Source organism: Liolophura sinensis, chromosome 3 (assembly GCF_032854445.1).
Source record: "Liolophura sinensis isolate JHLJ2023 chromosome 3, CUHK_Ljap_v2, whole genome shotgun sequence".
In the NCBI taxonomy this organism is placed as follows: domain Eukaryota; kingdom Metazoa; phylum Mollusca; class Polyplacophora; order Chitonida; family Chitonidae; genus Liolophura; species Liolophura sinensis.
In genome coordinates, this window is record NC_088297.1 from 17112198 (window position 1) to 17241023 (window position 128826).

General features: G+C 40.5%; 1 protein-coding gene across 1 annotated transcript; it reads left to right on the top strand.

The window, feature by feature from the left end:
- The first annotated feature begins 17680 nt into the window (after nucleotides 1-17680).
- Nucleotides 17681-89030, top strand: LOC135463655 (two pore potassium channel protein sup-9-like). The gene is made up of 2 exons (XM_064741020.1): nucleotides 17681-18192; nucleotides 88163-89030. The coding sequence occupies exons 1-2, from the start codon at nucleotides 17910-17912 to the stop codon at nucleotides 88978-88980; spliced, it is 1101 nt and encodes a 366-aa protein (XP_064597090.1). The 5' UTR covers nucleotides 17681-17909; the 3' UTR covers nucleotides 88981-89030.
- Nucleotides 89031-128826: the final 39796 nt, after the last annotated feature.

Sequence of the window (128826 nt, forward strand, 5' to 3'; positions counted from 1 at the left end):
CTTCAGAGGTCACACGTGACCATGTCATACCGGTGGAACGAATCAATGAACATTTTAAAACTGGGACTTTAGCTATCAACAAAGCTATGTAATAAACACGGAGGCTTTTAAAAATATAAAAAGCTCGGAGTCAGCCAAAGTTTACCTAATTTTCTTAGGCTTAGAAGTTTCTCTAGGTTGCAGGATAACATCAAAACAGAACCACAATCTCCAGCGACGAATATATAGATAGACTGCTGTTCTAAGAAAGCACTAATAAAACCAGTGGTTTAAACCAAAATAAGGTCTCTGACGCAAGCTGATTGATGATATAGCTGACGGTGTGCGTCAAAGATATCAGCTTTGCCTTTTATTACCCACCCCTGGGCCGTAGAGAACATTAAATAATCTCTCGAACAGGCCATAAAGAACATAGACTGCCTTTTACAAGAAAGTTAACAAGGACGTGTAAACCTTCGCCGAATCTAACTAAACCGTCTCTCCAGCAGGTAACTCCATTGTATGTTATCTCTATAAACCACTTCCTGTGAACTACAGTTTCTTCATCACATTTCCTGCGGCCTTTCCAAAAAACACTGATTGAGTCAAAGCGTCTCTCCTTTGCTTGTATTGAGAAAAACTCGTTTGCCCAGGAAAGATGTTAAATTTCATTTCAGGTCACGGTAACCTTTTACACAGGTGGGGGGGGGGAGAGAGAAAGATGCACGTGACGAAAACTGAATTGGTGTGAACTGCGAATGAGTAGTTTATACATGCAGTTAGGATTTGTATGAATTCGTGCAGCCCCGACATGATCCTGATCAGCCCGTGGTAGATGACGTCGCAGGATCGAATCCAGGCTTTGCTGGGTCCGAATCGGTTAGAAGTCAGGCGCGTTGTTTAAGGGCAAGGGTTAATTTCGTGCAGCTCGAAACCCTGATATCTATAGCATAGGATATAACTACTTCAATACGGCATTACACACCAACAAAATAAAGCTAAGCAAATCAAATACATGGAGAGGAAGCATAAGTTTACATGTGTTATATGAACCAATTTCCTTTCCAGAATGCAATTGCGGTTATGCTTTTTCAAAACACGAGTCTTCGTTGTCACTTAGATTATCCTTAAGAAATACAGCTATTTTTTTTCCTTTTAATACATTTGAGGTATAGGAAGAGCGATATAATTATGACACGTATAAAGCAGTGTCCATGTGACCAACAGAGAATCTTCTGCTTCTCTAAGATTTGCTTATTTTGGGTTCGTCGTAATACATTCAAGGAAATCAATGTTGATATAAATTGAAGAATTCTGTATATTTTTTGTGTTTTCCATTAGAAGTGATAGGATAATCCTGCGGTGAGAAGTGAAGATGTAAACTTGGAACGGGCTGTCCTGCTTTACGTGTGGTTTACGTTAAGCTATCGGTAACAGTACACAGCACTGAATAAAAGTAAGCTTCATCAGATACAGTCGTGAAAAATTTGTCGAAATGCCTGAACTTTTTTTTTTATTTTGAAACATATTGGAATTGGATTGACTTATTTTATTTATTTGATTCGAGTACTCAGGAATAATTCACTTATACAACGGCGACCATATTTGATTTAGAAGATCATATTGACGATATTACCACAGTTTCTTTTCACTCTTTTCTGTGGCCTTAAATCTCGTATTTACTGTTAGAATAACTCTTTATATCGACTATCGATAGTTTGGTTGGAATTTCATATGATGGGCTTATTTTAGTTTTTATAGAGGGCTTATTTATTTATTTATTTATTTATTTATTTATTTATTTCATTGGTGATTTATGATGTACTTAAGAATATTTCACTTATAGTATGGCGGCCAGGATTATATTGGTAGGAAACCAAGCAGAGAGCAACGAGAAACCCACGACCTTCCGAAGGTTGCTGACAAACCTTCCCACGCACGGCCGGAGAGGAAGTCAGCATGAGCTGAACTTGAACTCTTATTCATTTTATATGAATGAATACGTTTGTTATCCAAAACACTTCTTATTGTTGCGCTAATGGTGTAAAGCAATCTCTCTACAAATATGCGGTATTGAACTGAAGCCAAAATAAAAAAAAAAACACCACTAGCCTAAAAATGAAATGACATACATCTTATTTTCACAGCTTTCTAACTGGACGATACATGAAATAATGGCACAGTAAAACCTTTTTGGTGTTCACGCCTGTTTTTGTGCGGAATTCCAAAAGTGACATTTTGTCACAAGTTATAGGCGCACTTGCTTTAAAATTATTGTATTCCTTTTTTATCTGGGGGTTGCTGGATCGATTGCTGCGAACCTATAGTTGCGCATGCGTCAAAAAGTATAATTAATCTATTCCAAGACGCTGTTTTTTTTTTTCTTTACCCACAGCCGATCTCTGTAATCAGCCGTTATTAAACAGTAATTTGGGGCTAAAGGAGACTGTAATCTGATTTTGGAAGATTCATAGCAATTATACAGCAACACCCGATGAACAATGAATGTCAAGTGCTACTGGAATGAATTACAGTCAGCAGAGCCGTTACTTTTAAATAAATTTGTAGCCACTGAGCACAGCTTCCGGTGTCAGATCGAGTTATTGCGAGAATTGTGTTGTTTTGGTGGGCATCCTCCACCTTCCGTTTTCATATAGACAATAGAACAGGGCCCGGATGTTCAAAACTGTTTTAAGACTAAATACCAGATTTAACTTCAAGCCAAGTCTTTAGTTTTGTACTTATCTCAAAAATAATTGTGTACAATAGTATATTAATACATGAACTAAATCTGCTGCTTTTATACTCCGATTTTAATCAATTTATTTGGTTGCTGAAATGGGCTAATATCTTAAACATAAAATGTGACTTTGTACCAGTATTAGCGAATACACTTTCGACCAAATGGGCACCGGAATCTACGAAAAATCCCTGCCAGTTGCAGAACACATGTCTCCGTTAATCGTGCACAACTTGCATAAAGTGAAACACTTCAACAATTCGGCCACATTTTTATTGTTGTAGGGATATATTAACTAAAGCCAACCTCAGTTCAGACGTATGTGTGATCGTAATTCTGAAGGGGAATAAAATCTATAATCCTTATCATTTATATGTCTTAACGCAATCTTAAATTTACCAAAAAATTTTAAATTTTATATATTTGAACAAAATTTTGCTTCATGGCAGCATATTAACTATACAACGAAACCGGAGTTAGCTTCGACATAGCCCTGATGAAGGTTTGTTGTATCTTTACATTTTAAACAATGTTTAAAAAATAAACAAAAATCACTTTCCAAAGACGTGAAAAAGATTGCACTGAGAGAAAAGAAGGGTCAATTGACTCAAAAATCGGAATAATTCAATTGAGCTAATTCGACTCGGAAATCTGAGTCACATGACCTTGTTAGCTGAGTCACGGACGACTCCAAATGAGTCCAAATATAACCAGATGAGTCTCCTGACTCAGCTGATCAGTGATATGACTTAGCTTTCGCATTAGCTACATTGAATTACTCAGTATATTCATCTTGCAGGCAAGCCATCATGAAACAATTCAAACAAAAGACTTGCTTTGTCACGCTTCACTGGTTATCATAAACTTCATCAAAAACCATCTGATAGTACTTATTTACTTATACCAGCTTTTCTAATAAAACCATTTGTCGAATTTCGCCGTATTGCGTCTCATATGGCGAGCTTTGACGTCATAAGCCTAGCTCAACATCTGTCTATCGCAGAAAACCAATATAGTTTTCAGAAATATTAAAGAGAATTTCCAATGATTTTGGTTTGTGGTAAAGCCTAGAAACATGCCACACGCCTGGACAAGGCACAAATTAAGACGATACTCGTTCTACGGTGGGACAAAATGTAACAAACGTATCAAATCTTGTGTGATCCCGCAGATGTTGTCTCACCTCGAGAAGACTTGAACGAAGATATTGACGTCACCGGGTTGTTATTCGTTGACCACATGCGTTATTAGACGTTCTTACAAGCAAATCCTTTGATGGAAATTCCTGAGGAGATAAAGCATGGGGTTAAATAAAACTGTATCACACCAGTTACATCTGCCCTGGCTCATCACAGGGGCAATCTAAACGCGCCTTTTCTTTGTATTTCAAGATTTAACGGATATAGTGTTTGATGGCACGCATGGCACGCTGCTCTGATATTTCCCATAATGCAATCATTGGGTATTGGTATATATGTAAATAAAATGCATATTGACAATCGTATTTTTTATAAACTGATCAGTCACTTCGGGGGAGTGTGATGTGGGTCGGTACAAAGATGCGCAAACCCAACTGTGTATACAAAGCACACTTGCGGCGGGTTCAATCCCTTGAACAGGGAATTTGTAGATTTATCCTCTCTCGTTGTTCGTTGAGCCTTGGTGACAATAGCCGCCAACGGCGTTCGTTGGTCCGTTTCCGCCATCTTTCCGCTCCTTTTAGGTCTTTTGAGGAACTAGACTTGCACTTTATCAGCTCAAACTGCGTCTCTCTCGTCAGCACAATGCAATAATTAAATTACCTACCTTTATCATCGACTTCGTTTGATCAGTATTAACGAAAGGAAATTCCATGGTGATTCCCTATAGTGGCCATCGTGTGTAGATCTTAGAATTAGATCAAAAATTTAAAAAGCTGTATTTGACCATTTTTCGGCATTCACGTTGATAAAATACTCGTTCTGCTTTAGTTCCAGCAAAAGTAGTGAGCGAGCAGCCGGGAACAGAAGTTAAAGGTGTTAGCCTCTTATTCGCTAGGTCTCTAAAGGTGCAGTTTCAAAACCGGTGTTAGAAAGAGAATTCCCCTGATATCGCTGATAAAGGGGACTAAGTGGCAATAAACTTGTCAGTGACACGCGATTGGCCATTTACCCAGCCTGACGTTTGCCAGCCTAACAATATCGTGTTCACATGTATATCCCTGCTGTTTTCCACAGAGATATAATTAGATCGTATGTTTGTAGTTTTTATGTACTGATACTAGTCAAACGGAAACAGTTTACTGTGACATGATATAAAAAGACTATAGCATAAAAAGCGAAATCAAAACACAGGCGACAGTGTGGTATTTGGCAAATGGTCGCATGTAATCCGTTTATACAATTGCTTTAATAATAATAAATAGTAACAAAGTTGCACGTTTAAGCGAAAAAATGTTATACGCGCTCACCCACAGTACATGTATTATACAATTATTGAGACATGTGCATGTATTATACAATTATTGAGACATGTGCATGTATTATACAATTATTGAGACATGTGCATGTATTATACAATTATTGAGACATGTGCATGCATTATACAATTATTGAGACATGTGCATGCATTATACAATTATTGAGACATGTGCATGCATTATACAATTATTGAGACATGTGCATGCATTATACAATTATTGAGACATGTGCATGCATTATACAATTATTGAGACATGTGCATGCATTATACAATTATTGAGACATGTGCATGCATTATACAATTATTGAGACATGTGCATGCATTATACAATTATTGAGACATGTGCATGCATTATACAATTATTGAGACATGTGCATGCATTCTACAATTATTGAGACATGTGCATGCATTATACAATTATTGAGACATGTGCATGCATTATACAATTATTGAGACATGTGCATGCATTCTACAATTATTGAGACATGTGCATGCATTCTACAATTATTGAGACATGTGCATGCATTCTACAATTATTGAGACATGTGCATGCATTGTACAATTATTGAGACATGTGCATGCATTGTACAATTATTGAGACATGTGCATGCATTGTACAATTATTGAGACATGTGCATGCATTGTACAATTATTGAGACATGTGCATGCATTGTACAATTATTGAGACATGTGCATGCATTGTACAATTATTGAGACATGTACATGTATTGTACAATTATTGAGACATGTACATGTATTATACAATTATTGAGAGAAACATTATTTTTTCAGCTTTGGACAACTGATCTATACCACGAAAACTGCAGCGCAAATTGTATCACAATAGGTACTTGTTGATATAACGAAGATGGCACTGGCCTACCGTGTACTTCGAGTGAGTGAGTGAGTGCTTGGGGTTTAACGTCGTACTCAACAATTTTTCAGTCATATGACGACGAAGGAATCATTAGGGTGCATGTACGTGTAATGTGCCTCCTTGTTGCAGGACGGATTTCCACCGCTCTTTTATTTAGTGCTGCTTCACTGAGACAACTTACCGAAGGCAAGTAAGCCGCCCCGCCCGAGCCATTATACTGATACGGGTCAAACAGTCGTTGCACTATCCCCTTCATGCTGAACGCCAAGCGAGGAAGTTACAACTTCCTCTTTTAAAGTCTTAGGTGTGACCCGATCAAGGATTGATCCTGGATCTACCGGTCCCGAAGCGGACGCTCTACCAACTGTGCTATCCGGGCCGGTCCGTGTACTTCGAAGATAAAAGTGTACTTTGGGGCCAATGGGTCTGTTTTATTCATATATTTATTGATTTATTTGTTTGATTGCTGTTTTACGCCGTACTCAAGAGTATTTCACTTATCCGACGGCGGGCAGCAATATGGTGGGAGGAAACCGGGCAAAGCCCGGGGAAAACCCACAACCATCCGCAGGTTGCTGTCAGACCTTCCCACTTTCGGCCGTTTAGCTCATATAGGGTGTAAAGCTAGGTCAACTGTGACCACCACAGTAAGGTATCTCTACAGTATGGATCGTCATACCATTAACGCACGTTTAATGTGAGCTACTTCCACTTTGTCAATCGGGCCCCAAATATGGCACAGCGTAGGATTCGAGGATAATTTAAAACCTTATGCATTCGAGAAAGCAGTGATCAAATCACTTTAGACCAGAGTCGCCATTACGTAAGATATTCATAGCCAGCCTTTTACATGGCATTCATTCACCTTTATCTTTAAATTTAAACAGAAAGTCTGTTGTCTGAGTGATGCTAGAATGTTATCTGTTATTTGTAACACAATATTCTGTCATATTCAACATTATATGCTGTTAGTCTAACACAATCGTTAATTAATAGAATGGTAGTGTTATTTAACAGAATAATCTGCTGCAATGACGGAATACTTTCTAGCATCGCTCAAACAACAGACTTTCTGTTAAATTTAAGAGATTATTTTTGTTTAGTGTATATTTATACCCATGCATGCATAAATTAATCAGTGAAATTTTTTAAGTAGGCCTTAACACCTGACACTTTCTCATTTCTAAAAAGCAATCAATGGTGCGTGTACTCTTAAGTCCGATCAGAAACAATCCCGAGAGAGCTCCTATAGCACCTGCTTCCACGATGTACAAAACAACTTTGCCCATCACTCTTACTGTTTATTGTCGACGCATGCAGTATTCAGGTGTTCTCAACACAAACAAAACGGTTCGACCCAAAACCTTTTCGCCGGGTTGTTCTTTTCAACGCTGTAAACTCGTTGGTGAAATGTTCGGCGGAGAAGATATCTTTTACATCATTATTATTGCTCAGCAAACACCTGCGAAGCGCAGCTTTCAGCGCCCGCTGATGAGCTTGTTACATCGGGCAGACGAAGCGCGTGACGATTTCAAAGAAGCAGACGATCGTCGGGACAGACTTGGCGGGAATCCACCTGTTTCCCATTTACCCAGGAGAGCCGAGAACATAACAAGCTGCGGGGGATTTCCATTGCACTTCTGCTTTTTATCTGCGCTTTGCCTGCATCCAATCGTCGCCTGGGCTTGTCGTTTTTCCAAACAAACGTAACACGAGCGACTTTCTAAAGAAAACCGGCAAAACAAATGACGGTGAGTGTGTTTTTCTCTCGGATCAGTAAGGAACCAGTCACGTAAGGTGTGATGATATATTGGACGAATGTATGCTCATACACAACTGCTTGCCAGTAAACATACACGTAATATCACCACGCGAGAAATATAACAGATAAAGTTTTCCTGGATCGAAGATTAAGTTTTATAGTATATACTCAATACTAATGAAAGCGGAACGAATTTCGTACCAATATAATCAGAAAGGCTATTTTTAGCGCGAATATAATAAGGTATTTTTCGCCTTGGCTTATGGTAACAATATGATTTCTTTCTTAAACCATACAGACAAAATGCCAGAGTATGTACTCTTTACTAATTCACAATCAACACGTGCAGTATGTATATACACATCGACATGAAAACAGACTAAACTTTGTGCTCCATCATTTACGTTTACTTTTTCTTTGCAAGAAGATTTGCAGTATAAAGTGTTTTTAAAGTGAAAAGCTGTAAATATGAGCCTTTTATACTATAAATGTGTGTGAACTAGTGGCTGCGTGTATCGCCATTATAGAAGTTCAAATCTGCATAATCTCATTCGAGATCAGGACACATGGGCCCATATTTATCAAATGTCTTAAGACTTACAATTCAAACACAGCTAAGATTAAAATGTTTTACTCTCAGAGGTTGAAAATTTGTACAGTAATTTTTTTACTCCTAAACAGTGTACCAATCACAATTTCAGTTCTTTCCCCTTCTGAATTTGACTTGTAAGCACTTGCCATTCATGACTTAAGTCTTACGTTGCTTGATAAATACGAGTAAGGGCTCAAACCCGGATCGAGTCAGATATATCAAAATCTTTAAAATAGTATTTGTTGCTGCGTCGCTTGCCGCTCAGCACTGAGAGGTTAGAGCAAGGAAACAGAACTGGTTGGCCCGGTGTCAACATAATGTGCTTGTGCTGGTGTCATGTCTGGTGTCTTCGGCCTGGCGGAGCATGCATGGATGTAAGACGAGGCTGGCATTTAGCGGGATGTCATAGTTACTGCCAATTTGTGTTTGTTTCAATAAATGTCTAAATCTGGTGTGAGCAAATTTGGAAATGAGTAGCGGACATTCGCTCAACCGTATCCATGGGATGGTCAATTTACAGATTAATGACATATTAATGACTGGAAAAGTACCAGTTGCTTTGCTTTCCCTATTGCTGTTCGCTCCATATATAAAGTCAAAACATTGTTAAATTTGTAATGAAACTTATGTAATATTGTAATTACATGACATTACTATTACTGCTATCTGGGCGCCAGCCGATTATGTGGAGGTTTTTGGATCTGTCGCAGTGAAAATGCTATCTGGGCGCCAGCCGATTATGTGGAGGTTTTTGGATCTGTCGCAGTGAAAAATGGAAACTGTTTGACAGTTTCATTTTACTCTACGAATGTTATATCGAGTATGGCTATTGGCGGCCGTTCCTGAGAAATTTACTACGTAAATAGTGAGGCGACTTTTAGGTGCAGTGTAACCTACAACCAGAAAGGTCACGGTAACCCGTTCAGAAATCACCCCGCAATCATTTGTTGCCAACACTCGACTGGAGTGATTAGAGAAACAGTCCCGAGGTAACTCACTAATTATGATCTCGTGTGTCAGCGCCCCCTGGCAGGGAACTGTCTAGTATGAAGGTGGCGTTTATTTACTGCTGTCAGACACCAATGCAAAGTGTCGGCGAGTTACAAATGGAAGATGACTACAGAAAACAAACCAAGGCTATTCTGTTACAGCAAATTACCGTTAACTTGAGTGCTGGCATCACGGAGTGGTAGGGATGGGCAATAGTTGATAAGTGGAAGTGGCGGGGGTGGGGGGGGAGGGGCTTAAAACCGGAACATTAGCCAGAATACCAGTAGTAGTTTTTCACAATAGCATTAGAACATCAGCTTAAAGATTGATTAATCAAAACTTCTGATTGATATTATTTATTTATTTATTTATTTATTTATTTATTTATAAAATATGCATATGAATTAGACACAATCAGAGTAAGAGTGTAAGAGATTCTAGAGACCCGCTTTCGCACTGAGAATTAGAGAAAATCTGTTTCCTGACAATGAGAGACAATCTTTTTCTAGACAATGGGAGACAATCTGATTTCCAGGCAATATGAGATAGTCTGTTTTCCAGACAACGTGAAACAGTCTGTTTCCAGACAATACCAGACAATCTGTTTCCAGACAATGTAAGACAAACTGTTTTTCGGGTAATGTGAGACAATCTGTTTTTCAGACAATGTGAGACAATCTGTTTTCCAGGCAATGGGGGATATTCTGTTTTCCACGCAATGGGAGATTATCTGCTCTCTCGCACTTTCCTTCCACCACATTGCTGGTCGCTGTCGTATAAGTGAAATACTCTCGAGTACGGCGTAAAACACCAATCAGCTGAATAAATACATTAATGGCAGTTAACTGTACCAGATATACCAGTAGGTGGCCTGCTCACTATTTCAGAGAAAGGGTCAACCAAGATCATTTTAATTTATCCGGTATATTTGAGATATGAAAACGAAATTATGTAATAATATTAAACTTTGAAGTTTTTCTATCTTTCTATCTGCATGTCTTTTTTCTGTGCTTTTTTGTTTGTATCTTTTTGCTGAGGCATAACATACATATATACAGTACCAATTTTTAATCTCAAGCATGAATCGGGTTTGATTTAAATTACTTATATTTTGAAGTAAATATAAACAATGACACGAAAGAACTGTTCTAAAAATTTGTTCATTTTTATTTTAGAAGTTTTGCTGCTAATTATAAAACATTTGAAATAGGATCACCGAATTTGGCCTTTTCGGGCAAGATTTAAGTGATATGATGTCACAAGGCTTTCTCCTTGAGAGTTTTTATGGAAATGAACTATAGCTGTAAAAGCATCCCTGATGAGTAAATACACTTTATGATCGTTCTGTGACGGTGTAATGGTATATGCTGCTCAGAACAGGGTGCAAGTCGTTTAGAAAATATAGTCTTAAAACACCCCACACCCCCACCCAAACCCCACACCTAAAAAATACTTACTTTTACATTTTTTTATTTGATAACAAAACAGTTTTTATAACAGTACTTTGATTATTCCAACCATCTGTAATTTTGGTCTCTGTGAGCTTTCCTAGAAAACCGTGTAAGGTCGGATATCTCGTCCAGTAAACAAACTACTAAATTGCTGTTTGCAGACGTTTCTTTGCTGCTCAGCATTTTTCTTGGCAGAGTTATGCCCCTTACAGAACACACAACGGTATATACGAGACTACTATTCGTCTTTACATCCTATGGTCAGATGAAAATTTTCTCTACATTTTATCGATCATTTTGATCTGGAGATTACTGTTTGCCTCAGCTTAGCATTATCTACTCGCTACAAATAGATTTATGGGCTATTTATAGACCCAGTAACACGCCGTCTGTCATTATTGATATGTTGCAGTAGGTATCCACTGTCAAACTAGTTAGCTTTAAGGCTAGCTCTAAACTCTCACAGTGGAATCTTATTTCAGGTTTGGCTCACCAAGGTTCTGAAACTTTTTCAGATACCTTTTGACATAGAATAAATTCTGTTCAGCCGTTCTTGTTTAAAATTTGATGGTATAAGGAATGAAAGCCGGTTAATGCCATGACCGCACCTTCGTACTATCGTTCCATCATATGGAGCCATATCGCGCCTGCTAAACTCTGTGCCATATTAAACGCGTTGATTCTTTGTCTGCGCCATATTGAACGTTCTGTTTCAAACGCGGCCTGTGTGATATTGTGCCCTATGTTTCTAACGCGACCTATTTAATATAGCTCCCCATGTTTCTAACAAGGGCTGTTTAATATTGCGCTCCATGTTTCTAACACAGCCTGTGTCATAATTCTCTGTTTTTTTTTTCAACACAGCCTTTGTCATATTGCACCCGTAGTAGGCTTCCTCTCCTACAGTACGTGGGAAGGTCTTCCAGCAACCTGCGGATGGTCTTGGGTTTCCCCCGGGATCTGCCCGGTTTCCACCCAACATAATGCTGGCCGCCGTCGTGTAAGTGAAATATTCTTGAGTACGGCGTAAAACACCAATCAAATAAATAAATAAATAAATAAATTTGTAACACATGCCCGTGCCATTTTGCGCCCGTTGTTTTTAAATTTGCCAGGTGGATACTGTGCCTTTTGTTTCTAAAGCACTGTGTCATATAGTGCCCGTTGTTTCTTACTTTGTCCACCCCATGGTGCGCCCATTGTTTCTTACTTTGTCTACCCCATATTTCGCCTGTTGTTTCTTAATTTGTCCACCCCATGGTGCGAGCGTTGTTTCTTAATTTGTTTACTCCATATTTTGCCCGTTGTTTCTTACTTTGTCTACCCAACATTTCGCCCGTTGTTTCTTACTTTGTCTACCCCATATTTTGCCCGTTGTTTCTTACTTTGTTCACCCCATGGTGCGACCGTTGTTTCTTAATTGGTTTACTCCATATTGCGCCCGTTGTTTCTTACTTTGTCCACCCCATATTGCACCCGTTGTTTCTTACTTTGTCTTCCCCAAAATTGCGCCCGTTGTTTCTTACTTTGTCCACCCTATATTGCGCCCATTGTTTCGCTTCGTCTCCGTCATTTCGCACCTGTTTTTCCAAACTTTTGAGAGCAAACTCCACAACGCCATGTCTGACTTACATCTTCAAAACTCTAAACCTCTCTTAAAAATGCTGGTTTTCAAGTCATGTTAAAAAAATCTATCCCAATTTAAACTTTTTATACAACATACAGTTCAGGGTTATGGGTGGGGGAAATCGGGCGTGTGCATAACGGCATATGATGTACTGGTACAAAGTAAGATATACGTACTTTGTTGTGGTTGACTGTCGGCATGAAATATTTATGATTCATTGATTAAGTAAATGATTTCTTTAATTACTGATACATTGATCTATTAACTAAGATGTTCTGTGTCTACTATATATCAATATCCGAATCTTCAAATTCCGGCCCGGAGCAGCCTTGCTGTCAAATGCGTGTTCGAATTGTTCAATTCCGGTACGAAGCTGCTTCACAGTCACATGTGTTTCCGGATCTTCAAATTCCTGTGTGGAGCTACTTTTCCGTTAAATGCGCGTCCGAATTGTCCAATTCCGGTGCGGAGCCGTTGTACCGTCATATACGTGCCCGGCCAGGTGCTGCTTTTCCGTCGCATGCGTGTCCAAGTCGTCAAATTCCTGGGCACATCTGCTTTTCCGTCATATATGTTTCCGGATGACCAAATTGTGAGCTATTTTTCATTTAGTATTTAGGGTTTACTCAAGCTGTCACTTTTACATTAAACACAGCTATAAAGTAATAACCAGATAGTCTAATAAGAAGAAGATGTTTTTAAATTGCTCACCAATTAAACGTTGTCGCCATGGAGAAAGAACAGTTAAGATGTATAGGCCTACATGTAACCAGTTATAGTTCAACATAGCTGTGAGCTGTGTTAGTTTTCTGTTTTCTTTTATTTATTTATTTATTTATTTATTTATTTATTTATTTATTTATTTATTTATTTATTTCTATGTGCTTTGGTGTTTTTCCCATATTTGATCACAACTAAAGGATATAATTAGTATGTCACCAGTTAAACGCCATTGCCTCACAGAGGACAATTAAGGCCATGCACATTGAGCTTCCCTCAACTTCTAATTTTTCCTTTCTATCTTTTTTATTTATTTTCTTATTTATTGCTATTTATTTATCGTATTGTTGATGAAAACAGTTTGTGTCCTGTTTTTTTATATATGTATTTTATTTTACACAAAATTACAATAACAAGATCATACCAAGAAGAGGTAACTAATCCGTCACCAATTAAACGACAACGCCTGAAAAAAGGGCAATTAAGACGATGAATGCCTTCCGTCAACCCGTTAGTTTAACATCGTTGTCAACTTGCAATTTTCCCTGTTCTCTTATTTTCTATTTTTTTTTAATTTTGTATTATTGACGAGAACAATTTGTGATAATTTTTGATATATGTAAAGATGTAATAAAAACACAAGACGACACAGTAGTATATGACTTTTCGGCACCCTTTAGTTGTCAACTTGTAATTTTTTCCTTTTTTCCCCTTTTTCTGTTGTATTATTGATGAAAACAATCTGTAGGCGGTTGTGTTTTCTCACATCTCCTTTGGCTTCCCGACCGGTAAATGTAAAACAAAGTAGTGAGGTTTGGTTGTACCGACAGTTCAGGTCCAGGGTCATTGTGATGGAAGTCCGTAATGGTTGTCATGCGTGCTGGGGACCACGGCTAATTGCAGGTTGTAGCGCAGCCTTGCTCAGTGCCCTTAACGCCGGCTGAATATTTAACACAGCACACTCCCCATCTCATTTTTCCACCTTCGTCATTGGCCGGCTTTCTTTCCCGTTTTCCCGTTCAATACAGGTCGATCTGTTCCTCTATGCTGTATCGTGTACATGCCTCTTGTCGTGCGCAGTGGCGATCGAAATACAGCGATCAGTGCGCAGCCGTTGTAGCCAGCGATTGATGTTAGCCACGCATCGTAGTACGTCAGTTACAAATCGCCTGTTGTTCCAGCGACAGTCTGTGAGAGTGTGCCGCTTCAAAATGGTAGAGACGTAAACGCCGCAGACCCGTATTCTTATATATGATACGGCCCCCAGCAGGCAGGCACGGATTTTACTCCTTTTCACTCTCTAACCTAAGGAGGATTTCTTCGGTGAGATACTGGACCCGAAAGGTTCGTGAAACATCAATTACATTGGACTGACAGCTACTGGAGACGTGCCCACCACCAGAGCATATGTCGTGGATATTGGCCCGTCCTTCCATCCCTGTTGTCCGCCCCGTGTCGTTGTTCTTTGTCCCACGCCGCTGCAGAATATTTTTGTCATCCTCGTCGCCGTGGACACTTCGAGGATTCCAGGTAGCCAGCGATTTCCAGCGACCATCGGCTTTGAGAGTCCGTGTGTAGACTGGAGAACTGGCCAAGTGGCTGACGAACATTTTAGAGATGCTCCTCGCTGCCACGACCTATATATGAGGACCGATTCAGAGACGGCCCCAAACCAACAACGACAGCTGTTACCCAGCGAGGCCTGTGGGACGGAGAGTGTGCAAGCGTGTGGGTCGCGTGCTATGAGGCAGGGCTGAAGCCTTTACACTGCCGCTGTTTTATCTCATGTGTGTTGGACGAGGGCGGAGAATTGCTCAGTGATATAGCCTCAATTCAGCCCATGCTGCTTCTGTGGATACCAGGGTACTTCGTTAGCGCTGATATACATTAATTAGGCTTGCCCAGTAGGCTTCATCCATAAAGTCGCTAGCCTGTGCCTCCGTACAACCCCTTCCATCCTCTCTGTCCCCTGCCCCAGGAGGTTTGAACAGAGATCTCCTCCCACACCCCCACTTCTACCTCACCCACACGACCAACACGACTGGACTAATGATCTAAGCCACCCGACACTTTGCAAACCTGCGGTCGCCCTAGTAATCGAACACCTATAGAAAGCACTCGGCGTTCACCCTATTGTCTGCTCTCCGAGGCAATCGCCTGCTAATTGTGTTTGTAGCAGTGGCCAGGCTGCCTTTCGCTGTGTTGAATAGGGCCAACACCAGCTCTAGTCATCAAGGCGATAGCTCAGAATACCGTTTTCTCTCCATGCCCTGAGATACAAAACAGGTCGGTGGTGCTGTTGTAAACGTTACTGGTCAGTAGAGCAGCGATTTGACGCAATCTTGAAAGTTACGTTAACGCTACGTCTTTTGTCACGTTGCGGGAATTACGCCGATGGAGAGGTGTTAACAATATTGCACATACAAGGATTTACACCTACAGGATTGTTCATATAGGATTTACATCTACAGGATTGTTCAACCAGGATTTACACCTACAGGTTTTACACCTATCGGATTATCGTGGCACCTTAACATTTATATGATACCGATTCATTTGCAGGAGCACACACGTGATCAACCCGTCACGAGGGACCGCCACGAGATTACCTAATTCTGGGGAGTATGCACTATACATTAATGCTTCACGAACAGCTGGCATAAAGGGATTTGGAATAAATACATCAGATATCACACGGTAATTTAAGACGCCTGCAGCAGAAAATTCAAGGAGGAACATCATTTCAGAATATTTCTAAGCCCGGGATTTTTTTTAAAACTCAACCAGGTTATAATACAGGAATTGGCGAAGAATCACGGAAAGGCACACGACTGTCCCCATTAAATGTCACTCCTAATGACGCTTCGAGCTCGCTTCAGACAGTGCAAGATAACACGTGTGCTGGAGAAAAGTGTATTCATGATCCGCAGGATTGTTACAGGTAAACCGATTAGTTGTGTATACAGGATGTGTAGCTAGTAGGATTGAGTGCACACGGCCAACAGTAAAGTTGTTTGTACAATGTCAGCAAAAGGATTATGTACACTCTGTCAACATTAGAGTTTGTTTATACACGGCCAGGAACAGGATTATGTTTGTCAGCAGTAGGATTGTGTGTATATGCCACCAACAGTAGGATTGTGTGTATATGCCGCCAATAGTAGGATTGTGTGTATATGCCGCCAATAGTAGAAGTGTGTGTATATGCCGCCAATAGTAGGATTGTATGTATATACCGCCAATAGTAGAATTGTGTGTAAATGCCACCAACAGAAGGATTGTGTGTATATGTTGTCAACACTAGGATTGTGCGTATATGCCGTAAACAGTAGGACTGTGTGTATATGCCCTCAACAGTACTGCGTGTAGTGTGTATACCGTATATGCGGTTTAATCTCAAAATTAACAAAAGATAATCGAAGGATAGCATCAACTTTAAACCAGAAATAAAATGGCGACGGAATAACGTATATAGAGACAATTACTCAAACTTCATAACAGGTTTGTTAGTGGGGATTTGTTGCCGTAAGTGTTGTTTTGAAGTGTAGCGTTTCAGTGATAACGGCTTAAGCCTGATGAAGATAACAGGGTAGGGTGTTGTAACCCGCCTCGTGGAGACATGTCGTAAGCAGCAGATGTTCAGGTTCAACATTCGCTGTGTGTACTACCGCGGAATAGTCTGTTCGATATCTGCCGCCTTCGGGTTTGCGGGAGCATTGAACAGCGTCTGTCAACCGCTTTTGCCAAGGTGCTGCATCGCTGGAGCTTTTATCAGTTGCTGTTGTTTTCTAAAGCTGCCCTCCAGGCGATAGTTCATAAGTATATTTCATCGGCTATGAAGGCGGCCGAGCTCTGTAGAAGCACATTAAACCTACCCTGTCGAATATTGCGGTCGGAAAATTGAAAGATATATATGTGGAAGATTCCGATTAATTCAGATTAATTCAACACCTGCTCACTGGTGATTTCCGAAGGTGCAAGCACGAGAACAGTGATTTCGACATTGCCTGCGTGTGCCCACATAGGTATATTCAAACAAGTTGGTTTCTGCCCCTAACAGGTGGTTGCATACTGGCAGCCTGAAGGCTAAGCTTCTGTGACCATATATTCCCTGCAAATACAACTCTTGCTGCCAAAACAATAACATCAACAACAACAACAACAGATGGTACTATTGTTTCCTAACCTACCGGTTAATTTATCAGCTGTTCCAGATGTGGAAAATGCTCACATTAAGATTTAATATCGCGTGGTGTGGGAAAAGCTGTGCGGAAAGTGCTCTTGTAGCTATAGGCGTCAGTGCTTGTTAGAGAAGGTTTACGTTCCTTTTTTTGACGTGTGCCGACAGGGTGAGTGAGTGTATGTGCGTATATATATATATATATATATATATATATACACACACATATATATATACATGTATACATTCAAACATATACATGTGGCTAGTTATATCAGAACTCAAGGCGGATAAAAGAACGTGTGTGTGGAATTACACAGGGCAAAATACGAATGTCGAAATCCATAGAATTACGAATACAGGGTAGACAAAAATGACTCAGAGTTTTATTCATTTGCACATGTAGTTACATCGGATTGTGTTTCCTCCGGATTTACGAAACAACGGTTGGGAATATCTGAACGGCGGTGAGGAGGGGATCGAGTTGCGCGCTATGAGGACCCCGTCCCTATATTGGTTTGTTAGATTGAAATGAAGAAACAGAACGTTAGGACTTTGTCTCTGATCGTCTGCACTTTTACGTACCTACTTGTTGGCGCGGCAGTCTTCGATGCACTGGAATCGGAATTCGAAGGAGAACAAAAGCAACGGCTTTTAAAAGAGGAGAAAACCATTGTTAGCAGATATAATATATCTGAAGAGGACTTTGAAATTCTCCGGCGGAACATGATCAAAGCGATGCCGTACAAAGCCGGGACGCAGTGGAAATTTTCTGGGGCGTTTTACTTCGCTACCACGGTGATTACAACGATCGGTAAGTTTACTTTTATTAGTTAAGATAAATACGCTTAATTATTATTATTATTATTATTATTATTATTATTATTATTATTATTATAGCACTATTATTATTATAGCACTATTATTATTATACTATGCTCTGCTCTCGTTTCTTTTGCAGCAATTTTGTAATTATGTGCGGTAAATATCTCGTATATTTGTAAGATCATTACCACATGTTTTGAGTATGTTTAGGTACTTTGTATACAACCATTGTGTAACATGGTGGGAATGCTGAACACACAATACAGATACTGTGTAATACGGTGACACATATACTCTGTACAAACCTTGTGTAAAATGTCCTTAGGTGCGCCGTACAAATCTTGTGTAATATGTCCTTAGGTACGCCATACAAACGTTGTCTAATGTATCCACAGATACGCCATACAAACGTTGTGTAATGTGTCCTCAGATACGCCATGGAAACGTTGTCTAATGTGTCCACAAATACTCTATACAAACGTTGTGTAAAATGTTGACAGGTGCAGTAATCAAACGTTGCCTAATGTGTCAATGGAAGTCGTGCCAACGTCTCATTATTTCAGAACTAACATTGTCTTTTAATGTTTAGATACAGGCTTTGTGAAATATGTCGACAGATACTCTATACAAACGTTGTGTAAATGTGTCCACAGATACGCCATACAAACGTTGTCTAATGTGTCCACAGATGCGCCATACAAACGTTGTCTAATGTGTCCACAGATACGCCATACAAACGTTGTCTAATGTGTCCACAGATGCGCCATACAAACGTTGTGTAAATGTGTCCACAGATACGCCATACAAACGTTGTGTAATGTGTCCACAGATACGCCATACAAACGTTGTGTAATGTGTCCACAGATACGCCATACAAACGTTGTGCAATGAGTCCACAGATACGCCATACAAACGTTGTGTAATGTGTCCACAGATACGCCATACAAACGTTGTGTAAATGTGTCCACAGATACGCCATACAAACGTTGTCTAATGTGTCCACAGATACGCCATACAAACGTTGTCTAATGTGTCCACAGATGTGCCATGCAAACGTTGTCTAATGTGTCCACAGATACGCCATACAAACGTTGTCTAATGTGTCCACAGATACGCCATACAAACGTTGTGCAATGTGTCCACAGATACGCCATACAAACGTTGTGTAATGTGTCCTCAGATACGCCATACAAACGTTGTGTTAATGTGTCCACATACACTCTGTACAAGCGTGGTGTAAAATGTCGACAAGGACAGTACACAAACGTTGTCTAATGTGTCAACAAAAGTGGTGCTAAGGTCTCATCATTTCAGGACTAACATTGTCTTTTAATGTTTAGATACAGTATCTGTCCACAGATACTCCATAAAAACGTTGTGTAAAATGTCGACAGGTAGAGTAAACAACGTTGTCTAATGTGTCAACAAAAGTGATGTGAACATCTAATTATTTCAGGGACAGTATTGCCTGTCAATGTTTAGGTACACCGTACACCGTTGTATAATATGTGGACAGAATACATTGCGTACCTTGTACTTTAAATATATGTGGACAACAGCAATGTCAACACCTCTTGAATTCCAAGACCAGCGTACTGCTTCACGTTTATATATACACTATACAAGCATTGCATAATATGTTGACACCAGATATATTTGTCACATTATGATATACGCATGCGTGGATGTAGCTTAAACAACATACAGTATTCAAATACCCTACCATATTCTCTTTTCTCCGAGTGTCTTCTATAGACAATAGCTAAACTTTATCAGCATTTATCTCACAATGGGATGATCCATTGCTTCACATGTAAGAGAGTACCTGTAGCAAAGGGCAATGCAGTTAAATTATTTCCGAATCATTACATCTTCACCTCTGTTTCAAAGCAATGCACGTTTGTTATACATTCACCAAATGTTTTGCATATATATATATATATATATATATATATATATATATATATATATATATATATATATATATATATATATACTCACACCTAAGACTTTAAAAAAGGAAGTTGTAACTTCCTCGTTTGGCGTTCAGCATGAAGGGGATAGTGCAACGACTGGTTGACCCGTATCAGTATAATGGCTCGGGCGGGGCGGCTTACTTGCCTTCGGTAAGTCGTCTCAGTGAAGCAGCACTAAATAAAAGAGCGATGGAAATCCGTCCTGCTACAAGGAGGCACATTACACGTACATGCACCCTAAGGATTCCTTCGTCGTCATATGACTGAAAAATTGTTGAGTACGACGTTAAACCCCAAGCACTCACTCACTCACTCACTCAATGGTTAGAAAACACTGTTAAATATTAAATATATGAGCATGTAAAAATAAGCAGTATGTAAAGCCGCTATACTGTATAATATTCTTGGTACACCGTAAAACTCCAATCAAATAAGTAAATAAATGAATTATTCGACAGTATTGCTATATGCGCTCTGCCAGAACACGTCTATACTACTACCTGTACGTGTATATACATGAACCTGTATATGCTGGAGTATCTAACCTATATATTTCTTCTCATGTATACGTCCAGGTATGCTCACCTTATTGCGCTAAGCCCGTGTTTATGTTTATTGATCGACTATACATATGCAATATGTGGGACTCAGTATTCACATTTGGTATTTATACGTTTTCACCTACCACGGACAAGCACCAAATGTACATTCGTTCAACAATAGCTCTTGTAGTGAGTAATGCTATGGTTCCAATTGCTATTGTGTAACCTAGCTGCCAACGGAGATTTAGTTGCCTAGAAGAGACTTTAATGCTTATAACTTTCAAAGTCACATCCGGGCCCCATTCTACAATGCCACCTCCAAATCGTATTTGGTAGCTTTATCTTCGATTACATTTGCCATAGCATGAGCATCTGAGGAAAATAAATCAAAAAACTGTATTTGGAGTAGACGTATGATGGATAAATTGAGGAGCCAAATATTTGCGAATTTTAGAAATTCCTGAAGGAAAGAGGCCTCGTTTTGTTCCTTCGGAACATGGATGTTATAGATACAGTCGGCCCATTTGAGTTATTACTGGACAGATAATTGCAAACTAGGGTCAATAATACTAACAAAATTTAGCATAAAAGTTAAGGAAAACTCATAAACTTCTTGGTATGAGTTTTTTCCATCAAGAGACGATGCCATAGATTAGATTGATTGATTGATTGATTGATTGATTGGTGTTTTACGCCGTACTCAAGAATATTTCACTCATACGACGGCGGCCATAGATTAGAAGTAGAGCCCGTACTTTTCTGCTGTATTCGAGAGAACCGATCAACAATGTCTGATGTTAGCAACCAAACCGCATACATGTATTAATTTGTGGTAGATGTCGTAAATGTGTAAATGAGAAAATGTGTGTGTTTGAAGGGGGTGGTGAAGGGTTGAGGGGAGGGGAGGGGGATTTAAAGTGCGCGTGTGTATGCGGGTGTGAGCAGGGGGTCATGGGGATGGGGTTTGGGGGAGGGTTCGCTATTGAGTCCTCAACGGAAAGGTGTTTTCCTTACCGACTGACAGCCCACTCCTGTACACATGCATGCATTGTGTTATACTTGAAAACACTCCATCGATTTTATGCATTATATTTACATTGTCCCATATGTCCCATACGTGTTCCGATGTTCCTAAGCTGCGTGCACCAGCAAATAAATAAGTGGATGCGACATGTGAATACTATCAGCATAAACACAGTATATATATATATATATATATATATATATATATATATATATATATATATATATATATATATATATATATTGTTTTTTTTTGGGGGGGGGGTTTGCTTTTTTTGGCATATTTCGTAATTACCATTGTTCTTTGCTCATCTCTTGCAGATCACGTACAGCCACATGTTAAGGTCTTTACACTACTTTACACTTTTAATATAGATGTCTGCCCATTGATGTATTCCATTTCCGTCGACAGGCAGACTTGCGTTTGTGCTCATGATGATGTGTACATTTGCCCGTGTTATATGTGTATGTGTAGATGCAGTTAACAAGCCTTAACCGGGGAGTGCGCAAAGGCGTTATACAGATAAACATAGTGGTGTTTGCTGACAAAAAAAAGCCCATAAAGACGAGTCTGTTTTAGCACTTCACACTACGTGTTCATCCGAATACCCGGTCACCGCTGAAACAACTACATATACAGATTTAGGATTGCAATTCAGGAAGTACATGCTATCTTAAATTGAACTCCGTGATGTGTGAAGCTGTCCAAGACATTTTGTGCGTTAAGCCATGTACACGTAGATCTACACCACGGCGTGCATACCGCTTCATTAACTTCATCGTGGCGCTGGCGAAAGTGCATGGGTTGCCAGACCTCCCTTACCTCATCACCTTGCATATAGAGCAATGTAAAACAAAATGTTAGGGACGGTGTCTTAAAAAGTACTGCATATACTGAGCTCAGGTTCTGCACACATGTATAGCACAATAACATTAAGGGGATGAACGATTGTTGATTTACTGTGTGCAAATTAAATATCGTAAATTTCAAAACACATGACTAAGGAATAGCATCATAAAACGCATCGCATGTATTGAGATGATGCTCAATACAAACTACGAAATTCACGACTTCAGTATTTTCTGTACTGAGCTGAAGTTTTGCATTCATTTGTGTCATACTCTTTGAGCTCTTTGTTAGCCTTGCTACCCACGTAAGTTTGAAGATAATTTACGGTGAGAAGCGGGATTTCGTAATACGCGAGCTCTGCAACATGGTTAGACTGTATTCCGTGTATTAACGAATACCATGGGCAATGTTTACTACATTCTTGACGCACAGACAGATTAGTGTACTACACGTCACTTTACAAGATTATGTGCACCGAAACTCAACCCTAACTAACCTCAGTCCCCACCCCCTCCCCTCTCCCAGACGGTCGTAAATCATCCGGAGATCGATACGTCGATCGTTTACCCAGCTGCAGGGAACTGATTGATTGATACCCCAGTGAAGCCTATATGTTCAGTCGATAAGGAGACATCACGTATCGATTTACGGGCCGCCATTAACCCTCTGTACAGTGCCACGAATATATAATCTTTACTACAGCTTCGATTCTTGAACGATCCGAATTTATTTATCATTCTACCCAATTTCCTTATCTTCGACCCAAACATATTCCGCCATTTTTAACAGGGGTTTTACCTAGTACAAAATGTTACCGTATGTATGTAAAACAAGCAACATGCGGATGATCGCGGGCTTTCATGGGATTCGTCCGGTTTCCTGCCCCCATATAATGCTTGCCGCTGTGGTATAAGTGAAATGTTCTTGAGTATACGGTGTAAAACACCAATCAAATAAATAAATAAATCGCCATCAGTGTATCAGCATTAATGTTTGCTGTGTTTGGAATTATGACTCGGAATATGATATAATAATGGGAGTGATACTATGATTAAAGTAAGATCATGAGATAATCTGGGCTAAAGTATCAACCATGTTTGGTAGTCATTATCATATTATCAATTGTATATAGGATACTTTTCCCCAAATTATTACGGAGCAAGATAATTTTGGTTAAATTACCAATCGTGCTTGGTTGTCTTGATAATATTCATATTTTGCATTCAATAATTCGATTACATAGACGAATTGTAAAAAGTAATTTGAATCAAATGCATCCGACATAAGACACATCTCGCAAGAAACTTAAGAATCCTCCGAAATAGAATCATAGAAGCAGGAATTTGTGGCGATAGACTGAGTTTATTTCTTCCAATGAAACGGCGACGTGCAAACAAACCCGGAAGTAAACCACTGGGCCTGCATGGATTTGTGGGAGTAAGGTGACATGATATATGCCCATGTAAACGTTTGGTATAGCAATATGCTTCACCTCGTTGTGATCGGGGTAATCTGGTGTAAGACATTAGCCTTGCCAGAGCGATTCCAAGAGCTTCGTTATTAAGCTGAAATTTAGGACTTTTCTACCGAGAAAATACTGTCTATTATTTTGTTTATTGGTTGCCCGAGACTGATTGTTGTCGAGTTACTGGGATTTTCCTCAGTGCTGTTGATTGTAACTGACATGTTTTTAAAGAAGCAGAGAAAACTTTTTGTGAAGTGTTGTACTTATTGCTTTTTGTTTATTGGTTTTCTAACACTGATTGTTAGTCTCCCGATTTTTCCATAATGTAGAAGAATGGAGGTACATGTCGTCGTCATATGACTGAAAAATTGATAAGCACGACGTTAATACATACATATATTTGGAATGTAGCTTCAGATATCTGTCATACACCATCATCAGTACAACCCTTTCCGTGAGACCCTAAGAACATCTTAAGAGCTAAATTTACCGATACCTGGCTTATACTCTATAAATGTGGATATACATTGCCACTGCAATCTCCCTCTGTATCTATCATTAGTTCTTAGAATCACGTAGTACATTGTTTCCCACGTATCATTATGTTCCCACTCATCAAACGTTCCGCTGAATAACGTAGGTCAGAGAAGTCATGAATCCCGGTCCCGGAATCTTCCCTGCCCCAATAGATTTGACTCCATACTAACCCATAATGAATGATCTTGTATCCGCTTTCACAATGTTGTCCTAACCGAAAGCTGTATGGTGCGTTTCTGACAAATAGAGAGTGCCATGCTTTAGCCGCCATATTTAGATATATTATTAAAGGGCTCAGAGCTTGTTTATTCTTGGTACAAAGGCACACTAGTGTTTGCTGGTCTGCTCGTATACACCATTTGGATCGTAGAGCAAGAAAACAAGGCTTTATCGTGGGGTTTGTCCTTCCGGATACCCCGATGCTCGGGTTTATTAGAGATATATAGCAGCATGCATAAATTTGCGTTGCCATGACAACTTGTTATAGATTGTACACGCCGCATGTTTTAAGCAATGAGCAGACGTTTGTCTGGGACAGAAATATAGCATTCCTTCAATCCCACCCTACACAGAGAAACCAACCCCCACCCCTATCCCATCCAACACCCAGACACGACCTTTCCCCCAGACCCCACGTACATCACACCCACCCCACCGTGTCCACTGTTGTAGCGGAGGGTTTTAGTCCTGATACCGCCGCTAGAAATAGCTAGGCTCTCTGTTTACAATACATGACTATAATTTCTCCTAAGCGATATATATTTACACACTAAGAATACTTCGCTTTTTTAATGTTTGAACGCTGTTGCTGGGACGAGTGCAGATTTTGTATACACGACCTAGCGCTGGAATGTATCCATAGCGAGGGCTGCGGACTGGAGATGATTTACATTAACGTCTAAGGCTTCTGGTTCTCGCCAGATGAAAAACGATGACCACGTGGCAGACGTCTAAAAATAGCCACGACAGCATCTTGCTGACAAGCCGTTAGCCCCCTATATCGTAAACGGCTGCCACTATTTTTACGTCGCCACCTATTTTTAGTTTTAATAATACGAGAACTTACTCGCTGGCTGTAGTTAGGTCAGCGGGCCGCCAGTGTGTATTTGTTTGATCGCCGTGCGCCTGCGTACACATCTGTCAGGCTTGTTCACGCGCGGTTAACAATATGGCGGTGATTTTGTGGCATTTGTAGAAGCACACCATCTGTTCATGGTGAACACCCGGAGTGCATGCTGCACGGTGGAACTATCCGCCCGCATTTTGCCCCCCTCCTCCCCACAGACTTCCACTGATATTATCTTACTCCCGTTACCCGTTGTCATATCTGGTGCAACCTCGACCTTGTTGACCTGGAATGTTTTTATTTGATTGGCTTTAATGCTGTACAAGAATATTAATTTATTTCTAAAAAAAATAAACGCATGACAGGCCCGGCTACACATGTTAAATATAAAAGAGTACAGAGATTAAAACTAGAACAGCGACTACAGTGTGGTAGTTGGACTAATGGTCTCACATAACGGGTGAAATTCGGGTTCAGATTGTCAGTTTTTCTCAGTTAGGGATTTATTCCATCTGCTTAAACAGTAATACCACTGCTTAAGCAGAATTACTTAGAAAGAAATGCGGTGATGCTAGTTGTAGTGTATTAGACGTTACTGGTCTGGAAATGCTGTAAAATACTGTGTTGTCATCACATTTAATAAGCATTTAATTTCATCCTCTCTTTTCGGAGTCCACAAAGACCAGCTGATAGGATACGTTAACCAGCTTGTAATGATGTTTTTAGCAATTTAATCTTACACACACATTGATAAGTGTTTGCGACTGATATATAAGAAGGCGCACTTAGCTAAACATGTACAATCATGTATGCATGTATATATGTATGTATGTGTGTATGTGTGTATGTATGTATGTATGTATGTATGTATGTATGTATGTATGTATGTATGTATGTATTATTTATTTGTTTGTTTGTTTGTTTGTTTTTTTTTTTTATTTGATTGGTGTTTTACGCCGTATTCATGAATATTTCACTTATATGAAGGCGGCCAGCATTATGGTGGGAGGAAACCGGACAGAGCCCGGGGGAAACCCACGACCATCCACAGATCATGTATGTAAGTGCAATGGCCGTTTGGTCCGTATACGTATATACAAATGCAGTAAATGATAGACGCTTCGGTGAATGAGCTGGAGTGGAATATCGATTTAATGATGTAACAGTGATGTATTGTGAATTGCCCCTTGTACCTCTATAAGTCAGCTTGGGGGCAATAAATCCAGTTTGGAGTTTGGAGAAAGAAAAACATCCGGCGCACGAATAACTATATATATATGTATATAATTGTTTATACGAATAGATTCGTGTACAAACACAGAACCTTGTCGGCATGGCCGAGAGGTTAAATTTGCTCACCTAGAGTCCACTGACGGTCACCTTGAACAGCGGTGCCAGTCGATCAGTTTCAATTTGCGAAATTTCGTTGGCATGTTTACAAAGCTACACTGTGGCAGTATATGATTTGTCTGGTACGATAATTATTCCAAGACAAATACTCTATTTTCGCTGTTCATTTAACAGCCCTGTGTTTAATGTACTGTTGAAGTAAGCTTTAAAAACGAAATAAAATTACCAGCAAAATAGCTGAGAGAGCTGGAATCGAGCATATGTTCCCAGTCGAGATAAAATCGAGATAAAAGCGAGGCAGCATTATGCTGAGGCGGGTTTGTTTTGTTTTGTTTTTATGTGAAATGTCTTCAGATATATGCATATAGTAGGTTTCTTGTTTATTGAATTTTAGCCAGGTTTTTAATAGATGTTTTACGCCATACTCAAAAATATATCACTTATACGATGACGGCCAGCATTATAGTGGGAGGAAAGCGGACAGGGAAACCCATAATCACACGACGACGGCCGACATTATGGTGGGAGGAAACCGGACAGGGAAACCCACGATCATCCGCAGGCTGCTAACCACTGGTACGAGGAGGGTCTTTTTTGCATGTAAAATCTAAATGAATATACATCTAGCCCCACATAGCTTTCTTGTTTGTTGAATATTTAACCCCAAGCTCCGTGAAATTCATGTTTCCTTTCCATCACAGCTGAGATGAAATTGATACTGTTTAGCGCCTGTAGTAGCGCATATCGCAAACAGAGCCATGTGTTATCTTGCTTTCTCCTGTACAATGAAGCTTGTTCGTGTCAATTAACGCGTGACTTAGGACTTGGAATATTGACAAGCCATTGTCAAATTTATGATTCATATCCCAAAATCCGCAGTTTGATTGATTTTGCCGTTGCGGTTATCGATCACTGACTGAAATCAATAGAACCGTCAGCCTAACAGCAGTGGCGAACAATTTGTATCTGGCAGATGATATGAAGTTGAACATGTTCATTAGACGAAGGTTTAGGACAGAAGACAAAAAATTCAGTATGAATTGTGAAAGTCATTCTGTTATAGATCGTTTCAATTATTCACTTTACCTATGCACCAATCATGTGAATACGATGTGATGCTTTGCCGATTATCATTTGTTTGTCTTTATGTGGGTGTGTGTCCCCTCGATGACTGGCGTAGATAAAGCCTTGTTCTGACTGCTGTCGATCTGCTCCTGGCCAGTGAGGTCCCAGGTTCGATTCCACCTGCCCGTAGTTTGGTTCCATGCAGCGTAAAGTTAAGATGTTTGCCAGATTCTCTGGCGAAGGACCATGGTGTATTCCAAGAACTCTGGTCTTACCTTACTGCTGTCGCGAGAATATGGCGTTAAACCACCGCCAAAGAAGTATATAAAATTTTAAGTCGAGGTGATTTGTGTCCATTCACCTCAGAATTAAATGAGATAATTTCACATTTTTATTTCAGCACCATAAGTTCAGTTGCTGATCGATAAAGAAAACATCATGGCATTATTTGGTAGTGCCAGTTACTTGTTCTAGACATAGCGTGGTATCTCAGTTGCACCCATGACCTTGGTGTCATGGCGCGGTTAATCGCGCTTAATTTTATGGTCTTACCTGAAGCTCACTAGAGACTGGCTGCTTCCATGTACCTTCTGATAACATAACGTATGTCACGTGTAAGATGTTTATTTATTTATTTATTTGATTGGTGGTTTACGCCGTACTCAAGAATGTTTCACTTATACTACAGAGGCTAACATTATGGTGGGCGGAAACCGGGCAGAGCTAACCCGAGGGAAATCCACGACCGCTGAAATATTTATCGTATGACCTATTGCCACAAATTAAAATTTCATATTTGTAGAGATTACATATTTCATACGAATAGAGAATGTTACTTACGTTCTCACATATTTTTCTAGATCAACATATTGATAGCTCTCGGGTATTTTTAGGTATATCGTATTACACTAAATGCTTTTACTCTTCCCGCCTACCTTATTTTAAAATCAGATCTCTCCTTCTGTGTGTGCGTTGGGGGTGAGAGTGGGGGGTTGTCACATGGTAGACTTTTACGAACGGCGTGTGTACTACCTGTCTTTTTTAAGGAAAACAAACAATGTTGCCATTTTATCTACTAAGTTAACAGTATATGGAAATTGTGCTGAAATTTTAGTTTTAATATGATAAAAATATTCAGCTACGTTCACCACTTAATAGGTATAAATGTAGAATTACCGTCGGGTATGTCGCCGTAACAAAAGACTTCCACTGGAAGGGATTGGTCAGTTCCAGAAGATCCCGAGCGTCTAATTTAATGCATAAATTCTCGTACTGGTGTTCTCATCCAGCTTCCGACGGACAGTTTGTGCCATGATAATAAATCCTGAAAGCAAGTCCCGTGTGACCACGTGGCAGAATGCGAAGCATTTGTAGAGAGACACGAAACGTGGCACCTTGCTATGGCTGAAGAAAGACAGAGAGATATATATAGAGAGAGATCATTGATTGGTATAATTTGGTGATACATTTCCCCCTTCATTTCACATAGGGGCCCAAGTCTCGGGCCTCTGAAAGAGAGACGAGATATTACGAAAAGTGACACGTTAACAAGACGAGATCATACGCTTGGACTGATGTACTGTCGCTCAGAAATACGTCGCTAGTTAGCGCTAACAAGCTAAAATGACAGTCACGAAGGCCTCTTCAAATAAAATCTATATATTAGTGCCTTGAAGAAGAAGAAGAAGAAGGAAAAGAAAGAGGACGAACTGTTTGTACTCTGAGGACCCTCAATGGCTCAATTTTCGCTGCCCCAAAAGCCGAGGGATTTATCCTGTGAACGTATCAAAATAGCTTTTAAGTCCTTATGGCTATAGAAATGAATGTCCATCAAAATCAGGTTTAAGCCTTACACGTTAGATATTTGACCTGACCATCCGTCAGGTGGGGTTTTATAAATACTAATCCATGTTGGTCCTCAAGGCTGTCATACACCTCTATAGCACGCCTGGAAGACTGCCGGGTAGTGTACGAGGCAAACACGAGAGAAACAAAACAAAGCATATAGGTTTACCGGAACCCTTTTGTATAGCCTCGATTAAGATACAAGTGCGTGTATGCGGGAAGCACAATAGTAGGTTATGTTTCCGGCATACACTTTTTTATTTGAATTTCCTCAAAAGTGAATTGGGGCGGGTGGGGGTGGGGGGATAAACGATTCGGCCTAAATTTTGTACAAAACTGAACAACTAAATCTTGTGCGTGTTGTGAACAAACATTTTAAGACGGCTACTCGATATGAATTCCTGTTGAAATTAGAGCTGCGTAACTCCATGGCCCACTTTCACCCGCGGAAGGCTGTTAAACCAGTTAGTACGTCTGACTACGTAATCGAGGCAACGTCAATCTCACAACCGCGCTATTTACTGGCGATGTCGTCTGCTCTTCGATTAATGGTATCTAGAAATAACATGACTAACGTTTCCAGACTAGAAACTGTCCAAGTGTACATCACGCCACCCGCTCAAACTCCTTTTGGACCTCCTTATTTAACCAAGACAAATAATGCATGATGGTATCTGCCATGTGTCTTTTTTTGCGCATTTTTCATACATATTCAAACTGTTCCATATACCTTTTAGGGTGACCTTCGAGTCTACATAGTGGATTATGCCTCAGAACATCATCTATTATTTCTTATGTCATCCCGAATTCTTAACAAAATGAATGAAATGACAAATTTGACCATGAACATTTGTTTTTTCACTCTGACTTTAAGATTACCGTTGAATTGGATATCCAGGTCAGTATACAAGTCAATCATTGCAAAGCCGGCAGCAAATCGCCAACTTTTTCCTGGCCGCCATGTTGTCCCATAAACCGTCGGACATGCGTTTGGGAGCTCAATCAATGTGGGTAGGGGCCTTTTATAGGACAGGGATTAAGGGACTAAGCCCAACTCTACCTGTTCTGGAAGCATGTGTTTTGATATCAAGTGTATCTTTGACTGTGAAATATGTGTTACTTTTTGGGTTTCAAAATTCAGATACCGAGGCTGCTTTTAAATATGGACATGGAGTTTACATGAGCCCATGAATTTAGACATAAGGGTTACTTTCGAGTTTGGACATTACGTTTAACTTTGCTTTTAGAGACACCCAAGCTACTGTTTTTGAAAATTATAGGGTTGGCTTTGAGCTTGGAAATTAGAATTTTTACTGTCAAATTCGACATTAAATTTACATTTAAATTTACATAGGAGTTACATAGGAGTTTATTTATTTATTTATTTATTTATTTGATTGGTGTTTTACGCCGTACTCAAGAATATTTTACCTTTACAACGGCGGCCAGCATTATGGTGGGTGGAAACCGGGCAGAGCCCGGGGGAAACCCATGACCATCCGTAGGTTGCTGGCAGACCTTCCCACGTACGGCCGGAGAGGAAGCCAGCATGAGCTGGACTTGAACTCACAGCGACCGCATTGATGAGAAGCTCCTGGGTCATTACGCTGCGCTAGCGCGCTAAACAACTGAGCCACGGAGGCCCCCATAGGAGTTAGTTACGTTTGGATTTAGGCGCTAAGGTTGGTATTGCATTTCAATGTTTAAGTTATACATTTTAATATAATGGAGAAACTTTCTGAAAGTTATTCAGGCTCAGGTGTTTGTAGTCCGTTGTTGTTGTTTACTGTCTTTGTGATGACTTTTTAGTGGGCAAACTGGTAACATAGCACTCATGTGAACCATGGTGAATTTGCGCCCTCGATTCGCCAATGTGTGGGAAGACGTACCCCAATTGTACATTCCCATGTATAGTGTAAACTTCTGAAATACCACCTCTGTACACGGACTGGTCATCCAAGCACTTCCGCCTTAAACTCTACTTCATTATTGAAAAAACTCCGTCGAAAAGATTGATCTTCCTACGAATGGCACGTCCACGAATCCAGTCTGCGGCGGCCACATTGTGCGAGAGTGACCAACTTGACCTTCTGACAAAGGAAAAAGTGCTCTCTAATGTTTGGCCTGAAGTCCTGCCATTTGGGATCAGTCGTGTCCACAGACTCGTCTGAGCATACCGAAGGGATGTGGTACTTTGTTGATGGAGGCAAATCTCTTGGATTGATCTTGATTTGTCCGTTCTCCCAACCCCCCCCCCCCCCCCCCCCACCAACTTCATCTCCTCTCCCTCCGTATTATTGTCCCCTTTACCTAGTGCGTCTGAACTCTTGCCGGGATTCCTAAGCGCTCTATCTTGCCTGTGTACGCTTTGCTCCTGGCCATTGAACAGAACAGTACAGATTGGTGATCGGTAAGCTTGCGTTACATTTTCTGGTTTAAACTGTCTGAAACTTTCATTAAAAACAAGCAGATGCTTATATCAGGCACAAACACGTGTTGTTCTCATGGCATCACACATCATGTTCCCTCTTCTAGTCTATGGAATCCTCACGTAACATTGTTTTTTGTTTTTTTTACTCGTGTTCCATCACCTGTGAATTTTACCATAAGTCGTTGTCCACGTGCGAATTTGTGTGTACTCAATCCGATCTTGTGTCTTTATTTGTTTATTGCCCGGTAACACTAATGCTCTACGTGGTTAACATTCAGGTAAAATGATAAAATTACAGGTTTTTACATAGTTACTAGTTACATAGTTACATAGTGGTTACAAGACAAATTGTGACGGTTTCGTTCAACCAGGAACCTCACCACTGTCATGTAGGTGACGTCAGTCATTTTAAACCAGTGGTATTTGCGATTTATATGGATGGCGCCTCTCATTTGGTAATTTTACTCTACAGTCAGCTACATATATACAATTGTATTGAAGGTTGTAGTATAAAGATGTGTAGTACTTATTTTATGTACGGTTGTATTGAAGGTGGTAGTATAAAGATGTGTAGTACTGATTTTATGTACGGTTGTATTGAAGGTGGTAGTATAAAGATGTGTAGTATTGATCTTGTGTACAGTTGTATTGAGGGTTGTGGTATAAATATGTGTAGTATTGATTTTGTGTACAGTTGTATTGAAGGTTGTAGTATAAAGATGTGTAGTATTGATCTTGTGTACAGTTGTATTAAAGGTTGTAGTATAAAGATGTGTAGTATTGATCTTGTGTACAGTTGTATTAAAGGTTGTAGTATAAAGACGTGTAGTATTGATCTTGTGTACAGTCGTATTGAAGGTTGTAGTATAAAGATGTGTAGTACTGATCTTGTGTACAGTTGTATTGAAGTTCAGCTTAAAACTGTGTAATGGATAAGATGAATGGAACATGTATACACTTGTACCGAAGTTAAACCGAAGGGTGTTTGGTGAATGAGCTACACTGATCATATATACATTTGTAATAAAGTAAAGTCGTAATTTGTTATTTGAAAGTTGCCTTGAACAGAGGACAAAAATTGGTCAGAGGCCGGAAGAAAAGTGCGAGCGGAGGAGAAAGAGGAAAGAAAGTTCCATACAATTAAAGGAGACAGCTATTGCCGTCCACAACAAAACAGATAAATAATTTATCTTAATGGTGCGTTTACCCGTTGAAATTCCTGGATATCGCGTGTTTATTCAAGATTAATAATGGACAACATAGCCAATTTTTTTGCACGGCTTACTTTAAATGACAAGCATAATTACTTCCCTTAGGTTTCTGTTGGATTTTCTTATATGTAACAAAGACAAATTCTCTGCGCTTGTTGAGCAAAAAACGAGGCTTAATCTGTTCAGTTCATAAACCTGCCAGTTAAAATATCGCGACGTTAAAAGCATATGAGTCAATTTCCCAAAGAGCAAACTAATTAGTTTGGAAATATTTAAGTTTTGACATTTAAACGGGAAATGTCAATCGGATGGTAAGAGAAAGGATTCCTAAAAAAAACAAAAACTTGAATTACATCATTGCGTCTATGTTGTAACTTGACGAGCATTTTGCTGAACAAAGTGGCTGGCTCAGATGGTCCAAAGGAGAGCTAAGTTAGAATTTGCTTCATTACCCGGCTCAGCATATCATACACATGGGGCTAGCTGACAGAAGCAGTCATCTGGCCGGCAATGTGAGATGTCTGTCTCGTGTCGCTACTGTGACGTTCCTGTGCGGTGACATTCTAAATACGTCTGTATTTTGGCTTCACGCCACGTCGGCAATATTTCAGCAAAATTGTGACGAGAACGTATGTGAACCGGGAAACAGTTATAGCTTTCGGTTTTAATTTACTGGGGCTTACAATTAAGAAAACGTAAATTTGATAAAATATAAATAAGGATCAAGGATTTAGCAGACAGACAATCAGATGATTGCTTAAAGATTAAGTTAAGCCAAAACCATTTTCTGAAGGACCTGTTTTAAAACTGTTCATATAGGAATTCGTGTTTCCATACTTAATCTACTCGACAGAAACCGTAAATGTGTCATCGGGCTCCAGCGATCCCAATAGTTTCTAGTGACATGCTATTATCTCACGACTGACGACTGGCACACACACAGTGAGCTTCTAGTATTCCAGTACGATTCACCTGCTGAGGGCGTGCGGAGCGTCATCATCGCTGTGGTTGGGTGGGTGTATCGAGCGCCTTGGTAAAACCGCTACCATATTCATTTAGTATTCCATTATGCTCAACGTCAGGCGGTAATATTTCGTTCATAATATAGCGACTTTCCCATTATGATTTCATAAACACATGCTACATACAAACATCTAGCAACATAGCTGCTTGCTACTGACGTTTGCCCTCTAGTCGTCGCGCATTCTGCTGACAGCTGGAGGCGACATTTGTCACTCCGCAGTGTCGTCTATGCCGACTTAGCTCTTTTGCTAAGATCCGTGACCTCCCCCCTGAGACTAGGTAAAACCGGACGACAAGAAAAACGTTCCAATGGCTGTTTTATGGGACGCTGCCAGCCGAAGACCATCCTGTGATACAATCAAAGGGCTCGCTGAGAGCTTCCTTCAACCGCTGTAGAGCTTGGGCGCTGTTGGCCTATAAAAGGCCTGCAGTGGAACACGGACATGGCTACTGATGGCCTTTCCTTCTAATAGCTCGGTGACATTGCGAATTCCAAAGATGTATAACCGGGATCACTGGATGGAACCGTTAAATTTAGAACCTTCTGTCGCGGAACCGATGCATAAATTAATGATCGGAGTTGAGTGTCATTGGGAGTTAATAGCGGACCCAAGAGAACTAGGGCTTATTGTATATTGTCAGGCGATCGTCATGTAGCCTGTCCCCCATGGGCATGTCACTTAATACTTGTGGATCCCGTCATAATCCAATGTTTAATGTTGAACACCTTCCCTAGGTATTTGTTTCATTCTGTTAGGAATTGTCATGATTTTTCGTACGACTGGGCATTTTCTTAATACCTCTATTTCTTAACACGATGCTCATCTTAAAATTCTTCAGTTGTAAGGTATTCTCAAATGCATCAGAGCCTGAGCCTAGACTAGTAGGTTAAGGATTTGCAGTATCTTTTTTTTTATCCCATTTAGTGTTTCAACACTCGTCTAGCCGACATGCTTAGTTATACCGTATAGCTGAATTTGTAACGATTGGTTATGTCTGGTAGGGAAGTAAAGTGGTTTCGAGATGAAGACGATTTGTTTTAAGTGCTCTTCGTCTGTCTGGGGCGGAGCAAATGAAAACACGTAAACAGGTCACTCTGTGATACGCCAGACATCTTGCCCCTAGGAAATTACGCTTAGATCCCAGTGATCTTGAAAACGGTGTCTTAAACGTTACAGTTCAATAACGGTGAAGGAGACTTGAAATATTGAACGGAACTAAGAGCGCCAATAAAACGTCCCAGACTGACCCATCCAAAAAGATTTTCGGTGCAGGTTTTGTCGTTTAATTAGACGAAGTTTTATGTTTATTAAAATGAAATGTACTTACGCAAATTTAGGGTTGTAACATTGGATGAGCGATAGACCATGGCTAAACGTTTTGAAATTCAGCGTGTGAACGTTGCCAGATGTGCCTGCACATACCTTTGAGAGACGCTGAATCAGCGTTTTACGTAAAGTACATGGAGTTTCCTCTATCCGTGTGGTAAAGATCTCCTGGTGTTCACTTTCTACTACGTCTGAGACTCAAACATAAAAAATACCCTTTAATTATTTTCGACATGTTTAACGGTTTCTTGCCGGGTTTGAGCATTTCTTCAGTAGCATTCCACTCTTTCGTGAACAAATAAAAACCACTGCGTGTATATTACATACAGTTTTTTTTCTCTTTTTGCGGGGTGAGGGGGGGGGGGGAGGAGGCTTGATCTCCTCGAAAGTTGTAGTAGTTATTTAGTCTACTCGCTTTGAAGTAATGACGTCACAGTACAGTAGATAGGAGTCGGGGCATAGATTGGGTAAGTAAAGTGACACTAACGGTTATAGTAGACTTAAACTCCCCAGCCTTTGACTTTGATTGGTGTTTTACGCCGTACTCAAGAATATTTCACTTATACCACGACGGCCAGTATTATGGTGGGTGGAAACCGGTCAGAGACTGGATGAAACCACGACCATCCACAGGCTGCTGACAGACCTTCCAACGTACGGCCAGAGAGGAAGCCAGCATGAGCTGGACATGAACTCACAGCGACCGCATTGGTGAGAGACTCCTGGAGTCACGGAGGCCCCAACTAAGCGAGTGTGAGCAAGTGACGTGTAATAAATTGCAACTAAGATCACAGCATTTGTTTTGTGGGTTGTTGCTAACTATCACATTGTTGTACTTGTTCTGGTTTTGTTGTCTATATTGTACACTGTAAAAATTGAATGCAACTTTACGGCCTGGAACACTGTATATTGTTAAGTTAAATCACGTTGTAAATATTTTACACCATTTTCAGCTCAGTTCTGCACTTATGTTGTGTAATTTTACTCAAGTCCATGTGTATTTACAGCATTGTGTGTAAAACTGTAGTGGTCTGACCATTTGCAGTGTACTTTGCTGTAAATGTACACTGTTTTCCTGGTAGATGTGTAGATTTTGTTAATTTACAATGGAGTTAACTGATTATTTACAATGGTATATGTGGAAATATACTACTGTTTACAAAATATTACTAGTTTGGGTGTAAATATTAAACAGGACATCTTGTAAATCTACAGTGAAGAGAACTGGTCACAAAATTGCCAGCACTTTTCACTGTAAAATTACAGTGACATTTGTTACAGGGTAGTCTTTTTTTACATTACTAATGTGATAACGTATGTCTTGAAATGCATTTGACGTTTCCTCATTAGGTAAGGTTCGCTGATTAGCATTGATTTAATGGTTGCTCCTAGATTAATGATTTTGTTCAGCTCACAGACGCTTTGGTCGAGGTTTTATGAATTTAATGTCCAGAATTTCCTGGAATTCCTTACAGTGGTGAGCTTTTAGATTTCCACAACTCGTTGTTACATGTTGCAAATGCGCGATTTCTCTGAGCGATAAGCCATTTAATCGCGCTACGAACCCATTTACTGTGTGCCATCTTTTACCATCTTAATGTTTGTGGGGGGGCTTTGGGGACAATAAACGTTTGACAGCGTTCGTGTTACCGTTTGCGCAATATAACCGTCGTCGAAAACTCTTGCATTTGCACCAGCATGGTAAATAAGGGTGTAACTCGTCACAGTTCTCCAGTGACGTGTTCAAGATAGATAGTTTACAATAGGCACTCCGGTTTCCTGCACCCATAAAACTTACCACAAGTAAAAAAGCTCTTTACTATTTGGCCAAAAACGACAACCAAGTAAATATATAAACCGATATAAAAATATACACAAAAATTTGCGCTGTACAACGCTGCTCTGCGTAATGGATAAAGCTTCAATATTGGACTAAGCATTCACTTCATGCGGATTAAAGACTTTCCTGACGTGACGCTAAATGAGGCAGATATTTCCTCCAAGTGTAAATTTGATCGCCATCGAGAAAGTGAAAACTTCGTACTCAATCTGATTTAAACAAAAATCAATCAATCATTCAATGAATTAAATATCTCAGCCTGTTTCTAGCATGCGTATACCGCAGTAAATATATGCATTGTAAACGCTGTAATACTGAACAGTTTGTAAACGACCGTGTTAATACAGTCCGTTAACGTGTTGGTTACATCCCTGGATTTGACAAATGGCATTTGATGTCGCTAACAGCGATTCCCATGACCTTTAAAATCGATGTAACGGCTTTCTCCCATTACTGGGCTGACCCAAGAGTAACGCGCTGTCCAATAGATTTATTGTTTTAATTAGGCCACTTCCAAATCTCACTGGATTTTTATGGTAGAGTCTCTGGATAGAACTAATGATAAATCGAGAATTATGATGTGCTTTGGTTTGATTGCTGCAGTAAAGAGCTGCCTGGATGTACAGTTTGAATACTAGTATGTAGAGCTATACAACTGCAATACATCTACAAGTCGTATGTAGGTATCGCGGCTGAATGTAGAATATACATGTCTAGGGACGTGTTATTTCTGTCTGTGTGACATAATGCTTTGTAGATGAAAGTGGATTGTGGGAAACAGTTCACGTGGTACTATTTGTGGGAATAAAAATAGAACACAGGTGTGTGTGTGTGTGTGTGTGTGTGTTAAACTGACCTTTTCAAAATATGTGTGGAATTGACTTGGCGGAGTAGTAGCGCTCCGGAGTCCTAATGGTTAGCGCGCCCGCTTCGAAGTCGGGAGACCAGGGATCAAACCCGGATCGGGTCATACTTCAGTGGCGGCAGCACTCTGGCAGCATGGGCTCGCCCTGTCCCAAGAACACATAATACATGTATACACAACTAATGACTCCCCGTCGTCATAAAAAAAAATTGTGAAAAATTGTTAAATAAGACGTAAAGTCCCTAACATACATACATACATACATACTGTATGTATCTAGAATAGATCTGCCAGAGTACATCTAGAATTGATCTCTCTAAGTACATTTAGAATTGACCTGTTGGAGTGTATCTGGAATTGACCTGGTGATGTATATCTGGAATTGACCTGGCAGAGTTGATGTAGAATTGAAACATCTAAACATGATTTATATATATATATATATATATATTTATATATATATATTTATATATATATATATTTATATATATATATCTTTGTATTTATATTTATATATATTTATTTATTTATATTTATATATATAATTATGTATAATATATATAGGTCAAATACACCTCAAAAGCAGAACTTAAACAATAAACCTCAAAAGCAGAACTTAAACAAGGTACGGAGACGGCATTTTAAACTGAATCATCACTTTCAGTGCAATGACCGAGTGGAGACCCGAGTTGCGGCCAGGTTTTGAGAGCTTCAATTAGCGTGATAGTTACCAGACGCCTATCTGAGAGGCTTGTTGCTTTCAAGATACCGGCAGCGAGAAGAGAGAGCTGTCACGTGACCAGACCACTGTCCGTGCCACCTTGTAATCCAGGTTCAGAAAATTGCTCGACCAGGTCGGCTGTGCTGATTATGTGTATGTGACTCAGTACAAAGCCGTCAATACAAAAAATATATCAGCTACACAAGATAAAAATACGTAGTTAAACTATAACCTGTGAGAAAGTCTTTTTAAGAAGAGTCTTGTACAACATCGCATTTGGTTTCATCCGATCAACTGTCGCAATCATTACAGCTTTAATTTTCTCTTAGCCATCGAAATCCAGAAACCTTGTCCAGAATGTCTCAATACTTAGACTGATTTTCTGATGGATCATACTTTTCCAAAACCGATCATTTCGTTGTTCTTCGAATGAAATGTTCCATTTTGCATCTGTCGAGTGTATGATAAGTGCAAAGAAATTCTGAGAAATGAAACTAATCGGTTGATGAAGAGATATCACTTGATATTGCCCTATCTATAATCCCCCTACAAAATATCACCAGCTGTTTGCGTTAGATTTTTTTATATCTTATTTTTTTCTCTTTGTGAAAGAGAGATGAGGTGTTGTTAGATTTTTTTACACAAGCTTTGAAATCTGTAATTAGTTGGAGAACGATTAATAAAATGTGATCATCAGGCAAATAAATGCTCCTTTTGGGTTACCGTAGTTCGCGCAAAGATTTGTGAGTTTAATCGGACACGCAGTTATAGAACTTCACTTCACTTCTTGGAGAGTCCACTCAAGATAACCTTTATTATCCGACGATAATGAAGACGAATGGTGTTTCTCTGTATTCACTCGGATCTTTCTTGGGTTTTCATTATCCAGTCAGCCGAGTATCACAGACAATTTCTCCTTGCTTGTTTAGACGTTTAACAGAACAACCTTCAAGAGGAAGTTAAAAGAGTATATTGAGTCCTGTACTTTCCCCAGCCGAACACGTTTGCCTTGTATTACCAGTTCATTCCTTCGATTATCTACACCTCATTCGATCAGTTGAAGAGCTACTCCAATTCCAAGGGCTTTGTGTCTGAAAATAAAAGGCTAACTGATGAGGATCGCATTGCCTTCTTAAATTAGGATCAATTGACCGAATACCAGGGCATATTTTGGAAGTAGAATAAAAGTCAGTCGTTTTCAGAGGTGTGCCCTCATGTTACGATGTCGGACAGAGGAACACATGACGTCACCCAGCAATGACGTAGAACCGCGCTGTTCACGATTCTTTCCTCCTGACGTCAGATAGCTCTAATAGCTTCAAATCCATGGTGCCCAGAATACCTCAGCGACCTAGACTGTGTCCAATATATGCCTGGTTGAACGTCGCGTCCGGATCTCTTCACGTCACATAAGGCACACAAAACTGCCATGGCAACTATCCATCACTGTAGGGATTTTGTCGTCGTCACAGTTACGTGCTCGTAAACTTAACATAGTTCAAGTCCAGCTCGCACTGGCTTCCTCTCCTGTTGTAAGTGGGAAGGTCTACTAGCAACTTGCTGATGATCGTGGGTTTCCCCGGACTCTGCTGGGTTTCCCCGGACTCTGCAGGGTTTCCTCCCACCATGATGGTGACCGCCGTCGTATAAGTGAAATATTCTTGAGTACGGCGTAAAACACCTATGAAATAAATAAATAAACAGATAAACTTAATACGACTGCGTGATAGTGGACCCTGATTTACTCATTTACTTTTAAACCATGGTGTCAGATCTCTGTTCTCATGTAATTTTGAAACTTTGGTCGAGTTTTTCCCGGAAGTGGAGTAGGTCTCTATTGTAACATCATTGGTCGAAAGCTGTCCAATAGAAAGGCTTGCATCTACTGTCCAAGAAAGGCTTGAAATACGGTTGCATCTTCTAAGATCAATGTTTGTATGTTAATAATGATGACACGATGTGGCTAATTTTTTATGTGGGCATCGAAACCATGAAGTATTCCACCATACCGCCGCTTAATTGGTATATACGAGACAAACGCCACTATTCATTCCTCGACATTTCTGTTTAAACAGAAGACCAGAAAGGCATTCTTGCTTTCTCCTTTTTATCTCAGCGCTCCACCATTATAAAAAAAATATGAAGAAAAACAAAATGGCAAAATGGTGCAAGAGAACAATCACTATTTACTCTATTTTATTGTTTTAGAAAGCCTAGAGGCGACCTGAAGGCAACTCTTTTTGTCTGTTTTGCACTTTTATAACAGCTTTTGCTCTTTAGGCATGCTCTACAATATGTAGAGAAAAGCAGAATCGAACGGGAAAATGTTATAATGTGATAGGAGCCTGCCTTCCTCAGTCAGAATGTCATTTCTACCTGCTGAGCCAGGGCGGCTATAGACGCCTGGTTACAAATGAAATTGGACCAGCCTAACAGGGGATATCAATAATTTACCATGGAGCTGTCACTTTTGCCGCATCGCCAGCGGCTGATTAATATGACGGATTCCTTCAAGCCTTCCCTGATCCGAGATGTCGTGGGTATTTACTCACTTTTATGCAGATTAAGGATGTTCTTTGATTCTGGAGAAGGCTTCAGACAACATTGATGTGATTTTTAACTCTGCAGAGAAAGATTTGATATTCATATGTTGCTTGTCTTGTCCGGTTGTGTCCGTTGTCACAACATCCATATTCAGGGCTGTCAGTGAACAGGTTAACACGTGTAGAAAAAACAGAACATGCAGCAAGTAAGACAGCTATTTTTGTTTGTCTCTTCAAGTAATCGCGCCGATAGTCTTAATGCGTGCGTTTTATTGTGATTTATACCTTGTAATGATGCAGCCATGGGAACGCATCAGTTATTTTTGTACCTTGTGGAGGTTCAACCATGAGAACACATCAGTTATTTTTGTACCTTGTGGAGGTTCAACCATGAGAACACATCAGTTATTTTTGTACCTTGTGGAGGTTCAACCATGAGAACACGTCAGTTATTTTTGGGCCTTGTGGAGGTACAACTATAGGAACGCATTAGTTATTTTTGTACCTTGTTGCCTTTTCCTTTACATGGACAGTGACCAGTTGTTTTAAGTTCTCTTAAATGTATATAACACAAAGTTGGATGTCTCCGCGAGCGTGATGGTGTTACTTTTCAGTGAAACCACGAATTTACAGATACTAATACGTGGCGGCTCATAAATGTTGTCTCTCCTGCATGACAACTGCAGGGCCACCTGCGTGCAGCTGTGCAGACATGCTGTGCACAACACGAAATGTGAAAACAGGCTTCAAAGGACCGCTTGTCCGCTCCTCGGCATGGCACAATAAAATGACGTCTTTACAGTCTGGTAACAGCAGCTGTCGGAATTTATAGAACAATGCGACCTATGAAATATATGAATGGCATGCGTGTTGTAGTCGGTGATCAGAGATTGCATATACTTATAGCCTTTGGTATTTGCAGTGAGAGTGGGCGTTTTTCACTCAGTACGTAAATTGCCGTAGTTTTTCTTTTGTCCCGAAGGATTTGCTAGATAATATTGTGGCGTGCTAATTAGAAATAGTTCTAAATGTACTCGATGCCTGCATTTTTATATTGCACTGTACCCGGTCATCAACAACATTAGTCGGACAGTACGCGCGCCCATCTCGCGGGAAGCCAAAACCAGACATCTGTGTGACGTCAGAGCAAGAGCCAGGAACGAGCCATGACACCCCACACAGAGCAATTTGTCGTATTGACTCGACAAATTCTTTTATGAGTAGCAAGATTTGCTTTCCTTTGTCCTGGCGTGAGCACGTTTCCACTAATCAAAATTTCGGAAACTCAAACGTTATATCTTCGTTATGACATTGCTTTGTACCCAGTGACTTGACCCTATTGGTCTCTCTCCGTTTCACCCTTGTCCACAGGTGGTAGGATGACTCACCTATCCGAAAATCATCACGTAATATTCCGGAGTTTTGGATGATTTTATCTGTGTGGTTGTCTGAGGCAGAGCTGGAATAGACGGAAATCGTTTGACAAGTTATGTATAGGAAGGATTTAGTCCGCGCTGTACACAACCCCTAACTTGACGTGAAGAGGAAATTGTGGGTGGTTTGTCTGTCCTGTATCTTTGTTCATCTAAAAGACGCTTTATTTCAACAAGCAGCCGTCTGTTTATATTCTGTGAACCTCTGGCCCCATCCAAGTCTCTGGGAAGAAAGCTGCTTTGCAGGTTAAGATTTTGATACCACCCTTGTTATCACGTTATTCACATGCGAGCTAAGCGAGTCATCGGGCGCCAGTTCACTCTAAACTTCACCCGAACGTTCCATTGGGCGATGTTTACAAGCTTCTATGATGCCTCACCAGTGTCAGTACTGATGAAGAAAGTTACATAATTTTGTCCAAATCACATCTGACATGTACAGGGTTGTCGAATCAAATGTTTAGGCTACTTCTGATTTCTAAACAGATAGTCTCAGCCCAACATCTAAAAAGGTAAAGCAAAATCGAGCGATTATTCAATCGACCTTCCCTTAGAAACTTTTTACAGCTACATTTAAATCTTATATTACTTCGGTCTCAAACAAAAAACCAAAAGCCTGGATCCCATTTCATTCTTAAACGTACATTTTATCGATTTTCATGTTTCCACGAAATAAGGGGCTCCAAACCCATCAGTCTTGTCATAGATTCGGTCCGACCTTGAAATAAGAATGCTTGTTTTGCACTTTTTTTCCTATTTTGCCTATTTCCTCCATGTTAATTTCATCCGAATAGCTTGTGGCAAAGACACTGTCCCATCCCTCCACCCTCTCCCGGTTAAGTATATATGTGTTGTTCGATGGAATTTAGGCTCGTTTCCTTCTTACATTGTGTGTGAGAGAAAGCCTTACAAACTCGTATTAACTCGTGTATTGATTTTTTTCACCTGTGTGAAAATTTCATACGTCAATAGAAGTATTTTGAAAGAAGGAATACAATTAATTATGTTCCCTAAATTTTAAACACTTAGGGAATACTTCGTAAACCTTTCACAAATTCATTTTTTTTCGAAAATCAAGGTTACTGAATTTACCATAGAGATAACAACATATGGCTTCTAAGTGCCTATGAATATGCGAATCGTGCATCTATCCTGTCACTTATATAAACATATGTTGTCATACACTGATAATTGGTAGGAGACCTGTTTGCATGGGAAAGAGCATAGCTTGGTTCACCAGTCAACTGGAGCACCGGTTTCTCTTCAATTTCCGGAACACTCTCTTCGCAATGCTTAAACCTAATCGCGCCATGAGTTCAAAGGGCGCGCGCACAGCCTGACTAATGCAGCCCTTAGGTGTACTGAGTTTTTCTGTGGCCTTGACGCACAACTACCTTCTCTTTGTTGTGTGGTTTCATCTTTAAGCTGATATCTTTTTTACTTTCCCCACTTAAGTAGTCTGTCTTTCATCTAATTACCTCGACAAAGCCCGGGCACTCGGGTGCTGAGAAAATCCCAAAGGGATTCGAAGCGAGTAGTCTAATGCTGATCAAACTGAATTACAGTTCACTTGTTGCGCAAGGTTACACCTTTCCATTGTCAAGTGGCGGACTCATGCTCGATACTTTATCTGGATTATGCTTAAGAGAACAAAGTTACACCGTCTGTCTTAAGTGACAGACGATAGCTTTAAAGTTATACATGGTTTCACACTTTACCGCCAGGAAGTTAAGTTTGGAAGACACAGCCGCTGTGCTGTTGTTGATAATGTTATCACTAAACGAGATTAGAGGACATGCTTCGGTTGTATGATAATACGACGTGTTTTTTTTTTTTCTTTTCCCTTTTGCTTTTTTACTTTTTTGTCTCTGAAGCAATCTGGTGTACGTCAATCTGTGTTTTGGGTTTCAGAAATCTCTAAGGATGGGTTTAGTGAGTTTCGCCCCCCACTCCAAATTCTGAAGCTAAAGCAAAAACATATCGCGTTGCGAGAGAGTAATTAAATAGCTGGAGGGATGTTCAGAAGATATTCAAAGGTGGAGACTAATTTTGCTCCCCTGTAGTCAACTTCAAAGAACATGATAAAGGGTCCTTATTGTAATCCGTCCCCCAAAAATACCCTTATGGAAATGACGAGGCACGGGATTATAAAGAATACTTCTAGTCTCGTTGGTTAAACGAAAGAGGAAATAAAACTAAACCGGAAAACGTTTGTGGAATCTTGGAACTGTTTTCTACAGAAAAGAACTCTTTGCAGTCCAGTTTAAAATGGTCACTGACATTATTATTCCCAGCTGCACTTTAGTTTTGGCCGGAGCTGATAACTGTTTCTGAGGAAGGCGGACGTGATACGACCTTCCTCGGACGCGAAGACAACTTGCCCAGAGCTTTATTGGAATAATGAGTTTCATCCTTGCTCATCACATACAGAAATTGTATTAAGCATAGCACAAACAGTATGTTTCCATTGTCTTTTCCTGCCAGCGCCTATCTTCTTTAAGCGGCCCGGATAGCACAGTTGGTAGAGCTTCCGCTTCGGGAGTGGTAGATCCAGGATCAATCCTGGGTCAAGTCACACCTAAGACTTTAAAAGAGGAAGTTGTAACTTACTCGCTTGGCGTCCATCATGGAGGGGATAGTACAACATCATTACCCGCATCAGTATAATGGCTCTCGCCGTGCGGCTTACTTGCCTTCGGTAAGTCGTCTCAGTGAATCAGCACTAGATAAAAGAGCCGTGGAAATCCGTCCTGCATCAAGGAGGTACATTACATACACCCTAAGGTTTCCTTCGTCGTCATTCATATAACTGAAAAGTTGTTGAGCACGACGTTAAACCCCAATCACTCACTCAGTCCTATCTTTATACCTTTATAAAAGACCACAACACACACAGAGTAAAACCACAGTAGTGACGACAGTGACGACAGTGTGATAGTTACCAAATAGTCAGATATAACCGGAATTTAGTTAAAAAGGTACAGTGATGTTAAGACGGCTTTCATTGGGGATATGGTCTGGTTTCTGTCTTCGGAGCTTATTATTATTATTATTGGTTATATTCTCTTCTTATTATCAGCATCATTATAATTATACTGTTCATTATTATTTTCATTATAATTATTATTATTATTATTATTGTAAGGATGCTCGCCGAACCATTCCTTGTCTCACAGATTCACACCGGAACTGCTGTTTATCAACAGATTCATACGAATTGCAACGGCACGCATTGATGCGGCGCGTAATAACCAATAAGTACTGGCCACAAAGCAGAAATGGAAAATGGTTTTGTGAAAGATTTACCTAGTATTCCACCAAGAACATGAAATTTGTCACATGTCAGCGGGATGTGGAGGAGAATGATAGGGTGGTCTAGTCTTTAGGGAGCTCCGGGTAGCCGCTATAAAACAACGCCGTTAGATGAACCTATACCAACTGGGATGCCGTACTCATAACATTTGAGGTAAACTCGGCTGATACGAATTGCATGGCTTCTCGTTTTTACATCGTTAGATATTTTTGGTCCGTTGGTCGTTTTAGATGCGTTGTTCTAAAGTTCTTTCTTATATTCATTTAGTGGCTGTCCTTCAATACTTGTCTTTATCACGATGTAGACTCGATCTAACATCTGATATAAAGAGTTCGAAATCATTGTGTGGACAAGGTGAACTCGTTCATCAGGAAGAAACGTTGGGTACATGATTAGCCGTTTTTAGTATTTTAATAAACGGTCACTCAAAGTCTTTAATAGTCAAATAGTGAACTGAATTTCTTTATTATCAAAATTATGACAGAAAATATCCTATTCATTACCATGAGATAAAATATCATCTCTTTGTTTTCTTGAAAAAAACATCATCCATTTTATTGAGTTAAAATATCATTTATTCGTTGAGAAAATATATCATCTCAGTATCATTTATCTTAAGATAAAATGCCATATTTCGGATATTGTGTTTTTATCACTGGATATATCAGGGCTATCCCTCGAAGTTGTTCAAGGATATCCCTCGAGGTTGTTCAAACTTGCATATTTCGGTTATTGTGTTTAATCACTGCATTTATCAAGGATATCCCTCAAGATTGTTCAAACTTGCAAGAAAAGTTACTGTTTTAAAATCACCATTAAGTTATGTCGCTCGTTTGCTTAAAGGAGAAAAAAAACATAAAAATGATGCCAAAATCAGATGAAAGAGGATCAAAACTTATTTGCAAATATGATCTTTAATATTTTTTTCGGTGGAGGGGGGGAGGGGGCGGGTTAAGGGAAAAGAGTACTTGAAAACATTTTTGTATAGTTGGTATTTGGGACCAACTTTTAGTATTGATCGTTGTTGCATAATAATGTACTAAATAAGGATGTGATACTTGTCTAATAAATCTGTTGTTATCGAAACATATGCATTTAACTTCGACAATATAAATATGATTCGAATTGAGGTTCAATACATTTGTTAGCTCAAAAGAACAAATTCTAGTGCAAAAATATTTATTAAACCTGTGTTACATCCTCATTTATGACATTATTAAACAAAGACTATAAATACCAAAAGGTGGTCCCAAATACCCACCATACGAAAATTATTTCCAAGTGTCTTTTTCCTCCTTAAGGAAAAATCGGAAAAAATGTGGAAGACCACATTTAGGAATAACTTTTCGCACTGTTTCATCTGAACTTTATGTCATTTTATGTTTTCTCCACCTTTAAGTTTATTTAACTCATGTTATTGGACATGCAGTATTAGTGTGATGCGCGAGCTTCGGCGTCAAGCGCAGTTTAAAACTGTACCCTGTACACTCCAATAAACACGCGCAAAAGCGAAGTGATGGTGGCAACCTGACACGCAGAACTGTCTGGATTCAGTTAGGAAGAAATCTTTGAGAATGTCCGTGTAAAAAAAAATGTACGTGAAAAATAGCCCACGTTGAGCGCTCCATTTGCAGGAAGACAAATGAGACCTGCCCTGTGTTTTGACATGACTAGAAGCAGGTAATGACTTCACCGCAGGGGGTTACCCTCCGTGGGGGTATCGCTTGGAAAAGGTCGCTGGGTGCACTTCACCGTGTTCCGAAAACAAATGCGGGTTCCCGGGTCAAGAAGATGTAGTCCACAACCACCCAGGCTGTGTTACTCAATACCGTTTACATGGTTTCCTGTTCACTGCCGGTCTTCCGGAAGCTTCTCCGTATTTTCACACCGGAAGTCACGTGACGTTAATTTGAGTGGGAGCTTAATCGGGGACAGCAACGATGTCCCGGAAGTGGCATTATGTGGATGTGTTGATGGGAGTAAAGTGACCCTGTTTGTAATCTGTGAAGCAGATAGTGAAGTGTTTTTTCAGGGATAGTTAACTCATCGACACCTGTTATGCCTTTACCGAAACGCCGACCCTTTCAATCAAGAAGAGTTGTCATCATTTCTTTTCTTTTTTTTTTTTTTTTTTCATTTTTCCTCTTGTTTGTTTTGACCGGAAAGGAGAGAAAGGTGTTAATGTACATGTGCGTATTCCAACATGTGTTAACGTGCGACATCTTTCCTGATTGTCACGATGAGCAAAGGTTATCCGCTATATTGGCTAGCCTACGCTAAAGAATGCAGGCGTCACATTGGAGGACAGGGGTGAATTGGATCTTGATATTGCCAGTATCTTTGTTAATATCCCACTTTGACTTTAGGTCCACGCCATATACTAAACATTTTCTGTTTGTTTCCACTTTTTCCTGACTGTGTACTATAATGATGCTGATCAAGAACACGCCCAATTGCTTTGGGATGAAGCCTAGCCGCGGGCGAGGCTATACCATCTGCCGATGTCATTCTAGTGAAAGTGTTATAATTTACATATTAGCATGAATAGACAAGTCACCTAATGCAAATTCTACAGAAAATACCGAAAACCTGTTTTTAGGAAACTTCTCTTATGTTCATTAAATTGTACTATAATCAGGGTGGTTCTTTTTTAACTACTGTGTCAGTTCTATTCTGTAAGGCATCCGTGTCTATATAGTTTCTCTGGAAATCGGAGAAGCTTTAGTGAAAGAAGCTTTTGGTGTCTTCGACAAACATTGTTCAAAGCAAAAATAAATAACTGAACAGTTATTGCACACCGTCGTTTTTCAAAGCCCTTTTACCAGAAGAAATACTCTTTAAACGGAGTGCTTCATACATTCTCAAGCAGCAGAGATTATCACTTTAAACGAATTGTTAACATGGCTGTCACTTAAAAGAAAAATAAAAACACGAAAACAACAAAACTCCATGAAGTCCACAAGGTATGCATAAAACCTCGTGTTTATTCTGAATAACAAAACTTCGGCGGAGGTTTGCAGAAAATATTGCGAAAATCTTGCGCTGCACTGGATTTTTAATAGACGTGGTCTTCAGGGGAGTTTGTGATTAGAAAATCGAATCATGTGCGGAGACGTAAAGGACGTAGCTTCGCCCCTGGCTACAAGATGTGCTTATTACATGATTGGAATGAACGTGATCCGTCATCCAGACGAACGAAAGGAAAAATATTTGCATTGGAAAAAAAACCGCGCAGATTATTTTAGCCTCTAGCGTTTGAGTGCCTTAAAAACAAGTGTAGCTTTTTTAATCTGCTCCGACACGGGCGACGTAATTTTATCAGAGCTATAAGTTTGTTATGGGCGTTGAGTTCGTATTTTTTGGTGTGTTGTATTGAAGACGGATTCATTATAAGATATTAAAAGCTTCCCACACGTTGTAATATTGAAGATTGCCAGCTGTGGATAATGCATGGGGATTTCTTGATGTCCATGAAAGCTCAGCCAGTTTTGTGGCGCTTGATGTACTAAATCAAACATCTAAAGACTTGATCATTTTGCTTGGTGTTTTATTCTTACTATTCATGTAAAAGCTTAAATACTAGCAACTTACACACCCCTTGACACGATGGCTGAAGCAGAATTAGATTTTAAAAAATGACGGCATTTATTAGACGTCATTGGTCTGGAATTACTATGGTGCCGCCTTTAGTTTTATATCTGTGATGTTTTTGTTTTTTCGTCCTCTTTGCTACTGCTCTCTTTCTGTGCTGTTTGGCCTGAAAATAGAATTTATGGCCGATATCCAGTTAGGTACAAGTGAAACGAAACTTTTAAACTCATCACACTGAGATCGACCCCCATCTTATTTTAGCCTATCAAAGAACTGTTTATGTGTCTGTCTGAACTTTTCCGCAGCGTTAGGGTTTTTGCTAACGTCTACATTTTCCTTATTTTCCTTTCTTTTTTATCAAACAAGCCCCAATTAGATGTACCGCTATCTTCAGCGAGTCGATTAAGTAAGCCACTGTGCAGCCCCCGTAAATTTTTAGTCCAGTGACATGAACTTCCGGTCTTGCTCAGACACTACTTCCGTGTACTGCCTCCCGGAAATTAATGGTGTCAGGTCCGTGTGCGTCATGCGATGCACGGTTGCATTTAACTCCAATCCCTTCTGTAGATTTATTTCCGAAGTCTAAGCGAAGCGCAGTCTGGTGGAAGTGTCCTCATAACTACGCCTTTCAGGATTTACCCTTTTGCAAACGTTCTTAAAAATGGCAAGAGTCACGGCTAGTTTAAGCTATATACCTGTGAAAAAAAGAAGGAAAGAAGAATTGTTGCTTTATGTTTGTCCATAGTAAATAATACCTTTCTCCTCTAAACCAAAAAATAATCACTTGTTAAACTTTAGGTTATTTGTTGGGGTGCGGCATTGATTCCAGACAGGGCATTTTAACAGAGAATATGTCTGATCAGGGCTTAAAGTTGTTGGTCCGGAATACCGGTATGGACAAATGGCTGTACCGCTGGTGTGTTCGACGCACGTCTGATTTCTGTCTGAACTCCGGCTGGTCCTCGCCAGGTGGGGTAAGCATTCCCAAATTTCAGTCTCTTTTCACTTTTTTCATGTTATTGTTTATAAAACATTACGACAATCGGGCACTGTGAGTAATTCCAGACTTGTGACGTGTAACAGCAATGCATTTGTGTGTATAATTCTACTTGAGCTATGGTGCCAAGGCGAATCTGTGTTGGTATCATTTAAACATTGACATGAAATCCTTACTGAGGTAGATTGACAAGAGTCCGAATTTCACCGGTGACGTGTGACCACTTGGCAACTGTTGAATCCGATGACTGACTCTCAGTCATCACGGGCATTGTCAGAGAACGAGTTCTGTGGATGCTTGTATTACCGTGCCATAGGGCATTTCCCCTTTACGAGCTGATCCGAATTGTTAATCGTGGGCGAAAGGTCGGCTGTTGTCAGATTCCCCCACGACATATCACCTTCAGACACCTGCCCTTTATGATGTGGGCCGCCGGCAGTTCCCATTCTTTCCGCATTTGGCTTTTTGTTGACGGCTTCAGAGTTGGTGGAAGTCAGCTTCTCAGCACTGTCACATCCCACGCTGTGTTACCAACCTGTACGTTGGTGTTTCCTCAAAGCTACATGGGGAGTGTATTGTTTCTCAGGGAGGAAGGTGTGAAACTCCAAAGCAAGAGGCTCGCGAGGCGTGAGTTCAATACCGGCTTCGGACAGGGAATTGTAGGGTGCACTGTACTCACTGTTCGAGTTGTCTTGTACGGTGATTGTAAGAGATGGACAGCGAACTCTAATTGCTGTTTAGAGCGTGGCAGTCTTACAATTATTGCGTCGAAGAGTCTGTTTACCGCTGGTAAGGAGATCACGTTTTCAAACATACTTCTTATGGGCACTCTTTGTAAATGAATTATTCATTATGACGGCGACTGTAAGCTGCCATTCAAACACGTAGTCGACAAGCTGAAAACGAGCAGCTGCAAAATACTGGCCAGGGCGTATGACTTATTTATGAATGATAACAGCCAAATCTCTGGCACGTACTCTTTACTGCCTAACCCCGGGGGCCAGAGCTTGTATTAAAGATGTCACGAATAGCTGGTAAAGACACTTCACGATGCCCAGAGCGCATATGATTTTCTCAATACCCTTTACGGCCATACCCCCAGAAAGCACACCATTGTACAGTGGACCTCTTGCAAAAATCGACTAGAGCACTGTATGCTTATATACGACACCTTCCCGTCTTTTACCCTCGTCGGAATTGAACAATAGTAACTAGAGGCCGTTTAGCACCGGGCAATATGTAGTTGCGTATAATGAATTATGGATAAACCCATTTCCTCCCCTAATATTCCGCTAGAGAGCCGGGGAATGCCTGAAGATACAGACGAGAAAGCAGAGCACGGCAAAGGTGCTGAATATCGTGTTTTACCGTCATCTCATGCACGCATGCGCTGCCCGTTTTCCAGGTCCTTTGTCCATTTATATCCGTGCTCCTTTATTCAGCCAGTGTAACTGAGCAAAGATTTAATTTACCATTTTTATGTCTTACCAAGGCCATCATCGTTTTATAAAGGTGTACTAGAGACACATGTTTAAAGGCTTCTGTGTTGTGCAAATTTAGGACGGTGTACGCCTTAACGAAGTAATAAAATCTTTGTCGATGAAACCCATCCAAGATTTTGTTTAGCCCTATTTTAGCTTATAACAGCTGCGTTTGACAGTTTGTGACATAAATCTTTATTCTGACATGACGTAACCATGCAGAGAAACCTCAATTTTCGCCAAAACTCAACGCGAGACAGATTCACCTGGTGTATTCAATTAGAATAGTCCTTCCGAACTGTCAATCAAGGATACACATTTGACCAATCATAATCATTATTGTTGTAAGTAGGTTTGTGGTGGATTCATCCATTGCTTTAGCACATACATCTTGTGAAAGGCAGCAGCAGAAGGCTTTAATACTACATAAAATTAAATATGATGTATTTTTGGCAGTATGTATCGATCGTGCACAAACATATAAAGGACTACTATTTTTACCGTAAATTCATGATTCAGACGGGAAAAGAGAAACCCTAGTGACGTCATAAAACTATCAATATAGGCTGCAAGTCCCACCATAGATCTTAAAATGTTTGATGTGTTTTTAACTCTGTTCAGTGTTTCATGCATTAAATCTGTTGCAGTGAATGAGTGAGTGAGTGCTTGGGGTTTAACGTCGTACTCAGCAATTTTTCAGTCATATGACGAAGAAGAACTTAGGGTGTGTTTATTGTGCCTCGTTGTTGCAGGACGGATTTCCGACGCTTTTTGATCTAGTGCTGCTTCACTGAGACGACTTACCGAAGGCAAGTAAGCCGCCCCGCCCGAGCCATTATACTGACACGGGTCAACCAGTCGTTGCACTATCCCCTTCATGCTGAACGACAAGCGAGGAAGTTACAACTTCCTCTTTTAAAGTCTTAGGTGTGACTCCAACCAGGATTGATCCTGGATCTACCGCTCCAGACGCTCTACCAACTATGCTATCCGGGCCAGTTTTAATCTGTTGGAGAAAAGGGAAAGAAAAGCTGATGGTATTATAGGAACAGTTGTCCATGGTGTTTGGCTTTGACTTCACATTCCATGAAGACACGAACAAAATCATGAAATATGAATGATTACGGCTTAACATTATTGCTGTGATATCAATACTTTGAAATGGAAAATACGTTATTGTCACCAAGACTTGCAGTATCTAGAGCAATAATATATTAGCTGAAAATTCACTCAAAAAAAGAAAATCGTCTTCTCCACCGAGCTGATAATACTATCAGATACTCAACACCTGTTTACAGTGTATTGAAACATACTGATTCCTTGTAGTGGACAGATCTATTGCCATTCCGAGCAAGGCCCTTCTCCGCGGGCACCGGAAGTGGTATAGCGACCATTACTGATTGAGTCGAATGCGCCGTTAGATTATTCTCCTCTTTCTGAGACTGGGGCTCGTCTTAATAGGTCGAAGCGACCTGATCTTGGCTGGACCATCCCTGGAAGATGCCAGAGATCAGTGAGACGGTTACATGTGGACGTAGTACTTGCACACGTATTAATGGTTTTGTATCTCAAATCACAAAGGAATGGGTTTAATACTGCTACATTGAAATAAGTTTACCCAATCCCTATGAATAATATTTATCGGTTTGCCTACTGAACTCAGGTAGAAATGACAAATGGTCATATACCTGATGAGATGTTGATTAGAAAGTTCTGATAGAGAAACTCTAAATCCCTGTAGCGTGTAGACATATTGACATTGACGTGCGGAACTTCTTATTTGTAAATACACGTTGTCTATGACTAAACCCTACAAGATGGCATCAGGGACAGAATGAATGAATGATAAGGTCTTCACGTCATACTCGCTATGATGTTGGTCTTCACCAGGATATGAGCACATGAGATTTTCTTCCAATGTTAGTGATGTATAGAATGCTGAAAAAAGGTTTTTTATTCATTTATCCCTTTGCATGTTGTAACAAAGGGTTTTGTGCATTTGTAGCGTACATGTCAAAAGAAATTGAGTACGACGTTAAACCCCAAGCACTCACTCTCTCACTCACTCAAAAGAAATTAATAAATGCATAGGTACATGAGCTTGAAATCTTCTTGCGCCAAAAACGTGTGCGAAATCTGGCCAAGATTGTCACCAAAACATCACAAGCCTAGCGATGCCTCGATCTGACCCGGACACTTGACACAGTGGTCACAAATGCTATCACACAACACCACATTCTTCTGTAAAATGTAGAGTGAGCACAAAACTCCACCAGTCTACCACCATCTACTATGCATAAGCGTGTCATATTTGTCGGTTTCCTGCCCTAAACATCCGTTTGTACGTCCTTAAAACAACACTACACACCCTGGCGACGCACACGCCGTCTTCCGAACAATCAAGTCTCCTCAGTAGCGGATTCTATGTCCTTCCGGAGCGCATCTGTGACCAACGTTCGTTATTAGAAAAGAAATGCTCTGAAGCGTCTCTTGCAGTCATGCTGTGCGCAATTGGAGTAAACGGTTGATGTTTGAAGAGGAAACGGAAAGCAGCATCAATCGATGTGTTTATCACTGCCTTCTAGTGTGACCTTGGCCCTGTTCTAGAAAGATGTCAAAATGTCTACTTAAAAGTAAAAATTAAAAGTAGGCACCGATGTGTAGAAAGTAAACCAGTGTACGCACACACGAAGGCGTATAATCTTAATTGTCAGAATCTTAAAGTCAAAAAACTATCCTAAACCATTTGTACCTTTCTTATACTATCGCTTATTTGGCGTTGATACTCTTTCCTCATAGACTAACAGATCGTAATGAGGTTCTGACAATTTGTGTTTTTGGTGTCTGGTGGTACATAGACACACTTTTACCGAAACATCGGGTGCGTCGTATTTCCCTGGCTGAAGAAAAAATCTCTCGCGAACGACACCAGTAATCGTGGTCCGGCACGTCTGGTATAGGTTAGCCTTGTTCCTCCAGAGTTACCCGTCTCATACCCAATTGCTGAACCTGTAGTCGTTTTTTTTTTCTTTCATAAATCATGCATATTACTCAACGTTATCAACTCAGAACGGGACCATCAGCAGGAGTTCACGTATTTCCTGCCATTCCTGTATGGAATATTTGGGCATGTTTGATGTTTGGAGGGCGAATGAGTGATTTTGTTTTTTTTTCACTCTGAAGTGTCTTTCTCACCGTCTTATCATGGTACCAGCTGTGGTAGAGGCACATTCAAGCCACTAGACACGTAGGTTTCCCTTTTTTCGTATAGGACACATTCAATAGATCTTTGTGTTATTAATGCGCCATTACAGAAATTTATTTATTTATTGATGTGTTTATTTATTTGATTGGTGTTTTACGCCGTACTCAAGAATATTTCACTTATACGACAGCAACCAGCATTGTGGTGGGTGGAAACCAGGCAGAGCCCGGGGGAAACCCACGACCATCCGCAGGTTGCTGGCAGACCTTCCCACAAACGGCCGGAGAGGAAGCCAGCATGAGCTGGACTTGAACTCACAACGACCGCATTGATGAGATACTCCTGGATCATTACGCCGCCCTAGCGCGCTAACCAACTTCATTACAGAAATAGTGACATAGTGTAAGAGTATTTGTTTTATTCAAACGACCAGATTGTGCATACGTCTAGCTCCAATCAATCAAATTCAAAATTGTGCAATTCAAATTTGAAATTATTTGGACTGTAGGAACCAGCTTATGAGACAGAAAGTTCCACAGATGCTTTTTTACCTCATCTTCCTCACTCCCATACCTAAAATGGAATCCTGTCGTGAAGCGCTACAACTAGCCAGCCTCGTCGTGTTCATACCCTTACCTGTGAGGTTAACTTAAAGAAAGGAAATGGGTCTCGCCACTATCGACCTACAGCGCCCATTCATGGTCCACGATGGGTATACGAATGTCGGACCTCGCCCTTATGTACCGACCTCGTCTTTTCCACTCCTTTGCCAGTCCTGCTAGATGCTTAGGGTTATCTTAATTTATTTCATTAAATAATTAATGCTCCTTTTCGAATAGAGCTTTACTGAAAATGAATATACAGTGGATCAGATAAGTAATTACTTTAGCTTCGTTTGTGGATTAGTGGATGGGTATAAGAAACACTATTATTGTCCTTTGGGATTTACTTACTTTGTCTGTCTGATCTCTTCAGCCATGGGATCTTTGTGATATCCGATCATGAGAGATCAGTGCATGTAAGATCCAAACGTCTACCAGTCAACTACCTCCTGTTTTGTGGGAGACCTGTTGGCCGAGTGATATGGACGGTTCACATGCATTGTTGGGCATCAGACGCCTGACTATCAGGTCACTGGTTCGAAAACCGGAGTGGTTTTCAGCCAATTTACATCGCGATTATATCTGTGCAATAATTCAACTTGTAAATCCCAAATAGCGATAGTACTGTTAACATACCTGTAATGTAGCAAAGCTTTGAGCATATTAGAGGTTACTTTAAGTTCATGAATTAATCTTGAAACACTCTGTAAGAGCTCTGCGTAAGTTGAATAAATGGTGCTCCAAGCTTCAAGCTATTGTAAGTCCGCTCTTGAACGCTGAGAACTGCGAACAGTTTCTATAAATCTGGTGATATCAGATATTCAATGGTGATTGAACAGTGAACACGGCTAGTGAATCAAGTGTTTTAACACAAAATGAATAAATGGTGAATCACGTTCCATATGTTCATTTTGTAAGAACGAGAACTGTGGACTCTACCTGTGTAATTTGTAATACGAGACATTCACAAGGTATTAAACGCTGAACACTCCTTACAGTAGAAATTGCCTTACACACAATGAATAATAGTGATCACGTTTACCTGTTATTTGTCGAAGCCAGCAGTCAGCGTAACAGCTGGAGGTGTGAACGCTTGCTGGATACATGGTGTTCAAGGGGAATAAATTCTAATCACAGTATGAGAGAGAAAAAACAAGCTGCCTACTAAATGAATAAACGGTGGATCACCAAGGTAATTGCTAGCTATATGTAAGCATGCCCTTAATTGCAACATCTCTGTAAAATTTATCGTTTTCATCGGACCCTTTTTTTTGTTACGATCGATTCCGTCACCCCTTGTGTGGGTACGGGGGAAAATAGGCATATTTACAACGCTGACACTGTCGTCAATAAATCAAGCCTTCCTGCAGCCTTTTTTTCCTTCGTTAATTTGAATGGAATTCTGCAAGTCGGGTTAAGTATGAAGATCCCTCAGAGTGAAACCAATTTAGATTCAAGGAGGTAATTTAAGACGTGTTTCGATGCAATTTTGTTTCTGTTTAAATATTCTGAAATAAAACCAATACATCTGTGGACGATGAGAGAAGAGGATGGTGTGCTGAACTTTTCATCTGGATCTAACTAGAATCCTCAGTCTGAAGTTACGTTATAGGCTCGCATGTTCTCTTTGGTGACCATCTTGGAAACTTCCTGCTTGTTTTCGGTTGGTGCGTTTCCATTTATTCCTTTAGGACAGAGATTCAAAACAGCTTTGTGTTATTCATGCACCATTACAGAACCAGTGCCGTAGTCTAACAGTCTTTGTTTCATTCCAACGATCAGATTTTCCTTACGTCTAGTTCCGACCAATCAAATGCAAGACTGTGCAATTCAAATTTGAAATTATTAAGGTAGCTGGCACAAGGTTATTTTTAAAGAAAGTTTCAAAGTACTCCACGAAAGAGAAACTGAATCACGCCAGCCACCTAAACTAACGTAGCACCAAATGTCATCTTACATCCTGTGGACTTTAATACTGTGCATGCAGTTCTCTCACTTTCATATCCCATTCTTACGATAAACACGCCGTTGGTTCTCCCTTACGGTTTTTGTTTCACACTCAAAAAAATTAACCTGTTAATTTTAACATAAAGCCTGTTGTCTGGGTGATGCTAGAATGTATTCTGTTATTACGACATGGTATTCTCTCATACTCACCATTATATCTCGTTAGTGTGATAAACTCTCCATGCTGAATTAATAGAATATGTATGTTATATTTAGCAGAATAATCTGTTGCAATAACAGAATACATTACAGCATCACTCAGACAACAGGCATACCTCTTTTTTTAATTAACAGATTAATTTATGGAGTGTAACAGTTTTGCTTGTAACTTTCACATATTTTATGGTCGTCCTATTATTATATATAAGAAAGCACTTTCTTGTTCGGTATATATTATAGTACTATTTCACTGGAACACCATCTCAACTCGGAATTAAACGCGGTATCTCCTGCTTTCGAGACGTACACTATTATCACTCAGCCATCTCACTGCGACAGGAACTACTTCGTTTTCAGTTCCAAAAAGCGATTCCAAGCTTAAGATGGCCCTATTAAAGTTTAAGAGCTAATCTGTTACACACAAAATGTGAGAATGGGTTGTTAACATTTAATAGAAGTTGCCTTCTTCTTCACCCCATTGAATTGGATCCTGGGTCTTCAATCTTGATCTCCATGTCAGTGGGGGATTTCTCTGAATGACCTTTCAGAGTCCCACCTCTCCTGAACCTCTGTTTTGGAACATAAACACTCATAAACGGAAGACATAACTTACTTATTTATCTGAATAGAAGAATACTATCCGACAATGGAGTGAACGCTTGTGATCGATGGTATTAAAGGAAAAAACCTCTGGAAATGGAAGTAGGCGTCACTAAATAGACCACTTAAAACTGTGCATAAATATACTTTCATTTATTTTTTACTTGTGTTAAAGGAGCTCAAACATTTAAATTCTAAGATGGGCATTATGGAACATACTATCAGAGGTTAAATTTCGGTGCATACAGTGGTCAGTGCTTACAGGTTACAGATTTAGTCTTGGTTGATGAGGTTGATGAACAATGAAAAGTGTTAATCAAGCATGGAACAGACAAAGTTCATCGGAATGCAACAAATCTCGTGTTCAGATAGTGAACAAAGCTTGCTTTTGTAGAGAATTGACGGTCTGTTTGAAGCCTATAGACGCAAAAGGGTCGCTAGATTGAAAGAAATGTGTCGCTTATACAATGTGCGGAAGCCTTTCTTTGTCTAGATAATTTGGAATCTGAGGAAATCTCCCTGCAAATTCCGCTAACATCATGTAATAATATCGACCCTGCTGTCTATTCATAACGTTCCACATGCTCATTGTGTGCTCTCGTAATTATAAGGCATTCAAACGTGAATTTGAATGGCACGACCCTGCATCTGATTGGCCATGTTCGATAAAAAGGACAGTTTATCCAATCAAATAGAAGCTTTGATTATATTTTGCCTCTCTTATCTTTTGTTTTTCTCGTCCTACACCATGCTCAGACACAAATTTTTGTGTATTGCAAAGCAAAAGCTATCTTCCTGTACAGGTGTATAGGCTTGAAAGTTCCAACCCACAAAAAAGCGTGGAAAATTTCCCCAAGGTGGCTGCCATACCAACAAAATTGGATGGCGCAATGACGAGGAAAGAATTCCTTAAGCTAATGGGCTACATTTTACCCTCCATACATATTTCTATTTTCTGCATACTTTTTAATAACAAGGGGTGGTAGTGTGTACATTTCATCTTACGTCAGAGACCTGACCGGTAATTGACGATTTTTTGTTCACTTGAATACGGCTTAAATACTGTTAATGTGACGGTAAACGTCAGTGGTTCATTCGTTCAGTAAACTTGTCATGAAATTGTGGAATATTTCACAGAATGCTTGATGTCAGTTTTGCACCATCTCTCCCCATGCCACCGCCGGCATGTCTTATTACCCACTGTTTTGGGCATGATTTCCTATAAGATCCTAATTGATTTGGAGAATCCGAGGAAGTGCGAGTTTATTACTGTCAGAACAAACGGTCTTCTCCACACAAGTTTGTGGTCGACCAATATTTGCTCTTATGACCACTGAATTATTAATAAATGTTTGCAAATAAATGGCTAAATGTGATTATTTTTCCGTCGAGCTTCGACAAGCACCACTATAATCCGCTTCTTATAACGTTTATAGCTCAATTTCCGCTCAGATCTAACGATCATGATGTTCTGAATGCGGTCGGCGAAAGGAAATTAATGTTCGCACGTGCAACGTTGGACATCCAAGACGTCGACACTTCTTCGGCACTGTTCGGCATTTGGGTTCGTCGACCGTTTCCGTTAATAGTCAGTTAATTTGGGACAGATAAAATATCCATCTATAGTAGAAATACATCGACACAGACTGGAGTGCTCGGAACCTAATAACTGACGTCAGCAGGATATTGACGTCATTTTATTGACGTCAGATGTTCCTTCCCCAGTTCATCATGATGTCACATTAAAGACAGTACGACGTTACAGTTTACACTAACACATCATAGCAGTTTACGCGTTGGGGTACAATCCATTTTTTGACATAACACCACCCCACAGGATAAATATATATCGCCTCCCTATTGCAGAAATTCTCGTGAAACACTCACAAGCGCCTAAAGAGGTTCTTTTGTTTAGACTTGTACTTCACTCTTGCTTTGATACATACCACGTGTTTGGTGTTGCTCAAACGAGGCTCTTCGTGGCATTATTGTCATTCTTCTTCTTATAACATGGGGTTTTGAAGTATTAAAAATGCTTAATATACTTACACGAAGACGATGGGGATAAATATGACTGATGAGCGGTTAGGGGGCTGCGTAGAATTCCATGTACAGGGGTAAATTTTCCGATGAGCTCTTTCATGATACAACTAATGGACGACTCGAATTTCTGGCGCAATGCCATCTTTTAAATGGTCTTTCGGGAAAACACGGATAAAAATCTATATAATGCGCAGTTAAGCAGACATTCCTTGTACGAAATGGGCCCTTTTCCACTCCCTGATGAACAAAGGGTTTGACGCGAGATTTCTGAAATGCTTATAGTTGGGCATAGCGTTCAAGAAAAGGTCCGCCTCAAACCCTAGCGGAACACTTTCTATAGGCGGATACTTGTCATTTATATTATCTAACTGTCTTGTCCTAATGCCTCCTCTTTTTATCAGCAGATTTATTAGAATGAGATCCGATTTATGTACAGTGTTGTCCAAGTTGATTTTGGTCAACTGCTCAGACCACGTATTTTGTATCATGCAGTTTGTGATATTGTGATTTTTCGTATGTTTACAGGATTTTTAACCACACATATTCTGAAGGCATTTTTCTTTTATTGTAAAATTCTACTTTCCTGAAAGCCCTGAAATTGGCCAACCCAACCAATGTAGATGAAGCTCCAAAAACAAATCCCACTGGAAGTTGCTCTTCCCATAAGCGAAAGGATTGAGATATCAGGGTATATATCGGGTGGGCATAAAAAAATGGGCCGGACTTTGACTCTCAATATCTCCCAAACCCTCTTACGTCAGCTTCTAAAAATGTACACGCCCAAAAGCCATTATGTGTTAAGTATGCAGACCAAATTTCATCCTTTAAGATTTCTGTTCATGGGACCAAAATCAAAATAGAGTTAAAAACTCATGTTCCGGACATTTCAAAATGATGTTCTACCTTGTTTTATTTGAAAAGGTGATCAATTCCTTGTCCACCGCAGAGAAAATCATCTTGATTCAGCAAAACTTGTGCCTATCTGCAGAAGAGTTTTTGACACTAGAGCCAGACAATTTTTTTCAGACGACATTTGATTGACGCGTGTCACACAGGTGCAGCGCGAGCTCTACTCGTGACATCTGACAGGTGATGCAATGTGGGCCAACGGAACGTTTTTGAGGCTAAGTTTTCATTTTAACCCTGTGTGCAGACTACTTAAGCTATGACCTTGAAAATTGGTCAGTATATTAATAAAATCATGCCATTTAAATGTCCAAAGTTTGAGAGGGTTTGGACAAAGGATAATGGAGGCTTTGGAAAACACAGTACGGCCTATTTTTTATGCCCATCCGATATATTACATTTATTAAAGTTGTGAACCCTGTTAATAAGGTTGCCTGTGTATTTTTATATGAAGTCCATTGTGGGTCACGTGCTATCGCCAAGATGACATGAACACTGACCTCGCTCGGCGAGCAAAACTTTATGCGTCACATGTTCGAAATGTCGTCAGTTACTTGTCAAAGACTGGTGGTTTTCTCCAAGCACTCTGGCTTCCATCTACCATCTACAAGTGAAATATTCCCGAGGCTTTAAGTCAATGACCCATTAAGAAATAATATCAACCCAAATCATTCTATACCTTATCATATACATGTCTTACGCTTTCTATGCATCGTGGCATTGATATTTACATTTTGTATGGACGCTTTGGGGCATCGGATGTAAAGGGTGTGTACCATTGAGACATAAAAGCATTTTACGTCAGTCATTATAAAACTGCATTTATCTATTCACTGACCATAGAATTAAAACAGATGGTACGCCTTACCAACATACATTGTTCTCATGCTAGTTGTCAAGTAAACAGATCCTTGAAATGTGTTAACAATCGAATGTCGTATTATATATAAATCTAGGTAGTTATACATCTCACGTTTAACTTCTCATTCAGCAAAACAGGGTTATATTATTAGATTTTGTCAATGTTTGAGTTGCTCATGGAATATGGTTCTAGGAATTCAATTGATCTTAAAAGGATGTTGTTAAGTTTGCTGGGAAGGCATAGGGTGATATTCTACTGGCAAAGTTACAGCACCAAGAGTAATGACTTAAGACCTTTATTTGCTTCCTAAATGGACTTTTTGGGCGAATAATTTCGGCAAATATGCAGCACGTTTTAAAAGCATAATAACGGTCAAACAGCATTACCGCTTTAGTTACTACTGTTAAAGTCACAATTGTACTGGGTTTACCGTTACATGAACGTTCGCTTCCTCATCCATCTTTTCATTTATAAGCAACGATGATCACTTAATATTCTGTCTTCTCGCTTCCTCAAGCACAAACGAACGCATCAGATTATTTTCGTTAGTACGAGATTACGGCTTGGAACAAATCAGGCCGACAGTGTAAGAAGGAATATCCACCGATCGGCTTCCCGTGGAGCCTGACGTACCTGCCTTGGACGTATAGCTTTTCCTTGAGACTTGCGTCAGAGACTATAGAGCTTTATGAAAATCAATCCATTCGCTGATTTAAACACCGATTTATCTCAAATGACGCTCATGTTATTCTCCCATCACAATGGCCAATCGTTTGTCCAGACTGCCCACCCAGGTATTCTTCACCATACCAGGCATCGAATAAAAAATCTCCGACGCTGACGATTAAAAGTGCAGTTCTGAATACTGAGAACGGTTGCCAAAAAGATATTCGGTTTCTCTCAGCACTTAGTAAAATTCCATCGTGTAAAAAAGAGCTTATACCTCATAGAATGCTTTTTATTGTTATTACTTTTAAGAATATTGTTTTGACTTGATAGATTATTTTAGTTTGTACGTGGGCAGGTCTTGCAGCAACGCGCGGATGGTCGACTGTTCCCCCGTGCTTGAACATTCTTGAGTGCGGCATAAAACACCAATGAAATAAATAAATATATTACATCACTTGTACTGGCGAGACACTGTCTACTGTTATATGTCTTAAATGCCAAATTTATTTATTTATTTATTTATTTATTTATTTATTTATTTATTTATTTATTTATTTATTTATTTATTTGATTGGTGTTTCACGCCGTACTTAAGAATATTTCATTTATACGACGGCGGCCAGCATTATGGTATGAGGAAATCGGACAGAGCCAGGGGCCATCTCTGTTTATTCTAAAGTAGGTCTAATTGCTAGGATGCCTAAATAATATGTGTAGTGGAAAGGGTACTGTCCATTACTACACACAAATTATAAAAAAAAATAAATATTCACACTACCTTGTAATATGCACAAATGTAAAATGTATCCCCTGAAGATCGCATTATTTAATGGGCAAAGTTTTTTTAAACTACAGGACTGCCGCGGAAGATTGCTTATGATTTTCGTTCTGTTGTGCGTTGAACTACTAAAACTTTAATACTTTGGTTCAACGGGTTAAGCGTTTTTTAACATATAGATGGTATAGTCAAACAGGAAATTTCACAGTATCTTTACTAAATGACCCTGTGGAGACGTCTTATTTTAGATGCACAAAGCAATGTGTTTTTTAATTGGATGTTGACCGTTTTACGGTATTTTTGTCCTATACCGTCAGTAACTTAATCCGTGTGTAATCCAAGCCACAATATCATATATGTAGGTGTAAAGAATCCTTCACATCTTCTGCACTTAAACGATACTATATGGAGACTTTTTTATACTGGATTCGTTAATTTTGGATACATTCTTAGAAAGGATTCTGGAAGTGCGTCTGGAAGGTAGGATATCTGGGGGGAAATGCACATATCCACCATATAGATGTAAAGAGAACTTCTTCTCTTCTTTAAAAGATCTATGCAGACATTTTTAAATATTGGAATCGTGAATTTTCTGACATTTCTTGTGATATACAGTCATTTGTTAGAATGTGATTCTTAGGGGTACATCTCACAGCTCTGTAGACAATCACCCGCGTATATAATCCCAACGAAATCCGGTCGCGTCTCCAGCTGTGGTTCGGGATCATCTTCAGCGGAATTCCCGTTAATGTTTAATTGCTCCCATTGTGTTGCACCTTCCATTCTCCGCCAGTACCAGGAACTAACCAAAGAAAGGCTTCGCGTTGTGAAAGGAAGCGAGCTTCCATCGGGCATAGGGAGTAAATAAATTTTCCAAAGCCTACGTTTCAGGACAATACCTTCCTCGAACAAAGCACCTAAATCCCTGAGCTGCGATGGGAAATTTACTTGTTACTGCCGACACCAGTCCGTGGATTCAAAGCAGGCCTATTGCCAAGTGTCACCTCAGAACGCCTGCGCGTTTACGCTGTTCTGAATCCCAGAAGACCACTATTATCTTTTGTTTCCTCTTCCGCTCTCCCCAGGGGGACGTAACTGTCTTTTATCCCGAAGACCCTGTTACATTTCGGGATCGAGATTTTCTCGGATTAGAGGCTATTCTCTGTTCTCTGGCTGACACAAGGTTACGAAAAGGCTCTTATTCCCCGTTCGACTTCGTTAAGTGCTCTTCATCCTCCTTTCTCTACTTTGATATCTCCCAGCGAGTTCTCTGTGCCTTTTACTAGTCTGTGAGGTGAACGTAGAGCTCTGCTGACAAGAGTAAAGGTGTTGTGTGGCCTGCAGCCCAGAAGGGTCACCGTATTGAATCACGCGGTCGCCATATTGCGCGGAGTGCCCGTAGTGCCATAGATAAGTCACCGTGTTGCACGGCGTGGTGACCGTAGTGCCATAGATAGGTCACCATTTTACGTGGCGTGGTTACCGTAACGCCATAGATAGGTCACCATGTTGCGCAGTGTGGTTACTGTAATGTCATAGATAGGTCACCATGTTGCGCCGTGTGGTTACCATAGTGTCATAGATAGGTCACTATGTTGCACCGTGTGGTTACCGTAGTGTCATAGATAGGTCACCATGACATCATGTATGACATGTTCTTTTGTCTACTAAGTCAGCATATCCTGCAAAGTATTATTCTCATTTTCAATTCCCGAATTACGTAGGTAACCTGACTGGAATGACGTCAACTGTGTTTTGAACTGTGACTTAATTGAACTGTTGAATTATTGATGCTGTTAAAAGCCACGCACATTGTTACAGAAATAGCACTTGTATTTGATTAACATTAGAGATAAGCTTATTAAACATTGATTTGATGTCAGTGGTTTCTGTAGAGAAATAACATCACAAATCATCCATTTTGTAATCTCGTCGACCCTCTTGTATTCTTCTCTTAATCTAACCTTATATATTCCCTTCAGCTGTTCATGAATGGAAACAATACAGATATTGTATTTTTCGTGGCCTAAAATAGTAGATTGAACAGACTGAAGGATTCGTTCAAAATTGCATTTTATATTTTCTACTGGCTCTAACCAAAGCTTCAATTTTGAGAAGGATTCGTTCCAAATTGCATTTTATATTTTCTACTGGCTCCAACCAAAGCTTCAAGTTTGAGAAGGATTCGTTCCAAATTGCATTTTATATTTTCTACTGGCTCCAACCAAAGCTTCAAGTTTGAGAAGGATTCGTTCCATATTGCATCTTATATTTTCTACTGGCTCCAACCAAAGCTTCAAGTTTGAACAAACCTTCACGTGTCCATAAAGTAAAAAATAATGTCTGCCTCAGGTAAAAGGGCTTAAAATTTGCATTGGCCTTAATGTGTACATTAAGAAAATGTAGAAATTCTTCAAAATGTTTTTCTTTTTTTCCCTCAAGCCCAGGAATCCCACAAAAGCAATTGTTTTATATTGTTTGTTTTTGAATGGCGCCGTTAAAACCATGCAATTTATCAAACGGACCGACGTAATTTTACCAAGCAATAACATGTAGACAGTCTTTGATGAAAAAAAACTTTGTCCTATTTTTCATTTGGCAATATAATGGTCAAATGTCGATGAGTCAACAGAAGGCATCGCACCGTTTGAATAGAAGTTTAACAATTTTACCTGGTCGTTAATTGAGAATTATGAGTGCTATCATTGGTGTACTAATGTCTGGTAGTGAACCGGAAAATTGTGTCGATATATAGATATCAGGATGCACGCGCTAGTGGGTTTTAATGTTTTCCCAGTGTGAATACGGAGAGATATGATAATCCCCCATCCTACAGCCTTTGATGTTCTGCCGATATAGTATTTTTTGCCCAGGCTGAACTGAAATCAAACGCCCAGCTGCCACGCATGGTAAAACCCCATTAAATTCACCCGTTCTCAACGCCCAATGCATTGCCCTCTTTCAGGCCAGGAGGCTTAATGTCAAATTCGGATTTCTTGGAATGCCCGAGTTTTTACAAGGAGCAGCTGATTTAATTTACATCTTCAGCTGTAACAAAACGCATCTGAGATACATATTTGGATTATCTAAAACTTGTAAATCAGCACAGTATACGATCTGGATACTGATTTCATTCATTCGCCCAGAACATTTCTTGCAGCTTCGCATGCAGCATCACTGAAAACTGTTGGTTGCTTCTCTTTGTATGAATCCGTCTTAATTTCGTATTTCATACACTGTCTTAGTTCTATGGTGGTTTGTGTTGAAAGTTGTTATGGGAATTGGCCTTACGATTATTGACTTGGAACGTCCATTTAGGTTGACGGCTGGCATACCAGTGTGTGTTTTCAGGCCTAGATCTATTCCGTTGATGTTTAGCACCGTATACTCCAAAATATTTCATTTCTTTCACGACTGTCAAGACTGTATTGTGTGGGAAACTGCCTAATCCACCACCTTCCCTATTTCCCTGACAACACTCTTCGCTCCAAGTCAAAGTCGAACCAGCAAGTGCTTGATTCGAGCCTGGTACCTCATTGGTCGGAAGCAAATGAAGATAACGCTTTAGGATGTTGAGCTATTGACGAAACTATCAGCGGATTTATTTAAATGGAAACGGAGCTTGGATATACTCAGTTTTCTAATTCAGTTCGTTGTTTTGTTTTGTTTTTTATATTTCAGTGATTGTGTTTCACAATAGCAAACACGATGATATTTCGTTTGATGTCTTCCTTTGAAATGGTTTACTGATTGTTTGTGTTTGTGTTTGTGTTTTAGACAGTACTCACAACACTCACGACACAAACAGATAACACTCTACATCAATGAAAAAGCATTCGTGACTGTTATCATTTACTGCTCCAGACGAGCTGCAGTGCCTGTAGGATAGGATATATGATGGAGAAACGCCATATTATCACTGATAGCCCATTTCCAGAATGTTGCATATATGTTGTTTCATTAAAAAAAAAAGAGAAAAATTAGAAACCATTCGGAAAACGATTTTTTTTTCGTATAGATGTTTTTGTTTTATTAAAATTTTGGTTGGAGACACAGTCTTTGGTTGGGAGAACAAGATCAAACTTATTGAATATTTCCATACATTCTGCCTTTTAAACTGTCTTCATTCGTCAGCGTTAAAGTGTTAAAACAAGGTTGTCGTTACCATGTTACTTTATCTCAGCTGAGCGGTTCAAGGCTCGTCGATGACACGAGCCGTGGTTCTAGTCCCTTAACCCCTCCTCCTCTTTCACATCCCAATCCTTACCCCCCCCCCCCCCTTCTCCTCATGCCCCAGGATCGATGAGCAGTAAATGCTACCCCACTTGTGATATGCGATATCGTCTTGGCCACGACATCTAGCCGATCCTTGACGGCAAGAGGGGGATTAATCGTACGTAGCTGTCACTGTTCGTGGTATGATGCCTGAAACTCGACCGTGCCGAATCAGGAATATTTAATTTGACTTCACGTTCAAACTGCATCATCCGTGATAAAAGCTATCATTGCTGTCCATATTCAGATGCGTTAATGTTATTTTAAGAATACTGTCCTTAGTTGTTCGTTAGCCTGCCTTTGTTGAAGGTTGGCTTTTTATAACACCATTTTGACCATATCATGACATTGTCTCCCTGTAGCAGTCTGATTTCCTCGTTGCGGTTCTCATAGTGCTGCCTCACTGAAATACAATGCGGCAGACCCAACGCTCCAACTTGTCGCAGTACATCTTCCCTAACCTTGTTTCCTTCAGCTGATCTCAAAGGGAGGACCTGACGATTTGTGATCCCTGTGCCCAACTTTTTGTCAGATCCAGGTTTCACTATGTTATCCTCGATGACGTGTGTTTTATATTCTTGTGAAGCCATTTATGTTGTCAGTTCTTTGCTGACTCTTGAAAATACACTTAATTTATAATTCGAGGTGTACTTCAATTACGCTTTTAAGGTATCCTGTACTTACGCTATCACAGTTCACCGACAGAACTGCCTTATCTCCAATCAGTAGATTGAACTATATATGCCATGTGTTTCGTAAACGATGTTTCTGAAGGCAGATTTGTCCTTCACTTCGAGTGTCCTTACTCGGCTGCCTGCCTTTGGCGGAACACTAATATGCTTTTGCTGGCCCAAGAGCGAATGTCTCTCACCGATCTTTTGCAGCGTTAAGCTGAGACTCTCAGTGGAAAGTGGCCCATTGACTCAGTGGGCATAAAACATCCCACTGAGAATTCAGTGTCATCCTGTCTTCCCTGAACGCAGCAGTGCTGTAGGGGATACTCAGCCTAATGCATATCCACTCTACCTTGATAGTTTGGTTTTCGTTTTTTAAAAGAAACGGTGTGAGGGAATTGTGGCGATAATGGTTTGGTGAAGAGCACTCTTTCAAATACCGGTATATGAAATTCAAATGCATACATTACGGTTCTGGGAAACGAGATTAGTGTCACTGAAATGCTGAACAAAAGAAACTAAAAAGGGAAATTGTTTTCTGTTGTTGCGTTCATTTTGTGTTTGTGCGTGTGTTCTGTACCTGAATATGGATTCTACATACGCCATTGTTAGTAATGCACAAATTTATATTCAGTGCATTGTTCCGGAATGATATAAGCGGCAAAAGGCTCTTCGCCAACTATAGAAGTCGATACCGTCGTTATATGCACAGGATACAGGTATATTCCATGCAGTTTTACTTCAGCCATGCCAAGAATTGATCAAACTGTAAGCAATATTCATTTATTGACTGAGGTACGCTCTTACATTTCATCCTACGATAATGTACTCACCCGGAAGAGCGATGTTTAGCTAACCGCAAAATGGTATTTATTGATGGCTTTTGGCATGCATCAGGTGCGCTAGCGGCGCATTAATGTAACTGAGATTATAGATTTCATCTCGACTTCCCCTGTATGGGGAGATTTGGGAATAAGGTGCGCAGCAAAGTGGCTTTAAACTATGCACGTTTTTGTTCTCTTCCGTAGTAGATCACACATGTCGGTGTATCTGCACCAATAAAACACAGGTATTATACACACGCTGCAACGCCATAACATAACACGCTGTGATCTACTGCTATTTGGAACATTTTGTGTATCTCCATCACGGTCATCCATGCTGTTGTTTTGATCTAAAAACTATGGTACGACGTTAAGCTCCAAGCATTCATTCATTTGAAAACTATGCCCTGTTTCATGGTATTGTTTCTTATGCATGCTGACAACTCAGTGTCTTGTGTAAATTCTAAGCAAGGCACATCTAATAATCTGTAGGTAGCATCACTAAATTTGTTGCGTAAGTCTTTTTTTTTTGGTTATGGTGGAACGAGGCGTATAATTTGCCACCATTTACATGTAAGTATTTAGAGTAAAAGCCTTATGTAGCAAATTGACAAGAGGCCAGGTTTCACTGGTTACGTGTGAGATTTGGCCGTCGCAGATCTGGTTTTTAATACTCTATGTGCTTTGAGGCATTTGTATTACATGCAAACTTCCGGTCGCCAAAGTGGTTTAGGTTGTGTAATTGGAGCTGTGCTCACATATTCCATGATCCTCCACATACACATGTATTTGACTACGATGTGGCTGGAATATTGCCATTCATTCTACGTACACATAGAATAGTATCATTCGTACAATTGTCAGTTGCCAACAGTTGCTGTTGCAGGCGTTTGCCGTCAGAGGGGTGTTTTCAGCATCCCCGCATCTCAATACAGCTTTGTGTCGTTTCATTGCTTACACTACTGAATACCAGGCACAAAGATCCCTACTGCCTCACCAGCATGGAATAACGGAGCTGTTTTAAAGAAAGTCATTACCATATGGTCACAAGAAGCACTGTAACTTTCTGACAAAAGCTGGGCGAATGTAGGGCGAAGGTTACGAGTAACAAGACCCCTGGACAATAAAACAATGTGAATGATAGTCTCTCTACAGAACACACTTTAAAAATACGGTAGTGTCAGGTACCCCTTACATGGTTAGCCGTGTTATTGAATTCCGGAACCTCTTTCGGGTTTTTTTTTTCAGATAGGTAGCCGTCTGACGAGGGTGTTTAAAAGGGAAAATTTATTTCTCTTTGTTTTGCAAAGAGTTGATGAAGCATCTGTATGACTGACAGTTGTGTTTTAGAAAATAAATAAGTAGCTAAATTTCTTTCTTTCTTTCTTGAGGTGAGTGTATTGAAATGCTTCCTGCTCTTGTCATATATGGACAGATTTGCAATACACCAGATGATAAAACGCCCATGGAGTCTGATTTTCCTGTGTATAATGGCGACTTGGGTCCAAGCTGTATGGACCAATGTTCAGTATTGATGGCTGAGTAAATCGGTGTCGATTTGCTCGCCAAATTTCATCGCAAAGAACAGGAATGAAGACAGACTACATAATTTAAACCTGAATTACTATAGATGAGCAGGGGTCTCCATTCAGTTGGGTGGTGGGTGAAAGAGATTTGCCTCACAGTTGCTTTGAATTACGGTGATTTATATTATTGCGATCCTACTTTGAATATACAACTGCTTGCTAATTGCAGAGACATTCCATTTGATAGTTGACCTTTGACATCACAATCGAAGAGTATTTCGATCTGTGATATTGTCTCACTGACACTGCATTCTGTGTGCATCTTGAGTTCAATCGATATACAACTGGCACATTAATTTTAAAGCTTCACACGACTCTTTAGAATCTGCTTCTTCTGGCAGGTGGACATGACATCCCATGACATTCGATATTTAAAGATAGCCCCACCCACCCATCCTGAATTAAGCCCTCAGCCATGCCACTTTCTGAGCAGGTTGTTAATAATGCACTGTTAGTAAAAGGAGCTCCCATTCAGTAGCTGCATTATATACAGTATCCACTGGAAATTTGACATAGAACACTGTACTGTTGCTGTGTCTCAGTGGAAAAATTTGCTCAAAATCATCTGTACAAAATCTGTTTCCATTTTATGACCTTCCGCAGTTTGCATAGAATGCTACGTTACCAAAAGGTAGGGAAATCCCGATTGTACAGAAGAAAAGGGTCAATCTATTCTGTCAAAGGACAGTGATCCTGATGCTCATTTTTTTCTCTTTCTCTCTCTTCCCAAAAAATTATGTCAGATGTTCCATATCTTTCCTCCTCTCCCTCCATCCCACCTTATCCCACCTGTTTTCATCTCTACAGAACTGGATTTTAAGTGTTGGCTTACACATGCAGAGCCTCGCGGCAAACTTTATAAACATCGGAAGCCCATCTTTACAGCTGTTGAGAAATACGACGAGAAGGATTTCTGTTGACCATTCAGTTTACGTCACAAACTGAGCTCACAAGGCGGTGCACTGGCGGTCAGCGAGAGTAGCAGTGGTCTCGCATTAACTCTCAGACCCGCGCAGTAATCTGTGGCCCAGCTTGCAGGAGGCAGGGGAGGTGTCAATTTCGTTCCTATCGACAGGCGGCTACAGTCTCCACGGCTCGTTAAGTTCACTTCAATTTGTCTTTCTGTCACCGTAAGTGGCGGTTCGAGCGGGAAGAGATGTTGCCAATAATTTGTGCACCACCCCTCCCCACCCTTCATCTCTTTCGCGCTTTACCGTCTGTCGTGATATCCTCGCCAATGCTCGTCGATGTTGGTTATGTGCCAGGAGAAAGCGTTTAATTAATGGAATGCATTTCTTCTTCCTCATACCCCCTGCTCAACTTCTCCTTACCCACTGTCTTCCAACCGCCTTACTTTTGTCTGAAAACATTCACAAAGCTACTCCTATCACCGTCTTAGGTTGTGTTGCAAAAAAGCTCTATAATGTTATGTGATTTTGGAATTGCTTTCCTTTATTGTCATTGATCCTTGTCCAAGTATACACAAAAAAATAATAAACCCAAGATTAATGGAGCAGTCGATTATGGAACTTGTTTCCTTTATTGCATCTATCCTCTTCTCAAACAGCACACAACGCTTCAGTTTGCATTTTGATTACTATCGTGAACAAAATATCTCGACACGCACGAATACGTTTGTAGGTCTGTATGTCTGTGTCATTAGGTAATTAATAAAGGAAACCCTCTAACGCGTTGGGAAGTAGTCTAGAGATGTGCTGTGGTGCGTTATATTTGTATATAGCTCCGAAGATGTGTTTAGGCCTTGCATGATGTTCCATCACTTCTTAAGGAATCACTGCCATAGTATCTTCCTGTTACATCTGTTTTGTGCTTTGAATCAAACCACTTTTTTTAATCAAACAAATTCGTAGTACCAGAACGCTCAGTCATTAACCGTTTATAGAATTCTGCTTTGTTTGAACCAATTCTTTCACACACCACTGTCATATGTAACCTATACAAATATCTTGATAAAATCGAATATGTTAGACCTAGCGATTTTATTAGTAACCAGATGCTCGATTTTCTTCTCGATGTTTTAATTACGACGAGCGACTTTACATGTAAGGCGTTGTTATTTTTGTTGTAGTCATTCTTGTTGTTGTTGTCTTTTTTTTTTTTGGCAGTCAGGTGCATTTATGGAAATGCGCGTGCGTCACAGAGTCTTTTTTTAATGAACAGATTGCATAAATCTTTGTATATCTCTGTTTTCGGAATCCATGCTGTCCCTCTATCCCAGTCTGTTGCAACCGACAGAGAACGGAGTAAATAGAAAAATATCTTTACTTATTCTTGTTGAAATAAGCTTTTGTCTCAGTTCAATACTTACTAATCGCCTATACCTCTCCACAAAAACTGGAGTCTGATGATAGCTTGTCGCTGGCCAACGGGGAAAACATTCAAGCGGGGAATGTAAGGATTCCAAGTTTTTCCTTGATCATACGCTTTCCTTAGTTTTTGCTCTTGAAAGGTTTCAATTTGTGGCTCCGTGCTCTTCTGGTTTGTCAGAGGGAAGGCAATGTATTCGAAGCCAAGGGCAGCCAATCGTGTTGTCGAAGCTTCATGAATATGTCAGAGCAAAAAGAAAAAGAAAAACTTCTCCAATCTTAGCTTTTGTTTTTGTTCTTGGTGGATTTAATTACAAACGATTTGGGTGTATTTTTGGCGAATTAACGTAAAATCGCTTTCACTTCTTTCTTGGCGGTCATGGTGTGCACGGTGATATTGGTAAATCAAATGATGTTGGGCAGAGCGAAAAGCTAATAGAACAGATGGTGACAGCATGAAATGTATCGTGAATGAAAGTAAACAAGATTACAGTATGACGCAGTATGTTACCTGAAAATAATTGTCCACAGTTAACTTTTAACGAGCACCAATCATAAATCCCATCGTCCGCCGCGTTAGCTGGCATCCTGGGAAAATGTCCATCGGTGGATCCGTGCGGAAGTTTTTAAATTTTCCTGATTTTGTACTTCCTGTATGGGTGCTGAGGAAAACTGGAATGCGGAAGTACTTACTTATTTATTCATTTATTTAATTGTTGTTCAACGGCATGCCCAACGGCATGAATTTTGATGGGTAGGAGTAACCGCAATGTCTATTATAACCATCTCTCTGTATGAATGTATGTATTCTTGGGTTTTTACGTTGTACATAGCAATGTTTCAGTCATATGACGACGAGGAGTCGTATCGGTGCGAGAACATACTGTGTCTTCTGGTGGCAGAGCGAGTCCATGCTGCCAAAGTGTTGGCTCCACTAAAGTATCGTGCCAAAGACACCAAACATGACGCCCCACTAAATCACATTTCACTGACACCTCGCCAGCCAGTCATGTTTCCCTGCTCTAACCTCTCAGTGCTGAGCCACAAGCGACTACCATTTCAATGTCTTTGGTATGACTTGACCGGGGTATGATTCCAAGTCTCCCGACGTCCTATTAGGATATGGAAGAAGTGTATTGGTGGGCTCGGTGTCATTATAGTATGAGGCATCACGTCTGGTCTCTTCAGTGTGAGTTTCAGTGTATAAGGCAGCACTGTTAGTATGTCTGCGCCATACGACCGATGATCTATAAGTCAGAGAAATTGCGGCGTTGGATGACCAACGGCCAAGTTTAACCCGCAACAAATGGCCTGTTTTGTGAAGCTAGACATTCCACTTCCCTCGAGTGTCAAGGATATAGTTTTCGCAAATAATACTCCCTACCGCGTTGCCATGACAATGAACCGTTGAAGTCACAGCTTTTGCACTCAGGGCTGTAGTCGGAATCAGCATAGTACGTTCACCTCTTATGTCCCGCCTCGTTTCAGACGGCAGACGTCTCGGTATCGATGCGGAACCTCTTCTAATCGTCTAGTGAGAAAGGAAAATATCACAACCGTCTCTTGTGAACCTCCACGGAGACTAATTGTCGTAGATCCTATATCACTCCACAGGCCAAAGTCACCAAAAATAACAAACACAAAGAAAAGCTGACTGACCAGAAATGGAGTCAGTGAGAAGCCAGCAGCTTTCGAGATAGTTTCTTTGATCGTATTTTATCGTGTGATATGTACACGTGTACGTGATTTCTCTTTTCCTAAGAAAAACAAGGCCTGTTTTATCATCTTAATGACAGTCACTTGATCTATCTTTTTGGGCTGTGCACTATCCAACTAACAAGGCCTAAATGGCCGACAGCCACGGGAATGGACAGGGACGGATTTTGGATAGTAAACCGGAGACATGCTGTCAGTCAAACGATGATATTTTTGCCCGGCAATTTGGCCTCCATGGACTGAACGCCTGTCGTCAGCTTCCAAGACTCGTCAAGAAGCAAAATCGATTTCGTGAAAGCAATTTTTTCTCGTCTATCGTTTTTCGTTGTAAGGCCTTGATTACAATGAAACGTCCCAGACGTCAACAGAGTCCAAAAATTTGATTATTTTTATTATCAAGTTTCAGCCCATGACAGTAAGATGTTGTCTTACATTGGCTGGTATCGCACTACATTAATCAAATGCTTGCTATCTGGAGAGTGCCCGGCTTGGTCACCAAGCAACACGGGCAGTAATCCTGACGTGGGTCGCGCGTAATTCCCTAATATTGGTAAATACTGAGGCCAATTTCACAAAGCCTTTTCTGATTTAAGTCAGAGTTTAAAACCTCCTCACGACGCCTTATACACATTTGTCCTCCGATCACATTTATCAGGTCATCAAAATTTTAATCTGTATAGCCGCAAAATAAGCTCTAAAATCACATTTCAAAATTTTGACCCAAGCTAGAAATGACCATTGGAATCGACCTCTGGTACCTCCAATGCTTTGCCCTCAGCGTTGGGGAATGCACCGGGCACCTGTCAGTCCGAAGACTAGTGTTAGTTGGTGGAGCGTTGTCCCTGGGGCCATATTTATCAACGTCAAAAATTTAAAAACAGCCGCAGTGGGAAGGAGGCGTATTTTTAAAATCCCTTTAAATGGAGCAAGTGTGAAGCAGGGCCTCGATGTCAAAACATTATTGTTTCGGAGCGTCTACAATGTATGTTCTGTCTTTATTGTGACGTCATGATGATGAGCCGAAGAACGAACGTTTGATAAAATACCGTCATGGTCCTACTGCCGGGCATTTCACAGATTCTCATTAAAAGGTTTTGCTCTAGGAAGTTTAAAATTTGTATACAGATTCTTTACTGTAGAACAATGTACCAATAACAGTTTGAGTTCCTTCCGGTTCTGAGTGTGGCTTTTTGAGTGCTTGCAATTTATAATTTAAGTCTTAAGTTGCTTGATAAATACGTGTCAAGTGAGGCAGCAGTATAAATATGTAAGCAGTGGAATCAATCTGATACAACGAGACACTCTGACAATATCACCGAAATACAACTGGAAGCGATGTAAGGTTACAAGGAAACAAGCAAATCGTGAGCGGTTTACGTGACTGGCGCATATGGATTAAGAGTGTGCAAAAACATTGATCTAGATAAAAGGATTTTAATTTGCATATGCATGTCATTTTATAATATAGTTTCCTTTAATTATTAAATGCGAACGAAACACTCGAACTTAGGACAGGTTGCTACTACCTGTACTGTTTTGGCCTTGTAGTGGCGCACACTATTCGTAGGAATGGAGTCGTCAACACAAACCAATATATTTCTATGTATGCATGAGTGCAAAAACAGAACACTTATCACATTAGTACCTAAGTCGCCTGTTTACGTGATTTGACACTTTTGTCTTCTTGCGTGGCGCATCTTTTTAATTCTTTATAGATCTGCATTGAGCTATTACGCAAAATCGGACAATTAATCAGAGGTTTTTTGTGCTTGGAACTAACTCATTTATTACTGTAAAGTAATTTACATAAAAATACATTAAATACATTATGGCTCTGTGTTGCTAGTTTGTTAAGCGGCAAGTGCAGCGAGAGCGAAACCATTTGTCAGTGATCACACTGTTGTCGCTGTTTTACTCTCTGTGCAGTAAGTCTCTTGTTGTATTTTATGGGGCGGGTAGTATTGGGCTGCTACAAGCTTAATGTGGTTTTCACCATTACTTGTTCATATAATGGTGTCTCTCCATACCAGGTGAATTCTTAATGGAGACGTATTTATAGTGCTGTCTCATTGGAAGACCTTAAGGAAAACACCATGTTAGAATAACGGTCTGTCCTGTCAAAGAATGCTGACACCGGGCAAACTAGCACTTGGATTTTTTCCTTACACTGAAGATCAAGCGACGTATATGTAACCAGGTCACTATTGTCCCGCAAAACCTCGTACTATATATCTACTCGCCTACTATATCGAGTAATGTGTCGTTCAGCGGACAGTCATGTAACTGAGCAAATAAACACTTCCAAATAATATTAATACAACAGTCACATTCTAATTACGCCACTAAACTGATTGGCTCTATGCGACTTGACTTGCGCATAGACATCTCTTTCTGTTTCGACTAAGAAAACAATAAAACATGCAGAGAATGGGTGGTATAGAAGAATAGCTTTGTGCGCACTAGGGTCATGTGTATGTTGTTGTCGTTGTATTCGGAAGTTTTGAACAGAACTGTTACTATTCCAGTGCATGCCATTCCGGTATCACGAAAAAAGACAGTGATTCTGACTCGGTTGATGATTGAACTTGCGCTAATAGCTGGTGGCTACGCTCTTGAACGCTGACATTATCCATTATTTCCAATTAGGAAAAGCGTCTTGGAAACGGCCAGTCGATCGCTAAGTAGGTACGTGTGTGTATATTCCGGAATTTAACACGCTGTCGGAAATCCAGTTATTTTGCACCTCAGCTCATTACTGGGCAATGTGCAACTGTAGATGCGGATCAATACATCTCTCCTACATAGCTTCCTCGGTGTTCTCGCAGGTCCGTGCTGGGAGGCGGGAGGAGAGGGGATATTGTCATTATTATCAGGCTAAGATATCCATAATTATTAATATCGTCTCATTTACCTTTGTTTATTCGACCGATAAACGCTCGTCAAGCTAGCCGGCTTCAAAGATCGAGACGGTCACTGGTAACGGCTGATTATTTCTAAGCTATCAATGCGGTATACGGAATCCTATCCGTTATCTGCACCTCACGCCACGCCGCGCCACAGCGTTATCAATATGTACTTAATTGCCAGTGTCAGATATCGTACCCTACTGTTACGAAGAAAGAGGACTAAGCTAGCCAGGAGCGTGCGTTACCATCACGTACTTGTCTTCTCAGCTTCGCGCAGATATCTGATTATGCATACGCTGATAAACGAATCACAAGTTCGTTACTTTTGTTAACGTATAGGTGTATCCACACACGTATATACATGCACTCGCACATTTTATTAACCACAGTGCGAATCAAATATTTATTCCCTGCGGAAAATGTTTAGAGTTTTGAGATGCTATATGCCCCAAATTGGTTTGCACAGTGTTTGTTAGTCACTGTTTAGGTCGCATTGTGTCCATTTTTCGATTAAAATGAAATCAGTCTTGTCAAATTGTATAGTAGAATAAAGATTTTAGTTTCTTCAAGGGGCATGAAACCTTGTCTAGTTGTTTCTATTAAAGTGTTTAGTTGCTTTCAGTCGGTGGCATTAAATTGATTAGCATAAGCTTTGGTCAGTTGTTGTCATTGAAGTGATCAGTTTGATCTCTGTTCAGTATGCGACATTGAAGTGCAGTTCGACGTTTGGTTAGTTGGTGATATTGAAGCCATTAGTAAACACCAGTGAAATAAATAAGTAAATAACTGAGCGTAAGCTTCCACTTTGATTAATAATGAAGGGTTTAATATCCGTTACATTTTTGTCGTTATCGTCCACGTCCCCACGGCTCGCTGAAACGACGACCAAAAGGCAATTAACCTATTAATTATTTAAAAGTCAATGAGACACCTATACTGAGCGTTGCTTGTGGGTAGAATTTGACCTTACCACCTGGTGTGATACCCTGGAGAGAGTATAACGCATTTGTCAGGGGTTTTGTTGTTTTATTTCCACCCAATCTGTGACCACACCAGGGAACATGTGGAGTAGAAAGCTGAGTACAGCGAGATGGCTTACAGCCTTAACGATCTCCTGTTTTACTACGATGTTCGCATTGTGCTTATTTTGGTAGAAAAAAAACAGCATACTAGTATAGACTCCATATTAACTTCCACGGTACTGAAAAGTATTTTGCTTCTCACGACGACCCTCTAAATAATGGTTGAATAAAACCCATAAGCTATCGCAACTCTACCGCCCCTGGTATGTGGGGGGAAACTGTCTGACCCAAAGCCGTGGCCTAACAACAGAGGGAAATCTATTCGAATCTCACCTTGCCAAAGGTCGATGGTTTTATCCCGGCCACCGGGTTTCTTTTACCATAATACTGACCTACATTGTATATAAGAGAACTATTCTTCAATGAGTATGGCATTAAACAAGAAAAAAATACGAAAAACTCTTTTGGAAACAGACACCTTATTGGTTGAAGACTTGCCACCTAAGGAACCAATCATTTTCTTCCAGACGCTTTGTAACTGACCATTCATGGAATAGCTATATTCATGTCGGCTTGACTTTGTAGTCAGACACATCCGGGATAAGCGACTTCCGGGATGAGTTCGATGAAGAGAGGTCAACATGATCCCATTCCTCATTCAAAAATCTTCAACATAAAACCGCCCATGTAAAAGGCCGTGAAATAGACTGCTATGGACACTATACACATCGAGTAAAATGAAGACGCGTCGCGTGACGAAACCTTAAAAATAATGCCAATTACAATATTTTGAGAAACCAGACACCGGTATCTCTTTTTCACATGTTTCCTAAAGACATTAGAATTGTATAGCAAGCATCTTTGTTGGAAGACATGTCCCACACAACCAGATTGCGCCGCGTAGTATCTTCCGTTATCCGTGAGTAATTTGTCCTATTGCTCATGAACAACTGTATGTTTACTCTGGAGTCTGGAGTTTTGAAGTCGGATGTCTTTTAAGTACACCTCACCCTGAATTCATCACGTAGGCGGGTAGAGAGAGCTGGGAGAGGGGAGTGGTAACAAACTCCAGATGCCCTGAAATATCGCATTCGGTGACCTCTAGGAGTGACCTCTAAGTCGTCTCAAGGTCAAATGCTTTTTTCGGTTATTGTTCAAACTCCAGTGTCATTCAGTGCTAAACGTAAACCATTTCCGGGTACGAAGTTTGCCTATCGCATGATATGTTTATGCAAACATTGTCCAGTGTTATGAGGGACGGAGACATTTATATTATTTAATATATTTTTTTCTCTCATACATAAACTGATCATCATCAGCCTGTAAACGATAAAACCAGAATTTGTGAATGTATTCGAGAATTCATGTGTTATATGGTTGTTCTGTGTTAAAAAAATATGCATTTTGCCCATGTGACATTATTTGTTTTCATTTCGCAATTCCATCTTGAGATATTTCAGCATGCCAAATTTCAAATTTAAATATAAGCTCCGTAATTTCCCATGTATGCACATGCGTATTGGTGGCAAAGAAAACCACGTTCTATGGCCTGCATTAAGATATACATACATGTACAACATGCACACCTTTTCTAAGCCGTGAAATATGGAAGAATATTTCAAATACTGTGCCGTCTGACCTAAGCCAATTGCAAACAACCTGGGTACATAACGTCACAAAGAAATGTGAGGCGTGCATTGGGAGGGTGGTTGTAAAGCAATGATGGATAAAAACCAATGGCCTTTCAGGCGCCTTATTTATAGCATCTAGTTTCTCTTGGGCTATAAGTTGCATCGTCGAATCGGATGAGCTAGATAGGATCTAAGAGAGGGTAATAAAGGAGTAGCTCAGGAATCAACGTTTAACATCAATCCAGCGATTCATCTATCTGCTATCTCGATTAAATTAATCTTCATTCCCGTCAGTATGAGTTTAGCGGTGCTGTTTCCAGCACTGACTCTGGTGTCTTGGGCTCCATCAAGACTTGCCCCCCATAAATTGAACCAGTCACCGCTCTAATCGATCCTCTATATATATACGAGCATGAAACAGCCTGGACGCATCTTTGAACCGTTACAGCTATAGCGTCTCTAGTTTAATATGGCGGTGACAGCCCCGTGTTACTGGTGTACAGGAGTAGTGCGCGTCGATCAATATGACAACTGCGAAACTAGATATCATAAATATTCGTTTTTTCGTCTTCTTCTTAATTTCTTCTTTCGTCTGATTTTTTCCCAAGGCACGGAAAGAACACATGGCAGCAGTGTACTATTGGGCACGTAATAACCAGCGATTTCTGAATATCTGTTAGGTATGGAGGTTGCCTTTTATAATACCAGATAACGGTTTTTTTATCCATTTGCGACATAATATCGTCTAAGGAACATGTGTTGTTTTGGGCCAGCATCTAAGCGGAGGTATTGGGGCAGTCTCTGTTATACGCTAGATGTATCAGCTTTACACAAACCTAATAATTCAAATGTGTCTGTGCACATTTAAGCATGTGTGTGTACTTTTATATATGCCTATACTCATTAGAATATGTTATTTATTTATTTATTTATTTGATTGGTGTTTTACACCGTACTCAAGAATATTTCACTTATACGACGGCGGCCAGCATTATGGTGGGCGGAAACCGGGCAGTGCCCGGGGGAAACCCACGACCATCCGCAGGTTGCTGGTAGACCATCAGAATATGTCTATGCACATTTAAGTATGTGTATGCATATTGAAGTACTGCTATGCATATTTAAATATGTCTAATATTTATCTAAATATATTGTCATGTTGATTTGAGAATCGTTTTCACGTGGCGATCGGACAGTGAATGATTTGAAGAATGAAAAACTTCGTAAGCATTCTTAACTCTGCTGCAACTTTTCTAAAGAAAATTCAAAAGAAGTATATGACAGAAAATAAATATTAATGGTAAAAGATGAAAAGCAAACATAATTATATATGGAAACATTATTAAATGAGTTCGGTGATGTCGTACCAGATAATAGGCCGATTTACAATAACATCCTTAAAATTCTTGATGGGGCCTCCGTGGCTCAGTCGGTTAAAGCGCTAGCGCAGCGTAATGGCCCAAGAGTCTCTCACCAATGCGGTCGCTGTGAGTTCAACTCCAGCTCATGCTGGCTTCCTCTCCGGCCGTACGTGAGAAGGTCTTCCAGCAACCTGCGGATGGTCGTGGGTTTCCCCCGGGCTCTGCCCGGTTTCCACCCACCATAGTGCTGACCGCCTTCGGATAAGTGAAATATTCTTGAGTACGGCGTAAAACACCAATCAAAACAAACAAAAAAAAAATTCTTGATTGGCCGTGCAGCAAACGTCTGAACCCATTACAAAAAAATAAGTGGTAACACTTTAGACTTTTCCTTTACGAAAAAAGGCAAAATAAAGTGGCAGTCTATAACAGTTTTTGGCGTTTTTCGTCCTCTCCCAATAGTGGTGAACCGGAAGTTGTTGTTAGTAACGCTCCACATTTTAATATTATTGATTACACCGTTCAAAACTCGGCTTCCCTGACAAATTTCTGCTGTCCTGACTATGAATCACATGCAAAAAGCATTAACTGAGTCCTGTGCACTCTGATGCTAAATTCAAATGTCTTGATTGCACGCGGGCCTGAGAGAAGACAGTGGCATTGTGCAGATTGTTGCGCGCAGTTCAGATATTAGTGCCCACATCAAAACTCTTGCGTATAACATGAGGTTTAGACAAAGTAAATATCTATTTCAGGAATAAATATGAATTACTATCGAAACGCAGAACTATGAAGCAAATAACATTTATTCCGAAATCACAGAAGAGAAAATTGCCGCATACTTAGAAGTTGAGGTGGATAATAGTAAGGGGTTATATGGAAAACAACATTCGTAAGCGTTGTTTTCAGGGTCGCCACGATGTGGCTTAAATATTGCTGAAGTGGCGTTAAGTCATAATCGTTCCTTCATTCTTTTGAGGTACTAATTCTGTTACCAAACATATACTTCATTTTAAGTTAAAGTATTATGGTTGACAAGAAGACTGCCTATCCATAGGCGTAGGCCAGTTCTTTGTAAAAATTTGAAGAATGTGTTAAGGGTGAGATACAAGCTGTTAGTCCGATAAAAAGATTGACCAGATCAGAACCGTTATTAAAGAAAATACAACAAATCCCTCAAACCATGCTGAATGTCAAAACCATCGGGGCTTTTAAGGTTTCTTGTCGGTAATATTCGTGATTTTAACGATTTTAGTGGGTGAGTAAATAGGCGCTAAACAGGATCAAAATGTAATCTAGATTTAACGAACTTCGCCGCGTTTGGCTGCGTGAAACACACAAACTATAGATATGTTGTTAGGTCCTAAGCTCTTCAGTGCTTGAAGGTATTATTGTGTACCCCTTAATAGATACCCGTAATTACTTACATTCATTAGGTTTATATGTCCGCTAGAAGGCGCTGTCTAACTTTATTGCTCAACCAAATCAGCAAGGCTTGAGTTCTCATTGGCTAATGGACCACAGATCTAATTATAGGGGCCTCGGTGGTTCATTTGGTTAGCGCGCTAGCGCAGCGTAATGACCCAGGAGCCTCTCACCAATGCGTTCGCTGTGAGCTCAAGTCCAGCTCATGCTGGCTTCCTCTCCGTATGTAAGTGAGAAGGTCTGCCAGCAACCTGCGGATGGTCGTGGGTTTCCCCCGGGCTCTGTCCAGTTTCCGCCCACCATATTGTTGGCCGCCGTCATATAAGTGAAATATTCTTGAGTACGGCGTAAAACACCAATCAAAGAAATAAAAAAATCTAATTATAGATTCACGACATGGCGAAGAGAGGTAAAGCTTTTGCTTTTACCTTGTAGTTTGCAAAACATGGCAAATAATGAAAACTTGTTGATGGAGAGACTATACACAATGAACTTTCATTTCTTTCATTTAGCTGTTTCTGTTCTTTTAAAAACATAGGAAAGCATAGGACCAAAGAGGTGAGGACTGGTATTGCTCCACCTCTTTCGCAAAAGTTTGAAGCAGAGATAAAACATTATTTTACGGGACAAAATATAAATTTTCTTCACTGTCGACAGCACCACACATCGAAAGTGTGTGTTGGCAACGTGTATTATATTGACCATACTGTTTGCACCACACATACTTTATTGTTACTTTTCACTTCTGGTTGTTTGGTTGAACTAGATAGTTCGGCTAGATAGATATGCTCCTGAGTATATTCGTGCCGTTTTCAAATATGAAATTACCTTACTCGCCTTTGTATTGCATATTTGTCACACGTCTGCTTCTTCTCTGGATTGGTCGATTATTAATTTAGCTGACAAAAACAAACAAGATGTGAAGAATGTATATCTCAGTGTTTCCAAGGCGTAGTTTATACTAGCTGGGTGACGTTTGTTTATGTGTTTGTGTAACACACCTAGCACATTGTCAAAGATCTGTAAAGTTATCGGCCGAAACCCAAGCAGGCTCTGTCGCTAAGACAACAGAGTGGGGCACAAGAGATCAATCAGCACGCCGCCGAATGACGTCACTTCCAGGCTTGGCTCAATGCACCGTGGGCATTTCTCTTTGCATGGCCTTGTCAGAGCGGTGCATTTGAACAAGAGGCGTCCTTGACATTTTACAAGCGCGGTTATCTCGTTTCCTGGAAGACGGGCCATGAAGGCTCTTCAATCCACCCCTGAGGCCTTCATTAAAGTAGGCTTTAGATTAGCGTGACACATTGCCGGCTTTGCTTTCTTAGAGGGTTTACTCAGCCTCTGTTATTGCACCTTTAAGATGCAAACCGTCATCATTATTTTGACGACACTGTAAAGGGTCCACCAGATGACAGAGTGTCTTTTTTGTGACAACAAATAATTGAGGAGATCTTGTTCCCGTTCCAGAACCAACTGCTGCATAATAGTAAACAATGATATATAATGGAAAAAATCGGTACACAAAAACCAAACACAACCTGTGAAACACGTCCAGCTTGACAGTCTTACCGTAGGCGAAGTATTAATATAATTGTTAATGACATTGCTTCAGTATTGTCCACGTCGCTTTACCCTCTCTCTCCCTACCCCAAGGTAGCATCCCTACTGGGCACAGGGACATAACGATGGATCATTGCTTGGTGTTGCCAGTGATTGTACACTCTAAACCTTGATTGGTGTTAACTCCAGGTGAATTGCCAGGTACCAGACGGGGTGCGATGATATCCGTTTGTCTGAAAAAGAAAAAGTTGGTTATGGAGAAACGGAGAATAAATTCATAAAAAAACCGCATGCTTATGTTAAATGGGTTCATAAATTGATAAGATTGTATACATTTATTTTGAAATGCAAGGGCATGCATGTCTTTATCAGTAAATACATCCGGGGAGTTGAGATTTGCTCTCCCTGGAATGTGTTCAGTTTGTGTACATGTGCGACACATGTACGCTACCATCACAACTCCACCCCCCCACAAATCTCTCTCTACACACACACACACACGCCAACCCAGCTTATGCTGATGGAACGTCATAGAAGTACGATATTCTTGAATAAGATGTACAACACCAATAAGATAAATAAATAAATCCTTACACGTCCGATGTGGTTTGTGGATATAGCCTCCTACTTATACTTAAGGTTCGTGCTAACGTGGCTGAAACCGAAGATCACCACGACCATGCTGCCTCAGTCTAGGGTTTGCTTGGCAACTGGTGTGGAGCGAAGAAGTTACTGTGACCAAAAGAAACGCCTTTTTGCACTTACCATGACTCCGTGTTACCATCCTGTCTGAATGCCGACACATGCCTACAGAGCTGGTTCCCTGGAAGGCCATGTTGAAGAATCCAGGCTTGACGCCCCGCCCAATCACAAAACACTGGCATCCGGCCCAGCAGTACTTTATACTGAGCTCCAAGCAAAGATGTACCAAGATCACTAATCTCTGAAGTAAGAAATGATGATACTCACACATACAAGACTAGTACGTGTGCACTAAGGGCAGCTCGCTGAACTCTTTGCAGATTCGCTAAATTAAGAAACGGTCTGCCTTGTTTGTAATGCGTTTTATCGCCTGGAAAGTGAAAGAACGAAGATAACCAGGCCCGTTGTGGAAAGTATTCATTTGCCGAGATCAAAGTGAAAGAATATCCGTCAACCTGATGTTATTATCTGTACCATTACCTTCCACCGCAACCTACCCCCCTCCCCCCTTCCATACACACACAACCCCCCCCCCCACCACCACCACCACGACCACTCCCAGCTTGAAGTTGTATATTTGGAGCAGGTCCAAATCATGTGTTCTTGGGTTGTTTCCAATAGAGTACTTTTCTCACCTTAAGTAATTCTGACCTAAACTGAGTATTCGTTTTGTGTTTTCCTGCCTTTTTTGACGTTTTATGTATGGATTCAGTCCTGATCACATGGTGCAATTTGTCGCATTGACTCGTCGAATAAATCACTTTCGCATTTCAGATGGCCGCCATTTGTTTAATAGGGCTGGATGCTAATTTTCAGTCGACAGCCTACGCTTTAACCTAGCGGCAGCATGCTCACCATATTAAATATCTGTTTCATTGAAAGTCTGCATTGGGAATCGTGCCCCAGTTGACAGTAACTGATAATACAAAAAACTGAGAAACTGAAAATGCGAAAGTAGAAAGTGTTACTTTGAAATGTTACCGTTTTATTGGCCTTGAAAAGTAGCTCCAAGTTGCTGGCCTATTTGAACAAAGAACATTGCACAAAGCACGCGTTCACATAAACTGTTTACAAATTGTCTTAAATAAGGTTTTTTTTATTCTTAACCAGTCGAATGCGATGAGTCGATGTCACAAATAGCAATGTGTAAACATTGATTTATGTAACACTCATACATTTCAAACGGAACAGCTTAGATCCGAGTTCCCATTACACGGGGCTGCAGCACAGACCTGAAGTGCGAAAAAGCTCTTCTTCGTTTCAAACACTATGGATTTCTTTGACTGATTATGTCTATCCGTGTAGTTGGGAACAGCGTCGTTAATATGTGGGTATAGGAGTCCTAACTGATAACTTAAGGAGAAATATAACCGCACATTTCTCAGTTTGTACAGTATATCGACTTCACAGCAGTATCAGGTTATTGCTATTGATGACGACCCACATGTTCTGTCGTCGTGCCAATGTTCCTCGACAAGGGAACGTATTATGTTTCTTCTGCATGGTCATTCGTGGCAAACATAGTGTGCATCGATTTAGCACGTATTTTATGGTATCAGTCCAGGTTGATTGTTCAGCTGTCATTAATTCTTTTCTGTTTTTCTTTTTTTCTGTTCACAGGTTACGGTCACAGCACCCCGCAGACGATCGGAGGGAAGGTCTTCTGTATGTTTTACGCGCTTGCTGGAATTCCACTGGGTATCGTGATGTTCCAAAGCGTTGGTGAAAGGCTTAACACTTTCGTGACGTTTTTCTTAAAACAGGTTAAAAAATGTTTTAAAATGAGAAACAGCGAGGTATCCCAGAGCAACTTGATTTTGATTGCCATGAACCTTTCTACGCTTGTGCTAACAGCAGGAGCAGCGGCATTTTCACATTATGAAGGGTGGTCGTATACGGACTCCCTATATTACTGCTTTATAACACTGACTACAATTGGGTTTGGTGACTTTGTGGCCCTCCAAAGAAATAATGCATTGCAGGAAAAGCCCGAGTATGTGGCGTTTAGTTTGATATTTATCCTGTTCGGCTTGACTGTGATATCTGCCGCCATGAACCTGCTCGTCCTGCGCTTTTTGACAATGAACACAGAGGATGAAAGACGAGACGAAATCGAGGCTACTGCGGCTGCGCAGGGAGCCGTGCGTCTCGAGGGTGACGTCATCACGGCCAATGGTAGCATCGCAGTTGTGTCCGGAGCGCAGGAAAATCCGGAATTCAGCGACTTGACATCCGTTTGTTCTTGTTCCTGTTACAATTTGCGGTCTTCCAAAGAGCGAAAAAGATACAAGGTGACTAGATCGCCGGGAAAAATATCTCATTTGTTGCCCATGAATAGCATAACGTCCGCGGGGAAAGAAGAGATGTACAGCAACACCGAAGACACGAACTCTTATATACAGTATCAAATATTGAGTAAAAAAAGAGCATCTATATAAATTAATTTAAATCCTTATAATCATGTTTCCGAGTGTGGTAAGAGGACAGGAAACCCTGCCTACCTCTTGATGGCAGCGGTGGCTGTCCAATATTGCCGACCTAGCGCGCATGCGCCGCGTGATAGCGCCCGCAGGTGATGGATTCGACTGTACATGAAGAAATTTTTATTCATGGAAATACCAGCTGGTGCTGATTTTGAAGTCCTTGATGTGTGTTGGCGTAAAATGTTAAAGGAAACTATGTAGAAGAAATGCATATCTTTGTATTGGGAGTTTGAAAGCTCTGTAAAGGTCATTATAATAATTTGTTTCCTTCCAGTGCCGATCCATCAGAAGTATTTATTTGTACGAGAGTTTGGTTCCATTCCAGGAAAACTCTCTGAAAAATTAACCGGAAATGTGCCTCTTCATTTCCAACTTTGTGGCACTAGATTATGATCTACAAAGGAACTGATGCTTACACGATCACAGACTCCACACAAGACGGTGTGGTAAAAACAATACAATGTTCAGAAGCTCAGATTTGACGAACTGGAAAGTGGGTGCTCTGTGGTATAGTTGGCATGCTCAGTGGCCAGGAATACGATTCTCCGGATAACCTCCCTTTCTTAGGAAGCCGATTCTCCGGATAACCTCCCTTTCTTAGGAAGCAGATTCTCTGGATAACCTCCCTTTATGATGAGTCAGGTTCCCTGGATAGCCTCCCTTTGTGAGGACAGAGGAGGAATTTAACGCACTACATGTAAATCTGTGCTTTAAGAGGACTAGTATTCAGGTCTAGTCTTGTATCAGCTACTGTCGGCGTGTACTGTCCCAAGACGGGGTTTGCTTTAACGCTTGTGATTTTGGATCCATTTGTTGTTGAAGGCCAGGAATGGTGAAATTTGAGAATCAAGTGGCAGCAAAAGTGAGATTTGAAAGGAATAGGGTACTGTAGCCAGTCAGGCACCCGATAGCCAAGTATCCCTAAAATGACACGAACTCGTTCAATCATGGGTACTGGCATGGGTACTTAATGTAACAAGGGAGCTAATGCTGTTTGAGCCTTATAACAGGTGATGTTCTCCTCTTGTTGAGGCACAGTTAGTGGACTCTCTGAATGTAAAATCGCCTCTTAATCAATCTTTTTATCAGAAATAGGCTACGCATTTTTATCTCTACTAGATAAAAGAATAACCGTGAAGGACAGATGTTTTGAAGATGCATTTTTGTATGAGTAAATGCGTTCAGGAAGAGGGTATTAAAGACATCTAATAAAAAATCGTGAGAAAATCAATGCTTCTGATTACAGTAGGACGAGCTAAATAGTTTGTTACGGATTTTCAAGCTCAATACCCTTTACGAATGAAATTAAAAATAAATGTGTTACACGTGTCCGTGAAGTCCATTGTTTAAAATAAAAAAAAACGATAGATGAATTTAAAGTACTAAAATATTTCAGTGTTAAATTCAACATAAGCTCATTAGCTCATAAGCTCACAGATGAAAAGATTTAACTTCAATATTCGCCATTTAACAAGTTTAAATTAAAAGAACTAAATTAACATTAACGCTGAAGAGAAAGAACGCAAAGTGCCAGAAAAGACAGCTGAAAATTTCTTTTCAAAACTACATTGATTTATTTTACTTATTTTTTTTTGTAACCGGATGGATTGCATATATTTATTTATTTTTATTTTCTAGTATGGGTTTCAAAGTCATTTCTTAGATCCCCTGACGTCAAACTTTTCCCCTAAAGCACCGTATTAATGTTGCAATTGTTCGTTGACGTGCATAGGTGGATATTTCTATGGTACATTTTTGCAAGTACATTTTTTTAAAGTGGAAAAACACATCACTAGCTTCCAACATTATTCATTTGGTCCAAAACCAGCATTGGACTGCATTAATTGAACCAAAAGGAATCTAGAAACAAAATCTGAACTAGTTTTTAGTGGTCTTTCCGCTAATTGTATTTTCAAAAGGAAGGTGGGCGATTTTACATTTATGAGATTCCGGAGTGCGATTATGGATTCAGCAGAGGCTTGGAGAAAAGGAAATGCCAAGTAGATCAGCGTTCGGGATCTTGAAACCCACAAGAGAAAAAGTGTAGTGTGAAGCTATCTGATAAAGCGTCAGCTAAAGTAAATCGCTAATCACACAGTGAAGAGCCAAGCAGAAGGTTTATTTGGCGATGCGATCACGTGCAGAAAAAAAGGCGCTTGCCACTTGTCAGTTCGACATCCTAAACAGTCACCATCTTTGTACTGTTTAATGTGCGGACAAATCATTTGCGGAACCAGCCCTTATTTGGTGCCCTGGTTGATTGTAGTAGCATCAGGGAAAGTGACCACTGTCCTGGAATGCGTGAATTCTGATGGAACAAAAACTTGACCCGTTATTTTCCAGGTTGAGTGAGCTCTTCTACATGTGCTGGCAGGGAATGAATCGTGTAATATTGGTGTGCTGGCATTATGTAATATTGGTGTGCTGGCATTATGTAATATTGGTGTGCTGGCATTATGTAATATCGGTACATATGCTGAAATAGTGATAAAGTTGAGGGGAAAAGGTTGTGACACTTTGGAATTTTGAGTGATACATGTTTGTTCCATGAACTATTATATGTGATCAAGTTTAAAGGAAGAAAATATGAAACAGATTTTGGAACAACCGAACCAAACAACCCTCTGAAGTGGAACACGGGATTTCCTACCAAAAAGATTTGGAGGAGCCAGGTTTGTGATCCGCCATGATACTAAGTCTAGTTCTAACCCCGAGGTGTGCCTCACTTGGTATTTCTTTCATTTCACCTGCCATTTGGTTGTTATTAGTAGAAGATACCCACCTTCTAGCGCACTTTCGAAGTAGTGGGTTGATTATCTCCCTTTCTACTCCCCACAGTTGGCCATACGCGCGCCAGACTTCATACTCTCTCGCGCTGACTGGCGTTCAGCTGACAGTCTTGTGACGAAACGTCAAAAAATTTTCCGACGTCAGGGATCTGTGATTGGTTCATCACGATATGACCTGCGCGCAGACTTCTTCCTGCCATGTTGTCTAAATGAACTCACATGCGGAAACCAATCACCCAGTCAGGATTCTCCTAACAGATAGTCCGCTCTTGGCCAGGTATCGCGAGATAGCCGAGATTCTACGAACCTGACCTCTTGCTGAAACCACTTAGTGCAACTATTCCGTAGTGTTTGTGGTATCCACTCTTCCCAACAGATTTTAATGGGTGACATTATTTGTTTATTTATTTCATTTTTCTTACTACTTGTGTCGCATCATGGAATCTGTTTTTCTCATAACTCTGTGGTCTTTTAGTAAATATTTCCATGTTTTTCTTACGTGGCCACGATTATAAGCTGGATGCTAGGCGTCCGTCCATTTTTGAAAAAAAAGAAAAAAAAACAACATTTGAACAAGTTGTGATTATTCGCTACTTATTTGTTTCACGAATGTAAAGAAAAAACATACGGCGTGATTTTAACACAATACGAAGCACATTTCATTGGTGTTTTTTATCCATTTCCATTGCTTAATGCTTCTTTCTTTTTTCCCAAAATACTAGTATAACGTGGCTATATATGTGGTCGTTTTATAATTCCTGTCATTGGGTACTTTTCAACCGTTTTTTCTGAGATATTGTATCAATATCTTTTTCAAAACATTTTAAGGTATGCTCTTTTAACTTTCTACGTGTTTGTGTTTGGGAAAGAGCACGTTCAATGTAAGGATGTGGGATTTGTGTGAATTCAGAAATTTTAATAATTTTTTATTACTACAATATGATCGTATATAACGCAAAGAAGTCCGTAACTTTTTAAACTTTTAAACCATTATACGTCCATTTAAACCACATGTGTTAAGCCCTGTATGCCGTTACAGAGTAGCAGCCGGTGCAGTCGAATCTGCCCACATATAACTGTTAACACAGAAATATTTTGTTATATGCTGCTAATCATAACTATTATATATCATATACAATGTCATGTCTTTTTTGAGAAAACAAAAAAAAACAGACGTCAGTATTTTTGGTACTTCGTATGATCGGTATCAGCTGATGCAAACGTTGAAACCAGGCATTCCTTTCCACTTCTTGTTGTGTGCATTTGTCTTCCTGAATAGCTGTGATGTCACTGGTTGAAAGTGAGGAATCACTACACAGGGAGAGGAGAAAGAACCAGTCAGGTTACGTCAGTCACACATGTTGTTGTTGTTGGTGTAATGGTGTGTCGTTTATCATTCTGTGTCTTTAGACATTTTTTGGCTCTCCTGACGTAATACAATAATGAATCGACCAGGGTTTTACACTAATTGCAGCTTTAAGTCATTATTTTTAATCAAGGTAAAATACCTGTGCATTTTTTTTTTGTAATTTTCTTTTGAATCGAATGATATATGAATTCAATGACGATAGAGATTCCAAAACGTTTTACAAGGGTTGGCGAACTGCTGCTTTATTCAGTTGACCTAAATTCCACTAAAGTTACTTCCTGCAAATTAAGAAATTAACATATCAAAGATGGATCAATGCCTTATAGGTTTCTGTTGAATACACACAGTCATGTCTGCGTAAATTGCAGGGACGTGGTGTGCATTCTCTAACACTTTATCTGCGTTTGTCTCTTCTGACACACAATTTGGGTTTCATTCGGTTTGTGTGACAATGTTTGAAGAAAATACTCCATAACAGTGTAATCATTGAAAACGTTAGGTCAAGTCACCAAGAGGCTATAGTACTGGGTACGTTGATAGGAAGTCGCAGTCAAGTTTAACAAAAGTTGTTTTTTATTACAAAGCTTAATTTGTGAACGTGATTACCCTGGCAACCTGTACCGTACTGTAAAGTCGCTGTGTTAGCTGCGAAAACTTTGAACATAAGTCACCGTGCCTCCTGAACCTTTATCCGATAGCCAATATAGACATTTTCCTGTACATGAGATACTACGTATTGGTGGGAGTTGCAAAGTTTGTGATGCTGTTTGCCGTTGTCGTTGACGCACTTATTTAGCTGTTAAGTAAGGAAACGGACGCCATATCCTCCTCTACCACATGGCCAAAAAGCATCACAAGCTGTACAAATCCCCATATTAACCTGCTCTTTTTGTACCGAATTCTCCCAAGAGCTTCTCTGAAAGCAACCATGTTATGTTAGGCAACTCTCTTGTAGTTTCCGAGTTGTGTCTACACGTTGTGGGATATGTTAAATCCAGCACAATCTGTCCCGTTTATAAAACCAAGAAAACTACAAACTTTTAACCAGACAGCGAAAAACCTTACGCATATTACCTCAAGTCTATGTTAAGAAAAAATGATATGAAAAAAAAAGACCTATTCAGACTGTTCTGTGCGTTTGTCATAAAGATATAATCATAAACCATTTCTGTAAATAAACCATGTTTTTTTTTCAAGTAATAAAATGTGATTGACATGTCAACACGTTGTTAATTTTCTGTATTTCCCCCAGATTTAAACCTTCGTTAATCTTACTGTCGTGTTACAGATGTCGAAATCCCAATCTTTTGTTCCCCGGGGACTTAGGAGTGCCTCCATGGCAACTTGACCCAGGAGCCACTCACCAATGCGGCCGCTGTGAATTCATGTCCAGCTCATGCTGGCTTCACTTCCGGCCGTACGTGGGAAGGTCTCTCAGTAACCTGCGGATGGTCGTGGTTTTCCCCTACGCCCTGCCCGGTTCCCTCCCACCATAATGCTGGCTGCTGTCGCACAAGTGAAATATTCTTGAGTACGGCGTAAAACGCTAATGAAACAAATAAATACATAAAATCCGGGGATTTGGAGACAACAAGAGGATGACAATACTACGTGGCATGCCGGTTCATAAATATCCTTACATGGTCTTACACGAAGTTCTTTCACCAAGTTTACAAAACGCCCTGAGCTGAATAGGTCCGTTGATGACAATCTATGCGTCATATGTTAGAAAATGTATCTGTTACCTACCAAATTTAAGTGGTTTAGTTCTGGCACTTCGCTTTCCTCCACCCATGTAACGGACTTCTGTTTATTGTATAAGTCAAATATTTTCCAGTGAAAATGTACATTAAACATTAATCAGTCAGTCATTGTAAAGTTTGGCCTAAGTATACACACTGTGCTCTTCGTTGAAAATGTGTGTCACATGTAGAAGAGTTCGTCAGTTACTTGCCAAAGACTGGGGGTTTACTTCGATCCCATAGTTTCCTCCAACCAATACGTCAATCCAACGGGGAATGTAAAATGTGTGTCACATGTAGAAGTGTTCGTCAGTTACTTGCCAAAGACTGGGGGTTTACTTCGATCCCATAGTTTCCTCCAACCAATACGTCAATCCAACGGGGAAAGTAAAGTAAATTCCTGTGACACACACTTGTGGAAAAAAATGACCAAGCCAGCTTGGACCCGAGTAGCCACAGCACGGGAATAGTACCTTCATGTGGACCGGCCCCGATGGCTCAGTTTGTAGACCATCCGTTCGGGAGTGGTAGATCCAGGGTCGATCCTGGGTCGTGTCACACCCAAGACCTTAAAAGAGTAAGTTGTGGCTTCTTCGCTTGGCGTTCAGCATTAAGAGGATAGTGCAACGACTGGTTGACCCGTATCAGTATAATGTCTCAGGTGGAACGGCTTACTTGCCTTCGGTAAGTCATCTCATTTAACCAGCACTAGATAAAAGGGAATCATATGACGAAAAAATTGTTCAGTACGATGTTAAACCCCAAGCACTCACACACTCTTTTAGATGTTTTTTTTTTTTTCATTTGGGCGGATTAACGTCGTTATCGCAATTATTTTGGGCCATGTAACGCGTTTTTTTGTACCGGAGCCCAGTTATGTATAGCAGCCTCACTGAAAGTTTATACCGAAGACAACTGCAGACATGACATCCCACCTAGTCACAATGTTTCTATATCGAGCTAACCAGTATGGATCTGGTTGAACATTCAAGCAGGTACAACAATGTAAGCTTGTTTCTGTTCGTAAGTGGCTGGTTTCTGTGCCATATTTAACTATGCGCCGAATCAGACATTCGTATATAAGCTGTCAACCAAAATGGACGTTCGTGGTCAATAATTCCCAAAATGACGTTTAACAAAAACCACCAAAGAGCTAAGGAAGTGTATAAAGTGCAACATTAGGACGGAATCGTGTAAACAGATGTAGTCAATAGTTTTCAGTGATGTTGGAAAGACGCAAAGAATGTACTACATGTAGGGGAATGAATGAAATCAGTATCTAAATAGTGTACCAAGCTAGTATGTAAGTTGTCCATAATCAAAGCATGTATCTCAGTTGTGCTTTGATTGCAACTGTTCATATACCTTTCCCCGGTTTTAGCGAAATTAGATAAAAGTATGTAGCAGAGTGCCAGAGAGTCATATTTACATACAAGAGAATTATACTCGTTGTTAAACTTAAGAAACTTGGAGTGAAGGCGTTTGATGGAATAACTTTGACACGCAGAAATAACGTTGATTGAAATTGTCACATAACACACAGGACCTGACAAATGTTGCAAGGGAAGATATGTACACGCCATATTCAGTATCTGGGGTAATTTAAAAATTGAAACTACCCCGCTTGTCGTAAAATCTGCCAGACAGGGAACCGTTTTGGTCTTGGTAAGACCGTCACACATCAAAATGTTCCTAATGTCCTTTAAAGGATAAATCTAGCATCATTTTGGGTAGACACACTATAGCTTTCACGCGCCAGACAGTTATAATCCATAACCAGGCTTCTCTTACATCATTGCTTAGAACAGTTGAATTTTGCTGATGAATCGTTCCATTACCAGACTGTTGGCTGGATGCCGGAAAACGCAAAGCAGACGGGATGAGACAAGATGTCCAAGAACCTTGTCTAATTCAGCCAGGCTTTTACAGATTTGAATGCATCAACACCCGAATGAGCCATGGGTATAGAGTTTTTAGGGTTTTACGAGAGGTTCCCGAATATTGAAGACGAGGCGTAATATAGGTAATCATGAATGTTCAACTACCAATTATGGTATATATCTTTAACTTCGAAATAGACATTCGTGTACCAGCCGTCAAACAACAAGGAAGTTGCAGGTCAATAAGCGTAAGGCCAATTCCTAAATCGATGTATAACACAAACCATCAAAGAACAAAGAAAGTATATAAAGTACAAAAATAGGATGGAATCATGCAAAGAGAAGTAGTCAATAGTTTTCAGTGATGTTAGAAAAGGTATGTTCTAGCTGACTGAGTGAATTCAAATCGTGTATCCTGCTAGAATATAAATTGTCGATATAAAATCAAACTTAAACCCTGAACGCGAAACCAACGTTATATGGCCGTTCTATCTATCGCGAGACGCTAACTGCACGCACCACCAACAACCAAAGTCTTAGGTGATTTGTACGTTTGTATGTATGCTTGAGTTTTATTACGACAAGGATTATTTACGTGTGTGTACATATACTATCTCCTCTTGTCCATGCCGCGAATGTGCTATCGCCACTTAAGGATCATGCAGAAGACGCCAGACATAACACCCCACTCACTCATATTATACTGACACCGAGCGAAGCAGTCCTGTTTTCTTCCTCTAACCTCTCAGCGCTGAGCGTCAATCGAGGTAGCTGCAAGTCCCAGGCATGACAGCCCATCCAGCCACATTATAATGACACCGGGCTGACCAGCCCTGTTTCCTTGCTCTTATGCCTCAGTGCTGAGCGCCAATCGAGGAAGCAGCCAGCCCCAGGCATGACAGCCCACCAGCCACATTATAATGACACTGGGCCAACTAACCCTGTTTCCTTGCTCTAACCTTAAGCGGGGCAACAACAAGTACCATTTTTAAAGTATCTGGTATGACCCGATTCGAGTTCGATGTGGATGCTCAAACCGTTAGGCAACCGCAGCTGTCTCTGTGGTGATTGTGTGTATATAATCTAGACGTCTAAACAGGCATTGGTACATAGGCTGTCAACCATGTGGACATTCTGATTGAATAATCGCTAGATCAATTTCCAAAACAACGTTCAGCACAAACCACCAAATAACTAAGAAAGTATATAGGTAAGAAATCAGGGTGGATTAATGAATAGAGAAGAAGTCAGCAGTTTTCTGTGATGAAGGAAAGATTCAAAGAATGTACTATATAGGAGCTGCAACCATAGATCCGATTTTATTGATATTGTTCAATGGTTGACCTAGAACGCGTAATCTAGGCCCTTCGACCTACGTCTTTAAGGACCTCATCAGTAGACTGAATTCGACATAAATCTCAACGTTGTTCAACAACCATTATTCTCAGCATCATTTGTCTATTACCGGTACCCGGAGGGTCTATAGGTTTTTGCCCCGTCTGTCAGTTCATCAGCCCTTCACACTTGTTTTCCTGACTTTTTTCCTGAAGAGAGGTTTATCGTCTTGAATTGAAATTTACATAATAAGTCACAGATCAAGTCTGAGTTTCGAAACCTTGTTTCCAATTTGTACAAAATCATGGCCGTTTTTGTTCAAATTTGGACTGTTTCCAGATTTCCTTTGATTACATTCGAGTTTCATCCATGTTTTAATATTTGTGTTTTTGTGTGTGTGTGTGTGTGTTTTTGTTTTTGTCCTGTTTATGGTTTTCCCGATTTTTTGTTAAAAATGAAACTAATTTTTGCTCTTTTGTACATTTTGGAATGCTGTAGATATTATTAGTAGGGCCCTTACGATTGAAGGCACTATTTCGGTTATAATACGCTGCTTATTGGTGAACGTTCATCAGGTACATGTGGCAGGGCGCAGTGCTTTCTTAAGCCGGTTTCCTCCATCCAGTTCTTAAATTTCGCACGGCGTTAAACATCAGTCCAATAAATAAATAAAGTCTAGTTCCGCCTCACATTTAATTATCAGGCATGGCGTTCAGTAAAGTGACACATGGCGGATGCAGCACTTTATCTTCAACGCGTTCCTCTTATTTTCGGGATGAGCTGGCTTCAAAAAGGTTGGGCTGACAGCACTTAGCCGATTGATTTATAAAGAAGGGTGGGCAAATTGTGGCGAATGAAAAAAAAAGAAAAAGAATATAAAATCAGCATCATCTTATATTAAGTGTTAGGGAAAGGCAGACGAAGCTAGAGGCTATTATTTAAACGCCGATGCTGTGGGCATTTTTAGAGCCCTGGTTAAAAGTCGTGTGTCTTCAGCCGTTACCGGGATAGGTTCTGAAGCTCTGTAGACTGCCAGGAGATAAGTCTGGGGCTAATGTAGATGGGTTCCCCATTACGTTGATGAGGCCGCGCTGACTTTCTGCATCCGAGCAATTGGCAGGGACAGCCCAAAGTCTTAGTGTTAAGCTCCCTCACGTAATACACAGAATTAAGACGGACTTCTTTCGTGCCTGGAGACTACAGCTGCTTATTTCGCCGCAGATCGTGAAGCATTTTTTTTTCTCTTGTGTGAGTGAGGCTTTTTACTCGCAAAATCATTAGAGAAATGAGCATTGTCATTTCGCCTGAACTCAACTATAAGCCCTCCATCGCCTTTCATCCACTCACCATATTCCTCACTCCCCTCCTTTCCCCGTCAAGCCACCCTAAGGTACGGCATTGTCTAGTCGACGCAAATGTCCATGGCCCCCTAGATCACGAACGACCTACCGTATCTCCAGGTCAAAAACGATTTCACGTTTTAAGATATGCCGTCGATTGCGAGAGTGTAATGGCACGTTCTCGACCAAGAAAATACCGCATTGTCGCGTGGTACCTAGCTTCCGGCGGACATTCGGGTTTTCGTGACGCTGATGTACGAGAGCTTTGAATACTACACTAACAAAGAAAGAATCACGATATTCACAGTGTTAGATTTTGATAGACTTACAGTTAAATATGTCCCTAAACATTGCTTTCTTGTTTTATAAGAGTACTAAGTTACCAGTTTGGTTACATGTACAATGGGTGGATCCAACACACCCTATGTCTCATCCTATATCCCCTTCTCGTAACAACGTTACTTTTCATTTAAGCGTCGAATCAAGATGGACGTTCCGGGTCAATAATCGCAAAGTCAAACCCCAAATCGACTTTTGACACAAACTACCAAAAAAGTATATAAAGTAGCCTACTAAAATAGGACGGAATCATACAAAGATCAGCAGTGAACAGTTTTCAAATGACATAGGGAAGACGCAAGGTATGCTCTAGTCGACTGAGTGAAATCAGTATTCAAAACGTGTACTGTGCTAGAACAAAAGTAGTCGGTAATATTTTGATTTATTTATGTGACTGGTGTTTTACGCCGTACTCAAGAATATTTCACTTATACTACTGCGCCCAGCTTTAAGGTGTGAGGAAACCGGACAGAGTCTAGTAGAAACTCACGACCATCACGCAGCAAACCCTTCCCACGTACGGCCGGAGAGGAAACCAGCATGATCTGGACTTGAACTCACAGCGGCTGCATTGGTCAGAGGCTCCTGGGCGATTACGCCGCGCCGGCGTGCTAATCCCCTCGGCCACGAAGGCCTCTAGACGATTATAAAATATTTATGTCAGTTGCGTTTTTATTGCAACTGTTCACATACCCAAAGTGGCGATCTAATTCGGCATGACGAATATATAGCCCCCTCAGCGGCGGGTTAGGTGAAAGCAGTTTTGATGTCATGGCGTCACAGAAAGAGTGAATATTTGTAACCAGTGTGTGGGACATCCAGCTGACCTGTTTGCAACAATACTGCTTGTGACTGGACAATTGCGTGTTCTTGATTGACACTTCGGTAAAGTCTATCCTCATGGTACTGATCGAAATGAACAACTGACTACACAGCTCAGGTCTGAATTACTTTTGGCGGTAAATATTCCCCATCAGGACTCACCTGGGTCATCATTTTTTTTATTATACGTGTTATTCTATATTCTAAAGCCTTCATTGGAGTTTAGGTTCAAAAGCAACCCTGGGCAAGATGCTCTCACTGATTGTGGGACCTTAGAGAAAATAAGAGGACGACGAAGCTGGTGTATCCGTTCGCCAGGCCAAACATTTGTTGAAGATCACATGTCTTCGACCACTATGGTGTACATATCTATATGTCACATGTGGGAGAGTTTGTCAGCAGCTTGCCAAGGGTCAGTGGTTCACCCGGGGCGCTACGGTTTCTTCCAGCAACCGTATGTCAAAATTTCTAAACGACACTCAAATAAAAATAAATAAATAAATAGTTATTTAAAGCTTTCAGCGATTCTGTCACGAGACTGTGTGGATATATTGAGCTCCTGTAAAGAAATAATCGAAATTTCATGAGACTATATGTTCTAACAATGTCACAGGCAAATGTTTTACTCCAAATGTTTCGTGTAGGAACCTCTGATTGGCCACATCTCGATATGACGTAACAGACACATGTGCAATACAGCAGGTTTTAAGGAGTCAGATATTACTGCCGCGGCCTGACCGGAGAAACTGGATGTTAAGGGGTAGTAAATACGTCCCTCCGACAACAAGTTTTTGGCAGACAATTATAGGCGGTTCAAAGGTCGCTTGAATAAACTAATCAAACGATTTTTGTGTCAGGTAATTGACCGTTGGATATGTTGATTTGTGGGTGGACTGCTCTGCGCAGTCGACGGGTGCCAGCCCAAGGTGATCAGCGGAGACATCACAGAGCCTTAATTGACAAATACTAGAAGGGTCGGGTATACTTATTTATTTATGTATTTATTTATTTGATTGGGATTCAAAGTCGCACTCAAGAATTTTTCCTCACATACGAAGCTGTCAGTTATCTTGTTGACATCACTTCCTATCTCATCGGTGTGACCGTATAGAGCTTTGCATACAAAATTTGCTAGTGGTGGCAGTGATAAAAAGCTATCCTAGAGGGCGGCGCACGTCCTGTGAGGCGTATAGTCAGTCTTATGGGTGCCAGAAGCAGGTATACTTGGATTATACGACCGCCCTCTGCCAGGTACCTGACATTCCTCCAGATCTGAAGACGCACCCGAAGCAGTGAGACCTGTATTCCAACCGGAATGCTCGGACTAATCCACCACCATTCGACAGCAACCTTATAAACCCCCTGACTTAAAGCAACAGTCGAGGCAACGAAAGCTGTATTCCATCCGGCGAAATCTTGGTTTGGGAGCTCGAAGTGTTATTCTCATAATTATATGTAAATGGTTATACCAGGAATCATGGTTCAATTAAGCCAAAGCCTTAAAGCTCTATTTTGGCATATAAAGGCTGTCCTTTCGCCATTCATTTCCTTGAAAAAATATAGTTCACATGAAATGGTGCAATGCATAGTGTTCCACGTATTCAGATTGACGTGTAGAGAGCGGGTCTTAGCTGAGACTTTAGTAAGCTTCTCTTCAAACACAATATTTAAGCTTCTCCCACCTCCACCCCCTCCTCTCCGGTACGACTTGACAGCCACAAGCAATAGGCACATTTCGCATGGCCACTGAGAGTGTTAGTCACTTACAGATCAATTACCTTCGGCCAATACGTTGCCACATTGCAAGTCAGACGGAGATCCCTTGCCTTTCACCAACATGGAGCACTATTTCAAGTCATTTGAAGATCCCTTGCCTTCCACCAATACGGTCAATTATTTCAAGTCACTTGAAGATCTCTTGCTTTCCACCAATACGATCAACTGTTTCAAGTCACTTGAAGATCCCTTGGCGTTCATCAATACGGTCAATTATTCCAAATAAGTTGATAACTTGTCTTGCACCAACACGGTGCCTTATCTCAAGTCACCTGGAGATTCCTTGGCTTCCACACACATGTCGCCATATTTCAAGTTACTTGGAGATCTCTTCTTTCCACCAACACAACGCATTATTTCAAGTGAGTTGATCACTTATCTTCCACCAGCATGGCATCTTATTTTAATGACTTGGAGATGACTTTAACAAATATTTATTTATTACGTTGGTGTCTGCGCCATATATTGCATGTGTTATAAAATAGCGGGTAGTTTGTGGATGGAGCGAAATCAAACCAGCTTTCGGGACAACTCCCCGCACCTTGTGTACCTGCCATCTGAATTAAAGCCGCGATACGATACCCATGCAAACTTCACTGACTAATTCAGTCGGATGGTGAACGCCATAAATCTGGTCGGTTTGTCTACCCTTGGTACTAACCATCGCACGAGTGAAAACAAGCCAATAAATCAAACAAAAAATAAATCGTCTGCTCTGCCAGCGAAAGTCCCAAATGGCGTGAAAAAGATATGCATTCTAACCAAAACAGCATAACGAGCTGTGGTGAATATCCCCTCTTGAGTATATACTGTGTTCTGGCTCTTACCATTCCCTGTCAGGCATGGCATGGTCAGACAATGGATTCGTTAACACATAGCAAACCTGATTCAATTTATTCATATTTATGTTTCTCATGAGGTTTAACGTCGCTTTTATACACAGATCTGTTTCACGGGAATATCATTTCCAAAGACACATAGCATGACGGCCCACATATCAACGGTCTATAGACACCGTTTCAATACCTAATTTTTCGGTATATCCATGTAAGAACGCCAAGCCTCAAGCGATTACTGACGAATGTGTAACACAGCCTGAGATGGAACTGATTTCATTTATTATTTACTTAGTTGTTGTTTAGTGTTATTCTCGTAAGTTTTTCACTTATACGATGATGGTCCTTTTCACGGGTGGAGAAAACTGGAGTGCCCGGGGGGAAAGTACTGATACTTGGCAAGTGACTGACGAGCTTTCCCACCTGTGACTATATGAATACTATACTGGTAGAGGACAAGCAGTGATCAATGAACGCCTTACGGCCACAAAAACGACGTCGACAGCTTACTGTCACTATGGCCCCGCAAAGAGTTAGATATATAAAATATATGTTAAAACCAGGATTTTATTTATTTATTTATTTATTTGAAGAGTATTTCATCTAGGCAACAGTGGCCAAGATTTTGGTGGGAAGAAATCGGCCAGAGCCCAAGGGAAACCCACGACCTTCCGCACGTGGCTCACAGACCTTCACACGTACAGACAGGGAAGGGCCAGCATGAGGTGGGCTTGAACTCCCACCCATTGATGAGAGGTTCCTGTGTCATTGCGCTGCGCTAAATGATTTTTAAAATGTTGCAGTTTACCAATATTTTATGTCAGATTAGTTCCTTTAGACAACATAATAAAGATTAAAAATGTTTGAATCTAGCAGTATGCTACGAATTGTAAGTAGTGATTACGTATTTGCCTTATGATATGAATTGTTAGCAGTTATTACGTAATTGCATTATAATACGAATTGTTGCCACTTATTACGTAATTGCATTATGATACGAATTGTTAGCAGTTATTACGTAATCGCATTATGATACAAATTGTTGCCACTTATTACGTAATTGCATTATAATACGAATTGTTAGCAGTTTTTACATAATCGCATTATGATACGAATTGTTGCCACTTATTACGTAATTGCATTATGATACGAAGTGTTAGCAGTTATTACGTAATATCATTATGACAGGAATTGTTAGCACTTATTACGTAAATTCGTTATGGTACGAATTGTTAGCAGTTATTACGTCATTGCATAACAATAAAACGCTGGCAGTCGTATATTAGGAGCATTGTACGTATTGTGTCATACAAACTGTTTACCATTTGTGCTCTAGGAGTGACACTTGCTGAGATTAATCAAGTGAGTATGCTTTATAGATATAGCCTATGCAACCATTAGTTCCGTGTTGGGGTTGCACAGCCAAGTAGTTGAAGGGAGACAACTTTGTAAAGTACACATGTGACAACAGCACGAATTACTCAACACATTGATTTATGCATGTGTGTATGTATGCTTGGGGCTTAACGTCGTACTTAACAATTTTTCAGTCATATGACGACATGCAGTCATTAGGTGTGTATACATACATGTGTCTTTTTGTAGCAGGGCGAGCCCATTCCACCAAAGTGCTGCCACCACTGAAGTATCATGCCGAAGACACCAGACATGACATTCCACCCAGTCACATTGCACAGACACCGAGTCAAATGGTAATGTTTCCTTGCATTAACCTCTCAGTGCTGAGCGTCACTAGGCAGCAGCAAGTACCATTTTTAAAGTCTTTGGTAGGAACTGACCCGGTTTTGAGCCCGGGGTCTACCAACTTCTAGATCTAACCATTAGGCCATCAAAGCGGTCATATACATACATGGTCGTGGTTTCCCCTGGGCTGGGTCTGGTTTCCTCCCACCATAATGCTGGCCTCTGTCGTATAAGTGAAATATTCTTGAATACTGTGAAAACGCTAATCCGTTCAACAAATAATAATAAATAAAGTCACATAAGTCAGTAGTCAATACAGCTTAGACCTTAGCCGTCGCTGCGCGAGAAAAATTAGTGTCACATTACCATACCGCCAGTTAACGTTACACAAAACGCGACAAAGACACCTAGCATGACGGCCCACATATTAACGGTCTATAGACACCGTTTCAATACTTAATTTTTCGGTTTGTCCATGTAAGAACACCGAGCCTCAAGCGATTATTGACCAATGTGTAACACAGTTTGATATGGAACTTCTTAATGAATGAATTCAAAATGAATAAATCGATCAATCACACCTACATGGCTGTAAAACGCTCAGTCGGAGCATGCCACCAGATTATACTATATTCATGTCAACACCTGAGTTTATTGTTACACAGGTTGGCATATAACAATCTACACATATGCACGTGTTTTAGTGTTATTTCAGTGACAAGAGAAACCAGGCGGAAATGTTATACTGAAATGAAGGATATCCTATAGAATATAGCTAGCACCTCGGTTCACAAAGATGTACGATGATTAACACTGTTTAACCCCAATATGTGAAGACTGTGGCTTTCGATCAGGTCTGTCTCATTCTACGTCATCTTGTACATTGGGAGGCCTCGTACTGGTTCCACTGTGGCTTTACCTCAGATGGTCTGTCAACTCTGCGTCATCTTGTACATTGGGAGGCCTCGTACTGGTTCCACTGTGGCTTTGCCTCAGATGGTCTGCCAACTCTGCGTCATCTTGTACATTGGGGACCGTTCTGGTTTCACTGTGGCTTTAGCTCAGGTCTGTCTCATTCTGTTTAATCTTCGACGCTTGGAAGCCTCATTCTGATTTGACTGTAAGTATACCTCAGAATATCTACCTAATTCTACGTAATCGTGTTCTCTCTGCTTTCACTGTGGCTTTAGATCGCGAGGGCTGTCTCGTTCTGCGTAATCTTGTTCACTGTGGCTATCTTCCAGATGATCTGTTTTATTCTGTATTATCTTGTTCATTGGGAGCCACGTTCTGTCTTGTAATGTCCTCGGGAGAGAAAACTCTTTGGTCTCTTTAGGAATATAAGTCCACATAGGATGTACCATCTGGAGAATCTGCGGTTTCCTTTAAACCCAGCGAATGTAGATATACATTTCTCGCAACCCTTCCTGTATATGAATTGTTTAAATCTAGCATATCATCAATATACGTTTAGTGACTGAGAAAGACCGTACCTGGTGAGGATTACTCCTTAATAGTTTTTACATATAATCATAGGTTTATGTATAGGGTAGGCAAAAGGGTGCACAATTTGCACAAATCGGAATACCTATACATTGTTAATATATGGATTCCCCGAGTTTCACATGCATGTGAAAAATTCAAGCACCTCAGTGAACATGGAAACATCCCATGAGTGGCATGTCTTCTGTTACACTACATCCCTTGTATGCAGTGTAAGAGAAGAAGTCTTTGTTGCTTTTGACTTCAACGTATCTGTGATCACTGACACAATTAGTGATGGAACTCTATCAACTAATACTCTAAGAATACACCCACAAATCCATCAATACTCTAAGAATACACCCACAAATCCATCAATACTCTAAGAATACACCCACAAATCCATCAATACTCTAAGAATACACCCACAAATCCACCAATACTCTAAGTAATGCACCCACAAGTGCATCCATACTGTAAGAAATACGCCCACAAATACATCAGAACTCTAAGGCAGGCTGGCAGCACAAAAAGACTTTACACCCGAAAATACACAGAATTACATCATGGAAGTTGTAATGGGGGTCTGTGTCCTATTGTGTACCTTGACCTATGTAAAGCTTTCCACAGCGTCTCTCATGATATGCTGATACATAAACTGAAGCATTATGGCTACCAAGGCCCACTGCTCAAATGGCTGCGCTCCTATCCCGAAGGCCATTCGCAACGAGTTGTCCTACAGGGCGCAGAATCTTCTTGGAAGCCGGTATCATCCGGGGTACCGCAAAGGTCTTTGATTGGTCCGCTACTGTTAATTTTATATGTAAACGACATGTCTTCTTGTGGTCGGCGCTCTAAATTGTCACTATATGCAGATGACAGTAAACAAGTGCGTTCCGCGCAAGAATGTGGGCTATTACAGGAAGACCTTGCACGTTTAACAAACTGGTGTTCAGTTAAGTTAAACGTGGACAATTGTTGTGTCATATCATTCACGAATAAGACCCAAAAAATTATATCCAATTACAGCTTAGACGGACATGCACTTGAAAGAGTTGAGACTGTGAAAGATCTTGGGATAACATTAGAGTAACCAAGTGACCAAGTCACTTATATCCCTGTACAGATCTTTAGTTCGCTCCAGTTTGTAGCATGGGTCAATTATATTGTCTCCCACCCAAAAATATCTCTCAGACAAGTTAGAGTCAGTTCAAAAATAGTTCATCAAATATATGTTTTAAAACTAATGACGCTTATTCCTCTGAAAAATACAGTGGTATGTGTAAACATTTTCAGCTGCCCACACTATCTGATCGCCGCAGAGCTGCCGATTTAAAGTTCTTCCTTTTTTAAATGAAATTTCAACAAGAATAGTTGTTATAGTAAACAAGAATATTTTCACCTGTGTTTAAACGTAGGCTTACAACATTTCTGTACCAAGAGTTACATCATATGTTTACCTGTGTTTACACTATCTTTGTACAAAAATTGTATTTTTTTTACCTAGATCTACATGTGTGTATTATACGCTTCTGTTACTCTGTAGGTATCCATGTTATCAGACCTGTAAGTGGGATCAAGGCCTGTTGGCTCTGAAAATAAACCATAAACTATTAACCAAAACTTTACCCGCCCGTGACCCACTTCTGGGCCATATTGTATGTGTGTGCCTCCCATTGAAATAACACTGGAGCTTCGTGCTGGACTGCATGAAACCCGTTCACTGTAGAATGCTGACTACAGGGCGTGTATTCTAATTCTGTCTGGCGATATGAGCAGCAGATGAAAAGAACAATCTCTCTATACTTGTGGAACGGCACTGCTATTTGATGGCAATTGTTTTTCTTTTCTTTTACTGTTCTTCACCATAGCTCCAGTGGACATCGACCCTAGCAATCACCGGTTCAAGTCCAGTTAATATAAAAAGATGATAGGAAGCCATGATAAAAAGCATTTAGATGTAATTTGCTCAAGAAGCTTTCATGCCAATGAGCTAAATGTTAATTTAGATAACATACGTTGGGAGGAAATGAAGCATACAAAAAATCATTTTTATATCTTAAAAACTGTGGAAATGCACTGATTACCGAATATGTCACGTGACCAAAATTCTCTGAATATAAATATTTTAACTACGCTGCGTGACGTTTTTTGCTGTTCTGATCACGAATCTTGTCTTTTTTCTTATCTGTGAAGCATAGTTTTGTCGCAAATTACGATCATATTGTGAAAAGGTGTTATTTACTTTTACATTTGGAGGTCACGTGACAGAATACCGTTCTCGCTGTAAAGATGAAAATGGCCGAGTGTAAAGGGCTATATATGTGCTGTACCTGTGCTGACAATCGCCAATGTGTCTAAATAAATGCAGGACTTGCACTGCTTGAAAAATTATCCAAAGGCCGATTTACAATATTTAGCACTTTTTAATCCACGTGTTTTATTTGTTTTATTATGTATCTTAAATGTGTTTATGTCTAGCGCTAATGGACATTGCCCCTAGCAGTCACCGGTTCAAATACAGTTCATTCCTGCCAATCTTTGTTCTCTTTTTTTTTCAGTTACCATGAAATTATTAGGCACCAGACTACCAGTCCTCCAGGCTGTAGATCAAATTCAGTCTACCCCTTACCATTCTTACCAAATTCGTTTCAGATATAAGTATGGATATTTTGGCTCTTTTGTGGGAGATCGTGATGCCGGGTATTGCTGAAATAGTTTTGTTTTTGTTGAAAATACGAGATGTGTTTTCCACAAGGTACATGCGGTTCATTCATTCAGAGAGTTTAATGTTTAATATGGATTACGTCAATTTTTTGCTCGTATTAGACAAACTTGGGTTCCTTTTCAGAAGAGCATAGAACTAACAGATTTCATCGTCTGTGTTGGAGAAAGTAGAAAATTTTAGAAACTGGAAGCTAAAAGCTGTGTGTACATCCCGCTTGGAAACCGTGTAACTCTATGCAGTTCTAGTTTATTTGTTTAGTGTTTTACGTCGTACTCAAGAATATTTCACTTGTAAGATTTCGACCAGCATTGTGATGGGAAGACACCGGGCAGAGTCAACGAGAAACCGACGACTATCCGCAGGTTGCCGCACATCTTCCAACGCACGGCCGGAGAGGAAGCCAGCATGAGCTGGAGTTGAACTCACAGCGACCGTATTAATAAGAGGCTCCTGAGGCATTGCGTCTCATTAGCACGCTAACCACGGAATCCACGGAGGCTCATAGTCAGAGAATAATGCACCATTCATGCGAAGGCTAGTTTATGGCGCACTGTCAGCGGTGAGCGTCTTTGTTAAAAGGGTTAATCTTATTCAACGCTACATGTGCTAAATCGACACATTCCCTGTTATCTGTTACATTAGCAGTAAAACATATGGCTAAAAAAAACCCCAGGTAAATAAGGGTTTATTCGCAACTCGCCTACTTTTTGAACTTGCCTATTCGCATTTCGCCTAACCGGGGGATTGGGAACAGATTTACCCCCACGCTGCGCCGTTAGCAGCATGAGTGAGACAGACAGTTTTAAAGATGTTCACGTCTTAGATTGAGTGACACATTTAACGATGTTCAGTGGATTACAGTAACACTTGGTGTATCTAATCACTCACAGAACATAACTATGCTTTCCATGGTTGGGAAAATTCATTTCATTCACGATGGCACAGGCAGCTACAGAGATCAGTTTTAAACCTTCCCAACGAGGTAGACGTCTTCTTGTCCAGAATGGCTGTACCTACAGAGTTAACCGTAGAAAAGATGACTGGATATGATGGAAATGTACGGTAAACGGTTGTCCAGGCACACTCTGCACTAGAAACGACCTCATCTGCAAAGTCGGTCGAGATTATATCCATGTACCAAACAGTTTTACTGTTGGTGTGAGTAAGATCGTGCAGAATAGTTGGAAAAGAGCCTTTGAAAAGATAGCACCTATACCAACCACATATAGGGAAGAGCTAGTGAATCTCCGAACACATGAAGTTGTAGACCAGTCTGAAATAGCCAGAAACCTCTCAACTGTTTAGCAAATCAAATACTCACTTTACAGACAACGAAAACAGAATATGCCTCCCATCCCGTCGACCAGGAAAGATATCATCCTGTAGGGACAGTGGAGGAAGACTTTAACCGGAGAAGACTTCCTACTGGCCAGTGATGATAAACTTATCTCCTAGAAAGCAGCTCTGACCAGTGGATTGAAAACGCCCATTTAGTTTGCAGATGCAGCGTCATTCTTAATTAAAGCCTTCTAATATGTGACTGGTGAATAAACTTGTAAAAAAATAAAATGTAACGTACGTTTCATAATCGTGTTCTGCTAGTGGCATATATTTAATCCTTGTGTTAATCCGACTGATACCTGGTGAGGGCCTCTAATCCATCTGCACAGCTATAAATTAATTCGTCTTCATTTTGTCTAAGTAGGCATAAACGATAAGCTTGTATTGTGACCCGTGTCATTATACTGTATTAAATCGTGCCATGCTGTATCAGAGGTGCCAGCTTACTTTGTAAGCTGTGTTAAAAGCAACTCATATATATTTTTAAATGATGCCAGGTACGGTAAAACACAAATATTTGCCCCGTTTGCAAATCTCCATCGCTCGGACAGTTATAGACGCATACAGTAGATTTTACTAGCTGTCAAAATAAAAGAATAATAAAAAAAAAATTCTGGATTGTTTGAAAGAATAATAGTAAAGTTGTATGACATCTGATCCCGCCTGACATGGCGGCCTAATATTGTCTTTATCTTTTATCTTGCAATACATATGATTCAACGCAAAATATCAATCTATAATAAGTTTTTTTTCTAAATCTGTCACAGGATTAGTACAAATACAAATAAGCATAGTAAATACATCAAAGGAAATTTAAGGAGATCTTCTTTGACGACAGAGTCATGTAATAACCAAAGATAAAGATAGACGCAAATCACGGATGTCAGTTAATTCGGATGGTTCAGCCTGTCCCCCAGTTAACCGTACTTTTTCCACGGGTCAAATGACAGGGACAACGAACTGGTCAATTACAGTACGGTAGCAACTCTCCGAATTTTCGATGACGAAAGAGTTGAGCCCCAATGCGGAAATGTTCACTGGCCAAGGGGAAAGCATTCTTCTTTAACGACCTCGAGTCGCCGTCATTGCCAAACCGTTGCCCTCAAAGCTCACAAGTATATAAAGCAGTGGGAGCTTTACGGAAGTGGGCTCATTTCAAGTTCACTTGCACTAAAAGTCGCCAGTCAACCTCCCATGATGACACTCCTTAAGACATATACATTTCCATGGTGATAAATGCTGGTGATTGTACAAGCAGTCTGAGCTTCACGGAAGTGGATTCGGATCTTCACAGTGTTGTCCTTGGCGCATGCTCGAGGGCAGTCATGTTCTTAACCGAAACGAAATAGAACAATGTCCACAAAACCTCAATACATTCATCTTACACAGCTCACGAAAAACTTGGAAAGAAGATTATTTCTCAACGACAAATGGTCTTTCTATATGCATTCATGGTTGACTTCAGTGGAGGTACAATTTTGGAGAATTTGTGAAGATGTCTTATACAGAGCGTCGTATAACCAAGTACTCTAAGTCTTTCGCCGAAAGGACAATATCTCACTCGTCGGAGAAGGGACAACCTCGCACTCGTCTGATCTATTACTTGCTCCATTCCGACTTGTCGCTATTCAAATTTGACGTTAGACCTAATCCAAGCCTGTTCGAATACCACTCTTTTCGGGACATTTCATTATAGGGACCAAAAAATAACCGCTCACTCATCTAACCAGCAACAAATTACTATAGCTTGCACTTATTAGATCTCAGTTTAGTGATTAGATTGGTCGAAAAGAGTGCTATGTATTTCACAAAAATAAACAGTGTTTTGGCAAACGTTTATAATTTGATATTGTGTTAAAGTTTTATCTTTTTTGTCACATTGTGGAAAATAATCACCAGTGCACATAAGACAGAAGATTGCAGTGTTCACATATTTTCAGTGTTCTTGTTTTTCAGAAAGACTGGTGTTTTTGGAATGGTGTTTATGGAATATAAATAAACACCAAAGTCTGAAGTGAGTATTTGTGTCATACATAATGTCACCATGACCATGTCCTCAAGTAACCAACACTTAGCAAGATCTGAAATGATTATTTTTTGACAATGTGGTTGACATCATTGTCTGCGTTCTTTAAAATTTGCCACCATCGACGATTGTAAGGTGAAAACAGACATTTTCGCTGTTGGCTTATTTTGTTCAGATATTTGTATATGTCCCAAATAAATGGCCAGGTCCCTGACAGAATTATACTCGGAATCGCAAATAACAAAGTAAGGAAAAGCGATCGTTGGAAAACGAAGCACATGAGGAGCCAAACGCTATACACAGTGTTGGTAACCAAACCTGTCATCAGACAAATATGGCGGATCCGTTCGGGCTTGACGGGGTCGCTGTGACCCAGCACCGCCACCTGGCGGCCGTATTTGGAAACCTGAGCGAGCAGTCGAGGCCCCAGAATAACGGCAAAAACTATGTTGAGAAAGGGCACCACGGAAGACAGAACAATGAAGTAGCAGAACTTTGTGATGGCCCTTTTCAAGAAGTGTTCTTTTATCGGCAAGGCTATCTCCAACGTCTGGCTCACTTCGACGGGGTCTAATTTGTTTCCATTCTTCCGAACGTAATTGTAAACGCCGTCGAAATCCTCGGTTTTATGCATACGAACAATCATTTCCTCTGTAACAGCCATCTTTCACCTGTACAATGAAAAATGAAAAGCGGGGTAAAAATATTGGATGATTTTATGCTTTTTATACTTCATGCAGTGGTAGATGGGGTCATGGTTGCTACATGTATTGTACGCCTAATGTTACTGAACTGCTCAAGAACAATTCACTTATACGACCGCGGACAGTATTATGGTTGGGGAAAACCTAGCAGAGCGCGGGGAAACTCACGATCATACGCAGATTGCTGGCGCACGAAATTAGTCAAACTTATATACAGATGTGACAATGATATAAAGAGAGTGCAGTCCTATGAATGCCGTATACAGCGCCAATGTGACGATACTGTGATACTGATCGAACAAGATTTTAGCATACGAGAATATGTATATCCCTGCATGCTGATAGTTCACAATATAAAAAAAATGTAATCAGGTGTTTAAACATAACCGGAAGGAATGAGAAACAAAACACAAAATGCAACGAACCTGTCAGCGACTTAGGTCGTGAAGATGGCAATTTCGGAGATATCGAATGTTTTCCAAACGTGCAACTTGGTGATGAAATTTTCACTTCAGAAATGATGTCATCTGCCCCCTATATAGGATGACCCGATTCAGATCTATGTAGAAATGATTGTTTTCACCAGCCGCTAGCTATGCCTACCCTAATAAACACGAAGTATACCGCACATGACAAAGAGATGCGCCATCTGGTGACAGCTGTCGATCATAGGTATATATACTGATACAATATGCGCATCCAATACAGTTTCATCCAGGGGCTGATATAAAGGCCCGACCCAGCTCTCTCTACCTGCGCCACAGCCATGTCACTTATACATCGACACGTGTACATGTCTGTATTCACTATGTCAACCTGTCCTCTGTCAAAAACTGTTCACGATTGATCCGAAAAAGTGACGTGGTGTTACAGGACTTCACTTCAATTATCATCAGCGGATTCAAAATGGGAATTTTTACAACGATAACATTTACATGACACCTCTTTACATTCGACAATTACCTTCTTAATCTGGTCCACCTCTCCATGCAACAAAATACAAATGTACCACCAACCGAAAGTGTAATATGATTCTAGAAATGAAACAACAAATAAAGAATATCACTTAGGTATTATTTAAGACAAGGATACATGAAAAGGTACGATAAAACGAAAAGTATGGTTTTAAGGGAAATGAAGTAATATATGCCAACAAAAAGGACAAAAGAAAGAAAAAGAGACCAAAAAAATCATTTTTAGACGCACATTCCATATTTTTTAATAACATCTATATTTTATGTCTACTTTCAGTGGTCGGAAATATTTGGAAATGGCGTCATCTATGAACATACTAGGAATGTGAGACCAGCTTAGTGCCCTACTTTGGGCTTCACCCCCCCCCCCCCCCCCCCACCACCACCAACAACAAAGCAAGCCGCTTAATTTCCGGTCTAACCGCTGGGACCATAGGAAAACTGTGGTTCAGAGTAATTTTACACCCTTTTTGTACCTTTATACGTTAGGTTATATCCTAAACTCTATGTTCAGAAATATAAACCGAGGCATTTCACGCGTCATTTAAGAACATGAAGAACACGGGTAATAACAACAACAACAACGTCCGTAGAACCTCTTTAGAACTCCTCGTCACCGCTAACTACTACTACTACCAAGCATATGAAGCATAACAATCACTTTAAAATAATAACAATAATGTGAAAAAGAGAACGACATGAAGATGGCAATGTCATAGCTGATGATATATTACTGACTAATCAGATTGCTCCAGTTTTAAATCTTTCGGACAGTAGCTCAAATCCAAAGTTTGCATACATTCGAGGGTTCAGGCCAGTCGCATAGAAAAGCCTCTTGTCCTACGAAATACCCTTATAATTATTCATGAAAAACAAGGAATCTTTTGTTTGAGGTTGCAAACGCCAAGCCAGGAGGTGCACTCTTCATAGTATCAAGGATAGATGATCTATTTGTCATTTACGTGGTACACTACCAATGGTACACATTTGGTACACTCAAAAAGTTAATCTGTTGATTTTTACAGAGCATCTGTTGTCTTAGTGATGCTAGAATGTGTTCAGTTATTCCAGCAGATTGTTCTGTTAAATATAACACACATATTCAATTAATTTCAACATAAAGATTCTAGTAGACTACTGATATTATATGTTGAATATGACGGATTATTATGCTATAATAACAGAATACATTCTAGCATCACTCAGACACAGACTTTTTGTTCTAATTAATAAATAATTTTTTGAGTGTAATTTATTGAAGTTTACCAAGGCTGGGGAATTTAAGACAGGAAATCCCGTCTCCATTCGTATCAGTCAATCAGCGACCATCTTGTATCCCGTTAACGCATGTTCTACAAGGTGGTGGTGGTCATAACGCAAACATCCTGTAATTTGATTTCTTTGTTCATCGATTTGGCTGGCGCTTAATAAGAAAACGATACCGGAGACTAAAAGCACAAAATCGATAGCATTTCCGCTGATCGATTTTTTACCATTATTTTAGAAAACAACAAATAATTACCTTTCACAAAATATCAGCCTCGTTTTGCACGTGTTACCGTTCAAAAAATGTGTAAAAAGCTCATAACCTTATTTTACAATGCAATAAAACTTTTTTCAAACTTTAGAATCATTTTAACAGTGTAAACAGTACCGGTGCGAGTCCGATATTTAGTGAATGGCAATAAGTTTGAGCAGTTTTCGTAAATAAAAATAATGATTAGCGCATACGGATTGTTTCGCCAAAAATCTCCGGTATATAGCCTCTTTATCGTCGTATACCCAAGAATTATTCAGAACAAGCCTAAATTTCATAAATAGCCTATACTCCTATTTGGTGGAAATGGAATTATTCCTTCCGAATAATAAAAAAAAATTGGTTCAAATGCAGCATTATGTCGAGGTGTTTATCAGGTATATGGCAAAAGGCGGTGGATTTTCCTGGGCTCTGTCCGAATTCCACTGTCCATAAACCTCACCGTCGTTATATAAGTAAAGTATTCTTGTGTACGCAGCAGTCAGACAGTGAAAGCCGGTTGGTTCGCAGCCTTGTCAAGACCTACAACAATGAGGTCGCAGGTTCGAATCCAGCTTTGGTTGCTTTCGCCGCGCTTCATGTCAGGAGGTCTATCAGTTAAGTGGCGAAAGTTGGTGTTTTTCCCCCAAGCACGCCGCCTTCCTCCACCTATAAATCTTACTGCCAACAAATGCTTAAGTATAGCGTATTAAATTAAATTTAATTTACTTCATTAAAGCGTGGCCATGTGTACTGGGTTCAACCCAGGGACTCGTATCTCCATTGTGAGCCAGTTATAATCGATTCTGTGTCACGTTAAATGATAATTAAATAAAGCCACAAGTAAATAAAGCTCAAGTTAGCAAGAAAGTCGGAAAGGGTTGTTCTGTTTGTTTGTTTGTTTGTTTGTTTGTTTACCTGAATCCGGATTACCTGGTTATAACAGGCGGGTGTTTTGGATATAGGAGAGTACAGCATAGAAAGTAAAACTAGAGCAGAGACGACAATGTAATGATTTACTTCAGTTAGGGTTTTATTCGGTTCATGTTAATGCTTAAATAGTAGCACCTTACATCTCACCTATAGAACCATGGATTTAAAAATTAATTGCAATTCCTTAGAATGAATGAATACTTATGGCTTGACGCCACACCGGCAATATTTCGTCCATATCTTTGTGACAATTTCTTGGATGCCACTGGTCTACAGTTACTCAAAACGACCAGGAGCCAGTTCCACAAAGATGTCGTACATGTACAATAAGGTCGAAAACTAATATAGATAATATCAGCAGTGCTTTGATTGCAAATGTACATAAGTGAATCATGTTGACGTAATAAACATGAGTGCTTATCGGTATTCCTTGTAGCTGAGTTACATTCATCGTTATTGTATGGCACACTTCAGATAAAGATCCTTCAAACACTGGCCCTTGGACAGAGCATTTTTATATTCCCCGCTCTCACAATTCATGTGGTTTCGTGATAATATTTGTACATATGTTTGCTTGATTGGTGCTTTACGCCTTACTCAATAATATTCCACTGGTGACGATTTGCGCAATCTAACTACGTTGAAGACCATTGACATCTTCTTCCTCTTTCATCAATTCTTTTCACATCTTTGTCGATGCCTCACATCGACAGTTCATTAACAGTTCATTAACTGTTACGTCAATGTGTCAGGAAATTGCAGCTCTGTGGTATGTGCCTTGTATACCTTTTCAATCAGAGCGTACATGAACAGACCACATCACCCGAGCGACTAACTGGGGGCATGGTTAATTCCACGTGCCAGGGAGCTGATTCAGCTTATTTTCTCTACAACAACCCCTGACCCTCCATCCCCACCCCCTTCAACCTCCCCATTCTCCCTCTGTGTTGCCACAATGAAGAAGATTATTGCATTAGCACTCTCTCTACCGAAACCGACGGTACTATACAGATGTCATATATTACCAAGCACTGTATATGGGCCATGCAATTAGGCCCATATATAAGGAGCCATATGCATTGCTTTCATTACGCAATATATCCATATGGCCCACTTATTATTATATCGTTGGTCAAAAGTTCAGTCACTGGATACTGGTGGTCACGGTGTTTATCCTCTTTGTCGCTCAGCTCGCTAGATGTATCAATACAAATGGAAGCAGCTGCAAGTCAGAAGGTTTGTCAGGTACCTGCCGAAAGCTGGTGGGTTTTTTCAGGGCCTTTCGGGTTTTCCACACACATAAACTAGACAATCGCCATGCCATGTTTAGAAGTGAAATAGTTTTACAGTACAATATTCAAATAAAGTAAGAGCCCAATCCAACAAATAAATGTAATTTGCGATATAGCCCATTGTTGTTTTTTTCTTCATGTCATTTAGTAATTGAGTCACTTAGCTAATTTTTATTTCATTTTATTTATTTATTTTCAGTTCAGTATTTTCTTTTATCAGTGATATGCCTGCAATGATCAGGATGCAATTATGCTTTTAATCCGACTTTTCCTTTCTTCATGATAACACAGTCAGTAACTATGTACTAGCTCACCCCCCCCCCCCCCCACTCCCACCCCAACCCCAACCCTCACGTCCTTACTATAGTGATGTGTAGCACTCAGACTGCTTTTTTTCTTTCACTGCCAGTAATATAGTTCTCGTAATGCCTAAGAGGAAAATCGTCAATCTTTACAACCGGAAAACAGTGCCCAAGATGGAATTCTGAGCATCTCTTTCTGCATTGTGTATTGCCACTTTTCTTTCTAAGCCATTAGCGTAGTACCTAGGACGCACCCCAGTGAGACTTTGCTGTCTTACCATTAGCGTAGTGTCTAGGACGCACCCCAGTGAGACTTTGCTGTCTTACCATTAGCGTAGTGTCTAGGACGCACCCCAGTGAGACTTTGCTGCCTTACCATTAGAGTAGTACCTAGGACGCACCCCAGTGAGACTTTGCTGTCTTACCATTAGCGTAGTGCCCAGGACGCACCCCAGTGAGGCTTTGCTGCCTTACCATTAGCGTAGTGTCTAGAACGCACCCCAGTGAGGCTTTGCTGCCTTACCATTAGAGTAGTGCCTAGGACGCACCCCAGTGAGACTTTGCTGTCTTACCATTAGCGTAGTGTCTAGGACGCACCCCAGTGAGACTTTGCTGTCTTACCATTAGCGTAGTGTCTAGGACGCACCCCAGTGAGACTTTGCTGCCTTACCATTAGCCTGGTGCCTAGGACGCACCCCAGTGAGGCTTTGCTGCCTTACCATTAGAGTAGTGCCTAGGACGCACCCCAGTGAGACTTTGCTGCCTTACCATTAGCGTAGTGCCTAGGACGCACCCCAGTGAGACTTTGCTGTCTTACCATTAGCGTAGTGCCTAGGACGCACCCCAGTGAGATTTTGCTGCCTTACCATTAGAGTAGTGCCTAGGACGCACCCCAGTGAGATTTTGCTGCCTTACCATTAGAGTAGTGCCTAGGACGCACCCCAGTGAGACTTTGCTGCCTTACCATTAGAGTAGTACCTAGGACGCACCCCAGTGAGACTTTGCTGCCTTACCATTAGAGTAGTGCCTAGGACGCACCCCAGTGAGGCTTTGCTGCCTTACCATTAGAGTAGTGCCTAGGACGCACACAAGTGAGACTGCTGCCTTACCATTAGCCTGGTGCCTAGGACGCAATAAGGTGACTAGGGTGTAATACGGTGGCATTCGAAGTCTTATAGGGACTACTTGTACCGTAATGGCATTAACCGAATTACTTTCTCTGGTTTACTAGAAGTGCATTGTCCAAGATGAAGTACCGCATGACTTTCTTTCCTGTCACAGCATGACTTTCTTTATTACCTGTATTTTCCAGCATGCGTTTCTGCATGACTTCCTTCCATACCTGTAGCGTTGTGACCAGGGAGGAACACTGTGTGGCTTAAGTTTCCAGATTAGCACAGTAGTGCCCATGATGCAATACTGTATGACTCTTCCTTGCTTACGACCAAAGCAGTATCCTGGGCACAGTACAGTGTGACTCTTCAAGGCATTCCAAATGCCCATGCAAAGCTCTGTGGCAATGTCTACGAGGCAATATTCCGTCACTTTCTCTACATAAGTAGTGCTGTCTCCAGCTACGACTTTTCCTTCTTTCGTTAAAACGTCTTAAATACATATGCCGTATACGGACGTGTGTATTAAGGATTTCTTCTGAATCCTCTGAGCTGCTGTTTTTCGTCAAAATTTAATTGGTAGGATTTCCTCATTGTTCCGGTGATCGCCACATTAGCGTCAAATACAACAAAGGCGTCTTCATTTCCACCACATACAGAGTTGATGGCATGCGATCATGGGATGTTCATTCAGTGGTTTGAATTCATCAGAAGCAACATCTATGTGAAATTTGGGAAAACCGTTATTATATACAGGTATTCCGATGAGTACAAATGGTGCCCCACTTTTGACAGACTTGTTCTCGTGTAAATACGACTAAATAAAATCCGGAGTTGTTAATTAGAAAGTAACATTTATACTTCTTCTTTGCACCCGGCGGTATATTGACGATTGCTGGCGTTATAAGCAATCTATATACACAAAAAAGGCAGTGAAAGATATATCCACCGTCAATGGATTTAAAGAAAAGACCAAAGCAGTTTCCTGTCACGCGGACTTTCCTTTGTTGAATTTAGTAACACAGCGAAAAGCCCTGGACTGATTTAAGGACTAGCACAACCTGCTTCCAACACAAGACACAGCTTAGGTATAGGTCGTATAATAGTAGTAGACTTAGTCTTTATCTTAGCTAATATCACTACACCCTTTCTGTCCTTAACTACGCCAAGCACTCTATTGCATGCCTAAATTCCATGAATTTCATCGAGTATTGTCCACAACTAAAACTACGTCATCCACAGCGAAGTTCGTACGTGACCGAAACACTCCTGTTTCAGTTGAAAAGGCCGCAGGTATTCTCTGGTCCATCTTTTCCAGAAAGTATCAACGGAGCACTGTACCTGACGCCACCGTTGATATACATAGTTGTTTGAATATCCGAATGTTCCTGGTGGAAGGGTTTCTCCGGTACGGATTCCTCAGTGGATGATCTGGCGTAAGAGCTTCCAAGTCCTTGCAGTCGCTAAGAACTTCTCTAATCGGGCGTCCACTAAGGATGGCTTCGATTTCACAAAACAAAGTCTTCAGCGACTCAATGTCCAGGTGTACAGAAGAAAATACAGGATCTTACGGACTATTCGGATGAGGCGTTCTCACACTCCTCCATGGTGACAACCTGCTGGAGTGTTGAAGACCCAGGGTATATTCTTCTGTTGCATGGGTTTGTGGATCTTAGATTGATTCCGTCGTTGAGTCTCTTCGCGCAACTTGCGCTCACTGCCAACAAGGTTCGCTTCATTGTCGGATCTAATGATTTCCACGGGTTCTCTTCTCGCCACAGGTTTGCGAATGGCATTGATGCAAGAGTATGAGGTCAAAGAAGCGGCTAGCTCGAGATGTACAGTTCTTGATACAAGGCATGTAAATGTAACATCGTGTCGTCTTACGATGGTCCGTCTACGTTTCACTTTGAAGGGACCAAAGTAGTCCATACCAACAGCTGTAACTGGTGGTTGGTTCCCCTTAAGTCTCTCCTTGGGAATATCAGCCATCTTCTGCAGTTCGAGCTTTAGCGATCTGTCGATTCTCCAATCCGCTTACCTTTGCTGATAAATGTCGATGATGTGCATATTTCACTAAGGCCATTTCTGCGTCGTTCAAGTTTTCCACAATCAAGAAAGTAGTCTTGATACGCTCTTTGATCTGAAATTGATTCAAAACTGTGCGACCAGAAGATCTGTTGCATCTGAGTCTCTTGCGTTTGTTTGATGCAGAAAGAATCTAAGCCATTACATTTTTAAGCTTCAGCCAGTCTGAGTGACGCTTCACTAGCTCATCAGTTGCGGACAGTTTAGGTACTGTCACTGTAGCACATGCGGTTTTCTTCACCTCGGAGTCGTTTTCTTGAAGTGTCGGTTTCTCGCACAGCTGTGGCCACTGCGACTCTGTCAAACATAAAATTTCAGGAGCATGCAAGCAATCCCTATTTTCCAGAAACTTGGCCATGTGTACACCCCTGAAGGCACAGTCAGTCGGGTTAACAGTTGATTTCACATAGTTTCATTGTTTCGGTTCTGAACCATCTCTAATAACAGCCAGTCTGTTGGACACGAATGTGTGGAATCATGGAGTTTCGTTGAAAATGTTACGGATGACATGCATACTGTCGGTCCAGTAATGAGCTTTGTCAGCCGGATAACCGATCTCTTTCACGACCATCCTTGCTAGGTGGATATCAATGGTGGCTGCAGTCAGTTCCATCCTCGGAACAGAGGTCGTTTTCAGCGGTGGCATCCTTGACTTTCCCATGACGAGAGTAAAGTGATGTCGGTGTTTGTTGTCGGTGAGTCGCAGATAAACACACCTCTCATATCCTTTCTCGCTGAAGTCGACAAAGACATGTAGCTGTCGAGATGTGATGTTCTCAAAATCATTTGGCTTATAACACCTATCTAGCTGAATACTTTCAAGTAAGCGAAGTTCAGACACCCGTTGCCTCCAAGCATTCATAATGTTGCCAGGGATCTCCTCATCCCAACCGATACCCTGTTTGCAAACGTCTTTAGTCAGGATTCTCGCTGTCAGTATGAACGGTGAAGCAAAACCCAGGGAATCATAAATCGAACTAACCACAGAAAGGAATCCTCGTTTGGTTGCTAGTTGGCTCTGTAGTTTGATGCAAAATCCAAGGTTGTCTTTCTCTGCTGACCACTGGATTCCAAGAACTCATTCAGTAGGAAGAGAATCGCTGTCCAAGTTTAGTTGTTTCACTTCCTAGGGTCTGTCTTCTTCAGCAACAGGGTCTATAACCATTCGACTGTTGCTGGTCCACTTCGTCACACGGAATCCACCCATACTGCACATGTCTCTTACCTCACGGATGAGATCGACAGCCCGTTCCTCTGATATGATTGATGCCACACTGTCATTAACGTAAAGGTTCTTGTAGATGACATCTGATACTTCTGGATCAAAAATGTTCACTACTGTCATAAACAGTCTGAAGCAAAGCAACATTGGAGCAAGACGGTGATTATGTTACCCCTTAAATAAATGAACAACCATTCTGTAGACTGAAGGTTCTTGGCTGTAGTCACTATCAGGTGACTACATGAAGCGTAGGCAATCCCATTCCTGTTTTGGAACCCTCACTTAGAAGAACATGCTCTCAATATCGCCCATCACTGCGAACTGTTCTTGGTGAAAACGAAGTAGAAATGTCAACAGGTCACTGGTCATATCTGGGCCCTGAAGTTAGACACTGTTCAAGGAAACACCTTAGTACTTTCCTTCACAATCGAAAACGACTCGAATTTTCTTTGGATACTGTGGATGTTATACACCATGTTGAGGTATATACCAAACCCTACCATCGTCCTGTGCCAGCTCGCTACTTTTTACTTTTTAATCTTCTCTGTACTTTTGGTTTCTCTTCATATTTGATCACAGACCTCTCAGTCGTTGTCTGGCTTGCTGTCCATTGTTAGGTAGTTTGGCTTTTTCACTTTTGAATGGCAACTTGATGTAATAATGACCACCCTGCAAAGTCAATTGTACCTTATCTAAGAACCTTTTGTCCTCCACAGAATTCTCACGCTTGTCGTCGATGATGTGTTCTGGGTAGTCAATGTTCATTGACCCCTTGAAAGGTCTGTGTAACTGCTGTACGCCCCGTTAACGCTGAGAGAAGTCGCTGTCGAAAGGTGATTTGCCCCAGGACGAATAACATTTCATCCTAGCACTGATCTTGTTTCGTGTGGGCCGCCACGTGGTCCTGCTCAGGTGTCCAAAGGTGTGTATACCTCTGGGACATTGTTGCCAATAAGAAGCTCGACGTTTGCTTTGTTTGTCGGCAGACCAACACCTGTCAAATGCGGCCATTCTATCAGATCTGTTGATGTTGGAATGTGATCAGTTGCTACTGGCATGCACTGTTTTTAGTCTGATGGTATTCTCGTTGCTCAGATTACCAAGCTATTCAACTGTTTCCGTGCTGAAGGGTGAACCCAATGTGCCCAAGGTAATCCTCATACCGCTTCCTCCGAGCCTTGTGACTTGAGGTTTTCGGTGCAAAATGAGATAGTGCTACACAGGTCAAGGGAAGCGTAGGTTTGGACCGATGCCATACCATTCAACACTCTTACGGTTACTGGTATGATAGCCATTGTACACTCTCCGTCTCCAGTCCCCATAATCTGATGTCCGTTGTTAACTAGATTTGAATATGAGCTGGTCACGTTTTGGGATTCGGCGCTAGCGTTTGATGCTTGAGTCAGGCGTGGAAATTTACCGTCCACGTGACAGACTGTGGGATGTTCTCCGTAACATTGTTGACAGACAGCTTTCTTTCTGCAGTCCTTACTCATATGACCACCCTTAAAAGTTAAAGTACCCAAAACATAGCCCTTTCACCTTTAGAACTACCATCCGATCTTCATAAGACAATGTTTTCAAATATCGACAGTCTTCCAGGCAGTGATTTGGACCCTTGCAGTGCAACCAAGGTCACGAAAAAGCTGTTGGTTTGACCCCGTCTTTGCTGCTGGTGGAACTATGTGATCTGATATTACACTGTTCGTTTACTTCACCTGTTGGAGCTTCAGCTAGGTTGGCCGTGTAGCTACCTTTGCATTTGGCATCGGTCTGCTTTTGAACCTTGCCTAGGCCACCGCTTTCTTTAGGTTCAAAGCGTAGAGTGTCTCTACCGTACGTAGGATCGTTAGCCTTCATGGATTCTCTTTTTACAACGGTCATCAGATGAGAAGACAGAGTCTATTGACCATTTACCCTGTTTTAGTAGACGATGTTTCCCCATTTATCATGGAAAGAGTATAGCAAATTCTTGCCCACTAAATTTTTGAGATCTTCCATGCTACGGATAGCATCCTCACATCCCCCAAGAAATATCCCAAAATTATCTGGTGTCTTGGGGTCATCGGGCTTAATTGCTAGCCAGTCAAACGCTCGTTTTATGAGGGCATTAGCCAGGGCTTCGTCGTTTCCATAGCGGTCTTCGAGCTCGCTTAAAGTCAATTTGTAGCAAACCTTTGCATCCAAATACCCAAATTCTGACGCAATCCTGTACGCTTCACCACTTGTGTATTGCTCCAAAAAGTTCATACGCTCTTCATCATCATCTGTGTGAAACTGACGCATAAACCGTTCGACCTCCATTAGGTCACTATTAGATGTTCTTATTTCAGAATCAGTTTTTTCCCTCTGACGAACAATAAATGCAGATGTCTTGAAATGTCCTGAATGTACCGAAATCAGAAACTGTGGCTTCATTTACAGTATAGCTCTGGTTAACCTTTAGAGTATCAGCATTATTCTCATGTGATAATGCAACATTGCTGACATCATTTGCAACATCAGACACATTTAACACAGGTTTACCTTTTGTACCGTAGCTACCTGTAAAAGAAACAACATTTTCAGAACGCAGAGCAGTTTTATCTGATATAGAATTGTTAATTATGGCAGTGTCATTACGTGGGTCAAATGATGGTGCACTATTTAGATGAAACCGTTCCACCGCCATTCAGTGGGGGACTATCAGCTTTACCACTAATACCCTCATACTCAAGCACTTTACTTTTTACTTTTGCCAATTCAGTTTGTTCTTTCTTTTTCCGGGCAGCCATTCGTACAGTCAACTCGGCATGTTTCTGATCCTCTCGGTTGAGGAGTGACGAAATGGAACTGTTGCATGAGAAATTCGACGATACCTTGCTGTGGACGCGCGACACGCTATCATCAGGTTGAATGTTTATGTCACCATCACGCTGCTCTGTGACACTACGCTGGGATTGCGTAACCCGCTGTTCGTAGATTTAATGGAGGCGATAATAGCATCGTGTTGTTCAAATTTATCAGTGTCACTTTCTGTTATTATTGCATAACCTTTGCATTTTAACAGACAGTCTTCTAACCATTTGAAATAGCTCGCACGCAACACAACAGTGTCATACTTTCCTACAGTCTGAGATTTTATTTAATTTCCCTGTGTTTGTAAGTCTGTAAAGATACCGTGTATTTTCTTTCCATAAACTCGGTTTTATATGCCAGTCCGTTTACTTCTTGTTTTCTGGAGCGCACATCTTTACTGCCTTCATCAATGGCCTGCTCGTCTGTAGTTAAAACGTCTTCGGTGTTCGCCATTTTGCTAAAAAAAAAAGTCAATTCAATGTAGCCTAACGCTGGCGTGCCGGTAATTGTTCATCTGACTAAGTCGATTGAACCAAATGCACATCGTGTCGATTTTCTGTTCAGTTTATTATTGCCATTATGGTCGGTATTCACAATGTGATTGACAGAAAAATACAGTAAAACAACGTTATGTGTTTCTTCACAACCGGTGAGTATTAAAACACTATGGTGATTTATGCTCATGGGGGACAACTCTTACCGGTCGTTTGTTAGCATGCACTTACATGAACTCAGTACATATGCGCTGCGTGTAGTTCGACAGACAAGTGAAGTTCAACAAAACTATCAGTCATTACGGGCTTCACACTACCGACACCGATTATGAGCCAGAATTTTCATAAAATTAACTGCATACTAATTAATACCTAAATGCTCACAAAGAACACAGTTTTTCTAGACTTCTTCGGAGTTGAGTGAATAATGCAGTTATAGAAGTAAGCACGGCATGCTACCGCGTGACTATCCAAATCTTACACAGTAATCTCCCTTGAATTAATGTAAACAAAAATTACAGGTGTGGCCGTTACATGTAGCATTGTGTTATAAACATGAATTATTTACAATTCGCGTGTACATGTAGCTGAGATAAAATTCCACCCTGCATGTGCAGTATATCGTTATACTACATTAATTAGCGAGGGATTAATTGCATTTTGTGGCAGTCTGTATATAGGCCTATGCTAAATCACGGATTCTATAGTGAGCACTGCCTTTGCTAAATTGCCAAAATCCACTAGAATCTGTGCTGTGTAGGCCTATATATCGGTATATGTTTTCAGCCAAAAAGTCATATCCGAAAAATGCATGCAATTAAGAAAATATACTACATGATATACCGACTGTGTATACGTTCTAAATACATAATGCCCACCAAAATGATAGCCACATTTGTGACAGGTCTACATACACACCTATAGCTAGAGCCTATACAGTCTGCGATGAGTGAGTGCGTCGTTTGTTTCTGGCCATATCATTAAGAAGGATAATTACCTATTTGAGGTCAGCTCTACCGGTCAACTGACCAGACCACATATTTTATTTTCCTTAATTGCCCGATGGACTTGGACGGTTGGCGGGCATTGTTTGTGATCTTATAGGTGCCATACTCTGAGACATGAATCACTGGTTCGAAACCAAGCTCTAATCACAGTCTCGGTTGATTTTTAGCAAAAGCCGGATGACAGATAGGCTTTAGACAGTGTAATCCTAAACATTTAGAAAACTGATATACCGATACCTAAATTACTTTATATATACTATACCGACCACAACTACGGCTCCAATTTCAGCTAGAATCTCTGAACATTGGTGAGTAAAGTCATGGAAGGTGTAAAAAAAATATATATATTCGTTTTTTTAAGCCGGGTTTTGAAGTAAAAGAAAGCTAAAATGTGAAGTAAGATTCATCATACAGACAACTGAAAACTATACGTAATAATACTTTGTTGTTGTTTTTTTTATTTGTTTGTTTTTTGTTGTTGTTGTTGTTGTTTTGTTTTTTGTTTTTTTTTTTAGATTTTTTAAGAGTGTTGTTAGGCATTCAAATATTTAGGCCTAAATAGTAAGGTTGGCTGAATAGTAAGGAATAGTTAGCTGGAATCGGGCACAACCCGGTGGAAACCTACGGCCATCAGCAGGTTGCTGGCAGACCTTCCCACGTACGACCGGAGGTGGAGCCAACATGATCTGGACTTGAACTCACAGCGACCGCATTGATGAGAGGCTCGTGGATCATTACGCCGAGCTGGCACGCTAAACACGCCACGGATACCCCTGGAAGTGACTGATGTGCGCTGTATATATAATAATTAGTTATGGCGATATATACCCAGAAAGTGCAGTCTATTAGCCTACATAGACGACTTCAAATAACTTAATATACTCTACTGACGTCCAAAAGAAACGTTACCAAGACTTTGTTAACAGACGACTGGACAAAAAAAGCACGTTACTGTGCAAAAGATTTGTATACAAGAGACTGGTGTTTTAACATAATGCAAACCAGATGAGCAGGCCTCCGCGGAAAAATAAAGAAAGCCAAAAACCACGAAAAAGAGATCGGGTGGGAGTTTTTCGTTTTTCAAGCGGACTGAAAAAAAAGAAAAACTCCCAGAAAAGATCGGGTGGCGGTTGTTATGTAACGCAATTCGTGTGCACGCTACATGTGCTTTTGTTTATATGTCATACGACATTATATGACATTATATGGCATACGTCACGACATCACGTGACGGGGCCGGCAAATAAACAGTTAAGTCTCCTGCACGAACGCTGGTTATTACTCGATCAAATCGATAATAACATGACAGCAGTTTTTCTTTTTAAGCAGACGGAAAGAAAGAGAAAAACTCCAGAACAAATCTCAGGGCCAGAGAAAATCAGCCAGTCGGATTACAACCTGGTTCGCGCTTTCGTCGAAATCTCGAAACCTGCGGCCAAATGATTGGCTTAGTTATCTCGAGCCCCGATATAATCATTCAATGATAGTTTCACATACATGAGTGTTTCAGATTGGCTTATTATCTCGGGGCTCGATCTCTTTTTTTCTGTGAGTTTTTCTTTTTCATTTTGGGCCTGCTTAAAAGCAAGAAAAACTCCCACCCGAACTCTTTTTTCCGTGGGCGTAAAAAGAAAAAAAAATCCCACATGATTTTTCTGGGAGTTTTTCTTTTTTAGGGGCGGGGTAGTTAAAAAAAGACAAACACACACAAATAAAAAAAAAAACTTACGCTCCTTTTACGACTACGAAGGAAAAGCTATGGAGGTTTTTTGTTGCTTTTTTTTTTTCTTTTGACTGAGCTCAATGCCAG

What these genes read in the sequence shown, in the direction of transcription:
- LOC135463655 (XM_064741020.1), top strand. Translation starts at nt 17,910, where the DNA reads ATGAAGAAACAGAACGTTAGGACTTTGTCTCTGATCGTCTGCACTTTT. An exon ending in CACGGTGATTACAACGATCG is followed by an intron (nt 18,193 to 88,162) that starts GTAAGTTTACTT and finishes TTCTGTTCACAG; the next exon opens with GTTACGGTCACAGCACCCCG.